The 140,355-nt window shown below is 47.3% G+C and overlaps 6 protein-coding genes across 8 annotated transcripts; 4 read left to right on the top strand and 2 right to left on the bottom strand.

Annotated features, from left to right (window-relative positions):
- Window positions 1–54,522: 54,522 nt before the first annotated feature.
- Window positions 54,523–79,164, top strand: Ctdsp2 (CTD small phosphatase 2). Its single transcript, XM_090327800.1, is given in 9 exon segments — window positions 54,523–55,097; window positions 69,506–69,654; window positions 71,650–71,688; window positions 72,035–72,136; window positions 72,677–72,733; window positions 74,613–74,705; window positions 74,806–74,991; window positions 75,410–75,516; window positions 75,518–79,164. Coding segments are annotated over 9 exon segments (849 nt in total). The 5' UTR covers window positions 54,523–55,033; the 3' UTR covers window positions 75,570–79,164.
- A 5,584-nt stretch (window positions 79,165–84,748) lies between these two features.
- On the top strand, window positions 84,749–102,628 carry Avil (advillin). Its single transcript, XM_090356866.1, has 19 exons — window positions 84,749–84,814; window positions 85,979–86,053; window positions 86,795–86,991; window positions 87,605–87,713; window positions 87,795–87,905; window positions 88,406–88,608; window positions 89,533–89,611; window positions 89,735–89,833; window positions 90,654–90,807; window positions 90,906–91,006; window positions 91,636–91,773; window positions 91,867–92,025; window positions 92,847–93,026; window positions 94,802–94,947; window positions 95,054–95,198; window positions 96,625–96,813; window positions 97,627–97,695; window positions 101,582–101,704; window positions 102,305–102,628. The coding sequence occupies exons 1-19, from the start codon at window positions 84,749–84,751 to the stop codon at window positions 102,416–102,418; spliced, it is 2,457 nt and encodes an 818-aa protein (XP_090212992.1). The 3' UTR covers window positions 102,419–102,628.
- A 1,266-nt stretch (window positions 102,629–103,894) lies between these two features.
- On the bottom strand, window positions 103,895–114,149 carry Tsfm (Ts translation elongation factor, mitochondrial). The gene is made up of 6 exons (XM_090327777.1): window positions 114,051–114,149; window positions 113,614–113,784; window positions 112,887–113,015; window positions 111,916–112,038; window positions 109,061–109,148; window positions 103,895–104,475 (listed from the first exon to the last, which is right to left on the bottom strand). Exons 1-6 carry the CDS (start codon window positions 114,105–114,107, stop codon window positions 104,069–104,071), a joined length of 975 nt encoding a protein of 324 aa, XP_090183903.1. The 5' UTR covers window positions 114,108–114,149; the 3' UTR covers window positions 103,895–104,068.
- A 3,687-nt stretch (window positions 114,150–117,836) lies between these two features.
- On the bottom strand, window positions 117,837–127,268 carry Eef1akmt3 (EEF1A lysine methyltransferase 3). The gene is made up of 3 exons (XM_090327795.1): window positions 127,051–127,268; window positions 126,802–126,913; window positions 117,837–119,676 (listed from the first exon to the last, which is right to left on the bottom strand). The coding sequence occupies exons 1-3, from the start codon at window positions 127,219–127,221 to the stop codon at window positions 119,285–119,287; spliced, it is 675 nt and encodes a 224-aa protein (XP_090183921.1). The 5' UTR covers window positions 127,222–127,268; the 3' UTR covers window positions 117,837–119,284.
- Window positions 127,269–127,756: 488 nt separating this feature from the next.
- Mettl1 (methyltransferase 1, tRNA methylguanosine) lies at window positions 127,757–132,150 on the top strand. Of its 3 annotated transcripts, XM_090327790.1 has the most exons (7): window positions 127,803–127,889; window positions 128,158–128,272; window positions 128,963–129,126; window positions 129,981–130,165; window positions 130,254–130,367; window positions 130,514–130,615; window positions 130,732–132,150. In XM_090327790.1, exons 2-7 carry the CDS (start codon window positions 128,223–128,225, stop codon window positions 130,858–130,860), a joined length of 744 nt encoding a protein of 247 aa, XP_090183916.1. In that variant the 5' UTR covers window positions 127,803–127,889; window positions 128,158–128,222; the 3' UTR covers window positions 130,861–132,150. The 3 variants fall into 3 exon arrangements, with proteins under 3 accessions (XP_090183907.1, XP_090183916.1, XP_090183919.1); XM_090327781.1 differs by lacking the exon at window positions 128,158–128,272 and having other exon boundaries at window positions 127,757–127,889; XM_090327793.1 differs by lacking the exon at window positions 127,803–127,889 and having other exon boundaries at window positions 128,182–128,341; window positions 130,732–131,242.
- On the top strand, window positions 132,142–136,707 carry Cyp27b1 (cytochrome P450 family 27 subfamily B member 1). The gene is made up of 9 exons (XM_090327774.1): window positions 132,142–132,747; window positions 133,304–133,494; window positions 134,003–134,205; window positions 134,280–134,480; window positions 134,576–134,751; window positions 134,959–135,131; window positions 135,291–135,369; window positions 135,800–135,997; window positions 136,323–136,707. Exons 1-9 carry the CDS (start codon window positions 132,553–132,555, stop codon window positions 136,434–136,436), a joined length of 1,530 nt encoding a protein of 509 aa, XP_090183900.1. The 5' UTR covers window positions 132,142–132,552; the 3' UTR covers window positions 136,437–136,707.
- The last annotated feature ends 3,648 nt before the right edge of the window (window positions 136,708–140,355 follow it).

Raw genomic sequence — 140,355 nt, 5'->3', positions numbered from 1 at the left:
CCTCCTAAGAATTCATAGAGCAAAAGCATTTAGAATATTGCAGAAGAGCCGGGTACAGTGGCTCATGCCTCTAATCTTAGCTACTCAGGAGGCTGAGACCTGAGGATCAAGGTTCAAAGCCAGCCTGGGCACAAAAGGACTTGAGACTCTTATCTCCAATTAACCACTAGAAAATGGGAAGTGGGGCTTGGCTCACGGGTAGGACAATAGTCTTTAGTTTAAGAGCACAGGGACATTAATGTACTATGTTATCTCTCTTTTTTTTTTTTTTTGCCAGTCCTGGGCTTGAGTTCAGGGCCTGAGCACTGTCCTTGGACTTTCTCAAGGCTAGAGCTCTATCACTTGAGCCTCAGCACCACTTCTGGCTTTTTTCTATGTATTTGGTACCGAGGAATCGAACCCGGGTCTTCATGCATGCTAGGCAAGCACTTTTTAACCACTAGGCCAAATTCCCAGCCCTGTACTATGTTATCTCTTATCTCTTTTGCTGTCCCTTGGTTATCTCATATTGTTACAGTATCTCACTTTGTTATCTGATATATTGGATATATTTGTATTTGGTTATTTGAAATTGGATAGGGAAGGGGGGAAAACCAAGATGAGGGGTGGGGGGAGGGTAATGGAGACCAAGACATGTGAAAGGGTATCAATGTATGTGAATTAATGCACCTTCTATCTGGCAAATATCATGTAACCCTTTTATTAATTACAATAAAAAATATTTTAAAAAATTAAAAAAAAGAGCACAGGGACAATGCCCAGGCCCAGGGGTAGGGAGGCAGCCTGAGTTGAAGAGCTCAGGGACAGCACCCAGGCCTAGTTCAAGCCCCATGATACACACACACACACACACACACACACAAAAGAATATTGCAGAAGAAAGTTATGTACCATATTCAGGCTCCATGCATCCTAGGGGTGGACAGGAAGGGGTGACCGCCAGAGTTATAGGAAGAGTGTTTAGGAGTGCTGACAATGTGGTTTTACAAGCTTTTTAAAAATTATTTAGTCTTTTGTATGACTCAGTAGTACAACATAACATTCTTTTTTGCAAGACACAGTGGGGCTCTACTACACCCACTTGTGAGGCTGAGGTAGGGGTATCAGTTGTGTCCAAGAGTTCAAAACTGTTGTGGACAGCATAATGAGACCAAGTTTCATCAACAGACATATAAATAAGTAAAAGCAAGCAAACATAGCATGCATGCTTAGCATGTAGAAGGCCTGAGCACACACACACAAAGATGTGTGAGTGTGTGTGTGTGTGTGTGTGTGTGTGCTGGCACTGTCCTTTAGCCTTTTTGCTCAAGGCTGGCACTGTACTACTTGAGCTGAAGCTCTACTTCTGAGTTATTGTAGTTAATTGAAGATAAAGGTCTCACAGGCTTTTTTGCCTGGGCTTGCTTTAAACTACAGTTCTCAAATCTTAGCCTCCTGAGTTGCTAGGATTACAGGTGTAAGCCATTGGCATCCAACTATACAAATACTGTTATCTTACATGTGAATTTACCTTACATGTGAATTTAGTACATGTGATAATTGCAAAGTATTTTACCAATATTTTCTGTATTGCAACACATTATTCTGGAAGCTAGAAGCTTCCTCTTCCTCCTCTTCTTCCTCCTCCTCCTCTGGACCAAACCTAGGGTCTCAAATATGCTAAAGAAGTTCTCTATCACTGTGCTGCATTCTTGTACACATACTTGATATGCACTTTTTGACTAAAAAGTTTTTGTTTTTGTTTTTTAGGAAATGCATTCAAATGGTAAATTAGGACAGACTCAAAACCCAGTCTCAGAATGAGCCAGCATAGACCAGGCCAGGGTGGTCCTGAACTCAGTAACATTAAGTCTGACCAGAGACAGAAATCTGGCCTTCCCTCTGGTACCCTGCTCAGCTGGTTCACAGTTCACATAGCTAACACCCAGGAGAGCTTGGCCATTGGCATCCTGGCCAGCATCCACACTTTACCCCCAAAGTGGGCACACCTGGGGATCTGAAGCCTTCATACTCAAGAATTAGTAGCTAGAGGTTCACACCTATAATCCTAGCTACTCAGGAGCCTAAAATCAGAGGACTGAGGTTCTTAAAGTCAGCCCGGGAGGGAAAGTCCATGACATTCCTATCTCCAATTAGGCAGAAAAAAACCAGAAGTGAAAGCATGGCTCAAGTAGTATAATGCCAGCCTTTAGCAAAAAAGCTAACCAAAACCACAATGTCCACTCAGTTCAAGCCTTAGTACCTGTACACACACACACACATACACACACAAACACATACATTTGTGGCTAAACTCAAGAGACAAAAACTCTGGGTGTAAGTAATCCCAACATCAAAGTTCCATCTGCAAGTTTGGCCTAGTGGTAATGTGCTTGCCTAGCATGAAGGAAGACCTGTGTTCAATTCCTTGGTACCATGTAGATGGAAAAAAAAAAGCCAGAAGTGGTGCTGAGGCTCAAGTGGTAGAGCTCTGGCCTTGAGAAAGTCCACCAAGGACAGTGCTCAGGCCCTGAGCTGAAGCCCAGGACTGGCAAAAAATAAAAAGGTTCCATCTCTCTACCTGGCCTAGATGCCAAAAGTGGGGAGTAGAGCCAGACAATTTTGACCCAGAATCTTCTCACTCTTCCAAAGACAGAACTATAGTGTGTGTGTGTGTGTGTGTGTGTGTGTGTGTGTGTGTGTGTGTGTGTGTATTTAGTGCCTCTTACTACATAGTAAAATTTACTTCCCAAAGTAAAGGGCTACAAGTTTGGACACTTTTGACCCAGTGAAAATGGACAGAGATGTGGTTCTCAAACAGATAGATAGGAGTTTTGACAATCTTTCCATGCCCCCTTCCAACAGTGTAAAGAAAAGGCCTGATGATACCTGCCCTGCCCTCCAGAACCTTGCCTGGCTGAATCAAATGAGGTAATAGCCATCTGCAGCTAAGAGGCCCTTAGGAAACAAATCTATTATTTCCTTCCTTTATAAGGGAGGGCATTTCTAGTTCAAATAATTACTCATGCAAACAAGCCTGTGTGCTTCTTCTAGCAGAGAAAAGGAAGGAAGAGCTAAGAAGAGAAGGGGCAAGAAGAAAAGCAACAACAGCCAGTCACAATTTTCTTAGGAAGGCAGACGCTGGTTTCCAGTCCTGCCACCAAAGCAGAAGACAAGGATGGGAGGGGTGAGGAAGGAGAACCCTTGAATCAGGCCCTGCTACTGGATTTATGTGTCAAACATTTTATCTCATATTCCCAGTATGGGATGTAGGTGCTGTTACCCCTAGATGAGGGAGGAGCAGGGGTCCGCAGCAGCACATCCAGGGAGCAGAGCCTCCTTACTCAAGAACTTTGTGACTGAAGGCCAGCCCCCAGTAGCTCACTGGCCTGCAATCTTAGCCATGCAGGAGGCTGAAATCTGAGGATCATGTTTCAAAGCCAGCTTGGTCAGGAAAGTCACTGCGACTCTTATCTCCAGTAACCACCAAAAAGCTAGAAGTGAAGATATGGCTCAAGTGGTACAGCATGAGCCTTGAGAATAGCATCCAGGCCCTAAATTCAAGTCTCAGTACTGGCACAAACCCAATCCCCACCCCCCAAAGCCAAACCAACCAACATCACTTTAGTGATTTCTCCCCTTCCCTTATATAAACCATCTCAACCATCTCAACTCATTTTTTCCCCAAAGTATCTCTTACCTCTCAGTTGTTTTCTACATATCTTTTCACAACACCCAGAATTGCAACCTGATAACCTGCCTGGTTGCTTGCAGAAGCCTTAAACTTGTCTCCCTATGTGCTTGCCATTTATCCTGTGCACTGCAGCCAGACTGATGGTCATGAGCCTTTACTTCCCAATTCCCGTGGCAATAAGATCATGCATTATATTCACCCAGGGCTGTGCACACATACACAGCATCATGGTTTTTGTTTTTTAATTCCCATTGTGGCACCCAGTTCTCCCAGCAGACTTTCCTAACCTGTGTCCTGCCCACCTGCAGTCAAGGTACCAGAGCCCTTCTCCCAAAGTCTCCAGGACTTATTATCTAGACTGTCCATTGCCCCGAGATTATGCACTGCCAGTCACTCTCTTCTGCTTAGCCTGGAACTGGTATTGAAGCCGGTCAGTGCTATTTAATCTATCTGCTCTCTCGCTCTCTCTCTCTCTCTCTCTCTCTCTCTCTCTCTCTCTCTCTCTCTCTCTCTCTCTCTCTCTCTCTCTCTCTCGCTCTCTCTCGCTCTCTCTCGCTCTCTCATTCTCTCTCTCTCTCTCTCTCTCTCTCTCTCTCTCTCTCCACACACACACACATACACACACACAATATATATATATACATATATATATACATACATATATATATATACATATATATATATATATGGAGAGAGAGAGGGAGAGAGAGAGAGAGAGAGAGTCAACCCTAACAGTTTAAACAGGTCAAGGTGAAGGATGTCTAATGAATCTCCCTTTCTCCATACAGCATCTAGTAGCAACATCAGCAGGTCCTGGATATGCGTTGATTTTGTTGCCCTTCTCAAATAAGCCAGGGCTCTGATGAGAGCAGCCAGGCAAGCCTGGCTTGGCTACTACAGATCTCCACAGGCCGGTTCCATGGGAACCCCCAAGCTCAGGGTCCAGTCCAAGCCTTCAGGGGTTCTCTGGGGTCACTGGTGTCCGGGGAGGGCTGCCACCGCCCTACCCCACCCCCTCTGCAAAGGGGGGCGGGGCGGGTGGAATAGCAGGCTCTGGTTACTGGTTTGGTTTGATGACAGTATTTTCTGTCTTTTCTTGGCCCCAGCCCAAAGAAACATCCCAGGTATGCAGGAAGGCATGTGCTTAAACCCTGAACCTTGCTTGATATGGTCGCTGGTGACACCAACCCCCAGCCCAGCTCCACGGCCTTCAATAAATAAAACACCCACGGTACCCCCGCCCTCGGGAGGGAAAGAAGACACTGCACCTTTAAGTCTGCAGCCAGTTGAGAAAAACAAGCTGTGATTTATATAAGCGGGAAAATCATGTGATTTGCAGGAATGCTCCCTCCTCCACTCTCCCCCACCCCCTCCCGCCCCCGCCCGGCCGCAGCAGCTCGCCTCCGAGCCCTTCCTTCCCCGAGGGGCCGGGTGCGGACCCGCTGGGCTGCCGGGGCGCGGGCGGCGGCGCTGGGCCCTAGGCCGCGCTCCGCGGGGTTCCCTCCTGCCCGTTCCGGGGGTGAAGACGGCGGCCCGGGCCTGGAGTGTGCGGCAGAGCTCGGTCCTCGAACTTCCGTGTGGCCGGTCGGGAGCCCAGGAGGCCCGGCCCGGGCTCCCCGTTTCCTCCCCCCACCCCCGCCCCACGGAGGTCATCCAAACCCGGGGTCTCGGCTGGCCGTTCAGCCCGCATCTCTGGGTCCCAGCCCCTCGGTGCGAGGTCCAGTCGGGACAGCCAGGGGCCAGCAGAGGCCTATCTGCCCAGCCCCCTGCCGCAGGCCAAAGTAAACCGAGGAAAAACACTAGAGGGCTTCTCCAAGGCAGAGAGGAAACCCGGGGCCCCGCACCCAGGCTCCTAAGTCCTCAAACACCTCGCAGGACGGGGAGAGCAATTTGTGAAATCATTTGTTTGGGAAAGGGCTGTCATTTCTACAGCTCAGGAGTAGCTTTAAAAAAAAGAAGAAGAACTGATGTGGCCAGGGGGAACATATGTAATGAGATCACCCACCCCTCCCCAAACCAGCATTTAGCTTTCAAGTATTACAAGGAGACTGGCTAAGTAGAGTTAGTCTGACAGCTCCAGAGGGAAAGAGAAAGGCTAGGATCCTTCCTGGGAAAACTGGTGGCAAGACTTGGAAAAGGTCTCCACAGCCACCCCCCTATGGCTAGATGAATATGCATGCAAGTGGGGGAGAGGGTTGACAGAGCTCCAAAACCCACCCCTGGAGAATTGTGAGGGTCTTCTCAAGGTGAAAAGTTGGAAGGAGAGACCAGCGTTGCGTTATGCCTTGTCTCCTTCCCATAAAGCCTAACAAAGGGCACTGAAAGTATCTCAGGAAGGAAGCCAGCTCACAGGCACCAGTTCCAGGGGTTAAAGAGTATCTGAGATAGTATCTAAATTCTGCTTGATTTTCCTCCCTAGATCAGTTGCTGGGGACCAGGCATAAACCCAGGGCTCTCACTGAGAGGAAGAACATGATGCAATGGACCAAGACCTCTGTCCTCATCCTGAGTCCCCACCCTCCTTCCCAACACACACACACAGCCAGCTGGACCTCCTGCAATCAAGGGTCTTCACGTTGAGCAAATTTCAGAAAAAGTACCTAGATGCCACGTCGAAGAGAAAATTCAAGTTTAAGATGACACTCATCTCTTGAACCATACTTCCACTTCTGGCTTTTTGCTGGTTAATTGGAGTTAAGAATCTCATAGGCTGGCTTTCAACCTCAATCCTTAGATCTTTAGCCTCCTGAGTAGCTAGGATTAGGGGCATGAACCACCAATACCTGGCTACATTTTGATATTCTTGAGATCCTGAAAAAGAAAAGCACTGTAAGGTAAGAGGATCATATTCTGCATTCAGACACCAAAGGCATTCAGTCATTCAGTAACTTGGTCATTTGGTACCTAGTGTAGAGCCAAGCATTGGGGGTGCAATGTGAATAAGACAGACATGACCCCGCCCTGAGCCCTGACACTACCTCACCATTCTGCCTCCCAGGGCAGCAGCATGCCTCTCTCTACCAGCATGTCTGTCCTATGTCTAGCCCACCCCTAGCAGGTGTTGCTCCCACCCCTAGCTGCGCATCTGTCTCTCAGGCTCTGCCAAGAGCTGCTGGTAGAAGGCGCTAACTCTCCAGCTGAATGGATAACCCATATAAAAAGTAAACTCAAAAGGTCTGTCCAGAAAAATGAGATCAAAGTTGGCAGCCTCCCGGGCACCTCCCAGAAAGGATCTAGCCAGCAAAATTGATAATTCAGCTCAGGCCCACTTGACTCTGTGCTGCCCTGTTTCTCTGTCTCTGTCTGTCTGTCTCTGTCACTGTGTCTGCCTGTCTCTCTCTGTTTCTCTCTGTCTCTCTGTCTCTGTCTCTCTCTTTCTCTGATATGGTGGGCTGTCCCTTCTAGGATTCCTTTTCTTCTCAGCCTCCTGTTCAGAGTCCTGCCTGTCTCAGAGACCACCCTGGTGACCCAGGTACCATCTTCCCAGGCCTCAGCTGCGTTCTCTAGGGTCCTGAGCCCCTCAGCCCTGCGGAAGTATTGACCCCAGGTTTCTTGGTGTCTTCCATTGCTGTGAGATCTCCTGGCTAAAGGTCTTCAAACATCTGCTCTTAACAACAACTCTGTCCACCTCCACAAGCCAACCTTCCTAGACCAATTCTATAGCATTCTCAGTGTTTCTCTATGTCTTCTATTTCTAACATCTCACAAACATTCACTAGCTCAGCCTGATAAAGTGTAAAGGAGGACTTGACTGGGAGCTTGTAGCGAACAAATTCTTTCCCCTTTTTCTTTTTCTTTTCTCTCTTTCTTTTTCCCGTGCAAGTATTAGGGATTGAATCAAGGCATAGGTACCACCCCTTTGCTTTTTTTACTCAAGGCTGGTACTCCACTGCTTGTGCCACAGCTCCACTTTTGGTTTTTTGGTTGTTAAGTGGAGATACGAGTCTCACAGACTTTCCTGCCCAGGCTGGCATCAAACCATGATCCTCAGATCTCAGCCTCCTCATAGCAGCTAGGATTGTAGGCCATGAGCCTGTAAAGGTTATGAACAAAGATCTTAAATAAGCAAACAGAAATTATGCCTTCAAACTGAAAACACCCTGGAAGCCACAAACTCGGTTACCTTTAAACAAAGCCAAATCTGGACCTCTGAGGTTTATTTATTTATTTTTTTAAATGCACTAAGGGGCACAATGGTGACTTAGTTAAATGAGCTCAAGGCAGACACTGACTCTTTCAGGAAATGGGGCCTCAGAAGAAAAAAAAAAAAAAGGCCTCTATCCCAATCCCTGCCAGATCCTACTCTGTTTCAAATTAGCTTTCCAGTAAACTAAGGGACTGTATTAACAGGTCCTTAATATCTCCCTAGCAAGGAAGGTCTGAGGCTCCATGTTTTCCCTGTGCTCATAAATGAGTAGAAAATGTATTTGTGCTGTAGGCCTGGGGTGGCAGCTGAAGCTCAGAAATAGGCTTTCATGAGTGTCTCAAGCCTGCATCCCTCCCTTCTTCCCCTGACAGGGCCTCTGGTCTTTCCCAAGCTGCCTGAGTGGAAGGGAACAAGCAGCTCTCCCAGAACAGAGGGGCCCACGAAAGGGAAAGCTGGCTCAGGCCCCAGTGCAGGCTTGCCTTTGACTGCAGGGACATTCCTCCCTCCCAGCCCAGCCGTCGGGAGACTTCTGGAACTTCTAAACAGTACATCCGCTGGCCAGCTTTGGCCTCTGAAACCTGGTGTACAAGCTGTAAGTGATAACTAACACATCTGGCAACTTCTTCTGATATAAGCCCTTGCTAGGCCCTCCTCTTCAGTACCTAACTAATGAAAGGATGTTGCGCTAGGACAGAGAGAGGGAGAGAGATCTAACCAGAGAAGGGCTGAAGAAGACCAGAGGGAAATGTCCTCGGCCGGCCTCATAGAGGTCTCTGCCATTAGCAGACTGGTCCAGAGATCTGGAGTTACATCAGTGATTCCAGGCAGGGTTCCATCTCCAGCCCATGCTGGGCCCAGAACCTGGCCCAGGAATCACCAAGCATTCCCAGCAATACAAAGCACAGCCCACTCTCAATGCCAGGCTTCTCAGGAGTCACAGGATGGAAGCAGCCAGCCTGGACCCTCATTAGGCTCCTGCTGTGCTGAGAAGTGCAAAAAAAGCATATGCCTCCCACAGAGATGGCCCGGCCCCATAGCTCAGCTAGCAGACCAGTTTAAAGAGAGTGTTGTTTTGAAAGCTCCAAACATGTTCTGGGCTTGGCTTTGGTTCTAGCTCCATCTCTATCCCAACATTAAGTACTCTTCTCCATGTGTATGAAAATCCTGAAGGTAATGAGCTCAGCTCAAGGGCCTCTTAACTTACCCCGGCTGTGCCTGGACTCAATTTTACCAAGTCTCTTGAGGAGATTAAAGTCAGGCAGCAGAGACTCACACCTGTAATCTTACCTAATCAGCGTGCTGAGATCTGAGGATCATGATTCAAAGTTAGCCCAGGAAGGAAAGTGTCTGTGAGACTCTTAGCTCCAATTAACTACCAAAAAACCAGAAGTGGGGACATGTCTCACATAGTGCCAGCCTTAAACTAAAAAAAAAAAAAAAGAATACATGAGTGGAAAGCAGTGAGTTCTGGCACTCCAGTACTGCACGAGAGGGCGGGGGGGGGGAGAGATAATCCATCTATTTCTGCCCTATGCTTCTGCCTAACTTATCACATAATCCTGGCAAATGACTACAGCTCCTCTTTAGGGACCCTCTCATGTCCTCACAGTTCCTCCCAGATCTAGCCACTATCCCCACCCCAACAGTATGTACAAGATTCTCAGGTTTATGCTGTTCCCATAGGTGACCTCTGACTTCCCAATCTTTGTGGCACCTTACCACCCCCAACCTCTCTCCTCACCAGCACCTCCTTATCACCCTGCTCCCCTCTCCATTCCTGCAGTCTCCCAGCCACTCTGTTATTCACATAGCAGCAGGCTTTTACTTCAGGCTTGGGGGTCATAGAGTCACCCTAAGCACATGAAAATCTGCCAATAGTTAGATTCTCCTAAAAATCTTCACTTCCCCTCTCAAAAACTTCTCCCTGATCCCTAAGTCCCAACTTATGTCACCATCTCCTTTTCTGGCTTCTCCTCCAGACCTTCAGTGCAAGCTGAGTTCCCATGCATGTCTCTCTCCTGTAGAACAAATTGTCTTGCCTTCAGCATGCCCAGAGGGTCTCCTTGTTCCCATCAGAGCCAACTCCATTGAGTTTCTCCCAGCACAATCCTCCAAAACAAAAACAAAAACAAAAACAAAAAAAACAGGGCAGCTACCCTCCTAGGATGATGAAACATAGCATTTTGTTTTCTATGTAACACTTTCTTCCTATCCCCCCCACCACCACCCCCTTACATCTGGTAGCCCTGACAGGCAAGAAGGAATCCAGCCCAAATTGCTCCTGTTTTCCTTTCCCTCTCCTAACTCATCTATGGGCATGGAACACTGCTATTCAACATCCTTGTTGTGGTTAAAAATGCTGTTTCAGCCCGGTACCCAGTACAGGATCACGCCTGTAATACTAGCTACTCAGGAAACTGAGATCTGAGGATTGCAGTTCAAAGTCAGCCTGGGAAGGAAAGTCCTTGGGGCTTTCACTTTGGATTAACCACCAAAAAGCTAAAAGTGAAATTATGGCATAAGTGGGAGAGTGCTAGCTTTGGGGGAAAAAAAGCTAAAGGACAGAGTCCAGGCCATGAATTCAAGCTCAGATACCAACACAAAAATACACTGGTGGTCCAATTAAAAACTATATCATCACAGATAGACACTAAAGGACAAATAATAATTCCCCTCCTTCAAATCCTGAGTTTGAACTCAGGGCCTTGGCTTACTAGGTAAGTATTCTACTACTTGGGCCACACAGATTTCTTTTTATTTTTATTTATTTATTTATTTATTTATTTGCCAGTCCTGGGCCTTGAACTCAAGTCCTGAGCATTGTCCTTGGCCTTTCTCAAAGCTAGAGGTCTATTACCTAGCCACAGCTCCACTTCCAGCTTTTTCTATGATGTGGTACCAAGGAATCAAACATGGGTCTTTGTGCATGATAGGCAAGCACTCTACCACTTGGCCAAACTCCCAGCCCCAGGCCCAGATTTATTGTGGTTGTATTTTTTATTTTAGCAGTACTAGAGTTTGAACTCAGGTCTTCTGATTCACTATCAGGTACTCTACCATTTCACTACATAATTACCCCTGTATGAAGTTCTTAGAGTCATGGAATTCAGCAAGGCAGAAGGTAAGGTGGTGATTATTACCAGGAGCTGGGATGAGAGGAGAAGGGAGATTCTTTGATGACTATGAAGTTTCAGTCAGGAATGATGAGAAAGAAGGATGATGATAATGGTTACATAACAACTTGAATGTGCTTAATAAACACTGCTGAACTGTGCCCTTAATATGGTTAAGATGGTAAGTTTTACATTAGCCATACTTTACCACCCCCCACCACCACCAAAAATGTTAGCAGCATTCACTCTCACTGATCTTTCTTCAGCCACTGGGGACCATAGTAAATGCACTAGTGTTTGTGTGGAGTTTAAGGGGAAACCCTATTCTGAGATTTGGTGGTCAGTTATCCTTCTACTGGAGCACATGGGCACATGGGCAGCTGAGGACATATGCGCTTGTTTCAAACCAAGAGGAAACACAAGCAGCATAGAGCAATTGCCACTGGGACAGAAGCCTTCTAATCTTGAGTTTCAGCTTTGATTCTTCATTAACTAGGTGTGTAACTCTGGATAAGTTATTTTCTCTTTGTCAATATCTAAAAAAGAAAGGAAGGAAGGAAGGAAGGAAGGAAGGAAGGAAGGAAGGAAAGAAAAGAAAAGAAAAGAAATAGAAGCCAGGTGCGGTGGGTCATGCCTATAATCCTAGCTACTGAGAAGGCTGAGATCTGAGGATTACTGTTCAAAGCCATACCAGGCACTAAAGTCCATGAGACTCCAGTGAATCACCAGAAAACCAGAAATGCCACTGTGGCTCAAGGGGTAGAGGATTGCCTTGAGCTTAAGAGCACAGGAACAATGCACAGGCCCAGAGTCATGCCTGTAATCCTAGGCTGAAATCAGGAGGCTGAAATATTAGAATCCAGGGTCAAAGCTGGCCCAGGCAGAAAAGTCTGTGAAATTCTTACCTCCAATTAACCTACAAAAAGCCAGAAATGGAGGTATGGCTCAAGTGGTAGAACACCAACCTGGAGCCCAGAAAGAGCATGAGGCTCTGAGTATCAGAACACACAAGAGAATGAAAGAAAGAAAGAAGGAAAGAAAGAAAGAAAGAAAGAAAGAAAGAAAGAAAGAAAGAAAGAAAGAGAGAGAAAGGAGGGAGGGAGAGAAGGAAGGAAGAGGGAGGGAGGGAGGGAGGGAAAGAAGGAAGGAAGAGGGAGGGAGAGGGAGAGAAGAAAGAAGGAAGGAAGGAAGGAAGAGGGAGGGGGGGAAGGGAGGAAAGAAGGATGGAAGGAAGAAAGAAAGAATGAAAAAAGAGGGAAGGTGAGGGAAGGAGGGATTGAGGGAGGAAAGAAGGATGGAAGGAAGGCAGGCTAGAAAGTGATCCCCTCCTCAGCCCCAGGTAATGGGTGTGAATGTGTTTTGAGAAGAGTGGGCAAGCTGGTTTCACCATCTTTAGGTGTATTTTGTCAAACAAGAAATATCTCAAACATAAGAAGGAAATTGCTACCTGCAAGGGAGGTAGCCAACAAATCACTCAGCAAACACAACCTAAAAAATAATGCTCTAATCTTGGGACAATATCCCTAAGTCATCCTTCTTACCAAAGGTAGAATGAGGCAAAGACCTCCCCAGGTTGGTCTGTACCAAGAAACTCCCATACTGTAGAGATTGTTGACCCTTGAACTCCCTAACCCTTTTCCCTCAAAGCTAGTGCTTTACCACTTTGAGCCACAGTACCACTTCTGGTTTTCTGGTGGTTACTTGGAGATAAGAGTGTCAGGGCCCAGTGTGGTAACTCACGGCCGTAATCCTAGCTACTCGGGAGGCTGAGATCTGAGGATCAAGGTTCAAAGCCAGCCCAGGCACAGAATGTTGGCTGCCTCAGTCTGATCACCCGTGGAATTGGTTGCCCAGGTACTGACTCTATCAGATGTAAAAAACAGCATTTCTTTCCACCAAGAAGTCCTCTTCCTCTCAGATTTGAGATGCGAATTCAGATTACCATGGGCCAGGTAAATACACACCTGTCCTTCCTCTGGCCATGAAGGTCCCTGGTCTCTCTCAGCTTTCCCCTTCTCCTCCCTTCCCTTCGTCTTAGAGGAGAGGCTGGCCAATGGGCCCTCTCCACTTCTGTGGAACCTCACAGGTCCTGGGACTCCCAGTCTCCTGCCCTTCCCTCCCCCCACACACTCCGGGCAGTTTGCAGCACCTCACAGGGCCCCCACTCAGCCCAGATGGAAATCATCTGGTAAGGGCTTCATACTGACTTCACCAATAATTACGTTATGCTTGTCCACACCCATTCCCACATCACCTCCCTCCCACTCCGCTTCCCACTCACTCAGGCTGTGTCAACAATGCAGGCAGTCCTGAAGGAACCCAGTGGGGGCCCAAGGCTTGAACCACAGCACAACTGAAGCCTCCTGCCCAGTCCAGCACAGCTTCCCAAGCATCTTGCAGCCATAGAATCTCCCAATAACATAAAGGAACCGATTTTTCACTTAAAGCCACAGAAGAGTGATGGAAAGATTTCCTGTGATGCCATCCACCCAGAAGACTTACTTGTTTTCCTCCTCTCTTCACAGCCCAGGGACCCTGAGTGCCCTAACCTGGCCATGGCTCTACAGCCCGCCATTCCCAGCCAACTGACAGCATCTGCAGACTCCACAACCCAGATCAAAGCCACGCCCTCCACCCCTGAGACTGTCGCCATGAGGTCCAGAATTATGTTCTTTGGAATACTGTGGGATTTTCACTTTTCTTAGCACCCAGGTAGAGCAGACCAAGAGGACTTTGCTCCCGCTGAGCACCTGATAGCCAGGTGTTGATAGCTCACCCCTGCAATCTTAGCTTCTTAGGAGGCTGAGATCTAAGGATTGTGGTTAGACAGCAACTGCAGCGGGGAAAGTCCAGGAGATTCTTCCCTCCCAGTCAAGAACAAAAAGCTGGAAGTGGAACTGTGATTCAAGTGGTAGAGTGCCAGCTTTGAGTAAAAAAGCTAAGTAAGGGACAGTGTCCAGGCTTGAGTTCAAACCAGCACACACACACTCACAGGTGGCCTGTCAGAGCAAGCTACTCTCACCTAACCTTTCCGCACCTGGAGAGCTGGAGGGGACAGAAGAGGAAGGCAGGAGCGGGAGGGCTCCCTGCCCGGAGGAGTAACAGCAAGTTTCCCCTTCCCCAGAATGGTTTATCTCAAGGAAGTGTGAGGGGCCTAGCACAGCCTGGAATGTAGGCGCTGCCACCTCCTCATCAGCCACCCTCTTAGTTGCCTAGTGGAAAAAAATATTACCCCTTCAGGGGCCCTGGCTGGTCCCAGCCCACCCCGCAGCCTCTCACTGGGGGCTTTGAGAACCTGCAGCTCCCGCCTCTGCCTACACAAAGGCCCCCTCTGTCAAAGCCTCTGCAGAACAGAACAGACCTCCCGCCACCCTCCCCCCTCCAGGCTCCCCACGCTCTCCCACCCCCGCCCCCCCTACATGTGCTTCCTACAGGAACAGATTCTGGGCGAGTTAATGTCGGATACAGTCTCCCAACAACATGTTGGGACAAAGGCTGTGCATGACTAACTGTGCTGGGTGCTGTCAGGGCTGAGGCAAACTGTAATTATGGGGAGAGGCCAAGCCACACCTGGCCATACAGTAAACAGCCCTTCTTCCTGTCAAGCTGGGGGGGGGGGGGGGAGCCGAGAGACAGGGAGGCGACAAACCACAATTTGAATCATTTGGAGAGAAGCTATAAATATAATAATGAGTCATTTGTAAAATATAATTTCATCCAAAAGCCTGGAAAAAAAATAGGAAAGAAGTTCTTATGCTATTTCAGGCTAAATTGTTCAAGGGTATTCTGCCAGAACCCTGGGGAGGGGACCCAGATGCCCACCCAGAGCTAGGCTAAGCCTCATATAGGGAACTTTCTGAGCTCTCCTTCTGCCATGGCACTGCAGGAGATGTCATCTCCTGGGCTGCCCTCAGCCTATCCTTAGGATTGAGCACTGGTAGTACAGGGTGCACTTGGAGAGCTGATAAGATTTATGGACACCCAACCTGGCATCTAGGTCTAGCAGTCCCAAAAGAGTTGAGGACAGGCAAACCGTTGTTTTTGGCAAACCCTTCCCCAGTCTTGGAGCCCTCATAGCCTTTTCCTGCCTAGGGTAAATTTTCCAAGTGTGGTTCAAGGTCTCTTCCAGAGCTCTGGGAAACCTCCATTCCAGCTCTGCTGGAGGTGGCAGGGTGGCTTTATAAGGATCTGTGTAGGAGAGAAAAACTGAGGTCACTGGGCTTGGCCCAGGCCATCACTGCTGCTCTGTGAAGATCATGTTTAATTGCAACCTGGCTGTTTAAAATTTGCGTGACCTTAAAAAAAGTTATTGAGGGAACAGGGCTCAAGTGGTACAGTGTTTACCTAGCAAGCATAAGGTCCTGAGTTCAATCCCTAGTATTAGAAAAAAATGAAGCCAGGTATCAGAGGCTCAGGCCCATAATCCCAGCTATTCAGGAGGCTGAGATCTGAGGATCACAGTTCAAAGACAGTTTGTGCAGAAAAAAATGTGAGAGTCCTCTTGGTGGTGATGGTAGTGGTGGTGATGGTGGTAGTGGTGGTCACAGGTCTTGAACTCAGAGCCTGGGCACTGTCTCTGTCTAGCACTCGACCACTTTGTGCCAGGTGCCAAGCTCTATGAGATTCATCTCTAATTAACCACCAAAAACACAGAAGTAAAGCTGTTGAGTGGTAGAATGGTAGGGCACTAGCTTTGAGCACAAAAGCCAAGGACAGCATCTAGGCCCTGAGTTCAAGTCCCAGGACCACCACCCCCCAAATAAAGAAAAAAGAAAAACCATTTAACTTTCTTCATCCAAAAAGATGGATTTAATAATATAACTGTTGAGAAGATGAAATGAGTTATATGCAAAGCATTTAGAACCTGGCAGGATGACTATAATAATAATAATAACTATTGTTACTATTATTATTAAGGTTAATATGATCATTGTTTTTCACTGGGCATCTTGGTACAGCAGGCTACCACAGGACAAAGGCACCATGGCTTATGTGGTGGACCTTGGGTGGTCATAACCTGGGTTGCTTGGCTTGGCCAGTTGGTCTGAGTGAACTCCATCTCTGGTTTTACAGCATCACCTTCATCCCTGCTTACTTTGTATCTGAGTTGAACCACAAGCCAGGAGAGGGCAAAGGGCAACATCTCATGTATTGTTTAGAAACCAAAGCCAACGGGTACTACTTAATAGCAGTAGATCATACCTGACACCCAACTTCAGCCTCATCTTTTCTCTTCCCTCATCTCTTCTTTCCTTCTGTCTCTCTTCCTCTCTTCTTCATGCTAACCTATCCTGCTTCCTTGTGTTTGAATCCCAAGGCTGAGCTAGGAGCCTCTTCTCCTCATCCCCACCATACCCAACTACCACATAGGTTGCCAAGAGTGGCCCTAAAACCCCTCAAGCCCCCCCCCACACACACACAGGTGGTCCACTCCCAGGGCCACCAGAAGAGCTTGAGGTCCAGCCTCCTGCTACGGCCTTCCTCCTCTCTTAGCTGCTGTGACTGTTTTCTCCAGCAGTTCTCTAACATTCTAAAATACCTGTCAGTTTTCACATTTCCCTGAATATCTCTTACTATTGCCTTTTTAAAGTATATTTGTTGGATTGAGAGTCTATATGTGTGATAGATGTGTCCATGAAGTCATTTGTACTTTGTATTTTTCTTCCAACTAGATTTCATTCTCTCTCCTCTCCTCTCCTCTGTCCTCTCTCCTCTCCCCCCCTTTCCCCTCCCCCCTCCGTGTGTGTGTGTGTGTGTGTGTGTGTGTGTGTGTGTGTGTGTGTGTAGTCTTTCTGTGTAGCCTAGGCTGGCCTTAAATTCTTTTTATTTTGGTTTGTTAGGATTTTCCCCCCCTACTACTTGATCTCTGCCCCAGCCCTTTTTGCCTGAGCCAGCCTGTTCTGTGATCCTGTTTATGGTGCCTGCACAGCTGGCATTATAATGACAAGCATACATCCCACATCAATTTTATTGGTTGTGATGGGTCACTTAAATCTTTTACTCAAATCACAATCCTCCTATTCTTTACTTTCCAAGTAGCTAGTATTACAGGCAAGAGCGGCTTAAATATTTTTTGGTAGTACTAGGGTTTGATCTAGGAACTTTACTCTTAGTAGGTAGGTGCTCTACTATTTGACCCACCCCTCCAGACTGGTCTTGATCTTCCTGCCTCTACCTTCTGAGTCCTAGGATTAGATATGTGTGATAGGATGCCTAGCTATGTTGTTGTTTATAATAGTACTTCCACTATGTAGTGCAGGACACATCCATCATGGTATGCTATATCTTGTCACTATTGATCATTGGCTACATCCATTATTAGAGATTTAGAAATTGATATTCTGCTCTATCACCCCATCTTTGCTTATTAGGTGGAATACCCCGTTTTCAGTACTCTCAATTGATTTGTACAGATCCAGATTTCTTCCTAGCAGAATTTTCCTTCTCTCAACGTTGTTCACAGTGCAGGTCTCAGGTCTGAGCAGTTTTTACTGTACCTTCATTTTGAAAGCTACCTTTGTTGGGTATTACCACTCTAGGATGACATTTTTTTTCAGTACTTTAAGGAGTTGCTCCATTGGCTTCTGGATTTCATTGTTTTCAAAAAGAATTCTATTAACTGGGTGCAGTGGCTCATGCCTGTGGTCCTAGCTACCCAGGAGGCTGAAATCTGAGAATCAAGGTTCAAAGCCAGCCTGAGAACTAAAGACTCTTATCTCCAATTAACCACTAGAAAACCAGAAGTGGCGCTTGGCTCAAGGGGTAGGGTGGTAGCCTTGAGCTGAAGAGCTCAGGGACAGTGGCCAGGCCCAGAATTCAAGCCCCATGACAGACCAAAAAAGTCTTTTGTCATTTGTCTGTGACAGAATCTCCAGATGTAACTCACATTGGCCGCAGACTCAAAGTTTGGACTCAGATTCCCAAATACTGGGATTTCAGCACTCCTAGACATACTGTGGTTTTCAACTTTGTTACTTTGTATACAATGTATCCTTTTTATCCTGACTGTTTTTAGGAAATTCTATTTAGCATAATGGATATGATATCTTGGGTGATTCTTTAGTTTCTTGTGCTAGTGGATCACTGAACTTCTTAGATTTGTTGGCTTGTAGTTTTCAACACATTTGAAACACAAAGTAACTATCTTTTCTGTCCTTCTGTCTTTTTAAAAGACTCCAGTTATATAAATACTGAACCACCTGAACTTGCCCAGCAAATCACTGAAGATCTGGAGAGTTTTTGTTTGTTTGTTTTTGTTGGTATTCCCAATGTTTCTCCTGTTTCATTTATTTATTTATTTATTTTTTGTCTTCCAGTGTTGGGGATTTCATCCAAGGCTTTATGCATGCTGAGTGAATGTTCTACCACTGAGCCTTATCCACAGTGTTTTTACTGCATTTTGGATAGTATGTATGACTTCATCATCAAGTTCATTTTATTTCTTTTCTTTTCTTTTCTTTTTTCTTTTTTTTTTTTTTTTTTTGCAGTCCTGGGCTTGAGCTCAGGGCCTGAGCACTGTCCTTGGACTTTCTCAAGGGTAGAAGCTCTACCACTTGAGCCTCAGCACCATTTCCAGCTTTTTTTTATGTATGTGGTACCGAGGAATTGAACCCAGGTCTTTGTGCATGCTAGACAAGCACTCTACCACTAGACCAAACTCCCGGCCCCATTTTATTTATTTTCTTCTGAAGAATCAAACCTGTTTCTAGCCTCACGTAGTATATTTTCTTATTTTATATTATATCTTATTTTGTATTATATTTTTCATCTTTAGAAACTTGATATGGGATCTTTTAAACTATCAGGCCAGAAGTTTGGCCTAGTAGAAGAGTGCTTGCCTAACATACAAAAAAACCTGGGTTGGATTCCTTGGTACCACATATATAGAAAAATCCAGAAATGGTGTCATGGCTCAAGTGGTAGAGCTCTAGCCTTGAGAAAACCCAAGGACAGTACTCAGGCCCTGAGCTCAAGTTCCAGGACTGGCAAAAAATAAATAAATAAATAAATATATATATATATATATATATCCCATGCCTTTGTTTAACAAACTATATTTCTTTTGTTTTCTAAAACAAATAACTGCTTATTTTTGGTTGGGGGGTTGTTTATTGCTGCTTGTTATTGTTTTGTTTTTGTTTTGTTGTATAGCCCAAGTTAACCTCATACTCACAACCATTCTGCCACCCGTCTTACCCTCCTAGGTGCTTAACTTTCATTAACAACTGTTCTAATGTCTTTGTCTACTAGTGTTCTTTTTCCATGCTCTGTATCATTCCTGGGTCCATTTCTGTTTATTGATCTTTTGTCAGGGAACATATATTCCCAGTTTTTTTGCATACCTGGTGATTTTTTTTTTTAGTTGGTAGACATTGTGAATTTTATTTTGTTGAGTGCTGGGTATTTTTGTGTCCCTATAAATATTCAAGTTTTATTCTGGGACACAATTTAGCCACTTGAAAAAGGCTTAGTCTTTTCAAGGCTTGTTTTTAAGCTTTGTTAGTTGTGACTAGGATAGCCATTAGCCTAGGGCTACTTAATGTACATTCTAATCTGGATCCTGCTTTCTAAAGATTTTCACCACCAACTCCACCATTACAGGTGGATGCCCTCCAGAGTGTGCCAGTAACACCCTGCCTGTGAGATGCTTGATGCTCAAGTCTCTCTCTGCAGAACAGTTGTCTTGCTTCTTAGTCTGTGAGCTCAGTGGGGTCAGTTTGCATCTAACTCCTTTTATGCCTGGTACTAGGCACACAATAAGTACTGAATTAAATGTTTAGACAAATGAGTGAAGAAAAACTGGTAGTGGCCTGACATCAACACTAGAAATAAATACTAACTAGCCTCTACCTATAACTGGTATGTGCTGTTACTTTTACCATAAGCAGTAGCATGGACACTCACCATTATCCTTTGGCACTTCCTGACAGAGCTGGCAGTATCGAGAGCACTCCCGAAAACGTGATTCTAAATATCCTGACCCAGTCGCAAGTCCTTTGATAGAAGAGTGTGTAGAACAGAGATACGGAAGTCATTCGACACGCCAGCAAAGTATATCAGCTTTCCTAATGTTCTGGCCATCCTCTCTGTCCTGAAGGGACAGAAATAACCTCTCCTCACATCCTGCAGATGCGTTCAGTACTCTTAGCCTAGAGAGGATCCCAGGCATGTTCACTGCCAGCTGAGAGTCTGGAGAACGTAGCACAATAAGCACAAACAGAACCAAGTTGTTGATGACCAGGGGCTCGGGGTGGTGCGGCACCAGTCTAAAAACTTCCCCAACCCACATAGCTCCAGCTTTCTAGACCTAATAGAAAAGGGTCTGCTGAGTTCCCATTCTGTACCCTGCAAGGTCCAAATACTATTGGGGACAAAGTAAGTTCTACTGCTTATCCTTAAGGAATATAATAATTTCCCTACATGCATTGTTTCTCCAAATGGGTTTCTCCAGCCACTTGCATGGGTACATGGGGGGATATCTGTTATTAATACAGCTCCCTGAGCCTGATCCTAGATGAAAGGACTCAGGTTCATGGAAGACTCAGGAGGCTCTATTTTTAATAAACTTTTTATGTACACAAAAGTATGAGAATCTATGCTTTAATATTTTACCCCTATGAAAACCGATTCATTTTCTGTTTGGAGACCTGAGAATTATGATAGGAGTTGAAATGTCTCCAGCACTTGTCATCTCAGCTTGGCATTTGTTTGGCACTGTAATTCCCTTAGTGGCCTCAACTCTATTTGTTTCAGCTTGATTTGTGAGCAAGTATATAAAACCAAAGACCTTGCTGAGACTAGTCTGAATCTTGAGTTTGGCATCTGATTTGATATTTATTTCTCTAAGCAGTAAGACTTGCTGCTCTTCCCAAAGACCCAGTTTTTTAGGTTTCGTCTTGAACTGTTACCTTAGAACTATTTGAAGAAATAGGATGTTTCCAGAGCATTCCCTGCAGTGTGATTTTAAATATCCTGATACTGACAGTCCCAAGGCCTTTGATGGAGGTGTGTGTGGAGCAGAGACACAAACGTCATTCAGGATACCAGCAAAGTGTATCAGATCTGGTCTTTGCCTATAGGCTGCACCCCACTCCATCTGTAATGTTGTCTTGGTGTTAGGAAGGCAATAGGCAACAGACTTCACCCATATCCCAGTTTGGTCTTGTGTAATACACACACGCACACACACGCACACAGTGCTTCTGCACACCATAAGTATTCATAACATTTTTTGGGTACCTACTAACATACATACTAACATACTTTAGGTCAAAGTTTCTGGACTTTTCTAGTCCTGCCATAGTTTCCAGGATCTCAGTCATTTTTTAAATAAACCATAGACTTTTTATTTTTTGTCATTCACGGGGTTTGAATTTAGAGCCTGGGTGCTGCCCATGAGAACTTTTGCTCAAGACTAGAGTTCTACCATTTTCTGGTGACTAACTGGCAATTTCATGGATTTTCCTGCCTAGGCTGGCCTTAAACCATGATTCTCACATCTCAGTCTCCCAAGTAGCTAGGTTTATAGGCGTGAGCCACCAGTGTCCCAGTGTCTTTTTTTTTTTTTTTTTTTACCAGAACATTCTAGTATCAAAGTTACTTTTGCTCCTTAGTTTTGGGGTAGGCTAATTTGAACTAAGGTTACCTTTTCATAATGCCTTACTAATACAACAAATGCTCTAGTTTTTTCTCTCTTTCCCTCTTCCTCTCCTTTTCCCTCTCCCTCTCCCTCTTTCGCTGTTTCTGTCAAGGTCTCTCTGTTTAGTTCATACTTGACCTCTTGATTATAATGTCTCAGCTTCCTAAGTGCTAGGATTGTAAGTGTTCATATCAATGCCAAGCTTCGTGTGTGTGTGTGTGTGTGTGTGTGTGTGTGTGTGTGTGTGTGTGTGTTCTGGGAATGGAACTTAGGATCTTTGAAATATCCCAGCCATGTCAGGGGCCCTAGACTCCCCAGCAATACTCACTAGCACTCAGTGAACCAAGCTAAGAGTCTCTTTTTTTTTTTTTTTGCCAGTCATGGGATTTGAACTCAGAGTCTGAACACTGTCCTTGGACTTTCTCAAGGCTAGAGCTCTACCACTTGAGCCCCATCACCACTTACAGCTTTTTCTGTGTATGTGGTACTGAGGAATTGAACCCCTGTCTTTGTGCGTGCTAGACAAGCACTCTACCACTAGGTCAAACTCCCAGCCCCTACGAGTCAGTTTAATAGCAGCACAAAGGTTACTCTGCACCTTCGGGCTGATAGAGAGCAGCCCCGACCTTCACTGGGGCTGAGCTTTTAAAGGTAAACAGCAGGCGCAGGTGGTAGTCACCATATGACGTCACCTTATGATGCCACAGTCAATAACCACAAGGATGAAACCACACGCAGGTGGTCGTAACCACCTGTGACAAAACCAAAAGATTTGGCAACTAAGCCTGCCAGGTTATTACAATCTTGAGCATGCTAAGCAAGTGCTATATCATTGAGTTACACTCCCAACCCCCTGCTCCATCTAAATGTTTCTACTAAGGGATATACTGCTACAGCCACATGATATATACATGATATGCTTCCCAAGATGCAATAGGAGACTGTGCATTGGGCAAGTAGCTATTTTAGACTGGAATTCCTCAGTCCTAGATTTTGGTTACATCTTTGGTTGACCAGATTCCATTTTCAAGCAGACTTGGTGGTTCATATCTCTAATGCTAGCCATTCAGGAAACAGTAGTCAGGAAGATTTGATTCAAGGCCAACCAGGGCAAAAATAGGAAATCCCATCTCAAACAATAAAAAGTAGGTATGCTTGTCATCACAGCTATACTGAAAGAACAAATAAGAAAATTGTAGTTCTGGCTAGCTGGAAACAAATGCAAGGCCTTATTTACAAAATAAAGCAATCTAGGTACTGGTGGGTCAAGTCTATAATCCTAGCTAGTTGAAATAAGATCAGAATCTCCTGGATAAGATCTCAGGACACTGAGATCTGAGAAGTGCAATTTGAAGTTAGCCTGGTCAGACAAATCCATGATATTCTTTTCTCCAATTAACTAACAAAAAGTTAGAAGTAGAGATACGGTCCAGGTAGTAGAGCTCCGGCTTTGAATAGAAGAGTCAAGTAAGAGAACAAGGGCTGGAGTTTTTGCCCCAGTCTGGCATTAAACTTAAATTAATAGCAAAAATTAAAAGGCTGGGGTCATGGCCCAAAATGGGGTGCCCAGGCCCAGAATTCAAGCCCCTGAGATTGTGTAAGCCCTTAGATCAAACCTATCTTTCTCCTGGGGCTTGAACTCTGGGTGCTGTCTCTGAGATTGTTTTGCCACATGAGTCACAGCTCCACTTCTGGGGTTTTTGTTTTGGTTTTGTTTGGTTTTGTTTTGGTAGTTAGTTGGAGATAAGAGCTTCATGAGCTTCCCTTCTTTAGCTGACTTGGAACCAGGATTCCTAAGAGCTCAGCCTCTGGAGTAGCTAGGATTGCCAGGCACGAGCCACTGGTACCTGGCTTAGATTTGTTTTCCCAAACTGGGAAACAAACTTAGGCTGGCTTCGAGTCAGGATCTTCAGATCCCAGGCCCCTAACGTGGCTGCCCTCACCTCTTTTGCTAAGACTTGCCAGGCCCTTCCTACGTGCTCCCACATGCTTCTCCCTCTGATTGGACACATTGCATCTCTTGGCCTGGCTAATTCCTGTTCAATCCTCAGCGTTCTGGAAGGGGTCACAGGCACTTCTTCCTGGAAGCTTTCTCTGAGCCCCAGGTACTAAGTAGCCCTCTCTGCCTTTTGAACCTCTCATATACATCATTTGTTTGGTACCAAATGATATCAGATTGTTTGATATGAGTGGTATTAACAGAAGATACAGAAGCCATCACCAAGGTCCTCAATATGACCACCAAGGCTAAGGTCATGGCTGCAGACACAATCCAGAATGAAAGAGTGATGCAGAACATGTGTAGAATCACAATCCAGAATGAAAGAGTGATTCAGAACATATGTAGCATCACAATCCAGAATGAAGGAATGATTTGGAGCATATGTAGAATGACTCCTATGTTCCTGGCCTGGGTAATAGAGGAATACCAGTGTCATTTAGATTCCTTGTTTGTTGTTGTTGTTGTTTCGTTTTGTTTTTGGCCAGTCCTGGGGCTTGAATTTAGGGCCTGGGCACTTTTCTTGGGCTTTCTCAAGGCTAGTGCTCTACCACTTGACCACTGCCGGCTTTTTCTATGTATGTGGTACCGAGGAATTGAACCCAAGGCTTCACGCATGCTAGGCAAGCACTTTACCACTAGGCCATGCTCTTGGCTCCAGGAATTTAGATTCTAACATTCAAGAGCCAAATTTAGAGGTCCTTCCTTCCATGCCCTCTGTCCACCTCAGAGTTACCTGCAGCTACTCAACCGTTTCCCCTTACACACCCTTTACCACCTCCCCAAATGTAATCTACCTGCCGTGGGAAAATCCTGGGAGCTCCCTCAGCCAGCAAGCAAGGCAGCCCAGCATGGAAGGTGAAAGCCCCCAGCACAACGTGGGAAACAGGTGTTCAGGCTTCCCCTGTGAACAGCAACCTGAATGTATCCGCCCAGCCCCTCTGTGCAGATGGGCTAAGGCTTAGCTCAGGACCATTTCTGGCTTTCCTCACGTACTTTGTACTTTATGGCTTTTTCTTCCCACCTGCAGTGCTCTTCTTACTCCCCTCCTCCTGCTTCCCCAGTTCATCTCCCCGAAGGACTCCAAGCCAAGTCGCACTCTGCTTATATCTCCGAGCCCAACAAAGAAGAGAAGCAGGTGGACAGGGAGCTGTGAAGCAATATGAACCCCTTGGCTGTGAGGAGCCTGGGGACCCCAGAGTCGTATGACATTAGCAAGGGATGGCCTTTGCTCAAGCTATAACACTAGGGGCCTTTATTTGTTCCTGTTGACCTCTCTTCTCTCTCCGGGATGTGTTTTATTGACACAATACTGCCGGGTTTCCTCCTCCATTCCTGACTACTATTTTCGGTTTCCTTTGTAAAGGACAGTTGCTCTTGACGGATGCATAGGAGGCTATGTGTTTCAGACTTTTGTGTGGTTTAGCCTTTCCAACATTCTTTTTAAGACTTTCAAATGGGGTTTCTCTTCACATCTTTTCTCTGTCTACCTAGTGGTTTTCCCCCTGTGTGTGCCAAAGCTTACATAAGCATCACCAGGGAGGGGATCTCGTTAAAGGCACACTCGCCTTGCACTCGCCTTGGCCCTGCTGATTTTCTGGATTTATCTTCTACCATAATCCCTCACACCTACATTGACCCACTCACACTGGCCTTCCTTCTCCTCAAGCACACTGGAAAGTGCTCTATATCCCCACGACCCTTGCTTTTGGCCATATTTGACACAGGCCACTGTGTGATCTCTGTTCAAATGCCACCCTCTCAATCATTTGAGATATTGTGAGTGTGCATGCTCTATCACACACCCTTGCTTTGTTGGCTGCATAATGTTTATCTCTGTCTGGCTTACTTGTTCATTTGTTTGGATTTTGTCCACTGCCTCCATGTTGACTGGCACTCCCAAAAGGCAAACTCTTAATTATTGCTCTATCCCAAATCCCACAAAACTGCTCAGCCAACTCGTTATTGGATGACTGAGTATTGGTAGTGCACGCCTATAATTCTAGCTACACAGGAGGCTAAGATGTGAGGATCACAGTTCAAGGCTAAACCACACAAAAAAGTCCTTGTAACTCTCATCTCCAATTAACCATCAAAAAGCTGAAAGTAGAGTCGTTGCTCAAGTGGCATAGTACCTTGAGTGAAAAAAAAAACCTAAGGAAGAGTATCCAGGCCTTGACTTTAAGTCCTAGTACTGGCACACACACACACACACACATACACACACACACACGTCCATGCATGCATGCATACATGCATGCACACGTTACTAAATGGGAGGGATGGATGGATGGATGGATGGATGGATGGATGGATGCCTGCAGAACTCAAGAGAGAGAGCTGAGGTGTAGATTTAGGAGCTGGCATCACAACATAACAGAATGGTTTCATGGAATGGCTTGCCCAGTAGAGTGGGTAGAAGTGAAGAAGATCAGAATAGAATCCAGGAGATCATCTAGAGTGAAAAAGAAAGAAAGAAAAAGGAGCCTGGGAAGGAAACCAAGGAGGAGTGGTCTAAGAGCTGGTCAAGCGTGGAGGTGGGGATGGGGGAAGAACTGCCATAGAAACCAGAATAAAAAAGAACTCAGGAGGAGGAAGCAGTGGACAGATCCAGCAGAGATGAAGTTGGACAGAAAGCATCCACTAGGAGAGCCACAAAGAGCATTCAGTTCTGGCAAATTGAACGTCAACTGGCAACCAATGAGAGTTGTGGGATGTATGTCCTGTCTTCTGCTGCTCCTGAGGAGATTAACAAGGTCTCAAGTATTTCTTTTATTTGTTCTTCAACCTTTCCAATGGAATTTTCTCACTCCCTGCTCTCTGAAATCCCCTCCCACATCAGTTGCTAGCACTGGAATCTGGTCTCAGGCTCTCTCATCAGAGGAATGCAGATTAAAATAGACTAACTACCTTTCTCATCTCTAGGTCTGTTTTTATTTTTTTTTCAGGGAGAAAACAGACTTGTCCCTCTACTCCACTGTCCAGAATGGCTGTACCCGTGTCTAGATAACTTATACCTACAAGGGAAGGGGATTATTATGATTGGCTTGACCACTTAGGCTTTGTTCCTGGGGCTGGACATACCATCCATCCGTTGAGAAGAGCAAGGGAGCCATTGGCTCCATTTCCAAGCCATCACAGTCACACATAGGACTAAGGGACATGAAGGCCTCTCACCGTAATGGCACGTGTCAGCCCTGCTACCTTCTCCCACCTGCACCAACCACAGCTACACGGACTGCTACACATTCAGTTCACATAGCTACTCTACGAGGCACTGCATAGAGATTAGAGAGGGACCAGAACAGAGAAATCCTCACCTAAAGGAAGTGTCATCTAGGCTCATTTCCTATACATGCAGAAGTACAAAGGATAGCACAGTTGATTCAGGATAGACTAGATTACACAGACGAATGAAACAACTGCCCCAGTGTGTTTATCCCACACAATGTAGCTGTCACAATGCACGGGAGGCTCTGCTCCATGCATTATGGGCACTCAGCACCTGGCCTGATGGAGTAGCCTCTGTCTGGACTTTGCCCATCACTGAAGCATTTGAATTCTTGGCCTGGAAGTGGAAATACATGACTTCTACTCAACCAATTGACTAGAACTGCCCATATGGTCCCATCTAACCAACCACAGCCTTCCAGAAAGTGGGGAAACCTTGTGTAAAACCTTCTGGAAGCCATTCAAGAAATAATGACATTTGAACTTAGCTTTGAAACATATTTTAGTCTTTAATAGATGAAGAAGGAATGGGGAAGAGGAGCTGCTCAACAGAGAATTACTTGAGGGGAGTCATAGGGGTATGCGTATACCTGGCTTCTCTGACTAGAGCCTCTTCATGAAGAGAGAGGGTCTAGCTTAAGGTCAGGACCAAACCCGAAGGACTCTGAATCACACAATGAGCATTTTATACTTTCATAGATTTTTGTTTTGCTCGTTTTGTTTTGTACTAGTACTGGGGCTTGAACTCAGGCCCTCATTCCTCTCCCCCCACCCCTCTCTCTCGCTCTCGCTCTCATCTCAGGGCTGGCATTCAACCATCTGAACCATAGCTCCACTTCCAGATTTTTGCTGTTTATTGGGCAATAAGAAGTAAGAGTGTTTCAAGATGTTTCTGCTTGAGCTGGCTCTGCGCTATGATTCTCAGATCTCAATCTCCTGTGTAGCTGGGAGCCACCAGCACCTGGCTACCAAAGAATTTTACAACTGGAAAGTAACACAGTCTGATTTGTATTTTAGGAAGATAACTCTAGCATCAGAATGGGAAAAGGATTGGAAGGAGAGAGAACAAAGACTGGGAGAATAGGAGGGGCTGTTGCAATAGTCAGGCAAACAATAAGAAAGGACTGGGAAATATGAAGGTGGAGGCAGGTGAAGCAGCCGCTGGCCACCTACAAAGAATTACTCGCCCCCATACACCCCTTTCTTTCCTTTTATAGACATACTCAAATATGTTCAAAAGTAAGGTCATTCAACAAGTCCCCATACACCATTATCCAACTTTTTTTCTTTGTCAGGTCCTGAGGCTTGAACTCAGAGCCTGGGTACTGTCCTTGAGCTCCTTTCACACAGGCTGGCTCTCTACCACATGAGCTACAGCACCACTTCTGACTTTTTCTGTGGTTAATTGGAGGTAAAAGAGTCTCATGGACACTCCTGCTCGGGCTGGCTTTGAACCGTGATCCTCAAATCTCAGCATCCTAGTAGCTAGGATTATAGGCAGGAGCCACCAGTGCCCAGTTCCACTATGCAACTTTGTTATCCTGCACATGGCTAATTTTACTTCAGCTGTACCCCCACTTTAGTCCCATTAAATTATTTAAGAGCAAATCCTGATTATCATATTATTCAATCTGTGATTTCTTGGTATGTGTCCTAAAAGAATTTAAAAAAACAACTCTTCTGTAACACATGTACATTACCATTAGCACACCTAAAAATGAACAATAATTGCTGAATAGATGAGTCCCACAGACTTTCTTTCCCCAGGCTAGTTTTGAACCATGATCAAAACTCAGCCTCCTGAGTAGCTAGGATTACCCATGTGAATCACCTGCAACTGAGCTCCTGGTCTCTTTCCTTGTCCCATTTTATTTGCTTGAGTCTTTCTCTAAACAAGGTCTTCATATTTCACTCAATGTTGAACACTGCCAGGTTTCACATCCACATATGTCTGACAGTGGAGCCTGTGGGATACCCCACACTCTCTGCCCGCTCTCCCCCACCCCCCTTTCCAGGCTGTTGGCCCAGGATGCAAGGTGTTCTGCTTTTGGGCCACATGGCCCCACTAAGGACAGCACTCCTGCTGGGTGTCGCAGTGAGGCCAGAAGGGAGACCCAGCCCACCATCTCGGAGGCCTGGTCTCCCTCTTAGAGCTTTCTCAGGAGGCCTGACATCCTGCTCCAGTAAAGCAAAAGGTGCCTGCTCAAAGGGGAGACAGAGGCAATGTTGGAGGTGAGCAGCCTTCCTCCCAGAGCTGGCAGGGACAATTGGAGAAAGAAATGGGGACATTCTCCCCCACCAGGATATTTTGTATGCTTTGCACTTGCTGCTGCGTTTCCTTCATCTAAAAGCTCTAAAATTTCAAATAAAAAAAAAAGGTACAATGAAAGCAACAGCAGGATAAATAGCCATGGTGATCTGAGCTGAAACCCTGGAAGCTTTATTCACATCTTTAGAAGAACTCTGAAGGCTCCTAGTAGCAGCTGCAGTACAAAGCCTCACACTTTAATTCTGAGGCTGCCAGAAATAGGTCTGTCAGGCCTGAAATATCACTGCATTTCATTACTCTTAAATGTACATTACCATCTCTGCTTCATTACAGTGTGTTGGGGGGGCGGGGGGCACGGGCGGTCCAGATCCACTCCAGAGAGCAATGGGCTGATGTAACAAAGGGCTGAATTGAGGCTAGAACAGGGATGAAGGGACATGTGATTAACATGTCCCCAGCAGGGCAGGCAGGTACTGGGAAAGGAAACAGGAAGAGGCAGAGACTGGACTGCTGGGATGCTGGGATGGTAGGCAGATGTAAAGCAAAGAAGGCTGGTGCCCAGTGGCGGGTAGCATTCAGTCTCAGGCTACCAAGGCTTGGGGGCCAGGGGTAGGGAGGTGGCGGGGAGAGAGGCACAAAGCAGCCAGTGCGCAATCCTGGAAGGAGATGGCTGCTACAGGATTGGAAGTTCGGAGCCTGAAGCAATCTGCATGTTTATAATAAAACTGACACTCAGGGCAGCTCTGAATAATTCAGTAGGCACTGTGATCTCGTTACAGTGCACGTCCCTGGGGTACAAAGGGAAAGGGGCTGGCCAGGCCCAGGCTGGTGGCTGTTGCCTGGCTCTATGAAAGGGCGTGACAGATGGGTGGATGCTGGCCACCACCCAGTCACACTTTGCACTGTGATTGGTTTTCAAAGGAGGACAGGGTTTGTGAATGGAGCAAGCTTGTTGCTTACTGCCTTCAAATGGATGCCGCAGGGTCGTGCAGCCAGCCAGGCCCCTTTGTGAATGGGCATCATCAGTGGGTGGCAAACAAGCCAGAGGTGACTCCTCCCCTCTCCCTATCTTTGCTGGAGCTGAGGTGGTGGGGGAAGAGGCAGAAAGACCCCTGACCCTTCTCTGTGCTGAGGGGTTAAATCCTCTTGCGCATCCTCTAAGTTCAAGTACATAGACAAAACAAAACAAACCAGTTAAAACAAGATAGGGTGTGGTTCAGTGGTAGAGCACTGTCTTTACAAGCTAAAGCCCCCAGGTCAAACCCCAGTACTGCAAAAAAGGAATGAAAGTTTCTTTTTTTTTTTGCCAGTCCTGGGCTTGAGCTCAGGGCCTGAGCACTGTCCTTGGACTTTTCTCAAGGCTAGAGCTTTACCACTTGAGCCTCAGCACCACTTCTGGCTTTTATATATATATATATATATATATATATATATATATATATATATATATATAGTACTGACGAATCGAACCCGGGTCTTCACGCATGCTAGGCAAGCACTCTATCACTAGGCCAAATTCCCAGCCCCGAATGGAAGTTTGTTATATAAACAAGTCCAAAGATTAGCAGTATATTCCTAGGTTATCACTCTACCATCTGCAAACACCCAGGTTTCTTGCATCTTGTTGCTCTGTCCTTAGTCCTTAGCATGCCATCTTGTTCCAACATGGCTACTCAAGCTCCTACATCACGTCCACATTCCCACCATTAGGATAAAGGAAGATAGGAAAAAGATATTAGGATGCAGGCCAGCCATGGAGATTTCCCAGAAGCTGCCATGGGAAAGGTTGCACTTCCCTGGTGATAGCTTAGTACATGGCTCTAGCTAGTTGGGGGAGGGATTGCTAAGTGGGACATTGGTTTTACATGGTCATGTGTTTCTTGGGGGACCATTCTCTAGGGCTTTCTCTTCCATTTCTGCACATCTTATAAATGAGGCATTTACTGTCCTTTATCCAGATGATAAAGGATATCATGAGCAGCCTTGGAAGATAGATAGTGTCTCCCTCCAGTGCAATGCAAGGGGCCAACATCCTGCTAGTTATAAAATATATATAGTCCATTAGAAAAGATTCAGGCTCCTTAAATTTAGGGCTCCTCTTCTGAAATGCGATCCACCGGGTATGCAGGCATCAGCTTCCCCCCTCTGGAAATGCGGAAGGACCTGGAGCTGGTCACCGCTCTTGCTGTTGTTGTAATAAACTGTCCTTCATCTCTCACCATGAGTTTCCTCCTGGGCCCACCAGCTGCTATAACATAGGTGGGTTGTTTTTTTTTTTTAATGCAGGATCTCACAAGATCTCCAGGTTAGCCTGGAATTTACCATCCTCTTGCCTTCATCTCCCATGTTCTAGGATTCCAAATGCATGGACTCATTTGTTACCTTGGAAGAAGGAAAACATTTCAGATCCTTCACAGGACTTGACAGTGCTCATCTAAGAGTCTGACGTTCTGCAGTCTCACTCTCTGCCTTTGGCTTCTTCTTGGCCACTCTATGGACTTCTCCCTCATCCCATATTTAAACAGAGGGGAGCATCTGCTGGAAAACAGCCACTTGCAGGATGCTAACAGGTCTTGAAATGCCTAAAGTCAGAGGGGTGTGTGTGTGTGTGTGTGTGTGTGTGTGTGTGTGTGTGTGTTTCATGCATCTGTTCACCTTAGTTCCCAGCGACCTGCAAGGAGCCCCATGCAAGGACCTCCTCACCTTCATCCAGGTTGAAGGAGACTGCTGCATTCTGCCCTGACTTCTGCACTGGGAATGACTCAGTGCCTTCCCTTGTTTCCCTAAGACCACACGGTCTCTTCCTCCAGCCCACACCCTCATCACTATCAGGCAACTCCTCCCCAGCCCTCAGCTTCCCATGCCCAGCTGTGTCAAATACCCCTGGAGCTCAAGCCTCAGCTTCTCTCTACAGCTAGCTGACCCAGGACAGTGTCACAGCCTAATTGTGCCACCTCTCATCTCCACATCCCCAACTCAAGATGCTCCTGCCATCTCGCTTCTTTTCTTCCTGAAAGACAGAACTCTGAACTTACTCTCCTCCCCACCCCTCTACAGACACTTAGCCATCATCTAATCTCTTATGTTCTGAGATGTCTGACCTGTGCCCTCACCCCTTAGTTCAGATTGCCTCATTTCTCGCATGGACCCTCACCCAGACACCCACCAGGAATCCACAAGTTCTAGTCCAAAAGGCCTAGAGCTGTCCGAGTGTCCATTCTGAGGCAAGGTTAGCCAAGCCCTGGTGGCTCATGCCTGTAATCCTAACTACTCAGGAGGGTGAGATTTGAGGATCACAGTTTGAAGCCAGCCCAGGGAAAGAAAGTCCATGAGATTCTTATCCCCAATAAACTACTCAGAAAAAGCCAGAAGTAACTGTCCTGTGGCTTAAGTGATAGTTTACAGAGTGCTAACTCTGAGCAAAAGAAGTTCAGGGGAAGTGGCGCTGTGGCTCAAGGGGTAGGATGGTAGCCTTGAACTGAAGAGCTCAGGGACAGCTCCCAGGCCCTGAGTTCAAGCCCCAGGACTGGCAAAAAAAAAAAAAAAAGACAAGAAGTTGGCTTATAGCCCTCAATGACTTCTACCTGCTGAAAAAGGTTCAGGCTCCTTACCATGGCACCAAACCCAGGCTGGTTCCTCTCTCTCCCTTCCCAGAACCCTGCTGGCTCCTTATCGTTCCACTTTCTATGTTTCCAGGCCTCATTCGGGCACAAGTTCATCTGGAAAACTTGTCCCCAAGCTCCTCCTGGGGCCCAGCAGCGGGCTCTGCCCCCTCTGCACCACACGACTGTGTGCACACATTATCTCGATTAGGGCATGGCCCACGATGCAGTCACTCAGTATTCAAAGAACTTGTCACTCCCTCCAGACCCTGAGCTCCTGGAGAGCAAGCACTGTAATTGTTTGTCTCTGTGACTGACTGAATGAATTGTCCCTCACTTCACTCATCTCCAGTTCCAAAGCTAACTCAATTGTGAGCTGTGCCCAGTAACAAGGTCCAACATAGACATTGTTCCCCGGAGAATTTCAGCACTGGAAGATGATTCTGAGACAGAGGAAAGGGCCTGGAAGAGCAGGTGGGAGGTTGTTCCTCATGATGATCAAAGAATGGGACCCAGGTGATGGGGACACGGAGGAACTGAGCCCCTAAGGAGAGGCAGTGTTGGATCAGTGCACCTGGAATGTCTAGCCTCTTGTGTCTGTGTGAGTGCGTGTGTGTGCGTGCGTGTGTGTGTGTGTGTGTGTGTGTGCCCTCAAGCCTGCACGCTGGTTCTGGGGCTTGAATTCAGGGCCTGGGTACTATTCCTTAGCTTTTTCCCCCTGAAGGTTAGAGTACTTCCAATTGAGCCACAGCTCCACTTTTGGCTTTTTGGTAGATAACTGGAGATAAGAGTCTCATAGACGTTCCTGCCTGAGCTGGGTTTGAACATATATTCTCAGATCTCAACCTCCTGAATAGCTAGCATTAGAGCACCACTGCTGCCTGGCTTTCTATCCACTTCTAAAGGTGTGTGGATTTAGAGAAAGGGTCATGGGAAGTGGAGTACCACTGCAGGCCTTAAGATGTGGGTTTATAGGAAGTATTACGTAGTTCATGGTTTGTGCTGTGTTTATAGGGTCAGTAGGTAGACCCAAGCAGGAAAGCCAGGGCTCATGACGAGCTCAGTGAGGTGCTAAGGGGACTTCCTGCCTCATCTCCAAAAATAAAGACCCTACCTGATAAGATCTGGATTGCATGGACTGTAACTTCAAACCCTAAATGCAACGTGATATCTTAGACTGGATCCTGGAACACAAGGATATGATTAGGAAAACATGAAATCTAAACAAAGTCTGTAGTTTGGTCAATGTAGCAATGTAGCAATGCTAATTGCTACATTTTGACAGATGTACCAGGGTTAGGTAAGATGTTATCTTTGGGGATGCTGAGTAAAGGCGACAATGTGCAAACTAAAATAATATGCAAAAAAACAACTTTAAGGCTGAGAGTGTGGCCTAATAATAGAGCATTTGCCTGGCATGCGGGAAGCCCTGGATTTGATTCCTGGGTACCACATCCACAGAAAAACCTAGAAGTGGTGCTGTGGCTCAAGTGGTAGAGTAAGCTTTGAAAAAGCTCTAGGACAGTGCCCAGGCCCTGAGTTCAAACCCCAGGACTGACCAAAAATGAACAAATTTTAAGATTTAAAAGGCAGATTGTAATCCTAGCTACTCAAGAGGCTGAAATCTGAGGATCATCGTTCAAAAGCCAGTCTGGGCAGGAAAGTCCATGAGACTCCGCCTGGGTGATCTCCCGGAGCTCAAGTCTCTGCCACTTTGATTCACGGTACCATTTCTGTTTTTTCTACAGTTTATCTCCAACTTAAAAATCCACAATTGGAACTGTGGCACTCAAGTGCTAGACTTCTAGCCTTGAGCACAAAAGCACAGGGACAGTGGCCAGGCCCTGAGTTCAAGTTCAGGGACCAGCACCATAATAAGAAAGGAGGAGGAGGAGGAGGAGAGAGAAGAGGAGGAGGAGGAGGAGGAGAAGGAGGAGGAGGAGGAGGAAGAGGAGGAAGAGGAGGAGGAGGAGAGAGAAGAGGAGGAGGAGGAGAGAGAAGAGGAGGAGGAAGAGGAGGGGGAAGAAGAGGAGGAGGAAGAGAATGACAAAAATTATTATAAAGTGGGATAAAGAGAAGTATAAGTTTAAAACAGGAAGAAACGGACCCATAGAAGAGGTTATGAGTGTGAGTGTTTATGTGTGTGTATGTATGTGTATGTGTGTGTATTGGGACTTGAACTCCAGGCCTGGATGTTGTACCTGAACTTACCAGGTACACTTTGAGCCACAGCTGTACTTTTCAATTTGGAGATAAGAATCTCGCAACCTTTCCTGCCTAGGCTGACTTTGAACCACTGTCCTCAGATTCCAGGCTCCTGAGAAGCAAGTATTACAAGCTTGAACACCAGCACCCAGCTCCCAATCAACAAATATTTCTTAAACCCCTACCACATGTTGAATTTTATTTTTAGAGCGGTGGATATAACAGGGAACCCTCTCAGAACTGATATGAGTTTGGCAAATCTAGACTTTAGTCTGAATATCTAACCTCACTCCACCTTAAAGGCTCCAGAGCACAGCTCTGGGACTGAAAGTGAGACCAGTTCCTCCAACCATCACATCAAGATCTGGGAAGCCCTTTGTTTGACCCAAGAGGCAGAAGGCTGAGGTGCTGGGCCCTGAGTTGAACTAACTTCTTCTTAGCTTCTGAGTTCTCCAGACACTGCACCTGGACTTGCTCATTTACACAATAAGCTAAGTGGTTAGAACCAACTTTCTCTCAGAGATATGCTGAACGTTCAGTAGACATTAAATTTCAAAAAGATGTTGAAAGGATAAAAGTGCTTGTATTAATGCTTGGGGGGAGCTGGGCACATGATATGCGCCTGTAATCCCAGCTACATCAAGAGGTAGCCATAGGAGGATCACCAGTCCAGGCTTGCCCCTGTCAAAAGCAGGAGGTGGGGCCGGGAGTTTGGCCTAGTGCTTGCCTAGCATGCATGAAGACCCGGGTTCGATTCCTCGGTACCACATACATAGAAAAAAGCCAGAAGTGGTGCTGAGGCTCAAGTGGTAGAGCTCTAGCCTTGAGAAAGTGCTCAGGCCCTGAGCTCAAGCCCAGGACTGGCAAAAAAAAAAAAAAAAAAAAAAAAAAAGCAGGAGGTGCCTTCTGATATGTAAACTGAAAGGCAAGAAGGGTGAGGTGCAGGGTTCAAGCGGTTATCTTGCCCTGCATTCAAACTCTAGTACAGCCAAAATAAACAAACAAAACAACCCCCGTGCATATGTGTATAAATGTGTGTGCATGTGTGTGAATGTGTATGGTGCCTATATGTCTATATGGTGGGTATGGTACATGTATATCAATATGCACACGTGTGTATGCATGCATGCATTTATCGGGAGTAACTACTTACATTCACACCAAGAACTGGGCTAGGATCTCTCTAGGCGGCGGGTTGTCAAAACCCTCCTTTGTAGATTGTTGGGCAATCTCTCGGACTGGAATAAAAAGTCAATGCAAACACTGTGTGCTCAGCCAGTGCAGGGCATCAGATTGACCAGTCGGCAATGGATCAACTCCAGGATCAAGGTCAGGGGCTGGCCCACACACCCACTTCATTGTTAGGCAATCCTATCTCAGCCACAGGAAGGTTCAGATGGCACCACGACCCTGTGCCCCCCCCAGCCTGTGGACTTGGTGTTTCTGGAAGGGACTGGTTGTTCTTGCTCCTCTGGGGTCTGTCATGCCACTGGAGGCACCAGAGACCCAGACCGTGCCCATCAGCAGGCCCTCAGCAGAGATCTGGGCCATGCTCTGCCTGGCCGGGCTGGGGCCCAGCTCAGAGGGAAAGTTGTTGCTCAACCCTGAGGAATGCAGAGCCAAAACAGTGACAGGAGGAAGCACGGGCGATCTGGAGATCGTACTGGCCTTGGGCGGGTTTGGATGGTGCTAGGAGAGCCCTGCCAGCCTCTCCCTCACACAAACAGCAGAGCCTGGCTAGCAGCAGCTGCCGCCGCTGCAATAATAAGACCCCAAGCCTGACTTACCGAAGGGATGCAATGTACTGCTAGGACCAAGGGAGAAAAGTTACAGTTGGGCCTAGGGTCCCTGGCAGGCAACCTTCTACTGAAAATTCCAAATAGCAGTGTGTGTCAGTGTTAATCATTTATTCTCCCCCTTCCCCCAACCTGAGGAGTGCCTTGAATCTAGTAGGCCTAGTAAACCTCTGTGAAAGAACACCCTAATCCCTCCAGGCCTCCTGTGTACAAGCAAGGGGGTGATTTCTGGGCCCCTAGCAACTCGGCAGTTCTGGGATGCAGAGATTAAATCTCATGTGTACTGCTGTGGTTTTGCTTTTAGTTTTTCAGGGACATTTTTAGTGCTACCCTTTATGATGTGCCAGGAGTGAATTTGACACCAGATGGCTTTTTTCCCCCCATTTTTCTTTTTTCTTTTTTAATAAGAAAGAAGACAAAGGGATGGAGGAAAATATTTTCCAATGTTGATGGCAGTTTTGAAGGAGAAAAAAAAAAAAAGCCAGAGAAACAAAGAGGAGCTGCTCAGCCTGCTATCTCCTACGCCCTGCCCTGCCCATTCCCCCAAGCTAGAGGGTAGATCATACTTTGGTTTTGGGGTTTTTTTTTTGTTCTTTGGGGTGGGTTTTTTGTTTTTGTTTTTGTTTTTTGTGCCTATATTAAAGCTGAGATCTTGAAGTTGACCCTTAATTTTTTCACTCTACCAACTGAGCCATTGCTCCTCTTCCAGCTTTCTTGGTGGTTAATTGGAGATAAGAGTCTCACTGACTTTCTTACTCAGCCTGACTTCAATGATTGATCTTCAGAGTCACAGGTACCACGTTCACATTGGTACTCTTAACGGATGAGGCCCATGAACATTATCCTAGGAAATTGCTCCCAGAAGTGTTCCTCGGTAGGGTTGTCTTCTCTGTCCTCTGACTGTCAGAGTACTGTCATCCATCCAGCTCTAGCTTAAGATGGATTCTAATGTTGAACAGAGTCATCTGGAAAATCAAAAGCTAGCACGTTTTTTTTCAGGGGGAACAGTCAGAAAAACTAGCGGAAGTAGCAATTTCCCTCTTCCAGAATTCCTCTTCTCTCAGGTCCCAGTTCTTTCTTCTTGGCTCAGTCCTTGCTTAGACCTCTAGCTCAGCTCTTACTCTGTTGTGGCACCGAGAAGGGAAATTCCTAGAATAAGCAATTTGGCAGTGTGCATGGTGGTGTCACTGGGGACGCTGTCTTCAGTCAGTCTGCTTGGGTTCAGTCAAATCTTGGCTCCTCCACCTTCTAGTTATTTGTTTCACTAGACAAGGAACTTTACCTCTCTGGTCCTTAGCTTCCTCAACTCTAAAAGGAAACAATTTAAAATCTCCCCATCAACTATTGTTATGTAGATTGGATGAGAACTAGCAGAAAGGTGTTAATGGTCTGCTCTCTCAGCAGACTCTGGCACAAGTTCTTCTGTTCAGTCACAGTCCTCTGCCCCCAGAACTAGAATTGTGTGTGGGCAAATTCTCAAAGCATTTGTCTTTGAAGAGTCCCATTGTGAGTCTCTGTCTAGCTCACTGATCCCTCCACATCCCTAGGAGACCTGAGGAAGGCCACACAGGATGACCAGAAGTTGTGCATTGGTCCTCACATTACCCTAAAAGGGGTCTGGAGAAGAAGAAAGGCATTGTGGGAGAGAGGAGGATAGTTTTTTGAATGAGACACCAAGGAGATAAAGATGAGATGCATTAGCCTGGTAGTTCCTTCTTCTGTCCTCTGCCACCTGTCCCCCACAAACTACAAAGGAGATTACATAGGATCTCTTAGTGGATGGGATCTAGGAACATCATCCCAGGAAACTTCCCCATGGCAGAGCTCCTGGAGTTGTTCTTTCTGATTGTCAGAGAACCCTTGACTAAACCCAAGAAAGACTGCAAATTTCCAGATGACCCCAGGGTGAGTTGAGCGTCTGTGCCCATCGCATGAACAGGAGGAAAGAGCAAGGTGCTAGATATTGTAAGTGACTTGTAACAGCTATTCTCGGCCTATAACTTGGCTGACTTCCCTTGATTGCCTACTGGCAATGTTTTTTCTATTTTGGATACAAGCTTGACCAGAAAGCTTCTTGAGGCCTACTCTTGTCTTCTTGTCATGGCATTTGACCCACACATGACCACCCCGCTCTTGAAGCAGACTTTAGAAGTGCTACTTGTTTGGCTTTTAACAGGAAGCAGTTGGAATTTTAGACTGGATGGGCAGAGTGGGACTAAAGGCAGCTGGGCATTTGTGGGCATAGGTCATCAGCTGGCCCCAAGTATCTTCCTTTCAGCCCCTCCAAATATCCCATTCAGAATTTTCCTGCCTCTAGAAGCTACTCAGTCCTACCACAAAGGAAAATGGTTTCCATGTCAGGCCTGGGAAATACAATGACTCCAGCTGCTTCGTCACTCCTGGCCTACAGGAGCTCCAAGGCAAACTGTGCTGCCCTCCTCTTTCCTTTCCCTGAATGGAAGTTGGACTCCCACTGCTCTGGTCAGAACCCAGCAGGCCACTGGCCTGAGATGTCTTCTGCCATCTTCATGTGGTTTTCTATGGGCTGGCTTAGTCTCAACCTCACCATCATCTGTCAGAATTAACCATCCCTTGGCACTGAGGCGGCACAGGCAAGAGACTCATGAGGTCAAGACCAGCCTGGGATACATACCAAGATCTTATCTTTGCACACACACACACACACACACACACACACACACACGCGCACACACACACACACACACACACACACACACACACACACACACAGGTTTGGGGGTTTTGTTTTTGTCTGTTTTTGTTGTTATTTTTATTTTGCCAGTCCTGGGGCTTGAACTCAGGGCACTGTCCTTGGACACATTTTGCTCAAGGCTAGCGCTCTGCCACTTGAGCCCCAGCACCACTTCCAGCTTTTTCTATGTATGTAGGACCGAGGAATCAAATCCAGGACTTCGTGCATGCAAGGCGAGCACCCTACTGCTAGGCTACACTCTCAGCCCTTGTTTTTCTTTTTTACCAACTCCTTCACATGACCTTCCAGTACCATATATCCTGGTATTGTATGTACACGCTCATTGTCTGTGCACCCATCCAGACTGTAAATTCCCTAAGAGCAAGAGACCTTGTCTTTCTGTCCATTAATACTCCAATCCTTTCATAATGCCTGGTAAAACCACGTCTAGTCACGGAAAGGAGGCCTCCTTCTCCTTTAGATCCCCATCTCCCTAACATTTCCACTTGGGAGTCTGAAGTGCAGAAGATCAAGGTTTGAGGCTAATTCAGGCAAACAAGACCCATTTCAACTGAAAAGGTAGGACAGACGGCCATATCTGTCATCTCAGTTACAGCAGTAAGCATTATCAGGAGGACTGAGGACCAGGCTGACCTGCACCAAAAAGTGAGACCCTATATTAAAAAATAACCAGAGGAATGTGGGCTGGAAAAATAGTTCAAACTTTAAAGTGCCTATTTAATAAGTATGTTGAACTCTGAGTTCAAACCCCAGCACTACCAAAATAACAAAGGGGGGGGGGGAAGCAGCAGTTTTCTGGTTTGAAAACTAGTTTAATTCCACCCATTATTCAACAGCTTATTTTCTGATTCTATTGCCACAGCTACCCAGGTGAAGCTGGCATTTACATGTCATTTAGAACCTTTCAATTGAAAGCACAGAAGACCAATTAAATAAAACAACTTAAATAATGAACAAGTCAGACAGGCATGGTGATACACACCTTTAAATCTAACCAAGCCTAGTGCCACACACCTGTAATTCCAGCTACTAGGGAGGCAGAAGAAAGAATATCTTGATTTCAAGGACAGCCTTATCCCGAAAATAAAAGGGCAGGGAGTGTAACCAGCTGAAGTAGTAGAATGTTTGAATAGGCACAGGACTCTGGGTTTAATAGGAAGGAGGGAAGGAAGGAAGGAAAGAAGAAAAGAAGGAAAGGAGGGAGAAGAATGAGGAGGAAGGGGAGAAGGGGAGGAGGAGGAGAAAGAGGAGGAGAAAGAAAAAAGGAAGAGAGGGAGGGAAGGAGGAAGGAAGGAAAAGGAAAGGAAAGAAGAAAAGATGATGAATGAGTGTATTATTTTTCATAGCCATAGAGTATTAATTCCACATCAATAAAGTCTGGGAACTCCAAGTTAGATTCTCTATGATTCCTTCTGAAATCCCTGGAATGATGGTCTTCCCCTTTAGATTCTCTACCTAAGCCTTCACCAAGTGGTGATAAGGATGCAATAACACCTAGGTGACTGGGACTCCTCTCCTGTGGCTGACAAGGAATTCTTCTTCCCTGGGTTTAGTGCATCTTCCCTGGGTTTAGTGCAGGTATATAAACCCAGACAAATTAAAACTTCACTAGCATGCACACATGCACGTGTGTGAACACACACACACACACACACACACAGAAGGGTAAGGAGTATCTATTGAACCTATAAGCTGCTCAACAACCTTTCGATACATTGTTTTCCTGCTTCAGCTAGCCAGAGTTGGTTTCTGAGGCTTGTGACCACAGAAGCCAGGCCAACCGCACTGTTGGGCTGCACAGTAAGGCTGGCTAGAGCGCAGCACAGCCAGAAGCCATGCCGCACATGGTGAGACAGGACAGAATAGTCACCCATGTAGACGCAGGAAGGAAGCAGCCTTAGCTCTGAAGGAAAGTCTCTGGGGTTTGAGAGCTGGATGGATAGAATCTAGGCAGTGTGTATTTCAGGAGACTTAACTGTGATTCTTAGCTCTGGGACTTATTACCCAAGGCAGGTGGGTCACATATGTTCAGAAGTACTGAAGTAAACATCTTCCTTTCCGTTTTATTTTTTAAATTTTAGTTTTTTTTTCCTTTTATGCCAATATAGGGACTTGATCTTGGGGCCTGAATGCTGTCCCTCAGCTTATTCCACCACTTGAACTGCAGCAATACTTCCAGATTTTTGCTGGTTTATTGAAGATAAGAGTCTCACAAGCTTTCCTGCCTGGCTAGCTTGGAACCCTAATCTTCAGATCTCAGCCTTCTGTGTAGCTAGGATTACAGGCATGGGCCATCAGTGCCTGTCCCTTTTTAAAAAATTCTATCTTGGGCCAGGAGTTTGGCCTAGTGGTAGAGTGCTTGCCTAGCATGCACGAAGACCCGGGTCCGATTCCTTGGTACCACATACTTAGAAAAAGCCAGAAGTGGTGCTGAGGCTCAAGTGGTAAAGTTCTAGCCTTGAGAAAAATCCAAGGACAGGGCTCAGGCCTTAAGCCCAGGACTGGCAAAAAAAAAAATTCTATCTTTTCTTGGTTTCTAAGAGGCCCAACATTCATGCAGCTGGACGGCCTCTTCCACCCACCTTCCTATGGAAAACCTGAACAGCTGCACAGCCATTTTGCCCTATCTCCTCCTCTCTCACCTTGCTTGGGAACACTTGAGCAGCTTTCTCATCTCTGCCTAGGAACCGCCCCCCCCCCCCCATATCACCACTGGCCTGCCATGCCTCTAAATCTGAGACTATGACTCTCTTTCTCTTTCCCAGAAGCCCTTTCTCCCCCTGGTTCCCTACTCACACTGACTCTGCTTAGGAAAATGTAGTCCAGTACGTGGCATGATAACTTTTTTTTTTTTTTTTTTGGTAATAGGGCTTGAACTCACAGCCTGGGTGCTGTCCCTGAGCATTTTTGCTCAAGGCTAGTGCTCTACCACTTTGAGCCACAGCTCCACTTGTACTTTTCTGGTGGTTAATTGAAAACTAGTCTCATAGACTTTCTTGCTAGGGCTGGCTTTGAACTGTGATCCTCCCATTGCCTCCTAAGTAGCCAGGACCACAGGCCTGAGTCACCACTGACCAGCCACATTATTACTTTTTCATCAGGGGCCATCAGTATTGTCTGATCCTCTTGTGTTTCCCAGCACATGCACATATCCACAATCAGCCAATCACTGCTCTCCTCAGGCATTGGAATTACGCCCCCTCCCCATGCCCCAGCCTGTGGGCTGAAGGTTCCACAGTGTTTACTGCCTCCAACCCTGTCCCCTGCACTGACTTCACAGTCTCACCTCCCTAGTCATTACTAAGACTTTTCCTTTTCTAAAAAGCACCTGATCTAGTTCCTGCAGTGGCTTTTCAAAGCTCCTCCCCACTCCACCCTCCCCGCCCTTCCTCCTGACAGCCAGCCTGCACCCTGACACTTCAGCACGTACTAGAGCTTCCAGCATAAATCATGAGACAAAGACTGCTGGCCATACGACAGTAAAGCCTCTTTTTCTCAAAAACTACTCCCAGTCATAAGGAAAACAAGAAACAGAAAACCAAAGTCCATCTTGAACTAAACTGGGAGCCACTTAGAACCTGATTCCTATCATTTGAACATGGAAAATGGACAGGAGAACGATTAAATGCCTTCACAAAGCCAAGGTAAGGAAAGGCCCTAAATACCCAGAGACATAGTCTCACAAGAAGCAAGCTGCTTCTACCCTTGAAATCCCAGAAAAGCTCAAGAATTGAGAGTACCAATTAAGTCAGAAGGAAGGGCCTCCAACTTGGGACAGCTTAAAGATCTGTTTTAGAGCATCAGAATGTCAAGAAAGCCAGCCAGAACACACTCAAATTGCAGAGTACCTCCCTAGCAAACACAAGGCCCTGAGTTCAAAACTCAGTACCAACCTGCCACAAGGATGGGGGGGGGGTGGCTCACATGTGTAATCTTTCTTAGGAGGCTACTGAAGGGTATGCTTCATCAAAATCAGGGAGTAAATTAAGAAAGAAGAAAATACTAGGTGCAAGGGAAAAGAAAAGAGCAAAGGGATGTATTGTGTGTATAACTCAGTAATAAGGCACTTTGCCAGAATTTCTGAGGTCCTAAATCTCACTCACTGCACTACAGCAAAACAAAAGAGCTAAAAAGTCTTCTCTACTACAGGCAATGAGAAGCCAGGAATGGCAGATATACCACTGGCCTCACAAGCGACATGTCCAGTAAGAACTAACAGAATAGAGCATCCTTGGACAAAGATCTCCAAGAAGAAAAGAATAGAACGGGTATCATCTATGACCATTCAGTCACATGCACAATTGTAATGAAGATGTTTTGCAGAAGAACTGAAGAAAGAAGAAAAACAGAACCAAAGATTCAAAGACCAGTACCTCAGGAGGCTGAGATCTGAGGATCACAATTTGAAGCCAGTCCAAGCAGGAAATTCCATGAGACTATGAGACTCTTATCTCCAATTACATACTCCCCCCCCACACACACACATAAAAATCTGGAAGTGGAGCTGTGGCTCAAGTGATCTCAGGGCTGGGCCCTGAGATTAAGTATCAGGACCAGCAACCCCCCCCCCACCTCAAAAAAAAAAAAAAAAAAGAGGCAATTAACTCCAGGAAATAAAATAAAAGTAGTGCAGGGAAGGAAATGTAAACAGAGCAGACAACAAAATATTCTATCAGACAAGAAATATAACCAGGATACTTGCCTTAATAGTTAATATTATTTATGAATTGATAATGAAATCACCGAACATAGAACTTAATCAAAATTTTAAGTATACAGCAAAAGCCGGGCACATTGGCTTATGCCTATAATCCTAGCTACCCAGGAGTCAGAGATCTGAGGATCAAGGTTCAAAACCTGCCTAGGCACAGGAGGACCTGAGATTCTTACCTTCAATTGACCTCTAGAAAACGGAAGTTGGACTTGGCTCCAGGGTAGGGTGATAGCCTTAAGCTGAAGCACTCAGGGACAGCACTCAGGCTAAGTTCAAGTCCCATGACCCACAAAAAAAAAAAAAAAAAAGTTGAGGACTGAAGGACTGAAGAAAAGAGGAGTGGAGACTCAAGACCCTCCCTTACCAAAACAAAAAGTCAACAAATCAAACAGATAAATTCAGAATAGCAGTAGATGTTGCATTTAGGAATAAGAAGGAAATGCCATCATGTTATTCCATATACACTATGTGGAAAATGACCTTTGTAACTTGTGGGCAGGGATGGGAGGGAAACCTGGGGGAAAGTGAAGGAAGGAGTGAAATTCTCCAAAAAAGAAATGTACATTATCAGACTTATAAAATGATAAAACCGGGGGGAGGGTAATGGGTACCAAGACACGTGAAAGGGTATCAATGTATGTGAATTAATGCACCTTCTATCTGGCAAATATCATGTAACTCTTTTATTAATTACAATAAAAAAATAAAATAAAATGATAAATCCTATGAGTGCTGGTCGCTCACATCTATATTCCTAGCTACTCAAGAGGCTGAGACATGAGGATTTTGGTTACAAGACAGCCAGGGGTGGGACTCTTATCTCCAATTAACCACTCAAAAGCCAGAAGTGGTGCTGTGGCTCAAAGTGGTAGAGTGCTAGCCTTGAGCTCAGGAACAGTAAACAGGCCCTGAGCTCAAGCCTCATGACACGCCAAAATAAATAAGTAAATAAAATAAACCTCGTCTTCCATCCTCATACTTTCTTTGTGTGTGTGTGTGTGTGTGTGTGTGTGTGTGTGTGTGTGTGTGCCAGTACTTGAGCTTGAACTCTTCCTTAGCAACCCACACTCATGGCTAGTGCTCTACCACTTGAGCCATACCCCCACTTTCACTTTGTTAGATTTGTTTGCTTAAGCTGGCCTCCAACCATGATCCTCAAATCTCGACTCCGGAGTAGCTAGGAGTCAATCCCTTTTCTAGTTCCTTGTCCCTGGGCCCAAAGAACAGCTCTCAGAGGTCTGGAACCCAGGTCTAACAGAAGGCACTGGTTAGTTTTGGATTTTAGCCTGCCAGACAGGGATAGATCTTGTCCTGGACTAAGTGGCTGACCCACCAGGTGGCCTTCTTGCTTCCTTGGCCATCTTGTAGCCCTTCCAGTGAGTATGCCGGATTCCCCACCAGTGTCTTCAAAAGGAAAAAGGTCCAGACAGTTGCAAGTGACTCATGCCTGTAATCCTATCTACTCAAGAGGCTGAGATCTGGGGATCGTGGTTCGAAACCAGCCGAGGGAAATAGGTGAGGCTCTTATCTCCAACAAACTATTCAAAAAGCAGGAAGTGGCACAGTGGCTCAAATGGTAAAGCACTAACCTTAAGCACACATGGGGTTCAGGGACAGTGCCCAGTCCCTGAGTTCAAACCCGATGGCCAGCAAAAAAAAAAGGGGGGAAAAGGAAAAGATCTGGGGCCCAGCCTGGGGGTACTTAGCCCCATGGGGTGCTTAGCCAAGAGGCCCTAACACACAGTAGGCTCTAGTGAATAAAAATGCAGCGGTGCGGGGCATTGGAGTTCACTAGGCCAATACAAAGCCAGCTCTGGGGAGGCCAGTCGAGGCGGGTCTACAAGCTGCTCCACAGGAAGGCCTCAAGGTCGCCTGCCCTTTTCAGGGGCGTCCTGCCTCCCCACCCCCACCCCACCACGTGACCTCAAAGAGGCGCCCCGGCTTTGGAATGCGGCGACCTCTGCCGTGGCCTGGGAGGGGCCCGCGGGGCCGCTGGGGCGGGGAGGGCGGGGAGGGGCGAGGCCGGCGCTGGGGGCCCGGGCAGGGTGGAGGGGAGGAGGTGGGGCGCAGAAGGGGCCCCTTTTTTCCCTTCCCCAGCGTGCAAGCCGTGCAAGCCGGGAGGGGCCAGGGAACAGGGCGCTTTGGCTGCATCCCGGGGACCTGTGAATTCCGGCCGCCGGGAAACTCGATCTGTTCTGGTTGCCTTCTTTTTTAGGAACAGGCAGGGCTCCTCAGTGGCTGCGGGGGGAGGGGGGACCCAGGTCACATGGCCTCCCGGGGCTTGGGGGACGCGATGGGGGATCCGGAAAGAGGGGAGGTGGTGGTGAGGCGGTACTCCTGATGAGTTGAGATCAGGAGATTCTAAATAGTTGTCTTTATCTCACACCCCTCGGGAATCACTGTGGGGTGGGGTGGGAAAGTGGGTGTGTGTGGAGGGGTGGAGGGGCCCTGTCCTCATCTGGGTTCCCCCTGCCCACATGCCCTTTCGGAATGCTTGGGCCACAGGCCATGAGTAGATCTGACTCCCTCCCAGGCCGCAGGCCTCCTGTGGCTGAGTAGTGGGCACAGGGTTCACAGGCTTGGGATCTAGGTCTGAGACTGGAGTGGAGAGGCAGAATGACTGTCCCACCCCCCACCTCCCTGGCTCAGGAGGATCCCGACAGGCCTAGCGTGCAATGGAGCCTTGGGGGCCAAGCTCTGTGAGAGGTATGAGGGATGTCAGGAAACAAGCCAGGAAGGAACTTCCACCCAGGCGGATCAGTAAAACAGAATGAAAACGTAACGCAGGCGCTCTAAGAAGCATCTAAGCCCCAGTGGGACCTCGCAGGATTTGAGGAAGAGTTGGCACTTGACGTGGATCTTCAAAGGTGAGGAGGCAAGGGCATCCAGGCAGAGACTGCCTGTGCTGAGGGTGTGAAGAGCTGAGCGCCAGGTACTTAGTGCTTCCAGACAGCACAGATGAGTGTGGGAAGATGACCCGAGTTAAAGGTTAGCAAGGTCTTGGGGACCACGGATGCTCAGGCACCCACACTTGGCCTTGAAGATTTGGGGAACTACTGAATCACTCACACAAACAGCATTAGATCTGCATTTTCTAGGAGCAGAGGGATGGATTTGGATCTGGGACATAATGAAAAAACCTTATTAGGGGCTTCCCTAAGAAAGCAGCAATGAGAATAGGAGGCAGGAAAGGGCCTGGCATTTTCTTGAAAGGGGAGAAGCCCCTTAGGGCTCAGGACTCTAAGGATGGACAGGAGTAGGGAGGAAGAGCTCTATGACTTCAGACATTTAGCTTGGGGGACTAATGAGTACAGAATAGGTTTGGAATAAAAGTTAATGATATTTGAAGATTACACCTGGAAAGAGAAGTCTGTAAGACTTTTATCTCCAATTAACCAGCAAAAAGCCAGAAGTGGAGGTGTGGCTCCATGGTAGAGCATCAGCATCAAGCAGAAAAGCCAAGTGAGAGCACAAGGCCCTGAGTTCAAGCCCCAGTACCAAAACACACACAAAGTTGATGAGTAATATTTACTGAGCTTTTACAGTGTTTCAGGTACTAAACACTTCTCCTCCTCCTCCTCCTTCTTCTTCTTCTTCTTCTACAGTGTTTCAGGTACTAAACACTTCTCTTCCTCCTCCTCCTCCTCTTCTTCCTCCTTCTTCTTCTTTTCTTCTTCTTCAGTGTTTCAGGTACTAAACACTTCTCCTCCTCCTCCTCCTCCTCCTCCTCCTTCTTCTTCTTTTATTATTGTTGTTGTTGTTACGAGTCCAGGGGCTTACATTCAGGGCCTGGGCACTGTCCTTGAGCTTTTTCAAGGCTAGTGCTCTACCATTTGAGCCACAGCACCACTTCTGGCTTTTTCTATGTATGTGGTACCAAGGAATCAAATCCCGGTCTTGGTTCCCGCTAGGCAAGCCCTCCTAGGCCATGCTCCAGGCCCCTTCCCCTGTGTTCTTAGTGAATCCCCACAATACTCTATGAAGTAGGTGCTGTTGTAATATGGGGAAACTGAGCGATTATGGGATGATGGGCAGAATATGTAATCCAAACAAGACTCCAAGGTTCCCAGGCTGCTGTCCAGAGAAGCCAAGCTGAGGCACTAGCTCCTCCCTCTACCCCATCCTCATAGCCACAGCCACAGTCATTGGTCTTCCTCTTTCACCCCACCCTACCTGGGATGCCAGGTCAGGGCCTTATACCAGGAGGACACAGGGCTCCAGAACCCTAGTGATGAGACTCCACCCTTCCCAGTTACAATACAGAACTGGAAGGACATTTCAGGAACAATCAGAGAAGAAGATGGATGTATTCTGTTTCTAATTTTAAAAGTAAGAATTCAACAACATAGTAATGTTTCGGTGATATCAAAGTGGATCATGAAAGGGCTCCCTTGGCCCACCCTGTTTATGGGGAAACGACAGAGTTCAGGATCCATCACTCATGTCTCCTAGAGGAAACCCCTCCAAGCTCCATTTCCCTTGTCCCAGCATTAGCTCAGGAACACCCAAATGACCTCAGTAACCAGGGCAGATGACTGGACAGCAAGTCCTTCTAAGCCCCACCCCAGCTGCCTTCTCCCCTCGCATTCCTCCAAGAGAGATGCTGCTGTTTCTAAGTTGCCTTTCACCAACCTTGCAGTCAGAGAGCCAGGGGTGGGGGAGCAAGGATAGAGCAGATAGGTGACCAGGACAGAGCTAGTGGACTCACTTTTGGAAGCATGTTCAGGCCTAGAGAGCCTTGGCTAATTTAACTCACACATTGGAAACCATGAAACAGGCCAGGGTCCATAGGTCAGAGATGTTATTTTATTTTATTTTTTTTGCCAGTCCTGGCCTTGAACTCAGGGCTTGAGCACTGTCCTTGGGATTTCTCAAGGCTAGCACTCTACATTTGAGCCACAGCACCACTTCCGGCTTTTTTGTACATATGTTATATGGAGGAATTGAACCCGGGTCTTCGTGCATACTACGCAAACACTCTACCACGAAAACCAAATTCCCCACCCCAGAGGTGGGGATGTTTTAAGGCAGGAGTTGGAATGGCCACTTGCTTCCCACATCCCTCAGCACTTTAATTTAGGAAAGAGTCTCACTGAGATCCCAGGGAGACCTGTTCCCCACAAACTAGAAGTAGAGCAATGAGAAGGCTAGACACCCAGAGTCCAAACTTTCTGTCTTGGGGGTTCTAGGCTTTGTAATCTCTGGGGGCACAAGGATCCTTACCAGGCCTCTTGAGGACCATCCTTCATTCACTCCTTTTCCCTGGGCTCTGTTCATACCTTTGTGCCTGGGGCTTTGGAAGGATTTCTGTCTGTTTTACGTAAATCTTTCTTTGATCTCAGAGTAAGAGGCACTTGAACAAAGCCATCGCCCCCACACCTGTCAAAGAGACCCAGAGCCCTACACACAGAAGCCAGCCACTGCAGGCAGGAGATGAAGGCAGTGTTCCAGTACTAAGTCACAACCCAGGGATGGACCTTGAAACTTAGAGAGCACCTTCAAAGTGAAGCAGAAGGATGGGGGAGTATGGCCCAACTGGTAGTCAGCCTGCTTTGCAGGCCTGAGTTCAAATCCCAAATACAATTTTTTTTAATACATATATATGCAACAAATACCAGAGTATGCACACATCACAAGGGTAAGAGTTGTCCAAGCCAGGAGTGGGTGGCTCACGACCATAATCCTAGCTACTTGTGAGCCTGAGATCTGAGGAGTAGGTTCAAACCAGCCTGGGCAGCAAAGTCTGTGAGACTTTTTTTTTTTAAATGGTAGTCCCTGAGCTCTTTTGCTCAAGGCTAGTGCTCTACCAGTTTGAGCCACAACACCACTTCCAGTTCTTGAGTGGCTAATTGGAGATAAGAGTCTCACAGGGATTGCTTGCTCAGGCTTCCAACTGCCATCCTCAGATCTCAGCCTACTGAGTAGCTAGGATTAAAGGCATGAGCCATCCATGCCAGACTGTGAGACTCTTATCTCCAATTAACCACAGAAATCCAAAAGTAGGCCTCGAGGTGGCTCACACCTGTATTCCTAGCTACTCAGGGGGCTGAGATCTGAGGATCAAGGATCAAAGCCAGCCTGGGCACATAAAGGACCTGAGACTCTTATCTCCAATTAACCTTAAGAAATCAGGAAGTGGGGCTTGGCTTAAGGGTAGGCCACAGCCTTGAGCCTTGAGCTTAGGGATAATGCCCAGACTGAGTTCAAGCCCCATCACCCACAAAAAAAAAAAAAAAAAGAGAAAGAAAGAAAGGAAAAAAGAAAAAGAAAGAAATCAGAAGTGGCACTGTAGCTCAAAGTAATAGAGGGCTAGCCTTGAGTGAAAACGCTCAGCGACAGTGCCAGGCCCTAAGTCCAAGTCCCACAAGGGCAAACAAACAAAAACAAAACACAAAGAGAAACAAACAAAATCAACAGACCAGAGAAATTCGTTTCTGTTTTCTCACTTTATGAAATGCTATGTGCCACTGAGCCCCAGGACAAAAGAACACAGAATAAAACAAAGGTGCACTGAGCAAATACATAAAGGCTGCCTATTCTGTGTCTCTTGCCATGCTAGGCACGAGAGATCAGATGATGAGCAGGATAGCCTCATATGTGAATGTGGCTTCTAGGTGGGAATCCAATATCCGATATGCAGCAATGTGAAGACACTGTGCTAAGTACGCCCAAGATAGTATGTAAGAAGTTATATCCAAAAAGAAATACATAAATAAAAGGAAAGAAGGGGGGGCCAGGAGTTTGGCCTAGTGGTAGAGTGCTTGCCTAGCATGCACAAAGACCCAGGTTCAATTCCTCGGTACCACATATATAGAAAAAAGCCGTAAGTGGTGCTGGGACTCAAGTGGTAGAGCTCTAGCCTTGAGCTCAAGCCCAGGACTGGCAAGAAGAAAAAAAAAAAAAGAGGAAAGAAGGGCTGGGTAGGGTGCTTGCCTAGCATGTACTGAGTTCAATTCCTTGGTACCACACAAAGAAAAACTTAAGTTGCTAGGCACCATTAGCTCAATCCTGTAATACTAGCTACTCAGAAGGCTAAGATTGGAGGACTGCATTTCAAAGCCAGCCTGGACAGGAAAGTCCATGAGACTTAAAAAAAAATTGTTATAAAGGTAATGTACAGAGTAGATGCAGGAGTCCTTGGGTAAAAAGTACATTTCTTTTTGGACAATGTCACCCCTTCCCCCTCTCCCTCCCAGTTTTTCTCTCCCATCACCACCCACAGTTTTGGATTTTTTTGTTTTTTAATTTGCCAGTCCAAGTACTCTACCACTTGAGCCATAGCACCTCTTCCTGCTTTTTCTTTTTATGTGATACTGAGGAATCAAGCACTCTACCATTAAGCCATATTCCCAGCCCTCCCACTGAAAGTTTTTGTTTTGTTCTATTTTGTTTTGTTTTTATTTGGGGTAGTAGGGCTTGAACTCTGGGCTTGGGCGCTGTTCCTGAGCTCTTTAGTGCAAGTCTAACGCTTTACCACTCGATCCACAGTGCCACATCTGGTTTTCTGGTGATTAATTAGAGATGAGTCTTATGAACTTTTCATGCCTGGGCTGGCTTTGAACTGTGATCCTCAGATCTCAGCCTTCTGAGTAGCTAGGATTACAGGTGTGAGACATGAGCACCTTGCTCCACTGAGAAGTTTTATAGTTCATTTTCAAAATAGTTTTCAATAAATTCCATTTCTACATTTGTACACCCTTACCCCTTCATTTCTGTGTTCCTGAGACTCATCTCCATTAACCCCCAAAGCCAGAAATAGAGCCTAGGCTCAAGTGGTAGAAGACTAGTCGAGCAAAAAAGCACAGGGACAGTGTGCAGACCATGAGTTTAAGCCTTAGGACAAGCACAAAAAAAAAGAGGAGTTGCCTAAAAACTCCACAGTGAGAACTGGCATCTAGGACTTACAGACTTACCAATATGGTACTATAGTTTGAATTCTTAGCAAGAAAAGAAAATAGGTTCTAGTATCTTCTCTCAGGAAGAACACTACAGTAAAGTGTTGAAAGTTAATTCTAAAGGCTTGTAGTGTCTCTCTTTCTCTCTCTCCATGGGACTATGGGTCTTGAACTTGGCCTGGTTGCTGTCCGCTGTCCCTGAGTTCTTCAGCTCAAGGATACCACCCTACCCTTGAGCCAAGTCCCACTTCCCATTTTCTAGAGGTTAATTGGAGATAAGAATCTCAGGTTCTTTTATGCCTGGGGCTGTCTTTGAACTTAGATCCTCAAATCTCAGCCCCTGAGTAGCTAGGATTACAGGCATGAGACACCTGCCACTGGCTTTCTCTTTCTTTTTGAGATAAGGTCTTCAGTTCTTCCTGATATTTTGATCCTCCTGCCTCAGCCTCTAAAATGCTGACAGGCATGCACTTCTATGCCTAGCTCCTATCCTAGTGTTGTTATCTGTGAGATCTTAAGTAAATCAACCTTTCCAGCCATGTTTCTTCATCCATAAAATAAGCATCATTTCTGCTGTTAACCTCAAAAGGTGGGGGGGGAGGTGATCAAATGTGTCAGATAATTTGAATGTGCACAAAGAAATGAGAGGGACTATATCTTTGAATGAAGAAATGGAGGCAAAAAGGTAAATTCTAGCTGGGCACAGTAGCTCATGCCTGTAATCCTAGCTACTCAGGAGGCTGAGATCTGATGGAGGTTCAAAGCCAGCCAGGGCACTAAAGAAGGAGAAACTCAAGCCAGTCCTGGGCTTGAGCTCAGGGCCTGAGCACTGTCCTTGGACTTTCTCAAGGCTAGAGCTCTACCACTTGAGCCTCAGCACCACTTCCGGCTTTTTTGTATGTATGTGGTGCCGAGGAATCGAACCCGGGTCTTCATGCATGCTAGGCAAGTACTTTAACCACTAGGCCAAACTCCCGGCCCCCAGGAGAAACTCATCTCCAATTAATTACTAGAAAATCAGAAGTGAAGCTGTGGCTCCAGGGTTAGGGCAGTAGATTTGAGCTGAAAGAGCTCAGGAACAATGCCCAGGCTCAGAGTTCAAGCCCCGTGATCCAAAAAAAAAAAAAGGTAAATTCATCTAACCCAAACCCACAATCCTCAATTCTCCATTCTTGCATGCACTACTCCCAGGATAACCATTCTCTTTTCAGAGAGCAGGGGCAGGGTCCACAAAGGCCTCCTAGCAACCTGAATTGAAGATGTACCTTAAGGAGCCTATTGTTTTTAGTGGTGGGAGGTAAATATGTCAGAACTCCTCCGTTTCCCCCTCTGATGATGAATTAGAATCTACCCAAACTCAGTGTTTAAAGTTACATAAGCATCATTCAGATATTCTGTTAACAGCCACTTGCATTTTGGAAAAAACAGTATTTTCCATGAAAATGGTGTTACATAAAAAAGATTCTCTATGTGTGTAGGAACAGCAAGACCCAAGCAGGTAAGGCATATGGCCACATGTATATATATCATGGTCTTACGATGATGGTAACGAGCAAGTGAAACTTTGATCTCTACTAAGACCCTGATACATGTTGGGCAATTGTAACTGGAGCAGGAAGGCCACCAGCTGCTCCTATATGCAAGGGACTAGAGCATCCGTGACCTTTCTAGAAGTCCCTTCCTTCCTAGGCAGGGTGAGTTCCATTGAATAAAAGCATATGAGGGCTGAAAGTAGCTCTGAAGTTATCTCCCTTTCTGGAGTGACCGTCTCTTGGTAACAAAGAGAACCCCCTCACCTACAATCTCCAGCAGGATACTCACAGTTTGTGGTTCCAGGGGAGGCCTTGGAGCCTAAAGAACAGAGAGTGAGACTGTAGGGTTGACCTCCATTCCCCCATACTCAGGAGGGGGCTGCCGAAGGTTAGGAGACTAAGCTGGGAGGCTGAAGTGTCTGAATTTAAAGGAGTGACTTGGAGCAAAGTCCTAAACCTCAGGTCCCTTTTGGAGTGTGGAGGTCACAGAGTCCAGAGGTCAATTCCAGCTCTGACACTCTAAGCCCCTTGCCCCACAGTTTGAGAATTCCGTGGCTGTGCTCTTCTGTGAATCTGAGGGTCCTGAGCAGGAAATACGGTTACTGCCCCGCATCCCCTTACCAACTCCGGGTTAAGGGGGTTACCCCAGGGGCAGGACCACATCACAGACACAGGAACACCCTAGCAGGGAAACGTGAGTGGTGGAGTGGCCTTTTAAGTAGTTGGGAAGGGGGTGTGGCGGAGGAACCTGGGAGGCCGCAGCCCGTGAGGGGGAGTGGCCAGGGGGCGTGGCCACAGCGACTGGAATGTTGTTGGGTCCTCGCACCGCATAGTAAGAAGGGGCCACGCCCCTTTTCTCCAAGGAGGCCAATCGGAGCGGCGGAGCGGTTTCAAGTCTCCCCAACCAGCCTGCCAGCCCGCTTCCCCACCCCCCTCGGGGATTCTCTTTTTCCGTGACAAAATAGCCTAGCTAGGTCTGTTCGCTTTCCCTGCGGTTCACAGGTCGAAGGGTCCGGGGACCTAAGACGCTGGCCTAGAGTGAGAAGCGCGGGCAGGCCCTGAAGAGGCCGGGTTCAGAGCCGGGAGGCGCGCGGGGGTGGGCGCTGCAGCCGCGGGTTGTTTATCTGGAGTACGGAGGGGAGGGGGGAGCCTGGAAACCGCCCCGTGTCCCATTTCCTCCTCTTGTTTTCGCTCCGGATTCTCCATGTTGGACCCAAACTGAGGAGCCCGGAGCTGCCACCGGGGGATCGGGGCCGGGGGCACCCGGGGGAGCCGCTGCCCGGGCCGCCCGCCCTCTGTATAGGCCTCCTCCCTTCCCGGCCCGGGGAGGAAACAAGAGGGGGGATGTGAACAGCTGTGGAGTCCGAGTCTTGGGAGCCGGAGCCCGAGCGGGCCCCCGCCCAGGCCCCCCCAGCCCAACCTAGCCAAGCCTGCACGCCCGCCGGTCCTCCCGCCCAGCCAGCTCGGGCCCGCGGGATTGTTAGATGGAACACGGCTCCATCATCACCCAGGCGCGGAGGGAAGACGCCCTGGTGCTCACCAAGCAAGGTAGGGGCAGCAACTTCCCAAAACTTTACGTCGCCCCCGGGCGGGGAGGGGGCTGGCACATCCTGCCCCCCGACCCACGTCGGGTCTCCTGACCTCCCGGGGCGACGGACGGACCTTTCCCACCCGACCCCCGGGTCCGTCTGTCCCCGCGTCCCAGTCGGTACTCAGAACCCCGTGGGGGCTGCGCAGGGCCTAGGTTCCCCGCGCCGCAGGGGGAGGGGGTGTCACCGCGCAGCTGTCACTCTGCCGTGCCACCCCTCCCCCGTGCACGGCGACCGAGGGGTCGCGCTCCATGCACGAGTCCCCCCCTCCCCCGCGACCGCCCCCTCCGGAGTTCGGGGAGGGGGGTTCCGGGAGGGGTCGCATTCCTGCTGCGTTGCGCGCTGCTGCCGGGGCATCGCGGGGTAGGATGGGAACGAGGGGCCGAGGGGTCCCAAGCTGGAGCCGAACCGGGGCTGGAGTTCTGCACTTCCTAGCGCCCCCCCCCCCTCCCCGAGGGAGCTCGAGATCGCTGGGCTCGCCAGCGGGGCCCGCCAGCGGTGATCGCGTCCAGGTGGGGGTGGGAGGGGCGGAGGGAGGGGGCGAGACTCCGGACCCAGTTGGTTGTCGGGCGATGGGGACGGCCGCGCGGAGGGGAAGGGGTCTAGGCCCGGTCGACTCGACTGGATTCCCCGGCCGCTCCGCGCGGGTCCGGGGACCCCGGGGGCCGCAGGGCTTCCTCCCGCCGATCTCGCCGAGCCCTGGAGCGGGAGCGGAGGCCCGGCCGGAGCCCCTCCCTGCCCGGTGCGCTCCCCCGGGGCCGCCGCGGCGCACAGAGCCGCGTTTGTTTGGCCCGGGAGCGGTGTCCCTGGTTACATAATTCGCCGGATGGCATCACACCCGGCGTGTTTCTGAATCGCGCAGCGAAAAAGTGCGAGTTCTCTGTGGGCAGCGGCTGCCGGCCCCCGCCTTCCCGAGGGTCTGGTGGAGACGTTGGTGGCGGGGACGGGCGTGCCCCCCCTCTGCCGGGTGGGTGGGCTTGGGGATCGGAACGTAGGGAGAGGCCTGGGCCTCCCGAGGGGGCGAGGAGCTCGGCGTCGCTTAGTTTGCTCGTACGTATGAGGACCCCAGAAACTTCCCCTTCTCCTCCATATCCTTCTGGCCTTGAGGAATGGGTCCAAAACAGCGGGTAGAATTTCCACGGGCAGTTAGGTATAAGGACTAGCCTCGCCTTTAAAAAAATAATTTTTTTTCTAGAAAACTCCCCAAACCGAGGCCACTTGGCCCAAGGATTAGAATACTGAACGTTCTTGGGACCAAATCTGGAGTATTTCTGTCCTCTGCCAGCCCTCCCCCTCCCCCAACCTCGGACATAAGGGAGAAAGGAAGGGCCGAGCCGCCCCCTGAATGTACGGAGACCTAGAGCCTGTTTGTGGGGCCAGCTGCAGGGCCTGGGTTTTGTCCCACATCTCGGTTTGGCGACGTTATTTCTTCCTAAGGTTCTCGTTCCCCATAGACACCCCCAGTTTGCCTATTGGCAAAGCAGCTGGTATGGTGTGTCAGCCTCTCTGGAATTCCTTAGTGGAATGTCCAGAGAAGGGGGCCATGTATGCTTCCCACTTCCCCAGCCCTTTAAGTAAGCCAGCCTTGAGGAGGGATGGAGCCTTGTATTCTGGTCCTACCCCCAGACGGGCCCCATCCTCTCCAGACCTCTTGGCTCCATCTCTGCTGTGTGACCCAGACAGACCCACTTCACTGCTTCTGCCCACGGCCCAGCTGTGCTGAGGGCTGAAAACAAGGGAGGCTGGCTGTGTTTACAGCCCATTGCCTCCCTCCACCCCATTCTCATCCCAAGAAAGGACCCTAAGAACCTGCCTGAGGCCAAGAATTGTGGATGTGGAAGGGTAACAGGGATGGGTGGTGGTAGGAACCCAGTTAGAGGGTCCCACCAGGTCCTTCTCTTGTGCAAAAACTCCCATGGTACTTGGGGGCGGTGGGGATCACACCAGGAGGGAAGGAAAGTTGAACTGTGAAGTGGCATCTGACAAATCAGAGCGACAAGTTTTACCTGCCAGGATGAGTGGCAGGTGACAGAATAGGTAACCTCAGGAAGCAGCTGGCTTCATAACTGTGTCCCAGTGCTGGTGTGATTGGGTTTTCTTGGAGTTGTGTTTTTGTTTTCTGTGTGTGTGTGTGTGTGTGTGTGTGTGTGTGTGTGTGTGTTGTCCTTCAAACTTACCCCAGGAGGAATCTGAATTCTCAAGCCCAACAGCCACTGGGGTCTCTCCCTCCCCACTTCTCCCTCCCTTCTTCCCCCACTCCCCTTGTGTAATTTGATTGCATTCCAGAGAAGGCATGCTTTCTTTTGGGGCTGCTTGAGCACCCAGCAACCAAAGCCAACTTGCTGAGTCCTACATCATTTACAAACAGAACCTGCATCTTAAAACAAAAACCAAAAGATGAGAGGAAGCAAATGTTTTCATTAGCAATTTCAAGAGTTCCTGTCCCTGTCCCTCCTCCCCCATACCAGTCTCATCCCCAAGTCCTGCCAGCCTTTGGGAGAAAAAAAAAAACAAGAGAGGAGTGTGAGGCAGTTGATTAAAAAGTCAATTTCTGCAAAGCAATTGCTTCTAGCTTGGGTGGCTCTTTAGTGAAGTTGTTTTCCATTGCAGATTTTTTTTTTTTTCATTTTTAGCATTCTGTTCTCTTGAGCTTTAAGGCTGTCTGGGTGTGTTGATGATTCAAAAGTAATTACAGTAGGGGAAGTAGAACAAAGTTGCTGAAAGCATCGATGATAAAAGCACCAGAATTGGATCATTTTCCCAGACAGATGGGAGAAATGGCTTCCTGGGACAGCAAGAAAAGATTGTGTGCAATATCAAAAAAATCACAGAGTTAACATGACTTTGATTAGGATGTCCACATACCAGGAAGCCACCTTCATTGGGCTCTGCACTGAGGTGGGGGAAAAAACCTAGGACACAAGGCCCCATCTGTAGCCCCCCGCAATGTGCAGTAAAAGGGAGAAAGGCAGCCTTCTTCTCAGTAACCAGAGGCCTTTTGCAGCAGTGGGAGAAGATACTCTGTTATTAGAGATGCCCCTTCTTTAGGAAGGATGATGGAGCCTGGGATTTGACTTTTCATACTTGGAACTGGGCAGATTCTGATAGCTAATCAAAGGATTCTACTCAGACTCTGACAACCTCCCCCATCCCCAAATTAGGATGGTGGCAAGTTTTTTCTGGCTCCTGCCTTCTCTACAAATGGAAGAGAAATTGTGCCTTGTTCTTGCATGAAAACATTTGAACACCTTTGTGTGTGTGTGTGTGTGTGTGTCTGTGTGTGTGCACACATGCATGTGTACAACATCCGTGTGCACACACACTTGCATTACTGAGTGTTGAACTTAGGGCCTGGGTTCTCTGCCCCTTACCTTTTTTGCTCAAAGCTAGTGCTTTAACACTTGAACCATAGTTCCACTTAGGTTTCCTTTGCTGGTTCGTTGGACAGAAGAGTCTCATAGACTTACCCACCTGGGCTGGCTTTGAACTGTGATCCTTAGATCTTAGCCTTCTGAGTAGCTAGGATTAGAGGTGTGAGACATAAGCACCTGCACCTGACCAAGCACCTTTTGTTGTATATACTGCCTTTAAGGGAAAAAGCTAAAAAGAAGTCTCACTGGCCTTTGCTCCACAGCTAGCTGTGTGGGGGGACCCTCTGCTTCTGCATGCAACCTATAGGGTCTGCCCTGTTAACATCCCCTGCTAGCCTAGCCCTGGTCTTGCCTCTGTGGTCTCAGAGCTGCCAGGGCCCAACTCTGTGATTAACTCCCCCCCCCCCCCCCCCCCCCCCCGCCCCAACATCTCATTGGTATTTATTTTCTTCCAAGTTAAGAACCCCGGGGGAGGGCTTTTAACTCAGAAACAAAGTTTGTAAATGCCCAACATCTGGGACCGCTGCTTTGCCAGCTTTTAGTAGAGCAGGGCTTTGAAATTCCTGTGCACCATCCCTGGAGAGATTGCAGGGGTGGTGCAGGGTCTTAACTCTCAACTGGAGAGGAAACAAGGTGGCCCACTGTGCACTGTGGGACGTTGCTATACCATGGAAGCAATTTCTAGCCAAGATGATCTGATGCTCCTGACCTTTCTGTGGAGAAATAATGAATACGTATGTGCTTACATGTAGGAAAGAAAGACTATGTAAATGCACACATGTGTGCGTGCGTGTGTGTGTGCGCGCACGCGCGCGCGCACACGCGCACGCGCATGCACGCATACACCAACATAGATTCCCTTCCCTTTTTCCCTTTGTCAAATTTCTTCATGCTAGCTTTTGGGTAATTTGGAGTGTTGACTTTTATTTCTATCTTGGGAAGTTTGGTTCTTGGATTGGATGAACCAAAGTGGCAAGGGGGTGAACTAAAAGTGTTGTTGGTTGTTTCCAACATTAAAATGGATTTCTCAGGCCCAGGTTCAGACCCTCATTCTACCTGTTGTTCACAAAGCGACCTCACACACATCATCACGTCAGTATTCTAAGCAGTTTACCTGTGAAATAGGAATAATGATGTCTGCCATTCCGTGCTGTACTGAGTAGATGATGGATTAATGTTAATGTCCTTTTTTTTATGTAGCTAAACTGGTGCTCTCTTTTCATTTCCCCAAGGACACAGTCCTGTGGATTTTACTGCTAAAGACAGGTGGCTGGGGGTCAGAGGACACACTGTGGCAACTCAAGCCTTCTGTGTCTCATAGCCTTTTAGCACAGACTCCTTCTTTGTGCCTGCAGTACTTGGGGTGGAATTTTTATCCGCCTGTGCCTTGGGGCTGCAACCATGCTGGTTGGCGCCTGGGCATCTGGGGATAAAGGAGGCCAGGGAGTCATGTCCTTCTTCTGAAAGAATCTCTGAAGTCTAACTAAATCTTCAGAACACTTGCTTTGACCTCTCAAAGATGCCTATGCTCAAGACAGAAAAGGCTACATTCTCTTGCTGTTTGCGTTTGCTTTAAGTTACTGAAGCACAGTGCTGGTGGCTCAAGCCTGTAATCCTAGCTACTTAGAGGCTGTGTTCTGAAGATTGAGGTTCAAACTCACAAGAAAGTTTATTTCCAGTCAATCACCAAAAAAACCCAGAAATGAAACTGTGGCTCCAGTGGTAGAATGCTAGCCTTGGGGGGAAAAAAAAAAAAAGCTCAGGAGAGCACTGAGTTGTAAGTTCAAGCCCCGATATCAGGAATCCTAACAAGAGAAGAAAAAGGGACTGCTTTTAAAAGAAAAAAAGAGATATTGTTAAGGTTGCCTTTGCAGCTTTGGTTAGAACATTAAGCAATCACAGAAATCGCCATTCCGTTACTTTTTATCCTGGGTCAGACTGGCCAGTTCTAGGGAAGTTGGAACTGACTCATTGGTCTTAGGGGAGGGAGGACAAAAAGACTCAGAAATATTCTCAACTGGGATGCAGACGGATATATTATTCACAAAGCCCCACCAGGTTTTGCTCTTGCTCTCTTTATTCTATACCTTACCCCTCCCCTATGCCTTCTCTTTCCTCCTCTCTCCTTCTCTGCCTCCTTTTCCTTGCCCTCTTTTCTTCTTTTTTTTTCCACTTGTGTTTCTTGTTATTTTTAATTGAGACAGAGCCTTGCCATGGGGTCCTGCCAGGCCTCAAACTTGCCATCCTTCTCACCTTAGCTTCCATGGTGCTCAGATGACAGGCATGCACCACCCACCACACCCGGCTTCTTTTATCTCTTGACATCTTTTCCATCTTGTTGAATTTATTCTGTCCTACCTGTACTGTTCCTCAGGGAGCACATGGGGCTCCCACCCCACTGAGAACCAAACTAACTCATGGGAAGGCTCAGATTGCATCACCCAGGCCCAGGGAAGGGACAGTTTATCATTCCCCTTCTGTTTGCACAGCAGAAAGAGGAGGGGCCCTACTTCACTGCACCTGGAACCTACCTGCAGGACAGACAGCAAGCTGGGATCTTTTGACTCATGGAATAGAGTGGGAGTCTCTGGGAAGGCAGTGGCTAGACATGGGGAAGGCAGGGAAATGGGACTTGGGCTAGATCCCTTTTTAGTCTTGGAAAGGTTGGTCAGAGACCCCTGGCCACCTTTAAGGGGTTGGCTGTCACACATCAGATTCTCCGATGTTGTTGAGTAAAAATACATCCCCTTCCCCTCCCCCTCCCACCTGGGACCTACGGAATCAGAGCCTGGCAGGTGAGCCAGGCGTGTATATGTTCCAGAAGCTCCCCATGATTCTGACAGGTGTCCTCAGAGATGAGCCAGGGAAAGCACAGCAGTGCCTCCAATGCCTGTTTAGTCCTGAACAGGCAGATTGCTCTTGGGGGGCCAATTTTGCTGTTTGAGATCCCGTGGTTCCTCGAAGGGAGTCCTAAAGTTTGCGGTGCAGGTAGACAGAATAATGACCCTCATTTCTGCAGCAATGATTCCACCCAGTGTGTATACAGTAGTTATGGGCAAAGCACTATTACTAGAATTTTATATCTAGCATCACAGGTAATCATCATGGCAGCCTGGGCTGAGAGCTGAGGCACCCTGCCCAGGGGGAGAGCTCGGTGTCTGCTAATTCTGGACTACCAGAGCCCCGCCTTCACCCAGGACTGCACTCCTATTACCCACATTGGCCCTCTGCTTTTTGGAGCGCCTTTGAGTCTGGGTGAGCCTCAGGCACGCTGAAGCCATCTTGTAGGGAGAGATTATTTCCCACTAGCTTATAAGGAACCTGAACTTCAGAGCAATTGAACAGCTGATGCATGGGCCTGACTCCCAGCACAGCGCTTTCTCAGGTGACACACCTATACTGGTTGACTGGGCCTAGGTGCCGGGGGGTAGGTGGGAGGAGTAGGGGCATGACCGTGGAGGTGAGGGCATCTCTGGCAGAATCTCTCACAGTCCCTCTGCAGAGGCCAGCTGCTTGAGGAAGGAACTGACTGGCCAACCTGTGAAAAGTCACTGTGACTGATTTTTTTTTGGAGTCTTGATAATGTAACCCTGTGGCCTTGAACTCAAAGTCCTCCAGCCTCATCCTCCCAAATGCCACTGGCTATTGTAGACATGAACCACCACATCTAACAAGTCATGGAATCTCTTTCTTCTCTGATGGTGGTACTGGGATTTGAACTCTGGGCCTCAGCTTTGCTAAGCAGGCACACTACTACTTGAACCACATCCGCCAGTGTGAAGGAATCTCTCTGTGGTCTCTTTCCCTGTGCTGTTTGAGATTGAGACAGATAAGAGTATGAAAGTGTTTTGCCTTTAATGACTAGCAGTTGACACTAAGCTTTTATTAGGGCCAGGCCACTCCCTCAGCTCCTGGTAATTCTCACCATTTTGTGGATGAAGAAACTGAGATTACATACCTTTCCTGTGACAGAGCCAGGGTGGTTCTTTTTTTTTTTTTAATTTTTTTACTTTTCAGAACCTTTATACATGTTAATAAGCAAGCTGTCTACCACTGAGCTCCTCCTCCAGAACCAGAATTTAAACTCAATACCTTCAGTTGCCACTGCTTGATTCACAGGTCCAAGGGCCTTCTTGCTTTTTTCAGATGGTGCCTCTGCTGCCATTTTTGTCCCTCACTCGCAGGCTGGTGTCAGCTTAAGCCAGTTTTACAAAGCTGGATTCTCCTTCGTGTTCCACCAGATGCGTGCATTGCAGGGGTCAGAGACAGAGAGCCAAGGTGGGAGCTAAACCACCACAAAGAGGGCATTTGGGTCCTGCTTGTGGTGAGGGGTTTGCTCAGCCCCCCCACCCCCAGGAGAAGAGAGTTGCCAAGATGGCTGCTTTGCAGTCCCCCAGTGCCATGCCTAAGGCAGGGGCAGAATCCAACCCTTATGGGTTGTTGTAGTTTGTTATATTGACATCTCAGGATGGTCCTTGCTGCCCTGTGAGCCATCGCTTCACTACCTGATGTCTCCCAGGCTCCTCTGGAGTGGGGCAGGACCCTGATCCTGCTGCCGATTAATCTATAGTCTGTTTTCTGGTCCAGAACCTGCTGCTTTTGGGGACCCCTACACCCATTCACTGATGGTCCTGGGTATGATGATCTTGCTTTAGAAGGTGCCAGAAATATCTTACTTCCAAAATGGAATCCCTTTTGTGGGAAAATCCCTGAAGTTAAGATCAGAGAGCAGATTGCCCAAGGGGACAAGAGAGGAGGCAGGAGGTAGGAGGGAGTAGGTGGCTTGTGCTTCCCACCTTATTCCAAAGCACCATTAAGAACTAAAATGGGGCGGGGGGAGGAATCCTGTCCTAGAAGAGAGGTGCCAGGCATGGTGGTTCACACCTGTAATCCCAGCACTCAGGAGGCTAAAAGGAGAGACTCCCAGGTTCCATGATGGCCTGGCCTGCATGGCAGAACCACAGGCTGAGGGTGTGGGGTCAGAACTTGCATAGCATTCATAAAGCCAAGGGTTCTATCCCTGGTACTGCAAAATTAAAGAGGAGAAGCCCTGAGCCGGGAGGCCTCCTGACCAGCCATGGAGAACTAATGGAGACTCTTGCTGGCACAGAACTACCAGTTGTTGGCTGCACGTTGGATACCAGTGTGGACCATGCTAAGTGTGAGCCTAACTGTCCTTTAGAAAAAAATAAATAAATAGAAGAGTCGATGCAGACAGATTCACAGCTCCTTTCTGGAACTTTGAGAGAGCTGGTACTGAGCAAGGCGAGGCCCCGGCCTGCTTTGGTAGCTGAAGAGAGCAAGGTCAGTGCTTGGGCACTGTTTTCCACAGTATACCTCTGTGTTTCCAGTCTTCCCTGGGGGTGGTGGGGGCGTCCAAGCCTCTCTCACCCTCTTTCTTGTCTCTGTGCCCACTCACCTGCTGGTCCCAGGAGCCCTTCCGTCCACCTGGCGCTTTCCTGCCTATCCTTCGCCAAGGCACAGATGCCCCTCTCGGACTACCTGTGAGGACTCCTCTCCACAGGGAGCTCCAATCACATGTGTCTTGGCTGCAGGGCCCAGGCAGCTGGCCAAGCAGGCCCGGAAATGCTCCAAATACTCTCCTTCCTCCAATAGCTGAGGGGAGGGAGGCCCCTCTGAGAAGAGGCCATTTTAGAGCCCTAGCCAGGCCAAAGCCTTTGCAGTGGGGGATGGGAGGGGTGGAGAAGGAAGTGCTTGTGTGTGGAGGGGGGGGGGTGGTCCATCAGTGAACTGCAAGCATCCTTTTATGTGTGAAATCCCCATAGCTGAAAGGGTTTACTTTCTGGCTGTTCCTGGGCGGATTTCCTGCAAGGAGTAAAGTTCCTTTGCTGGGACACAGGCAGCCATGGAATCTGGACCTGACCTTCAGAGGTTAAAAATAGAGTTGTCCTGCTTAGGTCCTCGTGTGTGTGTGTGTGTGTGTGTGTGTGTGTGTGTGTGTGTGTGTATCACTCACACATGTTTCTACAAGGCAGAGAGCGTAGGGTTCTGTCTGCTTGGGATATGGGTGGGGACGTCTGGGGAGAGGGTGATGATTCTGCCCAGCCAGGCCGCCTTACCTGCTTCATTGACATTCGTGGAAGAAGATGACTTTTGGGGGGATTGGGAAATACATGGGGTGGTTTTTGCCATTGTAAACTTGCTTGTGCTGAGAGTCCCCAAGCAGGGTCCTCCTGCAGCTTCTGATAATGGGGAGGGAGAGGGCCCCTCTGTTGCTGCTCTGTTGAGACCCATGAGGTCACCCATTAGTGATTCATCGTGAATCAGGGTGGTGGTTGCCAGTTAGATCATTCAGACAAGCACTGCATTGACTGTGTGTGTGTGTGTGTGTGTGTGTGTGTGTGTGTGTGTGTGCGCGCGCGTGTGTGTGTGCGTGTGCGTGCGCGTGTGCGCATGTGCACGCACTCATCTTGGGGCTTGAATTCGGTGCTGGTCTTTAGGGTGGCTTTTTTTTTCCTTTTCTTTTTTTTTTTTTTTTTTTTAAGCTAAAGCCTGGCACTCTACCCCTTGAGCTACAACTCCACTTCTGTTTTTTTGCTGCTTCATTGGAGATGAGTCTCATAGGCAGGGCTGGGTTTGAACCTCAGTCCTCAGATCTCAGCCTCCTGAGTTGCTAGGATCCTAGGTGGGAGCCAGCAGCACCTGGCTAGGAATTTCAATTCCAGGAGTTAGGTGAAAAGTACCATGCATCTTGATCTCAGTCGTCCCTCCAGTGCATCCTCTTCCTTTGTGCCATAGTCTGAAGAAGGGAAAGCCACCCAGACTGCAGAGGGAAGGGGGACGTGACTGCTGCCCCTCTACGCTGAAGATGGCCTGGGCCGGACTGCAGGCTCTGCCACTTCCGTGATCAACCACACAGAAATGTGGTTTCTTTATTCACACACTGGATAACAGCAGAACCCCACTCAGAACTGAAAGGACAAGCACAGCTTAGGTACTGAGCACTCTTTTTTCATGTTGGTGTTGTTGCATGTACTGGGGGTTGAGCTCAGGACCAGGATGCTGTCCCTTAGCTATTTTCTATTTTGCTGAAGGCTAGAGCTTACTTGCAATCTAACCAGAGGTGTGGGATGGAGAGAACAGATGAACAGATGCGGGGGGGGGGGGGGGGGGGGGAATGTATCTCATCATAAAGCTCCATGACACTCCGAATCCTCACCAGGAAAGCTGTGCCATGAGTCCTTCCGGCCTGTCAATGCCCCATGTTCCTCTCCCAGGTCTGGGGGTAACTTGCACGGAAACCATGCTGCGTGCTTGCTTACAGGAGCCGTGGAAGGGCTTTTTTTTTTTTTTTTTTTTTTTTTTTTTTTTTTTTGCCAGGCCTGGGGCTTGAACTTAGGGCCTGGGCACTGTCCTTGGACACTTTCTGTTCAGCTGTTCAGGGCTAGTGCTCTGCCACTTGAGCTACAGCGCCATTTTTGGCTTTTTCTGTATATGTGGTTCTGAGGAATCGAACCCAGGGTTTTGTGCATCCTCCCAGTCCCCTCAGCAAGACTCTTTGATGCAGGTTTTAGATCCCATTCCGGTGAGTGGTTCCCATCCACCCTTAAACTCCCTGAACAAAGTGGGTCTTGGACCGGAGCTCCTGGCTTTGGCTGCACCCTCTTCAGTATCTGCTCGTCAGAGCAGGTGGAGGGTGCAGAGGATGAATTCCCTGAAGTGGAATCCCAGAGCCGTGAACTGTTACACTACACTGCACGTACATGTGTGTGTGTGTGTGTGTGTGTGTGTGTGTGTGTAGTGAGCAGTGAGCCTTGAACTCAAGGCCTGGGCATTGTCTCTTAGCTTTTTTATTTAAGGCTGGCACTCTACCACTTGAGCCACAGCTCCACTTCCAGCTTTTTGTTGGTTATTGGGACATAAGAGTCTCACAGACGTTTTTCTGCCTGGGCTAGCTTTGAACAATGATCATTAGCTCTCAGCTTCCTGAACAGTAAGGGTTACAGGCATGGGCACCAGTGCCCAGCTTTGGTTTCCCTTCTGTAAAATGGGTGTGAGTGGGGATACACTGAGTTAGTGATGTCAGTGTCTTAACACGGGTCAGGTGCATATCTTTAGTGTTCAGTGAATGCGGTTGAGACTCAGAAAGACTCAGTGACTTGAACACCCAGCTCCTTCCACGTGGCCCTCCTCTCCTCATAAAGGAGGCCAGCAGCTCTGCTGGCTCATGGCAGATGAGTGGAGCCTCCACAGGTTGTCGCTCTGTGGAAGTGACAGAGGCCCCTGGTCACTCACTGGGCCAGTGGGAGTTTTAAGCATCATCCAGACAGAGGCCACAGGCTGATGGGTGTGGTGGGCTGAGGCCCTCGAAGCCTCTTCCGGGAGACTGTCATGTTGAGGGAAGCAGGCCCTGGGGAGTTCAAGAGGACAGTAGAGAAGGACGAGAGGAAGTGGCACCTGTGGAGGCGGGTGTTTGCTTTCAGAGCTTGACCCCAGAGTCCATGCACTTGTGATCTGTGTGTGTGTGTGTGTGTGTGTGTGTGTGTCTGTCTGTCTGTCTGTCTGTCTGTCTCTGTCTCTGTCTCTGTCTCTGTCTCTGTCTCTGCTGGTTCCAAGGCTTGAACTCAGCTTTTTTGCCCACCGCTAATGCCACCACTTGACCCACCACTACTTCTGGCTTTTTGCTAGTTAACTGTCGATAAGAGTCTCATGGACTTTTCTGCCCAGGTGAGGGTCCTCAGATCTCAGCCTCCTGAGCAGTTAGGATGGTAGGCATAAGCCATCAGTGCTGGACCACTTGTGACCTCTTGAGGCCCAGAGGCTGCCCATTCACATGGTGTTTGCAGAAGACCCTCACCCCCTGCAGAGGCCAAGCTCCCTGTGCAGAGCCAGGACGCTTGTGCCTGTTGGGCCCCCTGCAGTGGGGACTGGCGAGAGGCCTCTCTGTAGCTCCAGCCAGCTGCTGCTTTCACCCCTCTGCCTCTTATAATTACTCAGCCTTCACAGCATCTGTCACTAAGATGCTGAGTGCATTCCTGACGTGGGCTCTCTTCAGGAAAGGCCTGTACCGTGTGGCCTTTTCAGAAAGGCTCCATGCCCTGGTTAAATCTCCAATTGTGGTTCTGCATGAAGAAACCATAAATAAAACCAAAGGAAAAACAGTGGTTCAGCTTTGGTCGTGTCAGCATCTGCCTGAATCCCTGGGGTTAAATTTAATACAGGCCAACAAGCAGGTTGGTGGGGAAGCTGTCCTTTCCCTCTGCTTTCTGCATCAATTAAGAACACTAGAACACTGGCCAGCCCCGGACAGAAAAACCCCTAAGACTCTCTGTCTCCAAGTAACCACAAAAAAAAAAAAAAAAAAAAAGCTGGAAGTGGAGCTATGGCTCAAATGGCAGAATGCCAGCCTTTTGTGAACAGAGAGCAAGGTACTGAGTTCAAGTCCCAGTACTGGCACCTGAAACAAAAAGAATAAAAGGAGAGAGAAGGCGGAGTTTCAAGGAATGCCTGGTCCCGTCCCTGGCTGACTTTAAGTGCTGGGCTCTGCATTGCTGCATTGAATTTGGCCTCTGTGGTAGCATGGACGACTTTGGATATGTGTCATCACTGACCTCCATCTCCACACATCAGCTGCATGACTGAAGTGCCCAGAGAAATGTGGTGCTTCTACCAGGGTCAACTTAACAGTGGCACATGTGAATTCAGGCTAGTTGCTGGAAAAGCTCGGTCATTTTCTAAAACATGCTCAGTTGTCCAACCAGTGCCAAGGTCTAAATACGGAGTGGGGGATCCAATGGGAAGCTCCCCAAGAAGGCCCAGCACAGCTATAGGGAAGTCCTCAAGAGAAACTTGAGTCAGACTGAGCCTGTTGCTCCGTGGTGGGATGGCTGTGTGTGGATTTTCTTCCACCCTTTGTCCCCAGAATAGTTTGGTTTTTCTCTCCCAGCTCCCCCACTTCTCTGCAAGGGATGGATGGCTCTGGGGAGCCCACCCCTGTGCTTTCCCACCCCCACAGAGACAAGCATTTCCGGTGTTTACTCCTGTGCTCTGTAGTTTGTCCTGTACTTCAAACAGGAAAGCTTGGTCTTGGAGTTTGTTTAATCCTTAAGCAAGCCTGGCTGTCTGACTCTGGGATGCTCAGATCCCCAGGGGAAGTAAAACCTGTACTTGAGACCATCCTGTGAGTAGTTGTGTAGCGCCACCTCCTGGCCACAGTGCCTAACGCATCTCTCCACTCTGGCTCAGCAATTGCCAGTACCCTGAAGTGAAAAGACTTTGGAAAATAGACTGCAAAGTCCATTTGGGGTCTATCTTGTAATGCCCATAGCTTTTTGTATCTGCCTGACTTCCTTGAGGCTGCCCTGCCACACTTTCTTATTAAAGTGACTTTGTATTTCCAAAGCCCAAATTGACAAGGTAGGACAAAAGCAGCTGTCCAGAGGACAGGACGTGTGTGTTCCCCAAGCTTAATCCACCTGCTTCAGGGGAAGGGATGTTAAGGAGAGTGATTGGAGCATGGGGCATGTGTGGTAGTTAGAGAATGACTGCTAAAGTGGACTCCATTCTGCTATCACTGACACAGCATCTAAGGAAAACGCCAAACTGCACCTCCACCGACTTCTTAGGAGACTAGGTTAATAGCCCATCATCTAGAACAGGCAGTCTTCCTGGGGACTGACTTCTGTCTGATGAATTAATTTTGAAGGCACCTGTAGTGTGCTGTAGCTGGGCGGATCAAGCACCCAAGTTCTCTACCTGGCCCATCTTTGTGCCTTCCCAGTTGTGCCCCCCACCCCCTGCAGCTCAGGACTCCTGTTTCCCAGCAGAGAGTTAGGATTCCTGCTAATCGTAGTGTAAAGAGAAAGTATTGGCATGAACAGACACATTTCACCATTGGCTGTATGAAGTTGCTCACTGGGCACGTACTATGTGCCTGGGTAGGGCTCACACGCCTGAGGGGATACAGGCACAGGGTAGCTATTGACAAAGACTAAGGTCCTTGTAGCTAATGCTTCTGCCATTCACTCTTCTCTAGGCCTGGTCTCCAAGTCCTCTCCTAAGAAGCCTCGTGGGCGGAACATCTTCAAGGCCCTTTTCTGCTGTTTTCGTTCCCAGCATGTTGGCCAGTCAAACTCTTCCACTGAGCTCGCCGCGTACAAGGAGGAAGCCAACACCATCGCTAAGGTAGCTCGATGGGGTGTATAGTGTTAGCCAGGAAGGGATTGCTAGTTCCAGAGCCCTAGAGGCCCTAGCTAGTAGACATTGTAGCTCTGTTTGGGATTCTGAAGGATGTTTCCTGGCCCAGAGACCCTTCTTCCACCCTTCCCTCAGTAATCCATCCTGTTTGTGTTGCATTTCCTATGCAATGTGGGCCAGCCAGGAGTCCCTGCAGTTTCCGGGGCCCTGGCAAGGAGCCTGGCACCTACCATCTCATGTGATCCACTCAGCAGCCTCCCGGGGAGACACAGGATTCTACTTTACAGACATGGAAACCAAGAACAGAGCGCATAGCTACTTAGTGATAGCATCAGGAGTCAAACTCAGCTGTCATCACTTCTAAAGCCTTCACCTACTCCAGGCCTCCTTCTAAGTAACCATCCTCACAGGAATCAAGGAATTGAAACTTTTGCCATGCTCTTAATAACCCTCCAGGAGTTCTCAGCCATATCAGTGTGAGGCATTTGGGAATATTTGGGTATTTTTTTAAATTATCACATGACCAGAGGTATGACTATCCTTTTTTGGGGAACGGGGGCAGGGAGTGGGGAAGCCACCAACAGTTTCCGCAGTAACAGGTGAACCATGCCTATAATCCTAGCTACTGAAGAGGCTGAGATCTGAGGATCAAAAGTTCAGAGCCAGCTCGGGCAAGAAAGTGTGTGAGATTCTTACCTCCAATAAACTACTCAAAGAAGCCAGAAGTGGCATTGTGGCTCAAGTGGCAGAGAGCTTGCCTTGAACAAAAGAAGCTCAGCTCTGCCCAGGTCCAGAGTTCAAGCCCTAGGACTGGAAAAAAATAAAAATTAAAAATAATTTTTCTCTGAAACAGTGAGGAGTAGCTGTCCTTCCTCAGTTTCAAAACCAGGTCGAAGCCAGGTACTGGTGGCTCACGTCTTAGGAGGCTAAGATCTGAGGATGTAGGTTCAAAGCCAGCCTTAGTTACAGATCTAAGAGATTCTTGTCTCCAGTTAACCAGCAAAAAAGCCAGAACTGGAGATGTGGCTCAAATGGTTAAAGCATCATTATTTATTTTTTGGTTAGTCATAGGACTTGAACTTGGGGCCTGGGCACTGTTCCTTAGCTCTTTTTGCTCAAGGCTAACTCTCTACCACTTTGAGCCACACCACCACTTCCAGTTTTCCAGTGGTTAATTGAAGAAAAGAGTCTCACAGACTTAACATGACTGGATTGGCTTCAGACGAGGCTGGCTTCAAACTGCGACCCTCAGATCTCAGCCTCCTGAATAGCTAGGATTACAGGTATGAGCCACCAGTGCCCAGATGGAGCACCATTCTTGAGCAGAACTGCCAAGTAAGAGTGCCAAGATCTTAAATTCGAGCCCCAATATTTGGCACACACTCAAAAATAAGGCTAAGTACAACATGACAGTGCTATGAAACCATTTGTGTAAAGCGTTGGTAGTACCATTATTGTACTAATAAATCAAAGGGCAGAGTGCAAGTTCATAAAATCATATCACCAAAAAAAAAATGACTGCCAGCTCCAGTTTGAAAGAAACACACTCAAAATCCAACATTAGGAGGGTTTTGTTTGTTTTTAATTAAGTGCTAGGATTTCACTTGAAGATTTTTATTAAGAACACAAAAGCTTTTGCTAAAAGTAACACTCTACACTCATCTTCCCTCGTGTTTTGTGTGCCCACGAGGTGGTCTCACATTGGCTTGGCTCCTGCTTCTGACTCTTGAGTCTGTGAGACTTGGCCTCTGTGTTCCTGTGACCAACTTTGTCCATTGAGCAGCCTGGCAGCTAAGAACCAGGACGCCATCTTTTCCTTCATCTACCCCACTATGGAAAGCAAACTCTATCCTTTTCCCTTTCTTCTTAAACAAGCCACTTTGGTCATATGAGGAGCTTCCTGGGTACTGAGAGCGGAAGCAGTGGTTTGGATGGGGCAGGAGGGCTTGGTGAATTGGCACTGACCCCTGCTTCTCTCCCCAGTCGGATCTCCTCCAGTGTCTCCAGTACCAGTTTTATCAGGTATGTGCATCTGGCGGACCCCGTGACCCCTAGCTAACCTGGCAGGTGAAGTGGTGCCCTCACTCTCGCTGCCTGGGTGCCTGCTCCATATTTGCGGAGGGCTCACTGTAGAATTGTTTCGGGGGGACACTTGCATGTTCTCTCCTTGTGGTTCCACTGCCCTCCACTCGCTGTCACCTCCGCTTCACCATCACCTTGGGAGGCGGAGCCAAGGGTCCAGTCCCCCACCCCCACCCCTCTGTCTATCCGAGGCTGGGGATATAATCTCTTGCTAGGGTTGTACTGAGGCAGATGGTTGGGCTTTCTGCTTGGTGGGCACATTTCAGCAACCTGCCTCTAATTTTAGATCCCTGGGACCTGCCTGCTCCCAGAGGTGACAGAAGAAGATCAAGGAAGAATCTGCGTGGTCATTGATCTGGATGAAACCCTTGTGCATAGCTCCTTTAAGGTAGGTAGGAGCTCGTCCTACACCCATGTTAGGCCTGCCTGTGAGCCCAACAGCAGGTGCTAAGTGATGAGGACAGACTTGACCAACGAGCCACTCTAATGTCACATCTATCTAGAGGACATTCTGAAGGACATTAGGAACCTCCTCCCTGGCGTCGCTGCCAGCAGTCCCAGCCACATAGAGCCAAGTGGCCAGGATGCCATACAGGCCAGGCCTAAATGACTTGGTCCTTGGTCCTGGACTGGACTCAGGAGGATTGCCAAGTTCAAGGCCAGCCTGAGTTATACCTTCTTTAAAAAAAAAAAAATCCTCTGGCAAAATTTGGCAGTGTGTGATGGGGTGTGGGAGAGTAGGAAAAAGCAGAAGTTGATGCAATACAGAGTGCTGGGCTGAGAGCTCCATGGTGGGCTGGCAGGAGGGCTTCCCAGGGTCTCTAGGAAGGAAGGAATCCCCCTCCAGATCTTCCCAGGGGCGTGGGGGAAAGGGGGTTGGCTCCTTGTCTTTACTACCAAGCTGATGGTACTAACTTCTGCTTTCCAGCCAATCAACAATGCTGACTTCATAGTGCCTGTAGAGATTGAAGGGACCACTCACCAGGTGAGCTGCCCACCAGGCCACACCCAACCCCAGAGTGTGGGGAGTCTGCCTCCACTCCTCTGCTGGGGTCCTGCATTCTTTCCAAGGCCTTTGTCCCATCCATTGGTTCCTTTTCTCTATCACCTCTCCTCTTTTATTAGTATCCTTGATATTCACCATAAAATAAACAAAACTTTCAGCTCCATACCTCCCTCTAGCTGTCATGTCACCTTCTTCCTCTTGTGGTCAAGGCTGGTTCCAAGAACAGTTTACATTATTTAGTAATAGTCATAGCTGTCGTTTGTTGACCACTGTGCATGTGTGAACACACACACAGATGGAACTCTTATTTCATATCACTGTAACTGTTAACAGATTTATTACACCTATCCCTAATACTGGGCACTGAATTCAGGGCCTCTAATCTATTAGACAAGCATTCTACCATTTGAACAGACCCCACCTTATTTGTTGAGATGAGGTCTTGAGAACTCTGCTCAAACTAGCCCTGAATTGTGATCCTCCAGATCTCAGCCTCATGAGTACCTAGGATTACAGAGGCCACTGTGCTTTGACTCTATTGAATTTTCTGTATTCCTGAATAGTTGACATGCCTGCCTATTAACAGGCCAAGAGCACTCACTGGTTGTGATGGCTCTTAGGAGGCTCACCTCCTTGTCCCACCACCCGGTAAAGAATTAGTGAATTTCTTCCTCCCCGGCCTAGGCATCTCTGTGTGACTTCCCTCCCTTTGAGTCCCTGCACTGGATTCAGCTCTCAGGGGCTCCTTGTGCATCTGTAAAGCACGTGGGATCTACACAGCCATGTGTAACATGCTTCAGTGTGGGGTTAGAGATCAGGAAGTGGCAATGATAGACACTTACTTAGAACGCTTGTGCAGGAAGTCCAGCAGTTGGCGTGAGGTTCAGGTAGCCCTGGAGCAGATGCCCCGGTCCTCACTGCTGCGTGTATTTAGTCAGGTGGTAAAGTTACTCAGAGGGGAATAGGGTGTGATGTTTTAATGAGTTGTCATTGCATTCTGCACCGCACATGCATGCACAAAATCCATGGAGGAAAGGCGAAAAAAGAGATCTGAGGAAAGAATGAGGGGAAGTAAAGGTAACTGAATAGCCAGGAAGAAAGAAGGGTGAAGGATGAAAGTTGGGGGGCTGGTGGGCCGAGAGGAAAACTGAGCTGAATGCCGGGAGGAGCTGATGAGGGGCTTGGGGAGTTGGGATGATTTAGCCAGCTGTAGGGGAATTTGCTGGCAGGTGTATACCATGCCAGGAACCTGGAGGAAATGGTCCTGGAAGCACTTTCATTGGCTAAAAGCAGGAAGTAGTTAATGTAAATGAAGGGGATGTGTAGCTGAAGAACCTTTAAAAGTAAAATTCATCAGATCCTGAATGGTGGACACCAGGGTTGGCATGGCTGGCAGGAGTGAGCACAAAAGGTGGGTGCAAGAACACAGTGTGGAGTGTCCAGTCTGATCATCGAGGCAAAAAGTCGCTTCTCCCTGATGCAGTCGCGCATGAGGCATGAGGTTTCAGGAAGTACTGGCATCCTGGTTACTTGATGGTGACCTGAACCGACCGTCCTGCTGGAGGCCAGGATGGAAAGCTCTCACCCAGGCTGTGGCTGGATTCAAGTAATCCAGGATAGGCTGTTTCCATCAGTGAGGCCTATTCTTGATTACTTGTTTCCAGAAGCAGCTGATGATCCACCGCTGGAACGAGAGATGGCTGCTGGGATGGGGGTGCACTTTGCCTCCGTAGCTGGATTAAGGTCAGGTCCCTGAGCCAGCAGGGAACTACCACACTGGTGTCAGTGGCACAGATGGCAGCCCCTCCTGCCGCCGCCTCCCAGCATTCCCCCAACAGGCCTCTCTGCTTCTCCCCAGGTGTATGTGCTCAAGAGGCCTTATGTGGATGAGTTCCTGAGACGGATGGGGGAACTCTTCGAATGTGTACTCTTCACTGCCAGCCTGGCCAAGGTACCTGAGGGCTGGAGGGACAGGGAAGACAGGTAATGGTGTTCAGTACAAGAGGTGACCAGCCACCATGTCCACACTAAGCCATCTTCTCTTCTCCCAGTATGCCGACCCTGTGACAGACCTGCTGGACCGGTGTGGGGTGTTCCGGGCCCGCCTGTTCCGGGAGTCCTGTGTATTCCACCAGGGGTGCTATGTCAAGGACCTTAGCCGCCTGGGGAGGGACCTGAGGAAGACGCTCATCCTGGACAACTCACCTGCTTCTTACATCTTCCACCCAGAGAACGCAGTGAGTCGGCAGGATAGGCGCTTCTGGCAGGGACTGGGCAAGGGGCTGGATGGGGGGTTGTGCCAGCCTGGCAGCCTCCAGGGTCTCAGGGTGAAGAAGGGAAAAAGACAGTATTCAAGAGATTTACCCTTCCTTCCTTCCTCCCTCTCCCCTCCCTCCCTCTCTCTGTCTTCCTCGCTGTCTTTCTTCCTGGTCCTTGAATGCAGGCACTGTCCCTTAGCTTTCTTGCTCAAGTGCTCTACCATTTGAGCCACAGCTCTACTGCTGGCTTTTTTGGTGGTTAACTGGCAATTAAGAGTCCATGGACTTTCCTAGCCTGGCCTTGAACCAAGGTCCTCAGGTCTCAGCCTTCCAGAATAGCTAGGATTCTAGGCATGAGCCCGGTGCCCAGTTTGACCCTGCCTTTTCCCCACCCCAGGTGCCTGTGCAGTCCTGGTTTGATGACATGGCAGATACCGAGTTGCTGAACCTGATCCCAATTTTTGAGGAGCTAAGTGGAGCCGATGATGTCTACACCAGCCTTGGGCAGCTGCGGGCCCCTTAGCCTTCCTGCTTCCAAGCAACGGCCACCCCAGTAGGGGATTCTGCTATACTGTGCCTTTCTGACCAGCCTGACGGACCAAGCAGAAGCTGGAGCACCTCACTAATAGGTCCTGGGAATACACGTGATTAGAAAGAGCTTTAGGGCAGGTTAGATGTCAAGTAGGCAAATCAGACCAATGATATCCAGAGCTACTTGCTTCCTGAGTTGGGCTCCTGACATCTGTGTGTTGAGTGTTTGTGGGTGGGTGTGTCTCAAGGAGTGAGGAGTCTCCAGGGAGCCATGGCCCCACAGTAGCCAGTGTTTCTGGGGGACAGGGGCAGAAAGATCAAGACTCTTCCCAAGTCGGTTTGTCTCCTCTCCCATCACCTGAGAAGCCACTGGGCTTAACAGAGATGAAGACTATTGCAGGCTCCATTGCCAAACCATGGCCTTTCCTCCCTCGGTGTTGTAGGCCTGTGCCAAGGAGAAAGGAAGGGCCAGAGGCTCCCTCTAGATACCCTGGGGCACACACCTTTCTGAGAACTTTCTCCAGCCAGCTGCTGTAGACAAAAAGATACCATTTCTGGAAGGATGAGAACTTGCTTCCAGAACCATCACTCCTGTGGCCATCAGTCCTGAGACCTTAGGGCTGCACTTGCTTCCAGCTGAATGCCTGCCACGGGCCCTTTCTGGGTCTCCCCCAAGGCTCAGGCCCTGGGCTTGCCTTCCTCACCAACTAGCCATAGTCTTCATCCTGTGAGGAAGGAAGTCTTCTCCCTGCCCTGGCCTAGAAGAGGACAGATAACTGATTTCCGTTCCTTTAACTGTTTAAAATTCTCTTTCTAAACATGGAGTGGTGGGCCTGGTTTGTATCTAGCAAAGCTGTACCCCTGGGACCAAGAGGAATGGAAGGTGCTGGTGGGGGGGGGGGGTGCTGCAGAGAAGAGCATGAATGTGTGAATCCTCTTGGCTTGTAGATCAGCTAAGCTTCTTCCCAGAAGTCTGCTCTTCAGGGATTCTCTGCTGGTGCTGGCCCAAGGACACCATTCTGAAGGCTGAGAAGGGCTCTCAGCTGCCCCAGCTCCTCCCATTGTGTGGGCAGGGCTCCTTGCTGTTGTGTCTTCCCCAGGGGACTGTGCTGTGCCAAGCGCCGTGTATTCTAGACTTCGTCCTTCTAGCTCGTTGCTATTCCTCTTCAGGGCCTCTGAGCTCCTGCTTTTCCACAATGGGGGAAGGATGGGTGTTCTGTTCTTTGGTTGCCAACCCTTAACGCACATGCCTCTCCCACTTCTGGTTTCAAGAGTGAGTGAGCCCCTCACAGACCTGCACTCTGGGTGTTTCTTGCTTTCGAAGGTTCTTAATAGTAAATGCTTTAAAAAAAAAAGGTCATAAAGTGGAAGTTTCCCCAGGATGGAAAGTGAAAAGGGAAGTGCTGCTGTAGTTGGGAGCACAAGGGGCCCCCCAAAAGGGAGCCCCACCTCAGCTTCACTGCCTTAATCATGGCCTCCCCACACACCCCTAGGGCTGGGTGGGCATTCTCCCCTCCCCCTTCTGGATGGGAAGAGATTCTGTTCCCACATCTGTGTTTCTTGGAGACAGGTGTTACAAAGCATTTGTGAATCGCTTCAGGTGCAGGTCACCCCCCACTCAGGACTCATCCCATTATCCCTTCTAGTTTCCACATGCTAGGTCCAGCCTCAGGAACCAAACAGTTTGGAGAAAGAAAAGCCAGGTCATGGCATAGCAGTTGGTAGCTGGCTGGCTAGCATCTTTTCTCTTGCCTCGTGGTGCCACCTTCCCATCTTGTCCCAAAGTTGTGAGGCCTTGTCTTTCTCTTGGATGTCCCAGAAGTAGAACAGAGCCCCCAGCATCATTTTTCCCCTGCGTCATTGGGGTCCTACAGGTAAAGGGGAAGATGGCTCCAGGTGCTTTCCAAGAAGGCTGGCCTCCTGAAAGAACCGGGGAATTCAGACCCGTAAGGCCAGCTGTGGCCTTGGGTTCAGGCCCTGGCCTCTGCAGCCATCATTCAGGAAAAGCCTCTTTCCAAGGCCTACTCTGAGGGCTTGGACAAGTCTACCATTTGGTCCAGCCAAGCTTTTCTGACTAAATAAGCAATAAGAGGCTCAAAGCTGATGGAGTTCCAAGGACCTTTTTTTGCTCTCCTTTGGTTCTCCGTGTTTTTCGCTGTGTGGAGGCAGAGCCCATGCCATGCCCTTCCTATCTGGCTTGAGTACTTGGAGTGTGACTGGTGACCAAAGCCAGGATGGCTCAGTGGGAGTGTTTTGTGCTGCTGCTTCTGCATGAAGCCCCTGCTTTTATAGACCCTGCTGCCATCAGCATCCTGATCACCCCCTGCAGGTCCTCTACAGCAGTGCCATCTCCACCCTCTCTTCCCTTTCCCAGAGAAGCAACTCAGCCAAACCTAAACAGGGTCTGACTGCGTGGACCAGAGCCAGCTGAAGGCCTGTCATTGCAGCCGGCTTCATCATTTTCAGATGTTGGGAGCAAGCAGTGATTGTGGAACTTGCTCCTCCGAGGAATCAGGACTTTTGGGGGAGGGCAAGATTGTGAAGGGAGCCAGTTCATCGTGCAGTCTGCTCTTGGGCTTTTCCATCAGCCCTTCCTATTTGAAACTGGTCTTGGGGAGTCAGTAGGCCACCGTGCCTCATGTCAGCACCAGCTTTCGCCCTGCCAGGAATCTGCCCACCTTCCAGGTTCAGTTCTTTAAGGTGCCTCTTCAGGGACACAGGGTGTCTCTGTGATTGGGCTTCTCAGTCAAAAGCCTGATGTTCGTGTCCCTCTTATAGGGGGAGCTTTGGACACAGGACCAGTTTGGTAAAAGGGTCAGGTAAGGGTTTCCACTCTGCACATTGTAGAGGGGACACTCTGTAGGCCCATGGGTCCCTTATTGGAGGAGTTGAATGAATTTACCTTCAGTTAACCTGGGACCTTCTGTTTAGCTCCCTCCTGCCTCCCAAAGATATTTTTGTGTACGTGGTGTAAACTCACCTTGTTACCAGTGGCCCAGAAGCTTCTTTATACTAAATGCACGAGAGTCTCAAGGCAGTTGTTCCTTGGGAAATGGATCCGTGCAGTTGTGCCACCCTCACCCTGCTCCTGGGGCCCGTTGGTACACAGCCCCACGTGGGGCCCAACAGACTGTGTGTGAGAAAGGAAAACTCCTTTTTCCCAGCCAGGGCTTCAGTGGGTTATTTAACCTCTGTTGTCCTTTAGTCGCTTTTTTCTTTTTTAATGGGGACTTGGTTTTGTCTATTTTTTTTTTCTTTCTGTTAAGCACCAGTAACTATCCGCATATTCAGCCAAGGCAGAGGAGGTCAGAAGACTGGCCAGCTGCCCTGCTTCAGCGTTTCGGGGTGTGTCCCTGGAGCATACCCTCCTCCTCTGGCCCCTGAGCTCCTTTGCTTGTAATCACCCCAAGCTTGCTGCATTTCCCTTTCAAGATGCCATTTGGAGAGGGAGGATCTGCGCCCCACTGTGTCTGGGCTATGGGATTCTGACTACCTTGCTTCATGATTTGATAAATTTGTTGTATTCAAAAACTTGAAATGTAGGACGCCATTAAGTGTCTGTTTATATTTTTGGAATATTTGTATTACTTACAATTAATAAAAGCAGGTTTTAAAAACCTATCTGGGAGTGGGAGTGGCCTTCTTTGGGTATTGAAGTGGGCACATCCTTCTGGTGACCCCACTGTGTGTCGTGATGAAGCTGGAACACACAGGGTGAACAGGTCAAGGTGATAGAAGTTCAGGCTGCAGAAGTTCACCTGCATTAGCTCTACCCTGGCCCCATCCATTGCTTCACAAGCAAATGCTTGCTGTCCTATCGACTGCTGGGTACCAACCAGAGTCTTAAGGGAAATTGAATCTTGATTCTCCAATGTCCCTCCCTCCCCAATGCAGCCCAAACCAGGAGCCTGTCATTCAAACCCTAGCATGGTTCCTGATGTTTAGTAAGTACTCCACTACTAATTGGACCGAGGGGTGACTAGTGAAATCCCCCCCCACCCAAGGAGCAAAAACCCTTCTGACCTCTCTCTTAGACTGCCCTTTGAGCAGGTGCCTGGCTCAGAAACTTCTCAGGGCAGCTGGGCCAGTCCAGATATCCAGTCACACAGCAGGCAGTTCTGCCTCCTGTCATCAGCGTAATGCATTCATATCTACAATATGGCAAATTTCATATCCTCCCTCTTCCTGCATTATTGATGGGCTGTGCACTTTTTAAAAAATCAATAGATCAGGGTGTGGAGCTGGAGTTAAAAGGTCCCTTTAAAAGTCTGTCCTTGTTTTTGCTGTTTTGAATAGGACCAGATAAAGCTTTCTTTCTGGTTTGAATAAGTCCAGCCCAGGGCAAGGTTGGCTGTGATTGGCCAGATCTAGGAAAATGTGGTTAAGATGCAAACACAAGCAAATATAACCCCGCGTCTGCGGCCATTGCTAAGCTAAGCAGCCAGACTTGGAGCCTCTTGTGTTGAGGTACTCTTCAATACTGTGGCTACTCATTCACTCTCCAGAAAACTGAAGACGGGGAAAAAGCAAGGTAAGGTGTGGTGTATGGGTGTATGTCAGCCAAATAAACCTACTGAATAAGGAAAGGATAGAAAACTTACTTTGCTTTTGTCTTCTGGGGGGAAGCTATTGTGTGTGAATGTGTTGTCCTAGGCGGGCTTGAACTCAGAGTCTTGACACTGTAAATAGGTTTTGTTTGTTTGTTTGTTTGTTTGTCAAACCTAGCACTCTACCACCTGAGCCACAACTCCACTTCCAGCATTTGTTGGTGTTTAATTGGAGGATACGTTTCATGGACTTTCTTGCCTGGGCTGGCTTTGAACTACAACCCTCAGATGTCAGCCCCTGAATAGCTAGGATTACAGGCATGAGCCACCAGCATCCAGCTTGAAGTGAAGCTTTTAAAGAGTTGAAAACAGGATTTTGGAGACAGTTTTACAAACTTCCTGTTGAGAAGTACACAGGTGCATTTAGAGACCAGTGAAGAGACAATGTTTCCAAACCAGGGGGGTGGCAGAGAGTAAGACCCCTTCCTTATCTTCTTTAGAGAAAGATAATATGGATAGTAGGTGTGGTGGTTCCCTCCCAGAGTCCCAGTAGTTGAGAGGCAGAGGCAGAAGGTTCAAAGTCAAAGCCAGCCTCAGCTGGCTCAGCCAGCCTCAGGGAAAAGGGGATAAGGCAGCTTGTTCTGTTTGGTGTCCTTTTTTTTTTTTGGCCAGTCCTGGACTTGGGCTCAGGGCCTGAGCACTATGCTTGGGCTTTCTCAAGGCTGGAGCTCTACCACTTGAACCACAGCACCACTTCTGGCTTTTTCTATGTATGTGGTACCAAGGAATGGAACCCAGGTCTTTGTGCATGCTAGGCAAGCACTTTACCACTAGGCTAAATTCTTGGCCCCAAGATTAAGGACCTTTTTAACCTGCAATCAAGACAACCCTGTTCCAAGGGATAGAGGCAGTCTCTAAAAAGACATTGAATTATAGATTTGGGGAGAGGAAGAGAGATCCAGCTTTCCGAAACTTTGATTTTGCTGATGGACCTAGGGCTTCTAAGTGTTACAATGTGGCAATAAGTTCCTTCTTGGAACATGCCTTGGGCATGTGGGGTCCCTAGTCCAGGGAGCTTCTTACAAGTTGTAAAGTTCTTGTTGGGAAATGGGCTGCTTTGGGCACTCGAGACTCAATGTCTAACAATGGCTTTTTACCAGGTCTATACTTATCCTAGGAATAAGTTTATTGGCCCTGATCTTTTTCCCCTACAAAAATTGCCACCTTTACCTTTCATGATAGAGACCTAGGGACCAAAGAAAACCTGAACAAACATTTCCTGGCAATTCTGAGCCACACAGGGTGGGGCAGCACTAGTTTATTGAATTAAGTCCTCAAACACTGGCTTCTCCGCATCATTGCTCTGCTTCAGTCCTGCACTCGCAGTGCACAAAAGAACTGCTCTTCATTTTCATTTTGTTTTGTTTTGCCAAGGTCTATACTAGACAAAGGCAGATCATTCTGTAAATCTGGCTTTGTCCATCAAAATTCAAGCACATTCATTCATGTTCCGTGTGTGTGTGTGTGTGTGTGTGTGTGTGTGTGTGTGTGTGTGTGTGTGTGTGTTTCAGTACTGGGGCTTAATCTTGGGGCCAGGTGCTGGCATTCTACTACTTAAGCCAGAGCTCCACTTTGGCTTTTTGAAGATTAATTGGAGATAAGAGTCTCCAATCAAGACTTTCCTGTTAGGGCTGGCTTTGAACCACATTGTTAGATCTCAGCCTCCTGAATATCTAGGACTGATCACAGGTCTGAGCCACTGACACCCAGCATCGTGTTCCTTTTAAAATTTCATATATGGGCCGGGAGTTTGGCCTAGTGGTTAAAGTGCTTGCCTAGCATGCATGAAGACCCGGGTTCGATTCCTCGGTACCACATACATAGAAAAAAGCTGGAAGTGGTGCTGAGGCTCAAGTGGTAGAGCTCTAGCCTTGAGAAAGTCCAGGGACAGTGCTCAGGCCCTGAGCTCAAGCCCAGGACTGGCAAAAAAAAATTCATATATATTTTATTTATTTTTGGTCAGTCATGGGGCTTGAACTCTGAGCACTGTCCCTAAGCTCTTCAGCTCAAGGCTAGTGCTCTACCACTTCTGGTTTTCTGGTGATTAACTGAAGATAAGAGTCTCCTGGACTTTTGTGCCTGGGCTGGCTTTTTAACCACAATCCTCTGATCTCAGCCTCCTGTGTAGCTAGGATTATAGACCCAGCTTATTTGTATTCATTTATTTATTTTTATTTTTATTATTTTATGTTATTTTATTTGGTCCTGGAGCTTGAACTCAGGGCCTCAGCTCTTTTGCTCAAGGTTAGTGCTCCACCACTCTGAGCCACAGCTCCACTTCTGGTTTTCTGGTGGTTAATTGGTAATAAAGAGTCTCACAGACATTTCTTCCCAGTCTTGCTCTGAATCATGATTCTCAGATCTCAGGCTCCTGAGTAGCTAGGATTGCAGGTGTGAGCTACCAGTGCTCAGCTCTTTAACCTTAATTGGAGAACAGTGCTAGAGAATTCTATTCAGTACCTCACACGTGCTAGACACCTGCACCTCCACCTGAGAGCCAAGCTCCGCTTAACAAGCACAAGATGCCTCTAAAACACCAAAACTCCATGCAGTTCTTTAGAATGATTTTTTTTGGGGGGGGTCAAGTTGTGGGACTTGGGCTGGGCCTGAGCGCTGTCCCTGTGCTCTTCAGCTCAAAGCTGCCACTCTACCACTTGAGCCACAGCACCACTTCGTTTTTGGTGGTTAGATGGAAAGGTGAGTCTCACGGATTTTCATGCTCAGGCTGGCACTGAACCGTGATCCTCAGATCTCAGCCTCCTGAATAGCTAGGATTACAAATGTGAGCCACCAGTACCCAGTTTAGGATAATTTTTTTTAATCCTCTGTAAATCCATATTCCCTCCATTTTCTTTTGCCTCTTAGGATGAACTAATCTAGCATTCATTTGCGTTTGGTCAGATTGCAATCTCCTTGACAGCAAGACTAATTAATGAGACACTGAAATTATTTAAAACCTCTAGGTGACCTTCGATATGTGCAGAGGTGCATTGTGACCCAAGCCACACCCTTGATGACAGAAACTATCCCAATTCATAAGATTCACATGCCCCAGCAAAGCGCACACAGTCCTCAGGGACTTTACTACTGCCTTCCTTCCTACCTTGCCTCCCTCCTTCAGTTGGAAAGGAACTGGAGCCTTCTAAGTCCTCTAAGGGATACTATTCCAGAAAAGCCAGGGTCTGTGTGGGAGGAAGCCATCTAACCACAGACAAGGCCTCACCCTCCCCATACACACACCCTGTACCCTTTGTTTCAAGGCCTTCGTTTACTCTCCTTTCTGCAAGGCCTGGTGGGCTGTTTTAGCTCTGTGATAAAAGTAGGAAGGATTGTTGTCGAGATTTTAGGATAGTTTAAAAACAAATGTAAAAGCCAAAAGAGTATATTAGAGGTGGAGAGGATCTCCCAGGTAGGGAACCTGAGCAAAAATTCAAAGAGGAGTGAGAAAAGGCACCTAATTTTGGAAATATTTTCTCTGGACAGGTTTTCTCTACATGGGCCACTAAGTTAGATACACATAGGAAGGGTGGAAGGGTGTCAAAATGGCTACAAGCAGAGGTTTTTGTTTGCTTTATGGGTCATGGGACTTAAACTCAGGGTCTGGGCACTGTCCCTGAGCTCTTTTACTTGAAGATAGCACTCTACCATTTCCTGGGTTTTTTTTGGTGGTTAATTAGAGATAGGAGTCTCAGACTTTCCTGCCTAGCCTGGCTTTGAACTTCGATCCTCAGATCTCAGTCTCCTGAGTGGCTAGAATCATAGGCATGAGCCAGCCACCAGCACCCAGCTACAAGCACAGATTTTAATAATCAGACATAAGGGCTGGAGCGTGGCCTAGTGGTCAAGTGCTTACCTAGCATGCACAAAGACCCAGGTTCAATTCCTTGGTACCACATACATAGAAAAAGCTAGAAGTGGTGCTGTGGCTCAAGTGGAAGAGCTCTAGCTTTGAGAAAGCCCGAGGACAGTGCCCAGGCACTGAGCTCAAGCCTCAGGACTGGCAAAAAATAAAAAAATCAGATATGACTCTGTTCATCGCCCTTATAATAACAACTAAAAAAGTCAGATATGACTTTGTAACTGTAAGCCCTCTGAATATCACCTTTACAATATCAACTTCTAAAAAGCCAGGAGGGAAAATTAGATGGATTTCATACTTAGGGAAAGTTATGTAACTTACGTCTCACCTTTACTACAAGGGAAGATAAGAATGCTCAGCCTAGCACTCGTGGCTCACACCTATAATTCTAGGGACTCAGGAGGCTGAGATGTAAAGAAGAGTCTTCATTGCTTGAGAATTGGGATGATGCACACGAAGAGTATCATGACAGAGTTTAGTATATTTATCACTCTTAAGGAAATACTCCTTGCTATTTTATTATCAGAGCTCTTAAAGAAACTGGCACGTAGAGATCAGAACTTGGAGGTGGGGACAGGCCAGCCATATGAACTTGAAGACAACATCCCCCTCACCCCTACCCTGTCATGGTGAGAGGGCACAAGGGATATGCCACCATCTCCCAGCAGGGCTGAAGTTTCCCACTGTGAGAGGCCTCACCTCTGCTCTGTGACATTGCAGCCCCAAGAAGCACAGCGTCATGTCTCTGAGCAGCGCCTTCAGGGCTGTGGGCAACGACCCTGGGATCATCACCTGGAGAATCGAGGTGAGCCGTGAGTGGCAGGCCCTCCTCCGACTGCTGGGACTCTGCACCCCCCCCCCCCCTGCTCTCCTGAACCTGTGACCTGAGGGAGGCAGCATCAGATTGTATGTTTTCCAATTCTTGTCTCCTCCCCAGTAGGTATGTGGCAGGTAGATGAATTTCTTTTAGCCTCTGAAAGCAGGTCTCTGAGCAAAACTGAGCTCATCCTTTTATCCAACCATCTGCTCAGTGAGTCTACCCCTCCAGTAAATGCCTTGGGAAGATGGCTGGAGGGCAGGACTCACCCCAGGGGACTCCTGGCAGGGAGGGTCAGAAAAGTGGACAAGTCTACTGAGCACTCTAGTTCCTATGGGAGGGGGAAGGGGGGGCTGCTGTCCAGAAGAGCATTTCCCATCCCATCTTCCCTTGAGTAACTGAGCTCACAGCCCTGGCCTTGGGTGACTCTACCTACCAGATGTGAGGACACCCTCACTCCCACCCCCATGGATTGCTTCGGCACAAAACCCAGAGATGATTCTTCCCTCACTCTACTCAGTTAAAAAACAACTCACAGCTCTCCTAAAGTCTTCCAGAGCTGGTGAGAGTCAGCCCCAGTTTACTGGATTCACTCCCAGTTTACTTGAAAGAGAATAGGAACTAAAACAGTGTTTTTAAAAAGATAGTACATTTAACCCTTTTTACATATTACACACATTTTACATAGAACACAAAGTACAGGGGAAGTAATGCCAGTGTACATGCAGGATTCCAACCGAGACTTCAGATAGGAAACCCTGAGCATGCAGGGCCATGTAGCTGCCATCAGCCTCCTTACATGTGCAGACCCCCAGCCCCAACCCTGCAAGCGCAGGCCAGGCCAGCTGTGGGTTGTCAGAGGGAGGGGCAGAGTGGCAGAGGCATTGGTACTGGCACTGCTCAGATACATTCAACATTTTCCCTTGCAAGGGACCCAAGGGCTTGGTGAGAGGAGAAGTAGAGGGCAAAGGAAACCAGGACAGGACCCAGATCCAGACCCAGAGTGCTGCAGGTAGAGCAGTGAATCCTGTGCCAGCTACTCTCTCCATGTAGAGTCCTGGAGAACATCTTCCTGCCAAATGACAGAGAAGGAGGCTTGACAGGAAGAGAAGGATAACAAACACTGGCTGGATGTCTCCCTTGTCCTTCCAGAAAATGGAGCTGGCGCTGGTGCCCCTGAGTGCCCATGGCAACTTCTACGAGGGGGACTGCTACATCGTTCTCTCGGTGAGCTCTACCTTCCCCACTCCTTTCAGTTCTCCCTGAGAGTGAGTTCCACGTTCTGCTGAGCAATCTATCAACAAGGGAAGGAAACAGTGCTCCTGTTGTCTGTCAATTCTACTTCAATGCCATACAGAGATGACCTCAAGTTTGGCTGTGAGAGGCTACCATTAGGCCTAGGTTTTAAATTCTTGCATCGGAGGATGTGCTTAGAGCGTCTGTCTGGATTTGTTAAGACCAATTGCCAACAAGCAGCAATTCCTCCTCCTGGAGCCTGCGTCCCATATTAAAGTGGTGTGGCAGACTGCCAGACAAATATGAGGGCTGTCTCTAGGCTCTGAGTGCTCAGTTCTACTGGAGGAGACAATATTCCACATGAACAGGGCTGATAGCCAAGCAGACGCACAGGTCAGCACAGCACATATAAGTGCAGGGAAGCAGGGAGACGTGAAGGCAGGTAAGTCTGCAATCAGCTAGGCAAAGATTCCCCACTGGTCTCCATTTACTTCAAGTACATCTGCCCACTTGCCCATATGTGGGAAGAAATTTGGGCTGCCAACAGCTGGAGCCACAGGACAAGGTGTGGAGCTACTACAGCTCTAGTACCCACTGCAGGGACAGTGAAGGGTTCTGAGCCTGCCAAGGGCAGAATATAACTCTAGATGCGGCCATCTTCCCATCCTAGTGGGGCTGGCAGCACAGAGGGGGAGAGCTGGCCCCTGACATGTCTTTCTGGCTGTATGTCAGACCCGGAAAGTGGGCAGTCTCCTCTCTCAGAACATCCACTTCTGGATCGGGAAGGACTCCTCCCAGGATGAGCAGAGCTGTGCAGCCATCTACACCATACAGCTGGACGACTACCTGGGGGGCGGCCCCGTGCAGCATCGGGAGGTGCAGTACCACGAGTCCGACACCTTCCGTGGTTACTTCAAGCAGGGCATCATGTGAGTAGTGACACCCAGAGCAAGCGACACAAAGGATTGATGTGCCTATGGAAAAATGAACTCAAGGGATCAGAAGCAAAGCAAAGCTGTCCTCTGTACCGATCAAACAGCACAGGGTGCTGGCAAGACAGATAGGAAACAGGAGCTTGCACACTGCTGGTGCAAGTGTGGAGTGGCTGTGTGTCCTCGATAGTGCCCCTTCTGGGAATAGAACATGTATCACATACCCACATCCACGAGGGGACAGGAACCAGAATGTCCACAGCAGTATTACCAGTGGCAGTAGAAAGCTCTGGACACGGTAGGTAGCCATCACTGAGGGACTAGCCTCATGTCAAAAGCTACAGACAAGGTACATACCTAGCATACAGACACATCTCCCAGCCATGAACAAAGTAAGAAACACTGACATACGTAACAGAACGCCACATTCTCTCTCACAGAAATAATGCATACCAGCAATAGGACATCTCTTACCAAAATGAAGAGAAGAGACATTACACTATCAGAATGTCTGGGCGCAGAGGTTGCCATCTGTATAACGCCCAATGTTTTCCCCAGAGCATAGCACATGGCAGATGCTTAGTAAGTAACTATGTGCTTGTTCCCTCAGCTATAAAAAGGGAGGTGTAGCTTCAGGGATGAAGCATGTGGAGACCAATACCTATGACGTGAAGCGCTTGCTACACGTGAAGGGAAAGAGAAACATTAGAGCTACCGAGGTAAGTCCTGCCTATGTCTCCTGGACCCAGGGCACCTCATTAAAATCTCCCCGTGAACAATGTTTACGTCTCGCCTTGCAGGTACCAGTGAGCTGGGACAGTTTTAACCGAGGTGATGTCTTCTTGCTGGACCTCGGGAAGGTCATCATCCAGTGGAATGGCCCAGAGAGCAACAGTGTGGAACGCCTAAAGGTAGGGCTGTCTCTCCTCAGAGCTCTCTCCTCTCCCACAGGCCTGGTCATGACCTGGGCTCCTTCAAATGCCTTCTCCCTTCTCCTTCCACGTTGGCTGCTCCTCAAGATTCAAGGTGGCCCTTTGGAGTGGACAGGCCAAGTCCATGACTCATCCTAGCACTCCTCAGCATCATAATAATTCTTTTTTTTTTTTTTTTGCCAGTCCTGGGCTTAAGCTCAGGGCCTGAGCACTGTCCTTGGATTTTTCTCAAGGCTAGAACTCTACCACTTGAGCCTCAGCACTACTTCTGGCTTTTTCTAAGTATGTGGTACCAAGGAATCCAACCCAGGTCTTCATGCATGCTAGGCAAGCACTCTACCACTAGGCCAAACTCCAGGCCCATCATAATAATTCTATGTGTGCGATCCAAGCTGACCCCCCCCCCGCCCTGCACCAAGTCATGGGGCAGAAAAGGGGGTCCCTGATGAGCTGAGTGTTTCCTTGGGCTTCTTTCACAGGCCATGCTTCTAGCAAAGGATATTCGGGACAGAGAGCGAGGGGGCCGTGCTGAAATAGGAGTGATTGAGGGAGACAAGGAGGCAGCCAGCCGGGAGCTGATGATGGTCCTTCAGGACACTCTTGGCCGCCGCTCCATCATCAAGCCTGCAATCCCTGATGAGATTATGGATCAGCAGCAGAAATCAAATATCATGTTATATCAGTGAGTAGCGAAACTGGGCCCTCAGCTTGGCTGTTTGATTTGGGTGCAGGCATCTGGTTTTTTTCCACTTCTCCCTTCCTTTCTCCTTCCCTTCCTTTTCTTTCCCTTTAAATTCCTTTCTTTCTCTTTTCTTCCTCCTCCTCCTCCTGCTCCTCTTCCTCCTCCTCCTCCTCCTCCTCTTCCTCCTCCTCCTCCTGCTCCTCTTCCTCCTCCTCCTCCTCCTCCTCTTCCTCCTCCTCCTCCTCCTCCTCTTCCTCCTCCTCCTCCTCCTCCTTTTCCTCCTCCTCTCCTCCACCTCCTCCTCTTCCTCCTCCTCCTCCTCCTCCATCTTCTTTTCCTTGGCAGTCCAGGGATTTTAATTCTTGAACTTTTTATTTTTATTTTTTAATTTTTGGTTATAGGATTTGAACTCAAGGCATAGATTCTGTTCCAGATGTCTTTTGCTCAAGACTAGCACTCTACCACTCTGAGCCACAGCTCCACCTCTGATTTTTGAGTGGTTAATTGGGGATAAGAGTCTCACAGGGACTCTTCTGCCTGGGCTGTCTTTGAACCATGATCCTCTCAGATCTCAGTCTCCTGAGTAGCTAAAATTACAGAGCCACTGGCACCTGGCTCTTGGGCCTTCTTAATGATAGCTCCTAAAGGGGCTAGGAGATGCCCCTCTCAAGGAGCTATCTTCTGTACTTTTTAGCAACTTCTCTGACCTCCTAGAGAGATCTTTCCTGTACACATTCCCCGCCAGGGATGTGGAAAGGGTAAAGTTAAGGAGATAGATGCACAGAAGTTTCCTCCAAGGACTAGAACCTATACATTCCTATCAGCACTAAAATCTTAAATTCTACCAAGAAACTCCTCGCTGACATTTGAATTTAGCCATAGGATGCTTTGTAGAGGACAAGACTAACCTATTTCCTTCTTCAGTGTCTCTGACACAGCTGGGCAGCTGGCAGTCATGGAGGTGGCAACCAGGCCTCTAGTCCAAGACTTGCTGAACCATGACGTGAGTAGAGCTTGGAGGTGTTTCTTGGGAGGTATCCAGACATGGCCTCAGAAGCAGACTGTGGGCCGAGTCCTTCCTTCCATATCGAGCAGCAGTAACCATATCTATCTCTGACTACTTCAGGATTGCTACATCCTGGACCAAAGCGGAGCCAAGATCTATGTGTGGAAAGGAAAAGGAGCCACAAAGGTTGAGAAACAAGCAGCCATGTCTAAAGCCCTGGTAGGAGCTGCAGCTGTGTAATACTGTCCCAAAAAGTTGGCTAGTATCACTCCATATGTGTGCAGAGCCAGTCCAGGCACTTGAACACAGAACGCTGCAGTTACACACACAGACTTCCAAGTCAGACAGACTCAGGTTCAAAGGCGGGTTTTACCTTTTCTAGCTGAATGTTCTAGAGATTACAAAGCTTTGATTTCCTCATTCCTACCACAGGATACTACTTACATTCCCATTACTCAACAGTACTTGGTACATACCACCTGCTCCATATCAGTGAAGGGCATCTCATATGTCAAGGCTGATAGCCCTGTCTTCAAGGAACCTATGACATTTACATATACACAGCAAATGACTCAAGCACAGTGTCCTCAAGGGCAAAAAATGAGTCAATGACTGCGATCCAGTCAGTAGGATGACATAAGTACTAAAAAGATGTAGCACCGAGGGTCTCACAAAAACAATTAATAATGACAATAATTTTGGCAGGCTAAATGAAGAGATGCCAAAGTATCCCACACAAGAAACCTGATCCTAACTGGAAGAGCAGAAAGCAAAGGGTGACACTGTCCAAAAAGAAATGTACTCATTACCTGACTTATGAAGCAACTAGCCCTCTGTACATCACCTTTATAATAACAATTAGAAAAATAAATACAAAGGAAAAAACCTGGTCCTTCAAAGTTGAGTTTGAACTTGACTGACTCCTGAAGGGGAGGGACCCAACTGACTGGCTTCTAAGGGGTGAATTACCAGACAAAGCAAGGAACTCAGTGCATCCCCCAACTGACGCTGGCTTTGTATGCGGGGTGGGGCTCCACAGGGCTTCATCAAGATGAAGGGTTACCCCAGCAGCACCAACGTGGAAGTGGTCAACGATGGTGCTGAGTCAGCCATGTTCAAGCAGCTGTTCCAGAAGTGGTCAGTAAAGGACCAGACCACAGGCCTGGGGAAAATGTTCAGCATTGGTAAAATAGGTGAGAGTATCTCCCGGAGTATCCCCTCCCTGCCAGGACTCCAGGAAGAGTCATGGGTGCTTCTCACTCACGCAGTCTTTCCAATCCCTTCTCTGCAGCTAAAGTTTTCCAGGACAAGTTTGATGTGACGGTGCTACACAGCAAGCCAGAGGTAGCTGCCCAAGAAAGAATGGTGGATGACGGCAATGGGAACGTGGAGGTGAGGATGGTGAGGGCACATGCCTGGCTGCCAGGGCTGTTCTTGCTGCCAAGGGAAGCAGGCTACTCTGCTTGCTTTGCTATCTCTACCTTCCTCCACACCTCTGCACCTTTTTTTTTTTTTGCCAGTCCTGGGCTTGAGCTCAGGGCCTGAGCACTTCCTTAGGTTTTCTCAAGGCTAGCACTCTACCACTTGAGCCTCAGCACCACTTCTGGCTTTTTTCTTTGTATATGGTACCAAGAACCCAGATCTTCAGGCATGCTAGGCAAGCACTCTACCACTAGGCCAAACTCCCAGCCGTCACACCTCTGCATTCTTAAAGAGACTTGCAAGTTGGCAGTTTACCCAAAATGTTTCAGGGAAGTGAGAGACACATCCCCAAATGCATCATCACCTGCAGATCAATTCCAATCATCCCTCAGCCTGCGAAGACCCAGCTGTGATGGGAAGTAGTAGACCAGGGCAACCCTGGTCTTCTCATGATTCGAATCGTGCAAATGTGATGAGCCTTCACCATTGGCAAGGAACATCACACCCAACTGGGGTCTCTGTTCAGCATGGCCCAGATCCCTTTAGGTAGTTCTCCCTGAACATAACGCCACCACTGGGGATCTGCCTCCTGTGTCTAGGTCTGGAGGATTGAGAACCTGGAGCTGGTCCCTGTGGAGCAGCAGTGGCATGGCTTCTTCTATGGGGGAGACTGCTATCTGGTTCTCTACACGTATGAGATGAATGGGAAGCCGCACTACATCCTGTATATCTGGCAGGTAGGCCTGTTGCGGGCCCTTAGCTTTGGGTCTAGATCCTTTCCCTGGCCACTGGGCTGGGGTGGATAAGCAGGGGGCCTCTCGTATCTGCAGGGTCGCCATGCCTCACAGGATGAGCTGGCAGCTTCGGCCTACCTGGCAGTGGACATGGATCGGCAGTTTGATGGGGCCCCCGTGCAGGTTCGGGTCAGTATGGGGAAGGAGCCACGCCACTTCATGGCCATCTTCAAAGGAAAGCTGGTGATCTACGAGGTGAGGAGCATCAGGAATGCTCAGAGCTAACCATTTATTACAGGGGACCCAGGAGAGGTAGAGAAGAGTGGGATGAAGCGCAAGGTTGAGTTAGACATAAAGACAGACACGTGAAGAGATCCCAAATGCCTAGAGCTTCAAGTCCAAACTCACCAACATTCAAGGCCTTCTGTAATCTGACCCGTATTACCAGTATAAGAGCATTGCCCTCCACCCCTCAGCTGTGTTCTCTCCAGTCGACTTCACACATGCTATACTTACCCATCACCCATCTTCCATGAAGCCCTGGCTGAAGCATTTACGGCCAGGCACTGCATGAGGTCACATGTTAGACATCATACAAGTCTGGGGTCAAGCCCTCATCTTGTCATTTATTAGCCAGGTTTCTAAATCTCAGTTCCTTCATCTGCTCTGTACACTGACAGTGCCTCTTTCAGAGCTATTATAAGGACGCATGAAAGTGGTGACGAGGCACTAGTCCCAGATCCTGGCTTATGGAAGTATTAGGCAAGTCTTGGTGCCACACACTTGTAATCCCATCACTCGCTAAGGCAAAAGGATCATGAGTTTGAGACCAGCCTGGGCTACACAGTGAGTTCTGGGATGAACCCTGTCTCCAAAAAAAGAAAAGAAAAGAAAAGTAAATATCATTGGTAGCATAACCTTGTTCACCCTTTCACCCTGACCTTTCCCAATTAGCCTACAAGCTTCTGAGGAGCAAAAATGGTTGCCAAGCACATCCCTAGTCCCCACTACAGCCGGCCCAGTGCTGGTGTGCTCCTCTGTAGATCGAGACTCTGCTTTTCTTCTCCTCCCTCTAGGGTGGGACCTCCAGGAAAGGAGCTGCTGGGCCTGACCCTCCTGTGAGGCTCTTCCAGATTCAAGGAAATGACAAATATAACACCAAAGCAGTGGAAGTGCCAGCCTTTGCTTCTTCCCTAAACTCTAATGATGTCTTCCTGCTGCGAACCCAGGCCGAGCACTACCTGTGGTATGGCAAGGTAGGAGGGCTGGGCCCAGTGCTCAGAGAAGCCCTTGTCAGTCCTTGCACCCCCTGCCCTCTCACTCCTGGTCAGCAACGGCAAAGGAACTAGAGCACAGTGCTGTGGTCCTCAAGAAGATTTTATTCCCCCTTAAGCAAGCCCCATGGATCTCACAAAATAGAGACAAAAAGAGAAGACAGACAGAAATGGAGGAAAAAATGCACATCATCATAAGCATTAGGGATATACAAGTAAAAGTCATAATGAGATAGTACACATCTATTAGGATGCCTAAAACCATATAAAATGGATACAAGGACACAGCACAAACGGGAACTTCCATGCGCTGCTGATAGGGTGCAAAATCAGTACCGCTTGTAGAAAACTGATTGACAGTTTCTTATAAGGCTAAGCATACAGATCTGGGAATGTGGCTTAGCGGTAGAGTGCTTGCCTGACATGCATGAAGCCCTGGGTTTGATTCCCCAGTACCACATAAACAGAAAAAAAAAAAAACAGAAGTGGTGCTATGGCTCAAATGGTAGAGTACTGGCCTTGAGCACAGAGGCTTGGGGACAGAGTTCAGGCCTTGAATTCAAGCCCCAAGACGGGGGTGGGGGGGGAAGTTCAGCATATATTTACTGTAAGATCCAGCAACTGTACTCCTGAATATTTAACCAAATGAAAGTATATCTCTAAACAAAACGCTATATACAACTGTACATATATATAATATATATATATTATATATATATATATATATAAGTGGAATACCACTTAGCAATATAAAGGAATGAACCACCGATAAACATAACAACATGGATGAGTCGCCAGTTCATGGTAAATATGATTACAACAGATTGAGGTTGACAAAGTTTAAGAATTCAGGGAAAATTGACTGTAAAGGGTATCTCTGTGGAGGACACTATCCTGTACCTTCACAGTGACAAAATGATGCAATGTTAATCCTCATGGGACTGAATGTCAAAGGTAGTTAATTCTACTGCATATAAGGGATTGTTTGGAGGAGGGGGAGTTGTTTGAATTTTTTGTCAGTCCTGGGACTTCAACTCAGGTCCTAGACATTGTCCCTGAGTTTCTTTTGCTCAAGGTTAGCATTCTACCACTTGAGTCACAGCGCCACTTTCAGCTTTTTTCTGAATAATGTATTAGATATAAGAATCTAACAGATTTTTTTTTTGCCAGTCCTGGGCTTGAGCTCAGGGCCTGAGCACTGTCCTTGGACTTTCTCAAGGTTAGAGCTCTACCACTTGAGCCTCAGCACCACTTCTGCCTTTTTTCTATGTATATGGTACTGAGGAATTGAACCCGGGTCTTTATGCATGCTAGGCAAGCACTCTACCACTAGGCCAAACTCCCGGCCCCTCTAACAGATTTTTTTTTGCCCAGGCTGGCTTTGAACCATGAGCCTCAGATCTCAGTCTCCTGAATAGCTAGGATTATAAGTATGATCCAGTGGTGCCTGACTTAATTCTGTATTTCTTTTTTTTATAAAAAAATAAAAAACAAAACTGTAAGAACCCAACCAAAGCAGGAACTAAGATTCTAGCTGAGCTGAAACAAAGGTGACACTTTGGTTTCAGAGTCTAGTCCTGTTCTTTGTGGGACCCTATCTTCCTGCCTATCCTCCCAGCACTAAAACAAATCAATCGCCTCCTCAGTCTCTGGGGTGCAGCTGCTGATCCTGATTGCACTGGATCCCCCAAACTTCTTTCCCATCAGTGTGCCCAGGCCCCTGTGCAGCTAACATTTGTGCTCCTTGCCCCACTCAGGGGTCCAGTGGGGATGAGCGGGCAATGGCTAAGGAACTGGCTGAGCTTCTCTGTAATGGCACTGAGGACACCGTGGCTGAAGGCCAGGAGTCTGCAGAGTTCTGGGACCTACTGGGAGGCAAAACCCCTTATGCTAATGATAAAAGGTATGGTGACTTCCCATCAAGACTCCTTCCGCCTCTAGTCTAGGCAAACCTTTTGTTTTTCCACCATGATTTCTACATGACTGTTTCTGAATGAACTGTATCACAGACTACAGCAGGAAACCCTCGATATCCAGCCCCGCCTCTTCGAATGTTCCAATAAGACCGGCCGGTTCATGGTGACTGAGATCACAGACTTCACCCAGGATGATCTGAATCCAGGTGATGTGATGCTCCTGGATACCTGGGACCAGGTAAACACAGACACAGAATGCAGCACAGAGGGCAAGGGTCTCCAAAGCTCTGGTTAGGTGTGTGTGTGTGTGCGCGCGTGTGTGTGTGTGTGTCTGTGTGTGTGTGAAATATTCCCACCCAGAGTGTGCCTAGGTTAGCACCAGGTCAAACATCTGCCACTGGTAACTAAAGGAAGTGCCTGCTTTTTACCATGGTCATGTTTAAATTTCCCACCTTTGGAAAAATAAGACCATTCTATGATGCTGCCTTTCTTTTTAGGTTTAATAACAGATTCCAAAACCAGGGCTTTTGAGCCTTTTAAGGGACTAAGGAATATGGCATATCTTTATTGCATGTGATAAATGAGATAAAGAATGAGAAATCTTTAAGGCAACCCATCGTCTTCAGTTCAGTTTACCAAGCATACTCAAGGCATATCGTCTATGCTAATTGCTGTGCTGGAAGGAGTCACCTAGGTGAAGGGCTTGGGCCCCCAGCATGTTTTAGGCTGGTAGGAGCCAGATAGAGAAATACCATTGTACCAGAAGGAGGTATATACAAGGTATGTGGACACACAAATCAAGGAACTCAACATTGTGTAGAAGACACTGTGTAGGAAGACCCCGCAGGCTGGATATCAGAGGTTGAGTAGGCACTAACGGGTGAAGGAGGATGCAGAAAGGGCTGGAGGTGAGGCTCAAATGGTAACATATTTGCCTAAAAAGTACAATCTCCTGAGGTCAATCCCTAGTGCTGAGTAGAGGGGAGGGGAATGAAGGATAAAGAAGACCTGAGCAAAGGAGAGAACACACAGAAAAGCACCATGGACATGAAGCTCAAGAAGTAGGTGTGGGCCTGACCTACCATGTCAGGAAATTTACTGACAATTAAGTAGATGAATGACATGGTCATGGTGCAAATGGAGAAGAGGGTTGCAGTCAAGGAAGAGCTGCCTGGGTCTATATGAGAGCAGTAGAAGAGGGACAGAAGGATTGTGACAGACTTGACAAATGTCAGGGAGATCAAGTTAGCCAGCCCTGGTGATTCACTAGATAAGGAGGAAGGGGTTTAGGATATAGCTCCTAGGTTTCTTGCCTTAGGTGAGGTATCACCCTCCATGCATGGACAATGGGAAGGGTTTTGAGGTATATACCAAGAGGTTTTGTTTTGGGTTTTGGGGGGCTGTGAGGGTTGGTAAGAATTTTAAATTCAGGAAGCTAAAATTCAAGAAAAGCTCAAATTTGGGAATATAGATTTGAGAGATGCACATGACAATTAAAAATCACAAAGCTTGTTCTGGAAAAATAGTGCTCTGATGAACAAATTAGGATGAGAACATTTTCTGGGGCTGTAAATTGCCGATGGGAAAGAGGAGCCATGGACGTGGTGTGGTCTGGGGTACCTCAGCATGAACACATAAGCAAATACTAATCTAAACGACCGCAGGTCTTCTTATGGATTGGAGCTGAGGCCAATGCTATAGAGAAAGAGAGAGCCCTTGCATCTGCCCAGGAATACCTGCACACTCACCCCAGCGGCCGAGACACCAACACCCCAATCCTGATCATCAAACAGGGGTTTGAGCCTCTCATCTTCACAGGCTGGTTCCTGGCCTGGGACCCTCAAATTTGGAGCGTAAGAACAGAGATATTGGGGAATATGTTCTTACTCACAATGGGTCAAGAACTCAAGAGCTGGGGGATGGGGAATGGGATCCTAATTCAAGGACCTCTTTTTTTTCTCCTCTTCTACTCCCTGGCATTTCTCTTTCTCCTCACCTCCATAGCAATCAGTCCAGTTGGATCATTCACAGCTGTTTTCAGCAGTAGGCAGTGCGAAGTATAGTTCATGAAGTATATCTACACATGTCATCTTTTAGATATTTACAGCCAGCTTGAATAGATAATCTAGGTCCTGGCGCTTCCCACACCATATATATGGTGAGGCCGAGGGGGCAAGTTGTTTGTCCAATCAGATGACAGTAAGAATCCAGGTTTCCTGACTCCTCATCTTGTAGGGAGGATTGTAGGGACAGCATCAAAATCATGTTTAAGAACCTCTCTTTAGCTGGTGGTGGTTTATGCCTGTAATCCTAGTTACTCAGGAAACTGAGATCTGAGAATTTTGCTTTGAAGCCAGCCCAGGCAAGAAAATTCCTGAGACTCTTATCTCCAAGGAACTACCAAAAAAGCCAGAAGCTGTGGCTCAAGTGACAGCAGAGAGAGAAGCAAAAATCTGGGACAGTGCCCAGGCTCTGAGCTCAAGATCCAAGACTGGCACATACTCCTCTCCACATGGACCCACAAAAAGGACTCTGGATTTCTTTTCCCCCTTATCTTTGACATGTTTTCTGATTGTCCATCTCATTTGTTTTTGAAGACACAGAACAAGTCTTAAATACCCTTCACCTGTCTGCAATGCCTCATCCTGTTCTCCCTCTCTTCTCAGGCAGGAAAGTCCTATGAACAGTTAAAAGCTGAGCTGGGAGATGCTGCTGCTATCATTCGAATCACTGCGGTGAGTCAGGTTACTGCTAGAGAAGACCAGAGCCAAGAAAAGACAGTAAATGCTGCAGTGGTTACCTGGGCAAAACTTACGGCGTCCCCACTAAGCATGAGTCCAGTTGTCTGTGTTCATATATAGGTTGAGTTTTTTATTTTGTGTGCTTCGGCTCTGAGCATGCTAGGTAAGTGCTCTGTCTTTAAACTATGCCCCAGCCCCAAGTTTTTTTTTTTAAGCAATAGAAAGCAGATCTCAAGCACTTGGGAAAGCAAAGGCAAGAGAGCTGAATTTGAGGCCAGCCTGGGTGGCATAAGGAGACCCTATCTTAAAAGACAAAAACACAGGGGCCAGGAGTTTGGCCTAGTGGTAGAGTGCTTGCCTAGCATGCATGAAGACCCAGGTTCAATTCCTTGGTACCACATACATAGGAAAAAAGCTGGAAGTGGTACTCTCACTCAAGCAGTAGAGCTCTAGCCTTGAGAAAAGTCCAAGGACAGTGCTCAGGCCCTGAGTTCAAGCCCCACAACTGGCAAAAAAAAAAAAAAAAAAAAAAAAACAAACTACAGAACTAGAGGTATAGCTCAAGTTGTAGCTAGGGGAGCCATGAGTGAAAAGGGTGAATGAGAGTTCAAGCCCCAGTACTGGCACAAACAAATAAGCAAAAAACTAATTTTATTATCAAATGGCTCCTTTGCCATTCAGGAACAATGAAAAGTTATTGGCAGTATTTTTTCAGAAATAAGCTTCTAACCCAAATGCTATTTTTTATCAGTTGCTGACAGTAAAGTCCACAGAAACTCAGGCCATTTACTGTTTTCACAACTGAAAGAAGTAGAGCCTCCAGGCAAGAATCCAAAAGCTCTTCAACATCAGGCAGAATATAGGGCACCAGGTGTTCAAACCATCTGCCAGTCTTGTCCTTTGTGCTCCACAAAGTCAGACTCCAAAGCTAATGGTGAGGTAGTCTCTAATTTTTTCCTGAGAACCCAGAAGTGGTGGCTTTTGTCAGTAATCCTAGCACTTGGGAGAGGGAGGTACAAGGATCAAGAGTTTGACGCCAGCCTGACCTACATATCAAGATTCTTTCCAAAACAAGAACAAGAACAACGGGGCTGGGCATAGGTTTAGAAATTGTAGGGGGCAACAGAGAAAAAGGGGGCCATCCCAGAGCCCTTAATAACCAGTAGTCCTTTGTGTGAGCCACCCACCAGCCCTCCACTCTCCTTGCTCCCCAGCCTTCAGTGGAGAGACTAGGCTGGGCGGACATAGAGGAAAGTGGGACTCCCCTCCCCACATGCTTACTGACCCTTGTCAGCCAAGGGCATATATGTTGGTATGAGCAGCCATTCAAGAGCCTTGCTAATTCCCCAGTTTGTACACTACAGGTGCCCCTTCCCCACAGGGGATTTGGGCTCCATTACCTTCCTGCGGGGCTCCTATGCTCAGTCCCATCCCTGGGGGCCATTTCCCCACTAACCACCCCTTAGCCAAAGCAAGGGTGAAGAGGAAGGGCTGCCAGCTGTATTAAGATTGTCATTATTGTTTTAAACAAAACAGAACGGCATAAATAAATAAAGGGTTATCTCAGAAAAAAAAGAAAGAAAGAAATTGTACTCAGGGGATTGTGAAAATCATAAAGGCCAGCCCAAAATTCTCATGGAGACTCTGTCTCAACAATAAAAACTAGCATAGTGATGTGTAACTACCACCCTAGCTACATAGGAAGCATAAATAGGAGGATCACAATCCAGGGCAGGCTTGGCATAAAAGCAAGATCCTAATTTTTCTTTTTTTTGCCAGTCCTGCGGACTGAACTCAGACCTGAGCACTGTCCTTGGGCTTTCCTCAAGGCCAGAGCTCTACCACTTGAGCTACAGCACTACTTCTGACTATGTGGTACCGAGGAATCAAACCCGGGTCTTCATGCATGTTAGGCAAGCACTCTACCAGTAGGCCAAACTCCCAGCCCCATAATTTTTCTTTTTGCCAGTTCATGGGCTTGAACTCGGGGCCTGGGCACTGACCTTGAGTTCTTTTGCTCAAGGCTAGCACTCTACCACTCTGAACCACAGTGCCACTTCCAGTTTTGAGTAGTTTATTAGACATATGAGTCTACCAGGGACTTTCCTGCGTGGGCTGGCTTTGAACCGCAATCCTCAGATCTCAGTGCCCGACAAGATTCTAACTTTTAAAGTAACAGCAAAAAGGCTAGAGCATGGCTTAAGTAGTAATGTTTCATTAGCAAGAACAAAAGCCTGCGTTCAAACTTCAATACTGTACCCAACTCAAGAGAATTTTGTACTTAAGAAAATAAAAGTCGGGCCAGGAGTTTGGCCTAGTGGTTAAAGTGCTTGCCTAGCATGCATGAAGACCCGGGTTCGATTCCTCAGTACCACATACATAGCAAAAAGCTGGAAATGGTGCTGAGGCTCAAGTGGTAGAGCTCTAGCCTTGAGAAAGTCCAAGGACAGTGCTCAGGCCCAGAGCCCAAGCCCAGGACTGGCAAAAAAAAAAAAAAAAAAAAAAAAAAGAAAAGAAAAGTCTAGGGGCTGGGAGTTTGGCCTAGTGGTACAGTGCTTGCCTAGTATGCACAAAGACCCGGGTTCGATTCCTCGGTAACACATACATAGAAAAAAGCTGGAAGTGGTGCTGAGGCTCAAGTGGTAGAACTCTAGCCTTGAGAAAGCCCAAGGACAGTGCTCAGGCCCTGAGTTCAAGTACCAATACTGGCAAACAAAAAAAGAAAAGAAAAAGCTTGAAATGGTACTATGGCTCACATGCACTAGCCTTGAGAAAGCCAAGGACAGTACCCAGGAGTGGCAAAAAAAAACAAAAAAAAAACAAACTGTATGAGCCAGGCACTGGTGGCTCCTGCCACCAGTGATAGTAGGTACTCAGGAAGTGAGATCTGAGGATGGCCACAGCACAGGCAGAAAGTCCATGAGATTCATTTCCAATTAACTATCAAAAGCCCAGAAGTGGAGGTAAGGCTCAAATGATAGAATGCTAGTATTGAATTAAAAAGGTCTAAGAGCTGAGTGCCAGTGACTCATGCCAGTAATCCTAGTTTCTCAGGAGGCTGAGATCAGAGGATCATGGTTCAAAGCCATCCCAGGCATGAAAGTCTATGAAACTCTTATTTCCAGTTAATTATCAGAAAACCAGAAGTGGCACTGTCGTTCAAGTGATTGTGCTAGCCTTGAGCTGAAGAGCTCAGGGACCAGTGCCCAGGCTCTGAGTTCAATCCCTATTACCAGTGCAGAAATTAAAATTCAAATTAAAAGTAAAACATCCAGCTGGGCGCCAGTAATTCACAGTCTGTAATCTAGCTACTCAGAAGGCTGAGAACTGAGGATCAGTTTGAAGCCAGCGCAGGCAGGAAAGTGTGACATTCCTATCTCCAATTAACCACCAAAAAGCCAGAAGTGAATTTGTGGCCCAAGCAGAGCACTAGCCTTGAGCAGAAAAGGTTAGAGACAAAGTCTAGGCCTTAAGTTCAAACCCAGGACTAGCACTCACACACAAAAGCAAAAAGAAAACTGTGATTACAATGTTCAAAAGAAACTTAGGATTGGAATTATAGTTTAGTGATAAGAGCACTTGCCTAGCATGCTGAAGCCCTTGAGTTCAATCCTAGTAATAACAAAGAGAGACTTGAGCACAACATGTACTCAAAACTGACTATAGGAACTTACCTCACACTTACTGAATCAGATCCCCCCCCAAAAAAAATACCCTAACTTTTAAACGCTTTTGATTCCAAGGTGATTTTGATATGCAGACAGATGGGGAGAAAATATGAAAGATGATTACAAAGCGTGAATGTAAATACTATACTCACACAGAACACTGATCATGTAAAATGTGTGTTTTCTTGTATCTCTATTCTTACCTTCTGTAGGACATGAAGAATGCAACCTATTCTCTGAATTCTGAAAGTGAGCCAAAATACTACCCTATAGAAGTTCTACTGAAAACTGTGGATCAGGAGCTGCCTGAAGATGTAGACCCTGCTAAAAAGGAGGTGAGTGGTTAAAATAGCAAAATCTGACGGAGGTGAACCTCTCCATCAGCTACAGGACCCAGCTCAGTGTAAGGCCTGGGACAATTCTGGTGCATTAGAGGCACTGAATGAGTATTTGACCTATGTAGTAATTCAAACCAAAAACTAAAGACTCACTCTCCATTTTGTTTTGCTCACCTCCTATGTGGACCCATTGAGTGGCCTTTCTCTATGTCTCTCCATCTCTGCTACTAGCTTAGTCGAGACATTTGGAACCAGCCCCACTGATTCCCACCCCATTCCTAACATTATCATTATTACTGTTAGCCAAAGGAGTATTTTAAAAGTGGATGACACTGCTCTGTTTAAAACAGAATGAACAGCTTCCCATTGCACTTACAAAAGAATCCAGAGGTCTACACAATCTGGTCACTGGCTCCTCTGGAATTTCATCTACCATACCATACTACCCTCTTAATCACCATCGGCTCAGACTAGCTTGTCTGTCAGACTTCACCCATCAGGGCTGCCTAGGGCTCCTTCAGGCCCACTCCCCACCTCTGTTGATATTAATAGGTGTCCTATGGCCTTCCTAACTAGAAGCTTTGTTTTCTCTCCTAGAATTACCTCTCTGAAAAGGATTTTGTGTCTGTTTTTGGCATCACAAGAGGACAGTTTACTGCTCTGCCTGGCTGGAAACAGCTCCAACTGAAGAAAGAAAAGGGGCTTTTCTAAGGCAAGAAGCTGTATGCCTATTCAAGACTACCAAAGAGAACTCATTGCCAATATCGGAAAGAACTTATTTACCAACTTCTGCCCGATATGCAGCCACCGCTTTAATTGTAAAAGTACAAGAATCAGCATGTTCTTTTTTGTCTCATCCTTGCAATCCTTGGTTGAGATAGACCTAAAAGGTTAATACCCACTTTTTTGTTTCCAACTAAAATTTTAGCAGAAAGCACTTAAATCTGCCAAACCTGTCAAAAGAAGAATCAAAAAAGCTAAGTTTGAAATGTTTAACAGTGCCAGGACCTATATTTGCTTTAAAATTTAAGATTAGTTTCTAAAACCTATTCAACTCATACAGCATTGAGGCTATTTGCATGAATACACCCAGGATGAAAATCTAAATGCCCAAATATCTTATGTGCCAGAGGATTTTTAACTTTTCAAATAAAGAAATCTGGATGAATAAATGAAATTCTTTTCAGTATTTGGGGCTTGCTTGTCCTGGTAATTTCACTATATGCAGGGAGCAGTGTTTCAGTACTGCTTTCAGTAAAAAAGGCATTGTTAAGTGAGCCTCCAAGCTAACTGCACCACAGTAATTCCTATCTCTTGCATAAGAATGTTAAAATCTACCTTATTAGTTAAGGGATACAGGTCGGAATGTCTGCTTTACATGTATGTGGCCCTGGGTTAGATCTCCCAACACCTCACAACTGGGGCACAGTGGCTCCCAACTGTAATCCTAGCTACACAGGAGGCTGAGAACTGAAGATCAAGGTTCAAAGCCAACCTGGGCACAAAAGGACCTGAGACTCTTATATCCAATTAACCTCAAAAAAAAAAAAAAATAGGAAGTGGAGCTAGGCTCAAGAGTAGGGCGATAGCCTTGAGCTGAAGAGCTCAGGGACAGTGCCCAGGGGTAGGATGGTAGCCTTGAGATGACAGCGCCCAGGCCAGAGTTCAAGCCCCATGATCCACCAAAAAAAAAAAAAAAAAATCCTGCATTATATCTGTGCAGGAAACATCAGTCCCTTCCCCCATCCCATTACCCAAAGGGAAGCAGAGCCATGCACTATTAATTTCAGTAAACAAGTGTACATATCAGTTCAGAGTGCTTTCAAAGTATGCTGCAGACATCAACAAATGAGCCCACATTTTCCAGATAACTCTAGCATGAATCAATAATTCCAAAGAAATCCACACAGCAGAAGTAATGTAACTGGAGAAATTCCAAGGAAGAAACCAAATCCAAAGCATCAGAAAATTAAAGCAGAACAAGAGACTTCTGTCACAGAAGGAGTAAGACAACGTGTGCCTTAAAAGCTTAAGGGACATGAAGAAACCAGTGTTGGAGGCAACGGCAACAAAGCTGTTAGTGCCTGTTCCCCTAGCTGTCAGTCACATAAGCAAGACTTGCCTGTTCTCCTAAAAAGAGAAAATACCATTAAAAAAAAAAACAAAAAACAAAAACTAATCCCAGTCTTACGCAAACAAGGAAAAACTCCATTCTTTATTTATTTATGTAATTATTTATTTAATAACTTTACTCAGCATCTAATTTCACTATAAGTTCACATGAAAAACAAATTCTGGGAGTGAAAAGGCTTAGGAAATAATTGAGTAATTATTACATCCTAGGCTCAAAGTACCTGGAACCTATTCTGCTTCTATCGTCTCTTCACTTTCTCCGCATTCAAACCTCACGAAGTCCACTACAGACACCCCTTGGGGCTGCACGTACTGTCCCAATGTGATAGAGGGGTCCAGCAAGTATGGCTGGGATAGCATCTTGGTCTCTGACTCTCCTCCAGGTTCATCATCCAGGGAGCCAACAGAGAGCGGGGCCATACCCACCACATGCTGCCCCAGGCGGCGGCCAAGGTCCTCCAGGTTTCCTTTCCGTGCAGATGTCTCGCAGACGACCAGGGCCCCATACTTCCCCAGCATCAGGTTGTGGAGTGAGGGGTTGTACATTGTTCCATGCACATAAGAGCCAACGTAGAACCCAGCTGGCACCTTCACCCAGGCAGCTCGTTTAAGAGTCATGTTTTCCCCCAGCTTCCCTATAACAAAGCAAAAACAAAAAACCAAAACACCATCAGCAAGCAATGCCTGTGGGGGCAAAACATAAGCAAGAACAGGACAAACCTGGAAGATGATCCTTCTGCATTTGCACTGGATATGCAGAAAGACAGACATGGTTTTCAAATTTTTTTTTTTTTTAGAGACAAAGGAATGTGGGGGGAATAAAGAGCACCAAGTAGCTGGGACCAATCCCTCACACCTATAGTCCTCCTCAAGTGGCTGAGAGCTGAGGACCAAAGTTCAAATCCAGCCCAAGCATGAAAAAAAATCCATGAGATTTTCTTTTCTTTTTCTTTTTTGCCAGTCCTGGGGCTTTCTCAAGGCTACCACTCTGCCACTTGAGCACCACTTCCAGCATTTTCTGCAGATGTTGTACAGAGGAATCAAACCCAGGGCTTCATGCACGCTAGGCAAACACTCTACCACTAGGCCACGATCCTAACCCAGCATGAGATTCTTACCTTCCATAGCAAATAGATGGAATGGAAGCACAACTGTGGCTGCAGTGGCAAAATGCCCTCAGTGAGTGAAAAGCCAAGTAAGAGTGAGGCCTTGAGATCAACCTAATATCAGCAAACACATACAAAAGCACCACCTGGGTACTAATAGCTCACACCTATAACCCTAGCTACCCAGAAGGCTGAAGTCTGAGGATTGTGGTTTAAAGCCAGCCTGCGCAGAAAAATAAGACTCTTATCTTTAATTTGTCACCAAAAAGGTGAAACTGGAGCTGTGGTTCAAGTGGTAGAGTGCTAGTGCTGCACACAGCTCAGGGACAGTGCCCAGGCCCTGAGTTCTAGTCCCAGGATTAGAACAACAAAAAAGCATCAACCATGTACCAGGCACTTGGGTATAAAAAACAGATACACATCATTAGATCCAAGCCAGCCTGAGCCAGTGAGACCTTGTCTCAAAAACAAATTAACTGGGGCTAGGAATTTAGCCTAATGGTAAAGTGCTTGCCTAGCATGCACAAAGACCTGGGTATCACACACATAGAAAAAGCCGGAAGTGGTGCTGTTGCTTAAGTGGTAGAGCTCTAGCCTTGAGAAAGCCGAAGGACAATGCTCAGGCCATGGGTTCAAGCCCCAGCACTGGCCCCCCAAAAATAATAACATATTTGCATCTCAGTCCTGCCCCTTTCCTGTCATAGGGTGTTGGGCAAGACACTTAATGACATAATCACATTTACTAATGTACCAAAGCCATAGATTCCTCATCTGCAAAATACCTCCCATCTATTAGGATGGTTGGGAGAAATAAGATAATGTATGTAGAAGTATTTTTTAAAGTATCTAGCATATTGAGCACTTAGATGCTAGCTATTGTTATATATTAAATGTAGTCTTGGAGAGCTTAAGTACCCTCCCAATGACATATGGCAGACATCGAATTAAAATTCAAATCTGAATCCAAAGCAACTAAGTGATTTTTTTCCCTCCACCAAATTACCATCCCTCCCAAATCTACCATAAATGATACAGCAAAGTCTACAACTAAAAGCCTCCATGGCAGGGTGCCAGTGGCTCATGTCTGTAATCCTAGCTGCTCAAGAGGTTGATATCTGAGGATCTCAGTTCAAAGCCAGTCCAGGCAGAAAAATCTGTTGAGACTCTAATTAACCATCAAAAAAAAAAAAAAAAGTTAGATGGCGGGGGAGGGAAAGTGGGAGAAAAACATGGGAAGGGGTATCAAAGTTCAAGAAGTAATGTACTGGTGGTGGGTAGGGGGAGGGTAATGGGTACCAAGACATGTGAAAGGGTATCAGTGAAAGGGTATCAATGTATGTGAATTAATGCACCTTCTATCTGGCAAATATCATGTAACCCTTTTATTAATTATAATAAAAAAGAGAAAAAAAAGAAGTAATATACTCACTACCTGATGAATATAACTGTAAACCCTCTATCTATACATCACCTGACAATAAATTAAAACAAAACAAACAAACAGGGGGCCCGGGAGTTTGGCCTAGCGGTTAAAGTGCTTGACTAGCATGCACAAAGACCCGGGTTCGATTCCTCGGTATCCCACATACACAACCAAGCCGGAAGTGGCAGAGACGAGACACAACCAAACCGGAAAAGTGGCAGAGACGAGACTGCGACGGCGACAGAGAGCGAAAGAAGCGAGCTGAGCTGAAGTGAACAGAGCCCAACCGAGTGGTGGCCGGAGCGAGCGGGGCCCGGAGCGAGCAGGACCGGAGCGTGCGGGAGCGAGCGGGGCCAGAGCCAGCGAGGCCGGAGCGAGCGGGGCCAGAGCGAGAAGGGGCCGGAGCGAGAAGGGGCCGGAGCGAGCAGAGCCAGGAGCAAGCGAGAGCTGGCCGGGCCGGAGCGAGCGGGGCCAGAGCTAGAAAGGGGGCCTAGCCGGGCCGGAGCGAGCAGGGCCGGAGCGAGCGGGGCCAGAAAGAGAAAGGGGCCAAAAAAACAAACAAACAAACAAACAAAAATGAAGTAGAGCTGTGTCTCAAGCGGTAGAGCACTAGCCTGAACATAAAAATTCAGGGACAGCACCTGGGCCCAGAGTTCAAGCCCCAAGACTGGCAACTAAAAAAAAAAAAAAAAGCCTTCAGAAACTCACAACCCATATCATCTGATAATTTCAACTTCCTCTTAACAGAAATAACAGAAATAAAAGAAAAACATTTTTTTCAGAGTTTATAAGAGCCCAAGTTTTGTTTTTCCCCCCATTTTTCTTCTTTCTATCAGGATGCCATCCCCTTCCAACAGAAGTGCAAATAGAGGAAGATGAAGAGGAGGGGGAGGAGGAGGAGGAGCAGGGTGGCTCCAGTGGCTCTCACCTGTAATCCTAGCTACTCAGGAGGTTAAGATCTAAAGATCAGTTTTTGAAGCCAGCCCGGGCATTAAAGTCCATGAAACTCTTATTTCCAATTAACCACTGGAAAACTGGAAGTGGCATTGTGGCTCAAAGTGGTATTCTTGAGCAAAAGAGCTCAGGAACAGTGCCCAATCCCTGAGTTCAAGCTCCATGATCAATAACAACAAAACAACAATTTTTTTTTTTAAATTAGAAGAATAGAAGGGATAAACAAAGAGGCCCAGATAAAGATATAGCAATTATATCTAAAATGACAAGGGAGAATCCAGAAACCAGAGAAGATTTTTAAAATAGCTTAAATAGACATTCAGTAGTAAATTCTCAGGAACTGATACTCAGTCCTTCCAGAATTTCTTACTAAGCTCCATTTCTTAATAAGGCTGTCTAGTAGGTTTCTCATCCCTGACTCATTGAAACATCAAGACGCTACAAGATGGCCTGATAAACATAACTGATGCCCTGACTGGAAACCTCAGAGCAGAAAATTCCTAGCAACTCCAACCTTAGCCCTGCTTCTTTCCTCCACCAAGGACATGAAAAGAAAAACAAAATTCTTGCTTAGTCCCACCCACGAACCAGATGTGGTTCTATAGCCAGAAAACTCCAGAAGAATATATCTTTATAAATCCAAGATCAGATTTTTCTGGAGATCAGATTTCTAAAATTATGACTATAAATTGTCCCAGATTCATTTACAAAGAAATTTTCTTTAATGTACTATATTCCTATCTCACTAAGGAATCAACTGGACGCCAAAGGGCCATCTCTGCCTAAGAACACACCTTGTTTTGTCTGCACAGTGATGAAAATAATGTTACAGCTGGGCATGATGATTCAAGTCTGTAATCCCAGTAACCAGGAGTTGAAGCAGGAAGGCTGTGAGTTTGAGGCCAGCTTGGAGTACATAGTATGTTCTAAATCAGCCTGAGCTAAATAATGAGACCCTGCAAAGAAAGGAAGGAAGGAAGAAGGAAGGGGAGAAAGGATGGGGGGAGAAGGGAAGGAAGAGGAAAATGAGGGAGGGAGAGGGAGGAAGGGGGAAGGAGGGAGAGGGAAATTGGGAAGGAGTTGCAAATAGCTAAAACTCAAAAATGTTTGCATACAAATCTAAATTTTTTTCTTATCTTTTCTTTTGCTTTTGAGTTAATATGAGTTTCATTTTGACATTTCCATACATGAATTCCATATACTTTGAACAAATCCACTCCTACCATATTCCCATATTCTAATTCCGCCACTACCTCCTTTTTCTCTTAATCTAAATTCTTTTCTTTTTTTTTTTTGTCAGCCGTGGGGCTTGAACTCAGGGCCTGGGCACTGTCCCTGAGCTCTTCAGCTCAAGGCTGGCACTCTACCACTTGGGACACAGCACCACTTCTGGTTTTCTGGTGGTTAACTGGACATAAAGAGTCCCTCAGATTTCAGCCTCCTTGAGTAGCTAGGATTACAGGCGAGAGCCACCAGTGCCCAGCTTAATCTAAATTAGTTTAAGGAATTAAGAAGTTCCGATGACACCCATCATAACAACTAGCTAGCACATAATGACAATTTCACAGTAGACATTCACATGTCCACTACCCCTCAACATCTACCACCCAACCTCTCTCTCAGGTTCCATCTGTGGCCTTACTAAGTACATAAGCCTGCAATTCTCCTAGAGGAAATTCAAGGATACCAAGTAACCCAGATATTATTTTGGAGCTTCCAGATTTTTATAATACTCACCAATTGCTAGGGCCAAGTGATCCTTGAGAGAGCCTTCTCTGTCAGGCCCAGCTGGAAGTCCAGAAAGCTCAGCAGAATTCAGAAAGCCCTAAGTATACCAAAAAACAAACATAAGTATTTCTGCACTCAAATCATCCACAAATCAGCAAAAATAGCCTATTTCCACAAAATGGTAAAAAACAGATAAGTTTAAATATTTTCACTAAGCCAAAGTGTTAAAAATTGATCAGTTTTGGGGTCAGGCATCTAGCCTAGTGGTACAGTGCTTGCCTAGAATGCACAAAGATCGAGGTTTGATTCCTCAATACCACATACATAGAAAAGACCAGTTGGGCCGGGAGTTTGGCCTAGTGGTAGAGTGCTTTCCTAGAAAAGGCCAGAAGTGGCGCTATGGCTCAAGTGGTAGAGTCCTAGCCTTGAGAAAACCCAAGGACAGTGCTCAGGCCCTGAGCTCAAGCCCAGGACTGACAAAAAAATAAATAAATAACATAATAATAAAATTGATCGGTTTCATTTTTAAGTAAATTATTATATTATACCACTATCTCCAATTCCAATCTACTCCCATGCTCCAGCCTAATTTAGATTTCCTAGAAACCAGAAATAATGCTTTCAGACAATCATAAAATACTAAAGCTAGGAGACTATTACAGACTATTGGTGGGAATGCAGAACACTGAAAATAAAGAGGACCAGGAGCGTGGCCTAGTGGTACAGTGCTTGCCTAGCATGCTTGAAGCCCTGGGTTCAATTCCCCGGAACCACATACACAGAAAAGGCCAGAAATGGCACTGTGGCTCAAGTGGCAGAGTGCTAACTGTGAACAAAAAGTGTCCAAGGACAATGCTCAGGTCCTGAGTTCAAGCCCCAGGACTCACCAAAAAAATAAAATAAATAAAAGAACTGGACAATGTCTAACAAAACCAGATTTGGGGGCTGGGAATGTGGCTTAGTGGTAGAGTGCTTGCCTAGCATGCACAAAGCACTGAGTTTGATTCCTCAGTACCTCAAGCCCAAAAACTGACAAAAAAAAAAAAACCCCAAATGAACAAAACCTACATTATGTTTATACTTGACTCTTCAATTATGTTTCTAGAATACTTTTTTTTTTTTTTTGCTTTACCATTTTAGCCACTGCACCACTTTCAACTCTAACTATGTATGGGGTACCAAGGAATCGAACCCAGAGCTTCGGGCATGCTAGGTAAGCACTCTACCATTACCATTAGGCCACCCTTTCGGCCCTGAAAATGAATAATACTCTCACAAATATTCAAATGTACTCACATACAAGAGTATTCATTGAGCAATTTTCTTCACGTTTTGTGTGAGTGTATGTGTGAGTACTGGGGCTTGAACTCAGGCCCTGAGGGTTTTTTTGTTTTGTTTTTTGCTAAAAGCTATGCTCTACCACTTGAGCCATAGTTCCATTGCCAGCATTTAGGTGGTTAACGGATATAAAAGTCTCAAAGACTTTTCTGCCCAGGCCAGCTTCACACTGTCATCCTCATATCTCAGCCTTCTGGGTAGCTAGAATTACAGGTGTGAGCCACTGGCACAAGGCGAGAAACTACTTAACCATAAAACTTGGAAGCATCCTAAATGCTCAAACACAGGAGACAGGTTAAGTAAATCTTAGCACACCCACACAAAATACTAAGTATCTAGAAAAAAGAAATTTGTAAGCTTATATAATAGGGTATTTCAATGACATACTGCTAAATGAAAAAAGCAAATCCCCACCACTTATGCAAGAAATACTTGTTCCTATGTGGCTTTTTTCTTTTTGTCTGTCCTAGAGCTTGAACTCAGGGCCTAGGCACTGTCCCTGGGACTCTGTGCTCCAGGCTAGTGCTCTACCACTTGAACCACAGTGCCACTTCTGGCTTGTTTGAGTAGTTTACTGTAGATAAGAGTCTCATAGGAACTTTTCTGCCTGGCTGGCTTTGATCTGCAATTCTCTCCTGAGTAGCTAGGAATACAGTTGTGAGCCCCTGGAGTCCAGCCATATATGTGGTTACTTTTACAAAAAGGAGCATATTAACTAGAACCCAGTGAGGCTGACCCAGGAGTAGATAAAAATGGGATAAACATTGTATTAAAACTTCTCTGAGGCTGGAAGTGTGACCTAGCAGTAAGAGTGCTTGCCTAGCATGCATGAAGACCTGGGTTCGATTCCTTGGTACCATATACATAGAAAAAACCAGAAATGGTATTATGGCTTAAGTGGTAGAGCTCTAGCCATGAGAAAGTCCAAGGACAGTGCTCATACCCTTTCAAGCCCCAGGACTGGCAAAAAAAAAAAAAAAATTCTCTGAATTCTCTGAATTCAAGTCCCATGACCGACAAAAAAAAAACAAAAACAGACAACTCTGAGGCCAGGCACTGGTGGCCTGGGGGGGGGGGGGGAGCGGACTTCTCTGAGCTGGGTGCTGGTAGTTCCTTTCTTTCCTTGACAGATAGCTCAATTAAATAATTCCTTTATCCTCCTAGGGGAGGGAATATGCTTATTCTCTAGATTGTACCTTTACTTTAATCCCTTTACCCAGACCATCACATCTTTCTGAAGAGGAAGCCTCAGGTGGTCTCACTCATGTCTTCATGTCTATTGACCTCACTGCACTGACATCCACTCACTCAACTAAGGTTGAAGGAGCCCCATGATATTCTTATCTCCTATTAACCACCCAAAAGCCAGAAGTAGAGCCGGCTGAAGTGGGAAAGCACTAACTTGAGCAAAAAAACAGTGCCCAGACTCTGAATTTAAACACCAGTACCCAAACAAAATCAAAAACCCAGCAAAAACCATAAGGTGGGGGCGGGGAGAAACTCATCATGTACAAATATAAACTCACTTTACTATATGTGGAGAGTTGATCCTTTAGACTCTTACAATGTAGCATGGTTCCCAGGGCTACTTTCTGGACCAACTGTTGAAATTTTACATTTTTGGAAACGAAGTCTGTCTCACAGTTTACCTGTAGGAATAAATGGACGTGCCATGTAAGCTGCTAGTAAGTTGTTGTGCAGACTAAGTTTCTAAAAGTGCCTTAAAGTTGAAAAGTAAAATTAGATATGATAAAACAAGCTTCAGACTCAGCAAAATTATATGATCCCAGAATTTTCTGTAATGTCCTAAAAGAGTCATACAAATTTGCCTCTTGCCTGTGGCTGCACATCATAATTATCCCATTTCCCATGCTCCGCCAACTCCAAGTCACATTTGCTCTCACTGACTATCCCCCTCTTACTAAAAATCTATACCTGCTTCTTCACAATGTCCAAACCTCTAGAGAAGCTACTTCCTATCTATCAGCTAATTAATAGAATTACTATCTTTAAACCCTAACTGTTCAAGGAAATAGTCAGTGATAGGCTGTATTAGACTCAGAAGTAATGTTCTAGAGTGTTAGGCCATTTTCTCATCAACATGTCTGTGCATTCTTGCACTTGAATCTACTTCTAATAACAACTTCTTGAAAATTTGAAGTCAGGGCCTGGGCACTGTCCCTGAGCAATTTTGCTCAAGAATAGTGCTCTACCACTTGGAACCACAGCTTCACTTCTGGTTTTCTGGTAATTAATTGGAGACAGGAGTCTCATGGGGGCTTTTCTATCCCGGCTGGCTTCTAACAGCAATCCTTAGATCTCAGCCTCTTGAGTGGCTGATTACAGGTGTGAGCACTAGTGCCTGGACTCTTGAAAGCTTTTTAACTTCAATTACTTTTTATGGTTTTCAAACTGATTTCTTGTTTAAGAACAAAGGGTCTATTTATTACACCCAAAACACAACTGTTCCTGCTCTGTGTAATTCCCAACAGCTCACCTCCACTAATACTGCTGTGTTTCCTTCCTGTAGCAGCCCAATCAGGCCTTCTTTGGTCTTCCTCCCCTGGAGCTTGGCAGCTTTGCTCCAGCCCTCTTTCTGGGCCTGTTTGTGAAGCCAAATCTCAGCCTATAAATTGAAAAGGAAAAAAGCAGAGGACAAAGTCAGCTTTATAACAATGCTAATTTAAAATATGTTCAGATTGACGGATACCTTTAACGTCTCCTAAATTCTATAATGAAAATGAATGCAATCTATCATTTACTGGCAGACTGCTACTAAACACTGATTATCAAGTACTGTAATAACTAGTGCATTGGATAAATTTAATCTTTACAAGAACCTTGGAGGGCAGATGGTAGTATTTTCATTAAACAGACAAAACTAACACAGGTCTGAAAGGTTCACTGAAATGCCCAGTGTTGGTATGGTATGAAGGGATCATAATTTAAGTGAGTAACTCCAAAGCACATATAAAACCCGCTCAGCTCCAAGCAGCAGAAAACACCACAGTAATTTCCCCTGGAGTACCAACCCTAGGATCCCGTGTTAATTGCTTCCAAGTACGACCAAGTCAACGGGCGAGGGCCTGTAGGCCCAGAACTCGACGCAATGCAGCCACAGTGGCCCGTGGACAGCGGCTCTGATTTCAACGCTCGCCATCAAGGCGGAAGTCGGGCCCCGGGCGCAGCCCCCACCTCCCCTCCCCTCCCCCCCCGCACTCCACCTGTTTGAGATCCCCATCACAGATCTCCAGAGCTTTCTTGCAGTTGACAAAGGAGTAGCCGGTTCGCCGCCTCAGCTTCATGAGGAGGTCCTTTCTGGAGACGGAGGACAGACAGGGCCCCGCGTGAAACGTGTGCCATGGCTGGGGCGACGGAAGCAGGAGGGACCCCGTCTGGAGAAGGAAAGGGATGAGAAGAGTGGAGCAGCCGGAGCTGGAGCGGGGGAGTGGACGGGGGACGGCGGGGGACACCATCATGGGGATCTCAGGGTTCCAGGGACGCGGGGAGGAGCCGCCGGCGGGACAGCCGGACCACTGTCCGTGGGGGGGGCGGCAAAGGGCGGAGCGCACTCGACACGCGGGGCCCAGGGAGGGGAAGAGTGCGCTCGAGGCGCTCGGCGAGACACAGCCTGGTGAATTCCCGGGCCGGGAGTCCTCACCTGGCGGCTTCCGGCCCGCGCGACCAGGCTGAGATGCAGAGACCACAGCAGGGACATCGCGCCAGCGGCGGCGTTCTCCCCGATCGCCGGCGCACACTGGGGGGGGGGGGGGGGGGGCGACGGCCTACGGCGCGGCAGAGCGGCCAAAATTCTCCAACCACAACCCGCTACGGGGTAGCGCCCCCTGCTGGTCGGAGGGCTAGAGTGGCCTCCGATTTCTTTTATTCAGATGGCTCCTGCCTGTAATCCTAGTTAGTTGATATTCAAGAAGCTGAAATCTGAGAATCCTGGCTTGGGGGGCTGGGGTTTGGCCTAGTGGTAGAGTGCTTGCCTAGCATGCTCAAAGATTCTGGTTCGATTCCTCGGTACTACATACATAGGAAAAGCCAGAAGTGGTGCTTTAGAAAAACCCAAGGACAGTGCTCGGGCCCTGAGTTAAACCCCAGGACTAGCAAAAAAAAAGAAAAAGAATCCTGGCTTGACACCAGCCTGAGCAGACAAATCTGAGAAGCCCAAAAGCAGAAACATGGGAACGGGAGGGAAAAACGGAGAGAGCAAGGAAAAAGGGATGACATTGTCCAAAAAGAAATGTACTCTTTACCTGTAACTGTAACCCCTCAGCATATCACCTTTATAAAGTAATTTTTTACATCAGAAATGGGGGTGTGGCTCAAGCGACAATGTGCCATCCTTGAGCAAAATAGATAAAAGGCAAGAATGTGAGGTGAGGGGGGCCGGGAGTTTGGCCTAGTGGTAGAGTGCTTGCCTAGCATGCATGAAGCCCCGGGTTCGATTCCTCGGTACCACATACATAGAAAAAAGCCGGAAATGGTGCTGAGACTCAAGTGGTAGAGCTTCTACCCTTGAGAAAAAAGTCCAAGGACAGTGCTCAGGCCCTGAGCCCAAGCCCAGGACTGGCAAAAAAAAAAAAAAAAAATGTGAGATGAGGGGTGGAGGGAGGGAAATGGGGACAAAAACATGAGAAGGGGTATCAATGCGTGTTAAGTAATGCTCCTTCAATCTGGTGGGTTCAAGCTTCCCACTATCAACACACACAATTTCACTTTCACACAGTACATTTCACTGAGATCTTATCTCAGAAGCAAATTATAAAAGAGTTGGCCAGGTGCCTGTGGGTCATGCCTGTAGTCCTAGCTACTTAGGAGGCAGAGGACGGTAGCAAGAAGACCAATGGGCAGAAAAGGCTGTGAGACTCTTATCTCCAATTAAGTACCAGAAAATCAGAAGTGGAACTGGGGCTCAAAGCACTTGTCTTCAACAAAAAGAGCTCGGGGATAGCACCCAGGCCCTGAGTTCAAGCCCCAAGACAAGCAGAAAAAAATGGGGGGCTGGAGGCATAGCTCAAGTGGTTAAATACTTACTTAGCAAGCTAGAGACCCTGGGTTTAATCTCTAGTACTACGTTACACACACACACACACACACACACACACACACACATATATTTTTCGTCAGTCCTGGCCTTGAGCTCAAGGCCTGAGCACTATCCTTGGACTTTCTCAAGGCTAGAGCTCTACCACTTGAGCCTTGGTACTACTTCCGGCTTTTTCTATGTATGTGGTACCGAGGAATCGAACCCAGGTCTTTGTGCATGCTAGGCAAGCATTCTACCACTAGGCCAAACTCCCGGCCCCCTAGTAATGCTATATTTTATAAAGAAATTACTTCCATCGTATACAATGAGAAAAACCAAGAAATAAAGTTATTATAAAATAATATAAGACATGTGGCTGATACTTTGTTTCTTTATTCCCAATGTTCTTTCAAATTCACTATTCATTTATGACTCACTTTGTAAGGTAGACAGGCGGACTCAGGGTTACCTAGAGGCGCAGAGGTAGAATCCCTTCAATAAACCAAATAAATACTTGTCAATTAAATGCCTGCCGAACATGGTATCAAAAACTGTGCTGTCAGCAGGGGACTGAATGAGCCACAATCCTATCCTCCCGGATAAACCTCTCAGTGAGAAGACTGGAACTGGACAAAACACAAAACAAGGCACATTCCTGTAAGATGAAAAAACAAATGATCCTAATTGGGCAAAGAAGTCATATCAAACAGGAGGCTTGGGAATCTATGCCCCCAACTGTAAGAAAATAATCAAAGGTTTGGTCTAGATTTAGAAAACAAAGGGTAGTTTTTTGTTTGTTTGTTTTTTTGCCAGTCCTGGGCTTGAGCTCAGGGCCTGAGCACTGTCCTTGGACTTTCTCAAGGTTAGAGCTCTACCACTTGAGCCTCAGCACCACTTCCAGCTTTTTTCTATGTATGTGGTACCAAGGAATCAAACCCGGGTCTTCGTGCATGCTAGGCAAGCACTTTAACCACTAGGCCAAACTCCCGGCCCTGGGTAGATTTTTTTTTTTTTTTTTAAAGAGATCTAATACATAGAGAAAAGGCCTGGGAAATTAGACCGAAAGGTCATTTGGATTACATGGGGATAGACTGGATACAAAGCAAAGGAGGTTGATCTTCGGTAGGCAATGAAAGCAAGTCAGAGCTGATTTTGCTAGACTGCAAGAGTTTGCAAAGCAGCTAGGAGATAAGAGAATATGGTAGACAGCCCAGGAAATGACTACATGTCTAAGCAGCAAGTAAAGAGTCCTACCAGAGCTACTGCAATAGGAAACAATACGAACTGAAGGCAAAAGAAATTAGGAAAGAAAGACTGATGGAGCTTGGAAAGAAATATTACAGATGAGAACCTAGTACTGAGTCGAATGTTCTTTACTGAATGCTGTTTTATAATCAGGGATCCAATTTTTTTTTTTTTTTTTTTTTTTTTTTGCCAGTCCTGGGCTTGAGCTCAGGGCCTGAGCACTGTCCTTGGACTTTCTCAAGGCTAGAAAGGCTAGAGCTCTACCACTTGAGCCTCAGCACCATTTCCGGCTTTTTTCTATATACGTGGTACCAAGGAATCGAACCTGGGTGTTCGTGAATGCTAGGCAAGCATTCTACCACTAGGCCAAACTCCTGGCCCCAGGGATCGAATTTTTAAAGGAATGAAGAAGCTGGAGGTATAGCTCAATCATAGAGCATCTGCCTAGTATAGTATGTGTGGGACATTGGTTTCCATCTCCCATGGGGGTGCCAGTGGCTCACACCTGTAATCCTACTTAGGAGGCTGAGATCTAAGTACCATAAAAATGCCAGGCATGAGGCTGGGAGTATGGCCTAGTGGTAGAGTGCTAGCCTAGCATATGCAAAGCCTTGTATTCCGATTCCTTGGTATCACATACACAGAAAAAACCAAAGTGGCGTTGTGACTCAAAAGGTAGAGTGCTAGCCTTGAGAAAGCTCAAGGATAGTGCTCAGGTCCTGAGTTCAAGCCCCAAGACTAGGGGGGAAAAAAACCAGGCAAGGTGGCTCTCACCTGTAATCCTAGCCACTCGGGAGGCTGAGATCTGAGGATCAAGGTTCAAAGCCAGCCTGGGCACTAAAGAATGTGAGATTCTTATCTCCAATTAATCACTAGGAAATGAGAGGTGGGCTGTGGCTCTAGAGGTAGGTAGGTAGCCTTGAGCTGAAGAGCTCAGGGACATCCAGGCCTAAGGGTAAGGTGGTAGCCTTGAGCTGTAGAGCTCAGGGACAGCGCTCAGGCTCAGAGTTCAAGCCCTATGACCCACCGGGAAAAAAACAACAATCTGGAAGTAAAGCTGTGTCTTAAACTGTAAAGCACTAGCCTTGAGCAAAAGAGCTCAGAGACAGCACCCAGGCCCTACTTTTCAAATCCTAGGATTTGTGTATGCGCACACGCGAACGCGCGCACACACGCACATACAGATAAAGAACATACTGTCCAAAAGGCAGCTTTTCTGTTCTCAGGTACAGGGCTGGGAGGATTTGACTCAGTCAAAGCATAATCCTGCCAGACTTTTCTCTCTCCTAGAAACGGGTGACCTGAGGCTTATTTCCCAACATCCAGGCCAGGGAAGGAAAGGGGAGCCAGGGGAACTGTATTCTTTGGATGCAGAAGAGATCATGAATGCTTACTTTTCCCTTTAAAAAATTCCACAGTGGGCGAGGAGTTTGGCCTAGTGGTAGAGTGCTTCCCTACCATGCACCAAGAAAGGGTTTCAATTCCTGGGTACCACATACATAGAAAAAAGCCGGAAGTAGTGCTGTGGCTCAAGTGGTAGAGCTTCTACCCTTGAGAAAAAAGTCCAAGGACAGTGCTCAGGACCTGAGTTCATAGCCCAGGATTGGCAAAAAAGAAAAAGTAAATAAAAATTCCGCTGAACTCTTTGGGGTTTTTGTTGTTGCTGCTGTTAGTGTTGTTTGTTGAACGCAGGGCCTGGGCACTGTCCCTGAGCTTCTTCCGCTCAAGTTAGCATGTTACCACTTGAGCCACAGCACCACTTTTGGCTTTTTCTGTGTATGTGGTGCTGAGGAATTGAACCCAGGGCTTCATGCATGCTAGGAAAGCGCTCTACCACTAAGCCACATTCCCAGCCCCCACAGAACTTTTTTTAAAAGTCCATTCTGTTATTTAAAAAAAGACAATGGGGGGGAATGGGAAACAGGACATGTGAAAGGGTATCAATATTTGTGAAGTAATGTACCTTCTATCTTATGAATATAATGTAACCCTTCTATTAATTACAATAAAAAATACATGAAAAAAAAAAAGACAATAGGGGCCGGGAGTTTAGCCTAGTGGTAGAGTGCTTGCCTACCATGCACGAGGACCCGGGTTCAATTCCTCAGTACCGCATACATAGAAAAAAGCCAGAAATGGTGCTGTGGCTCAAGTGGTAGAGCTCTAGCCTTGAGAAAGCCCAAGGACAGTGCTCAGGCCCTGAGCTCAAGGCCCAGGACTGGCAAAATTATTAAAAAGACAACAGTAAAATTAGAAGTAATCATTGACAGTCTCTGCACCTGCTCTCATACCCATTTATCATCCCCCACCCAACACCCCTAAAAACCATCTTCCTCCTCTGAAAATTAGAGCTGGAAATTTACTTTGTGCCATAACATGAGTGTTTTTAGGGGTCCCTGACTCTTACTAAGAATGCACTTCTATGGGGAAAACAAGTAAGGAAGAGAGAGAGAGAGAGAGAGAGAGAGAGAGAGAGAGAGAGAGAGAGAGAGAGAGAGAGAGAGAGAGAGGCAGAGGCCATGGAGATCCATCCTTTTGGCCCCTGTGTCTATGGCTCTGGGAATATGCAATGATTTCCCTGGGACAAGGGGTTGAGAACCACAGAAGGGGTGAAGTCAAGCAGGCCTTGTTTCCCTATGGCAGGCCCTATAGATGTTGACATTCTCATCCTCATCCCGCTGGGCCAGCTCCAGTTCAAAGTGCTGGGGCAGGAGGTGCTGAAAGAAGCTCAGTGTCCCATGTTCCTCTCTCATCTTGGAAGCCAGATAGATGGTGCCCTGGGGCCCACACAGGTGCTGGAGTGTTCTCAGCAGCAGTGGGAAGGTGGCTTCCAGGTACACGATATCTGATCCCAGCACCAGATCATAATTTCCAGGGAAGACATGCTGGTCAATCCCCCAGGACAAGGCGCAGACCTGGGCCCGGACTCCAGCTGGCACATTATCGTGAACGTTGCCTTGGATCTGCTCTAGTGCCAGAGGCAGGTCAGTGATGGTAACATCTCCCCCTGAGGGAGAGTAAGGAGGAGAAATTCAAGTCAGAGGGATCCATCAAGGGCTCCTGGCTCCTGCCTAAAAGATCCAGAGACCTCAAAGCATACAGGACAATGTCTTGCTAGCCTGAAGTGCACACTTGACTTTTGGTTGCCCTAACCTCCATCTCACCCACTGCCGTGCTCATTACTCTACATTCTACCACATCAACATTCTCTCTGAGCTAATCTTCAACCACACACAACTATCAGACATCAGCAGAACCCTGAGCAGGACTACACTGGAGATGGGCCCTGTACCCACCCCCACTGACACAAAACCACCTTTGGAGGTCTGGAAGGCTTCCCGGAGACATGGCCTCAGCTGAGCCCTAGAGGACACATACGAGTTAGTCAGGTGGAGCTTTCTGAGCACACAGTGTGAGTACAGAGGCCTGGCAAGATAGATTCTATGGAAGAGTATATATTAGAGGATGTGGAAATAGGGAGAAAAATATCCACACATGAGTCAGGATTATGATATGCTAAGCAGATTCAGCTTGGATAAGGAGGCAATAGGTCAAAAGAATAGAAATGAGGGTGAAGATGATCAGATTAGCATTTCATTCAGACAAAAAAATACAAATATTGAACTAAGAGCCCAGGATATACTGTTAAGCAAAACAAAAACTCTAGCCTTCCTTGAATTTCAGCTTAGAGGTAGCATATTGGGTACTGTAAAGTAACTAATCATAATAGTGAGGAGTGTTACGGAAAGAGAAGCTAGATGTGCTAAGAATTCATTCATTTTTATCTTGTGCCTTTATGTCAAACCAAACAGACAAAAACCATACCTTTTCCACCACGAGTTTACAGACAGTTGCTAAGACCCAGGTATGGTAGCATGCACCTATGCTAGAGCACTCAGGAGTTAGAGGTAGGAGGAGGATCTCAAACTGGAGGGCTTGAACGAGAGGCACAAAACAAACAACAACATAAACTAAAGCATATTGTATATCAAATAGCAATGTCCACTAGAGTGCAGCATGAAAGGAACTTTTTTTGGTAGGGGCACTAGAGATTGAATCCAGGGCCTCAAGCTTGCAAGGCAGATGCATTATCACATGAGCCACACCTCAGTCCTTCTGCTTCTGGTTTCTTTTTTCTCAAAGCTGATACTCTACCACTTGAGCTATACCTCCACTTTCAGCGAAGGTGGTTAATTAGAGATAACTGTCTCATGGACTTTGCTGTCCAGGCTGGCTTCAAACCTCAATCCTAAAATCTCTACCCCCTGTATAGTTAGTATTACAGGTGTGATCCACTGGCACTCAGCTAGGAATGTAATTTGAAACTGGATGATTGGGGAAAACCTCATGGTGCAAAGACCTGGAGTAACTGAGCAAACCACGTGAATCTCTAAGGCTAAAGTCTACCAAACGATAGGGCAGCAAACACAAACATCTTGAGATGAGACTATCCCTGACAGGTGTAAGGAATAATGAAATGTCAGTGGCTGGAGCAGAGTGAGTTGTAGGGGAATAATTGGAATAGAATCATAATCGAAGCATAAGGAATTAGGCTTTTAGTCTTTGAGATATAGGAAACTATAGAAAAAATTTAAACGGGGCTGGGAGTTTGGCCTAGTGGTTAAAGTGCTTGCCTAGCATGCACAAAGACCCGGGTTCAATTCCTTGGTACCACATACATACAAAAAAGCTGGAAGTGGTGCTGAGGCTCAAGTGGTAGAGCTCTAGCCTTGAGAAAGTCCAAGGACAGTGCTCAGGCCCTGAGCTCAAGCCCAGGACTGGCAAAAAAAAAAAAAGAAAAAGAAAAAATTCAAATGAAAGAATTCTACACATTGATTTATGCTTCAAGAGAAGCATTTTCAATTGCTGGGACTTAAAACACTGAAGAACAATATTAGAAACAAGAAGACCAGTTAAGAGGTGTTTGTAATGATCCAGATGTTGGTATGGATCACGGTAATAGCACTGGCCAAAAAGTGGTCAAATCCTGACTATATTTTGAGGGAGAGGGAGAGGAAGGGGGAGAAGGAAAGAAAAGAGAAGGAGAGAGATAGATACTCAAGATGGTTTCCTAACCAACTGGAAGACCAAAACTGCCACTCTTGGGAAGGTAATACTGATTTCATTTTCAGACACATTAAGTTTGAGATGTCTATCAGACAATCACACGAAGATACTGATTAGGCAGTGGGTCATGCAAACAAACCTGGAAATAGAAGTGGGAGAACCATCATAATCAGCATAAAAAGGGCATTCAAAGCTACAAAGTGAGAGCTGCTCAGGAGGAAGTGGAGACTGGAGAAAAGGAGGGTTAAAAGGCTACTCCCAAATGCTGGGGCATTCAAGTCTTCAGTGGTAACGATGAAAGGGAAATAACTAAAGAGAAAGGAAAAGTGTGCCAGTGAGAGAAGCACTAACCAGAAGTGTGTTGGCCCAGAAAGCAAAGGACATTTCAAGGAGAAGCAAGTACTGCTTTCAAATGCACAGTCAACCCAAGAGGCTGGCAAACAGTAGCCTTTTGAGTTTTAAAGGAGAACAGAAGCTGAGCACTAGTGGCTCACGCTGGTAGGTAATTCTAGCTACTCAGAAGGCTGAGGATTGTGGTTAGAGGTCAACCAAAGCAGGCAAGTCCAGGAGACTCTTCTCTTCAATTAACCACTGAAAAAGCTCTTTGCGTATCTGTGGCTCAAATGGTAGAGAACCAGCTTTGAGTAAAACAACCAAGAAAGCCAGGAGCGGTGGCCCATGCCTGTAATCCTAGCTACTCAGGAGGCTGAGATCTGAGGATCAAGGTTCAAAGCCAGCCAGGGCACAAAAGGACCTGATACTCTTATTTCCAATTAACCTCTAGAAAGGGAAGTGGGGCTTTGCTCAAGGTTAGGGCTACTGCCCTTGTGCTGAAGAGCTCAAGGACAATGTCCAGGCCCAGGGTAGGGTGGCAGCTTTGAGATGAAGAGCTCAGGGACAGTACCCAGGCAGAGTTCAAGCCCCATGACCCACACAAAAAAACAAAAAACAAACAAACAAAAAAAAAACCACAACCAAGAAACAGAACCCAGACCCTGATTTCAAGCCCTAGGACACACAGAGACAGAAAGATTAAGACAGAGAACAGAGAAATGGCTAGGTAACTGGGAGATGTGAGATCATAGAATTTTTTTTCTGAGTTAAGAGGAATTACAACATATTTATGTGCATATGTGTAGAGTAGGGGAGAGAGAGACAGATAGAAAGGCAGACTACAATGTAGAGAGAAAGAAAAATGAATAATGTAAGAGAGAGGAAAAGAGTTGATTGAACAGGGTCTTTGAGTAGGTAAGAATGTTTAGCATCTTGTGACAAGTAAAGACCTTGTCCTTAGCTATGTCCAACCATGATAACAAAACAGAAGGTAGTCATGCAGAAAAAGGCACAGCTAGGGGAGTAGAAGTAGTGACAGGAACATATGGGCATTTCTTCTGAGAAAAAGAGGTGCAATCAGAACATAGAAAACGGGGCCAAGAGTTTGGCCTAGTGGCAGAGTGAATGCCTAGCACGCATGAAGATCCAGGTTCTACACCTCGGTACCACATACATCAAAAACGCAGTAAATGGTGCTGTGTCTCAAGTGTCAGAGCTCTATTGTTGAGAAAGCCCAAGGGCAGCACTCAGGCCCTGAGTTCAAGCCCTGACACTGGCAAAAAAAAAAAAAAAAAAAAAAAAAGGAAACAAAACCATCAGCTGAGAGTGATATGATTACAGCAGAGATAGCATTCATGGACTTGAAAAACAGAAGGTGTGGGGAGTATATAGTTCAAATGGTAAAGCAGTTGCTTAGCAAGTGTAAGACCTTGAGTTCAAAACTGCTAGTACTGAAGAGGGAAGGAAAACAAAAAAAACAAAAGCAAAAACAAGAAAGAACCATGTTTAAGGCCATAATATCAAATGTACTGGTACACACCTATAATAGTTTCACAAAAGATGAAAGTAAGGAGGGTTACAGACTAGACCAGCCCTGAGCAGAAAGTACAAGATCCTACCTGAAACTCAAACTAAAAGACTAGGGGTATGGCTCAGGTGACAGAAAGTTGGACTAGCAATTGTGAGGCTCTGAGTTCAAGTCTCGGTACTGCCAAAAAGAAAAAGAAACAAAGAAATAGATGTTTAAGAGAGTGGAAGAATAAGAGAAGTATAATAGGCTAGTTGGACAGTACTTGGAACATACCTGAGTTCAGCGATAACAACTTTAAAATGAGTCCACCAGGCACTGGTGGCTCATGTCTGTAATACTAGTTACTCAAAACCAGCAAAGTCAGGAAATCCATGAGATTCTTATCTCCGATTCACCACCAGAAAAACAGAAGCAGAGCTGTGGCTCAAAGTAATAGTGCTCTAACACTTTGAGCAGAAAAGCTCAGAGTCAGCTCCCGGTGTCTGAGTTCAAGCGCCATAACTGACCCAAAAATGAAAAAGGAAGGAAGGACAGGAAGGAGCAAGGGAGGGAGGGAGAGAGAGGAGAGAAACCTGTCAAAAGTGACATCTAGAGTTTCCATTGGATGAATGGTGGTTTGATTCATCAACATGGAGAAACCTGAGAGATAAACAGGTTTGGTGGAAAGAGATCATAGATCTAGTCTGGGCATATTAAACTTCCCCATGGGGAGACATGAAGGCTCTTAAGAAAACCCAGGCAAGAAATGGTAGTGCCCTGAGGGGAACTGGAATAGGTAACTAAAATGTTAAGAACATGTTAATAGGTCAGGCCAGTTTCTGGAATGTGAAAGGAGAGGGCAAACACCTGACTTGGCAAGTAAGCAAGGGCAAAGAAGAAAAGTCTAGTCTAGGAGCAAGTGAAGATGGATGTTCCCATCCATACACATGCTTATCTCCCCATTTTATTTTTATTTTTTGAGGGGCCAATACTGAGCTTGAACTACTCAGCCTGTTAGCTGTCCCTTAGTTTTATTACTGGCATTCTAACGAGCCATACCACCACTTCTGGTTTTTGGGTGGTTAATTGGAGATAAAAATGCCATGGACTTTTCTGCCCAGGCTGGCTTTAAACCTCAATTGTCAGATCTCAACCTTTTCAATAGCCAGAGTAACAGGTGTGAGCCACCAGCACCTAACGTCTCCCCTTTTAATGTACATGAGTCTCATCTACTTACACTTTATGGTACTCCTTCCTTTCTTTATATGCTGCGTTCACACTGTTCATCTCTTTGCTTTTCAGAGCTTCCCCTTGAAGAATTCCCAAGGAGTTAAGGCAGACAGCATATCCCTGGTTCTACATATAAGTCACCACAGAGCTGGACCATAGCCTCTTCTTCCAATTTCCCCATCCAACCATATGCTTAGGGAGAAGAAATCTTTATTCACTGTCAAATCCCCAATACCTAAGGTAATTCTAGGTATAGAGGAGACTTGGGAATAAGTGTAGAATGAGTGAGCAAAGGAATGAAGGCTTACCTCTGGAAAGGCTTCCCTTAATGTCACCACATTCTGTTCCCATGAACAAAGACCTAATCATTTACATACAGGGTGTATGTGTTGTGTGTGTGTGTGTGTGTCTACACATGCATTCCCACACCTGTCCTGGCTTGAACTCAGGTCTTCTACTTGACCCACAGCACCACTTCAGCTTTTTGGTAATTTACTGGAGATAAGTCTCACTGAGTTTCTTGCCCAGGCTGGCTTCGGACCTCAATCCTTAGATCTCAGCCTTTTGAATAGCTAGGATTACAAGCACCTGGAACTCTGTGTGTGTGTGTGTGTGTGTGTGTGTGTGTGTGTGTGTGTGTGTGTGTGTGTCTGTGTGTGTGTGTCTGTGTGTTTTCCTAACTCATTTTCATTTATTTTAGTTCATTTTTATATGCATCATTTTATATAATCATATACACATAGCTATTGAGCCCCTGAGAGTCTCTCCTAATAATATCCTACTTTGGTCTCACTGTGTGGCACTATGTGTTTTTTTGTTTTGTTTTGTTTTGTTTTTTGCCAGTCCTAGGCTTGGGCTCAGGGCCTGAGCACAGTCCCTGGATTTTCTCAAGGCTAGGACTCTACCACTTGATCCACAGCACCACTTCTGGCTTTTTTTACTACATATGTGGTATCGAGGAATCGAACCCAGGTCTTCGTGCATGCTAGACAAGCACTCTACCACTAGGCCAAACTCCCAGCCCTACTATGTGTTTTTAAATGAGTGTTTTTAATGTGGAGTTTTGTATGCCCCTGGTTATAAATTAAGAAACTTTTTTTGTTTCTAGCTTTTTATAAAATCGAAACACAAAGTCAGGTGCTGATGGCTCAAGCCTGTAATCCCAGCTATTCAGGAGGCTCAAATCTGAGGACTGCCATTTGAAGTTAGCCCAAGCAGGGAAGTTCATGAAGAATCTGGTCTCCAATTAACTATCAAAAAAAAAAAAAAAAAAAGAAAAAACAACCAGAAATGGAGCTGTGACTCAAGTAGTAGAGTGTTACCCTTGTATTCAAAACGCTCAGGAACATTACCTATGTACTAAGTTCAAGTCCCAAGACACACACACACACACACTCACACACACAAAATCAAAGCACAATTTTCCTTTCCTTTTTACAGTACTTAATTCTTACCCTCTCTTCCCAAGAAGCACATTCTAGTCCCCCAAACTCACAATCATAATCAATAAAGATCTAAAAGTTCTAGCTGGGTGTGGTGGCACACAGATGTAATTTCAGCAGTCTACAGTCCTAGGAAAGAGGATTTTAAGTTTAAGGCTAGCCTAAAACTATATAGACATAAGCAACCAACTAACAACAACAATTAAAAAAAAAAAACTAAAGAACCTAACATAACAAAAGTATAAATTTTCATGGTGTTTAATATCCTATAGATCGCTCCACAGGAGCATTCTTGATGAAAACCCAGAGGACAAAAAAAGTTTCCAGAGACAAGGCCTGTCAGTTTTTTATTTCCTGACCCCAAATTAACCAACCACCTTGGACGCTTTGAAAGCCAATTAACACTGAATGAATGCCATATAGAAGATGGGCTGTTAAAAGGGACAGTGGGAAACCCAAAGCACTCTCCTTTCTCAGTAATCCACGTAGTGACAATGTCGCCACGCCCACAACTCCTCACCCCTCCTTGCCACGAAGCCAGCTCACGCACCCTGCAGCGCCGCCAAGATTCCCACGATGCCAGTCCCCGCGCCCAGTTCGATCACCTTTTTGCCCCGAAAGTCCACATTTTGTCTCTCGAAATAGTTGCACAGACTCAGAGCCTATGGAAGAGCGAGGGGGGGAGAGGATAAAAATGAATAATTATATAAATAGTGGTGGACGTGTCCTCCATATGGAAGAAGCTGGATTCGAACTCTGGCCCTCCCAGGGACCCACACTCGGGCAGCCCACTCCTCACCGCATCCCACACGCGTGCCGCCACCCCCAGGCGGGACCCAAAGTTCTGCGTGATGCGCAGCTCGTGGCCACAGAAGCAGAAATGACTCTTCTCCGAGTAAAAGTCGGTGAAGAGCCCGACCTCCCGAGGGAACACCGACTCGGATTCGGGATCCAGGCGGGAGTTTGCCATCCAGCCGAGTGAGTTTTGTCGGGGCACAGCGGGCAGCGTCCGGATCCCGAGGCGGTGGCGGGGTAGGTAGGAAGCTGGTGCGGCGGCCGTCTGGGCTCACCCCGAGACGCCGAGCCCCGCCTCCCGCCCCCCCATCAGCTTGCCCTCCTTCCTCCAGCTTGGACTTCCTGGAGGAGCTGCCCACCTGCCTACAGCACACGTCGGACCTAACCGACCAGACCCGGCAGACTTGAGCCGGAGACCAGGGCGAGAGAAAAGAGGCTTGATTTCACCCCAAGTCCTTCTCACCTGTGGGGTGCACAGGTGCCTACGTGCAACAACAGCATGGTGACCCAGATCGGGGGAGAAGAGAGCTAAGAGGGTAGGAGCCTGGGTCACGCAACCCCGGCCGGGATTCAAAACAAAACGAAACGAAACACAAGAGACGCGGGAGACCCCCGCGCGCGCGCGCTCCCGGGTCAACTCAGCCCAGGGTCTGGAAGGGGCGGGGCTTGCTCACGGCGCGCGTGCGTCATCACCCTGCGCCGCTCGCCCGGCCTCCACGTGAGTTCGGTGGACTCTCGGAACAATTCCGGCGTCATGGCAGCAGCGGAGGCCCCGCAGCCTCAGAAGCGCTACTACCGGCAACGCGCCCATTCCAACCCCATGGCGGACCATACCCTGCGCTAGTGAGCGAGCGGGGCACGGCGGGGCGGGGAAGGAGGACGAACCCTCCCGGCGACCGGGGAGAGGGCCGTGCGGGGCGGGGGGGTCGGCTGGGTGACGTGGCCGGGAGTCGGGTCCGGAAGTTGGGCAGCTGGAAGGAGGGGCGGGCCCGGTGTTCGCGTGTAAAAGTCTGGGTGCGGGGTGCTTGTGTCCGAGAATAGAGAATTTTTTTTTTTGAAATCTGAGAAAAGAAACAGGTTGTGGTCTCCACCTTTCGACTTGGTTTGCTAGGTTTAATAAAAAGACGAACATAAATACCGGCCGCCGGTGGCTCACAACTGTAACCCTCGTTCCTTATGCGGCTGAGATCTGAGGATCGCGATTCAAAGACAGCCTGGGCTGGAAAGTTTGTGTGATTCTTTATCTCCGGTTAACCCTCCAAAAAAAATCTGGAAGTGGAGCTGTGACTCAAATGGTAGCGCATTACCCTTGAGCAGAAAATCTCAGGTTGGGGTGCCCAGGACCCAAGTTCAAGCCCCAGGACCGACACACACACACACACACAGTGCAAACATGCCCCCAAAGTGCCCATTCCTTACTACATCCCCTCATCCTCAACTTACAGAACACACTTTTTTAAAAAAAGAAAAGATTGGAAGGGAAATGGGGACCATGACATGTGAAAGGGTATCAATGTGTGGGAATTAAGGCACCATTTATCTCGCAAATATCATGTAACCCTTCTATTAATTACAATAAAAAATATATTAAAAAAAAAAGAAAAGAAAAGATTGAAGTGCTTTAGGCAGACAATCAGTGTTTGGGAGAAGGGGAACTTGTAACCCAGAAACAACTACCTGACCAGGATCACATACATTTATGATGACTGGAAGGTCCTCCATCGTGAGCCATATGATGTTCCTATAATTCACACTGGGAGTTAAGGGACTTTCCATCATGTCTCCTAGAGATAGGCCGCAGGACCCACAGTTGCAGAATTCATGAGAAACTCTGCTTCCTATGTTCACTCACCCGCACACAAGCAGTAGCACTTCAGAAATAAGCTTTCTCACATTCTTTCTTTTCTTTCCAATAGCCCTGTGAAGCCAGAAGAGATGGACTGGTCTGAGCTATACCCAGAGTTCTTTGCTCCACTCACTCAAAATCAGAGCCATGATGACCCAAAGGATAAGAAAGAAAAGAGAACTGAGGCCCAAGTGGAATTTGCAGACATAGGTTGTGGCTATGGTGGCCTGTTAGGTAACACTCTGGCTCTTTTTCTGGGGTAACAAGAAGCATAGGTTCTGCCACCTCAGCAGGTTGGGGAGAGGGGAGCTTCCTTCGTTCCATACACTAGTGACATCAGTGTGGAGAGTCTTCAGCTACCCTCTACTATGGATCTATGACCTTTGCCCTGAAGAAGGGAGGAGCCTGCCTCATATGCCTCTTAGAACCTGGGTTGTTCTATCTGGCTCTAGTTGCTCCATGAGCCTTTTTTTTTTTTTTTGTGCTGGGTCAGTGAGTCGGTCAGCACAAGCTTCAGAGATTAATTAGCCCCTGTGGCCAGTGATCCTAAACTGTCTTTCTCTTGGGGATTCCACTATCTCCCCTTCCTTAGTCCCCTCCCTCATCAGAACTCATGCTTTCTGCTCTACTCTTGGGTTTTGGGATCCCTTTTGTAATTGTGTGTGTTGTCCCAGGCATGAATGACAACTTACTCTCCTCATTTTAGACCTTTCCATATAAATAACAGCCTGACAGCAAGGAAGAACATGTTGGCTGGAGGAGGGGTGGGAAAACAACCTTGGTTTAAGTTCCAGGTCTTTTTATTTTTATGATCTTGTGGATTCCAGACCATCAGTTTCCTCTTCTTTACCACAGAGTATTATAAGGATTGAATGGAACCACGTTTGAATCACTGCAAGAAATTCACAAATTGTACCCGTCATCTTAGATTTTTCCACTTCAGTTCTGGGGACAGTTTTTGTATCTTGTCTCCTTTCCAGTAGAAGTGTCTGACTTTTTTAATTGCAGTTGAGGCTTTCTTTCCTGTATTGATCCTTTGCATATCATGCAAGTCTGAGATTAATGATCAAATTTCTATTTGTGTCCAGTGGAACTGTCACCACTGTTCCCAGACACCCTGATTCTGGGTCTTGAAATTCGTGTGAAGGTCTCAGACTATGTACAAGACCGAATTCAAGCCCTACGTGCAGCTCCTGGAGGTGGCTTCCAGAACATTGCCTGTCTCCGTAGTAATGCCATGAAACATCTTCCTAATTTCTTCCGCAAGGGCCAGGTAGGGAGTGGCCCAAGTTGGAAAGGCTGGTAGGTGGAAGATGGTATTCAAACACTCACAACTCTGTTGGTGCTTATCTGTCTCACAGCTGACAAAGATGTTCTTCCTCTTCCCCGACCCACATTTCAAGCGGACAAAGCACAAGTGGCGAATCATCAGTCCCACGCTGCTGGCAGAATATGCCTATGTGCTGAGAGTTGGGGTGAGCTGGGAGGGAGGATGGGTTTACCCCAGGGGCTCTTCACAAGTAGTAATCATGGGTACATTTAGGTACTTGCACCCTCACTCCATCATCTCACTGCTCAGTGGCACAGGCAGCCCTTGTCTAGGATTATTTTGCTTATACAGGGGCTGGTATATACCATCACCGATGTGCTGGAGCTCCACCACTGGATGTGCACCCATTTTGAGGGGCACCCTCTATTTGAACGTGTGCCTCTGGAGGAACTGGTAAGTAGAAGGCATAAGGGAAATTGTGAAAATACAGGTCCTTTCCAGAGTAGTCCTGTATTCTTTGAGGCCAGTATGAAAGGTAGGCAGAAATATTGAACCCTTCCTTCTTCCAGAGCGAAGACCCCATTGTGGGACATCTAGGCACTTCAACTGAGGAAGGAAAGAAAGTTCTACGCAATGGAGGAAAGAATTTCCCAGCCATCTTCCGAAGAATACAGGATCCCACCCTGCCTAATCACTGACTGTTTACCCTGCCTTAGTTTGGCCATTTTCCAGGGACTGGATAAAAAGATCAGCCCCCCCCCCCACCCGCACCTGGGCCTCTTCCCAACTGACACTATAGCTAGAAGATTGTGTCTAAAACATGGGAGTGCTGCCTGGTTCATATTTGTCCTACCTCCTCTTACCTTCTTGTCTCCTCACTGCCAGCACAAAGCAAAGAAACTTACCAAGAAGGCCAAAGGACTTTGGATCAGAGGTGATCTTTGGAAGAGTGTGAAGTCACGTTCTCCTTAGTACTCCTTTCACGTTGGGGTTTCTCCTCAGCTGGCTTGAGGAATGCAATGCCCCACCATCTAAACTGTCTGCTTGGCTCAAATCACTGCCTGCTTGTGTTTACTTTGCAGTCCTGGGGATGTGTGTACATGCACGTGCTCATGCTGTTATTTCTTAGGAAAGGCTGGGGGGTGTGTCATGTGCCTCCCATCCTCTCCTGCCTAAGACTTGACCTGGGCAATCTGTCCTCCTTTATTGTTGCTAGCTCTGGAGAGTCCTTGGAAAGTGAGAAGGTAAAGGGCCTCTCCTTTTCCATGTTGACGTTTGATTGTAAGACTTCAGAGTTGACTGGTTTAGAATCTGATAGGAGTAGGGAGACAATGAGGGGTATGAAGCTAAACTGGAAAATTCTTAAGCTGAAAGTAAAAACAAGGGCTACTACCCAGAAAGCCACCCAGAGGAAACTGAGTCAGCTGGAGACTGAGAATAGGCACTTGGCCCTTCCTTCTAATGGCTTTGAAAGAACCTCCAAAACACCCTACTTAAAAGTATTCTCACTTCTGTTCCTCAGGACCCAAATCCTACTGCTGGAAGGAGGGAGCTTGTGGACCTAAAGGATACCTTTCCTTTCCCAAGAAACAAAGAGAAAAGTACCTGGAACCAATGTTAACCCATTAACCTACATGCCACCTCCCCTGTATGTTTTAGGCGGAAGAAAGATGTGGTAGTATAGGAAAAGTCTCACATGCAAAGAAAGTACAATTCAGTGAGCCAAAAAAGACGCCATTGTGGAATATGTAGGCACTTTAACTGAGCAAAGAAAGATCTGTGTAACAGAGGAAAGAATTTCCCAGACTCGGGGGCCAGGAGTGCTTGTCTAGCATGCACAAAGCCCTAGGTTCAGTTCTTGGTACCACATACAGAAAAGCCAGAACTGTTGCTGTGGCTCAAATAGTAGAGGGCTAGCCTTGAGAAAGCTCAGGGACAGTGCCCAGGCCCTGAATTCAAGCCCCAGGACTGGCAAAAAAAAAAAAAAAGCCCAGGGAGGCAGGGAGGTTAAAGCCATGCCTCTACCTATTTCCTTTGCAGGATGGAGAAGGGGCTTGATTCTTGGAAAGGGGAGAGCACTGACTCCTATAATTGAAGTGACAGGCCTTCAGGCTGCTGAAGGCACAAGCCAGAAGAAACTTAAAGACCTCCCTTCCCGTGAAGATCATAGTAACAGGAATCCCCAAAGAGCCAGGGAGTCAGGCCTCGCCCCGCCCACCATTTGTATGTGCTGATGTCCAGCACTTACTCCCTGAGCAAAGAGATTGGCTGAGGAGCTTGGGAAGGAGGTGTCATCCCCTCTTGGACCAAGTATTAAATAGAGGTTTTGGCAAGTAAACAAGATGCTCTGGGAAGTCACTCTTTGTTGGGTTCCCTGAACCCTACCTACCATGACACAAACTCTCAAGCTCGCCTCTAGAGTGTTTCATCGAATCCCCTGGCCTCCCATTCTGGGTACCTCTCTGGGTTCCCGAGGCTCCGACTCATCAGCTGGGAGTTTGGCAGACATCCCAGGGCCCTCCACACCTAGCTTCCTGGCTGAGCTTTTCTACAAAGGGGGGCTGTCCAAGCTACACGAGCTACAGGTAGGAGGGGACTTCATTCTAGCTCCTGGGACTGACAGCCGGGGGAACTCATTTTAAAGGCAGAAATGACAAATGAGTGAATGTAGTAAGGAAGATCAGTGAGAATGGATGTCTGGATTGGGAAAAGGCATATTGGGGCTAGGGGAGATGGCCCACCTGGCACACAGTCCCAGCAAAGGGATGTACTCTGTGCCTTCCCCCTCTTCTCTGGGACCTTCCTGGCCCGGGACAAGTGCCCTGGGGGTAACCGGTGATGGCGATTAGAAGGAACACTTTGGCTGAAAGCTGTCTGTTTTTCATTTACTGAGTACTCATCCTTAGTTGGACAGTCCAAGTAGAGAACCTTTAGGAATTTCTCCGCGCTCAACCCAGAGGACCAATGAGAAGTCCCGAATGTATGCTTTCTGCATAGTTGCAACCTTCTGCCCATCCCACTCAAAACTTTCATGCACTGAGAGAAAGAGGAGTTGACAGGCTCAGCCTTGAGGCCATACATTAGAAATGCTGGGTATCCCCAGCCCCGGTACCCACGTGTTGGATCCGCGGATTCTCCCAGGTGCAGGGCGCTGCGCGCTTCGGCCCCCTGTGGCTGGCCAGCTTCGGGACTCTGCGCACCGTGTACGTGGCTGACCCTGCTCTCATCGAGCAGCTCCTGCGACAGGAGGGGCCTCGGCCAGAGCGCTGCAGCTTCTCATCCTGGACGGAGCACCGTCGTCGCCACCACCGGGCTTGTGGACTGCTCACCGCGTGAGTCCTCTCTGCCCCCTAGCCGGCTCTGTGGCCCTCCCCTACCCGGCCTCGAGGCGCCATCGATCTGGTGCCATCCTGGTTTTGCAGGGAAGGTGGTGATTTCTCCCAGCCGTCTTTGCATTGGTTGTCCACTCTTTCCATCGCCAGGTTGAGTTCCCTGCTCACCTGCTGATGCTTAGCCAAGCCCAGAACCCTGGGAACTCTGGGGAACCGGAGGAATGGATGTGGGGTAGGGTTCTAGAATCCGGATGGAAGAAATGTGAGACTCTGTGACCAGGCTATTGGGAGCTCAGTCCCTCCCTACTCCCCACCTTACCCCTCACCCCCCAGGAGGCGAGTTTGGAAGATGGAAGATGGGCACAGGCAGGGCCTGAGTTCTGTGCCCTGAGGAAGAGGATCCAATACTTCTAGTCATCCCAGCCAAGTCCCGTCTAAAACACACACACACACACACACACACACACACACACACACACACCCCTCCCTGACACGCTCCCTCCCACAGGGAAGGTGAAGAATGGCAAAGGCTGCGCAGCCTGCTGGCCCCACTCCTCCTCCGTCCTCAAGCGGCTGCTGGCTACGCAGGGACCCTAGGCGAAGTGGTCCGTGACCTGGTAGGACGATTGAGGCGGCAGCGGGGACGCGGCGGCGGTCCGCCCGCCTTGGTGCGGGACGTGGCCGGCGAGTTCTACAAGTTTGGACTGGAAGGTGAGCGGGCCGGCCGGCCTGGGCGCCGCGGGAGGCCCCCTCTCCCCGAGCCCGACAGCGCCCTCTCCCGCCAGGCATCGCCGCCGTGCTGCTGGGGTCGCGCCTCGGCTGTCTGCGGGATGGAGTGCCCGCGGACACCGAGACCTTCATCCGCGCCGTGGGCTCCGTGTTTGTGTCCACGCTGTTGACCATGGCCATGCCCAGCTGGCTGCATCGCCTCGTGCCCGGCCCCTGGGCCCGCCTCTGCAGAGACTGGGACCAGATGTTTGCCTTTGGTAAGGCACAGGAGTGGAGTGAGAATCAAGGGTGTGTGTGTGTGTGTGTGTGTGTGTGAAGGGGTAGTGAGACGTGCATGTCTCTTCGGATGCAGCCCAGCAGCACGTGGAGCGGCGAGAGGCCGAGGTAGTAGCCATGAGGAATCTGGGAAAGCCTGAGGAAGACATGCTGTCTGGGTCTCATCTGACGCATTTCCTTTTTCGGGAGAAATTGCCAACCTCGTCTATCGTGGGCAATGTGACAGAGCTGTTGTTGGCTGGTGTGGACACGGTAAGGTTCCCCTCCACGCTGTGAACCCCACTTACAGAATGTAGCCTTCTCAGTCTCCAGAGGCCATTTTCCAGCTTCAGGGAACCCACCATGGTTCTGAACACCAGTTTGGCCTAGCACCCGCTCAGCCCCAGCCTGCCCCATGTTCTGCCTTCCCTACCTGGTTTCCATGCCTACCCCCTTAGCTGCTTTCCTATGTCCAAGCAGGTGTCCAACACACTCTCCTGGGCTCTGTATGAGCTCTCCCGACATCCTGAAGTCCAGTCAGCGCTCTACTCTGAGATCACAGCAGCCCTGGGCCCTGGCTTCTGTGCTCATTCCCATGCCACTGCTCTGTCCAAGCTACCACTGTTGAAGGCTGTGGTCAAGGAAGTGCTAAGGTGAGGGGAAGAAAAGTGGGAACTAGAGAAAAGACTGGGAAGTAGATAGAGGGAAGTAAGGAGCAGGGAGAGAAAAAATTAGCATTTGGAAGGTGAGAAGGAAGAAGCCATCTGCTCCCACCTCACCTTGTGGTTTCTCTCTTTTGCTTTGCAACCCAGATTGTACCCTGTGGTGCCTGGAAATTCCCGTGTCCCAGACAAAGATATTCATATAGGAGGTTATATTATCCCCAAAAATGTGAGTAAAGCCTATGAGCCCCTATTGCGGAGCCATTTCCATCTTGGGCCCCAGCCCCGTTCTCCAACACTCCCCCAAATCCTTCTAATCCTCCTTGGCCCAAATGCTTGGATGTAAATGTAACTGGACAGCAGGGAAATGATTCTAAAAGTAACCCCAGAAAACTTGCCTGCACCCAAATCCAAGACCTGCCTTTATCCTAATCCAAAGATTCTCTTCTTCAAATCCGTCCAGCATTCTGATGCCCAAACTAAGAAGTTTGTGCTTTTTTGTCTTGTTTTGCTTTGTCTTCAAGACAGGAGCTTGCAGTGTCCCCCAGATTGGCCTTGAGATTGGCCTATCCTGCCTCCATCTTCAAGTGCTGAGATTATAGGTATTCACCACTATGTCTGGCTACTAAACTGACAACTATGTATTCTTTCCTCACTAGACACTGGTATCTTTATGTCATTATGCCACTTCAAGGGACCCTTCTCAGTTTCCAGAGCCAAATGCTTTCTGTCCAGCTCGCTGGATGGGAGAGGGCCCAACCCCCCACCCATTTGCATCTCTTCCCTTTGGCTTTGGCAAGCGAAGCTGCATAGGGAGGCGTCTGGCAGAGCTTGAACTACAAATGGCTTTGGCCCAGGTGAGTAATCTAGACCTTATACCTCAAACTAGTAGACTCAAGCCTCTAAATCTGCACGTTCCTTTCCTCTAACAAGCATAGGAAAACATATATGATCCAACATACCTAATCCTTGGAAATAGGATAATCCCATTATATGACTGAAGTGTAAAACAAGAGAATTTGGACTTTTCCCCTTCCCTAATCCTTACCCTCATTAACCAAGAACTCTCCTATTGTGTGTGGGTACTACCCCCAACACATGCTATTCTAACTCTAAAATGCTCTTTACCAATCAGTCTTACCCTCATAGATCCCCACAGCAATAACTTTCTTTCTTTTCCAGATCTTGATACATTTTGAAGTGTTGCCTGAGCCAGGTGCTCCCCCAGTTCAACCTATGACACGGACTGTCCTAGTACCTGAGAAAAGCATCAATCTACAGTTTGTAGACAGATAGTGCTGTGGAAGGAGGTTGTCCTGATCACCTCTCATATCATAAGACTTGTCTATCTGAGAAAACTGGAAAGATTATAGTAAAGTGCAGGAAGCAGCCCGGACCCATGTGGAAAGAATGCACTTGGCATGACTTACAGATTCAGAGAGAACCATGCTCCCTCCACCTACTCAGAACTTCTGTCAGCCTTCAAGGTTTCAGTGAAGATTGGAATGCCGCCTTCAAGGGCCAACTCAGATGCTAACTAATAATGCTAGCTGGCCTGAACAATGATTCTGCCACGGTGACTGTAATGCTTCTAGTGTTTATTGATGCTGGTTAAGCATTTATCACAGCATGACCTAGGTAACCGTGCAGTTGCTCTGCCCCCAATCAGTTCTGTCTTGTATGTGTGTAAGCTCTTTGAGAAGAAAGATAAGGCCTATTTCATCTTTTTCTTTCTTTCATTTTTTTTTCCTGAGACATCTCACTATGAAATCCTGCCTGGCCTTGAACTCTTAATCATTCTGCCTCACCTTTTAAGTACTGATAGCTTTTCAGGCATGTACCACTGTATTTGAGCCTATCAGAACTTTCATTCCATTAGCACTTTATATCTGAGAATATCATACACATTCTCAGACTATATCTGGACCATGTGGCAAAAGGGATGGGAAGTCTACCATGTTCTTCCTCCCCTATTTTCCATCTTGCTCCAAGAAGGTGAATCTGCCTGGCTTAGGATGTGGTGATCGTGGTGTGTGCGTGCATGCACATGTGTGTGTGTGTGTGTGTGTGTGTGTGTGTGTGTGTGTTCATGAATTAATACTAGGAATTGAACTCAAGGCCTTGAGCTCTTGTTTGGCTTTTTGGCTCACAGTTAGATCTACCACAACCATGGCACTACTTCCAGATTTCTGGCAATTAATTAGAGATAAGTATCTTGCTGTACTTGCTGATTTATCTGCCTAAGCTGGCTTTGATCTATGCTGATCCCCAAATTAGTGTCCTGAGTGAGTAGTTAAGATTATAGGCATGAGCCACTGCTGCTAGTTTTTTTCTTTTCTGGCTTACTATTTTTTTTTAAACTTACTGGCTATCTGACCATGATTGTACATTTTTTTTTGTTTGTGTTTAATTTTCTAGTTTGTTTTCTGAGACAGGGTCTCCTTATGTAGGTCAGACTCCGCTCAAATTTGCTATATAACACAAGTTGGCCTTAGACTGATGATCCTACTGTCTTCGCCTTTTAATGGCTGGGATAACAGGTGTATGGTACTATTGCCCAACTTCCAGCCACTCTTTTTTTTTTTTTTGCCAGTTGTGGGGCTTGAACTCGGGGCCTGAGCACTGTCTTTGGACTTTTTTTTTCTCAAGGCTAGAGCTCTACCCTTGAGCCACAGCACCACTTCCAGCTTTTTTCTATGTATATGGTGCCAAGGAATAGAACCTGGGTCTTCGTGCATGCTAGGCAAGCACTCTACCACTAGGCCAAACTCCTGGCCCTAGCCACTCTTAAGTAGACTTGCCCTACCATTAGTTCCTATTCGGGAGCTTGTTCCTGCCTTGACCTCTGTCTTCTTTTTTATATTAACATTTTAGAAAATTCATAAAATTTGACATAAAAATATTTCTTCCTTGACTTGTCTCATTTTTCTCCTGCTCTCATCAAAAGCCTTACCCCATCCCATCTCCCACCTTGACTTCTCAGATCCTGAGTGCCTCCCATAATAATGGGAAGTCTGGATGCCTGGGAGAATGATCTGTGACAAACCCAGACTTGTTTCTGTCAGTAGCAGGAACACCCCAGTCTATCCTGAAAGAGATGAAGAGGGTGGTGGTGAAAAATGAGTAGGTTGGCTAAGCTGGAAAATGGATTGGATTTTTCAAGATGAGTAGTGGTGTCTAACTCTTTGTTAAAAGACATGCTTTTGGAATTTGAACTTCCAGGACTGGAGGCCACTGTTACCTCTCCAGGAAACTTACAGGTATATGGGCAGGAGTAAGACAGGATGAAAACTGAGTTTGAGGGTAGCGAAGAGCCCTATGACTTCAGGGGAAGACATGGTGTGGCAGGAGGGGTGGGAATAAAAGAAGGAGCCTCTGTTTCCCTGAGTCAGCAATCTCTGCCCTTGACCAAAGGAAGGACACAGTACTCCCTTTGTGATTTGTACAGATCAACTCATCTGCCATTCAAATAAATCTCTCAACACCATAGCTCCCTCTGCATTCCAGATTATCACCCCCATGTCAAGACTTGCTTATTTCCCCTGCCCCAATTCCCATTAGCTAGGTGTAGATATTTCACACTTCCTCCTCCACACCACCTCTGCCCCATCCCAGACATGACTCCCTGGCCACTGAAACTCGATTAACCATCAGGCTACACTCAAGTGGTAGAATACCAGCTCTGGCAAAAATAAATAAATAAATAAAAAGCTGCCAGGTGCTAGTGGCTCATAATGTCATGCTGACATCTGAGGATAACAGTTTGAAGCCAGCCTCGGCAGGAAAGTCCATGAGATTCCTAACTCTAGTTAACCACCAGAAACTAGAAGCATGCTCGAAGTGGTAGAGTACTAGCCTTGAGCAAAACAGTTCTCAGGGACAGTGCCCGTGCCAGGTGCTCAAGCCCAAGGATCAGGAAAACAACAACAACAACTATTACTATTACTACTACAAGCTTACAGAGCAATAGAGTCAAGGTGCACACCTGTAATCCTAGCTATTTAGGAAGTTGAGATTTGAGGGTTACAGTCCAAAGCAGCTAGGGCAGGAAAGTCTGTAAGGCTCTTTTCTCCAATTAACCACCAAAAATACATCTGCGGCTGTGAAAACACAGTTATGGGGCCAGAGTGTAGCCTAGTGGTAGAGTGATTGCCTAGCATGCATAAAGACCTAGGTTTGATTCCTCCGTACCACATACGGAAAAAAAAGCTTTTAGTGGTGCTATGGCTCACCCAAGTGGTAGAGCTCTAGCCTTGAGGAAAAAAAGCCCAAGGACAATGGTCAGGCCCTGAGTTCAAACCCCAGGACTGGCCAAAAACAAAAAAGAAAAGAGGGCTAGGACTTTGGCTTAGTGGGAGTGCTTGCCTCACTAGCATGCACAAAGACCTGGGTTCGACTCCTTGGTACCATATACATAGAAAAACACTGGAAGTGGTGCTGAGGCTCAAGTGGTAGGGCTCTACCACTTGAGAAAGCCCAAGGACAGTGCTCAGGCCCTGAGTTCAAGCCAGGACTGACAAAAAAAATACAGCTGTGATTCAAGTAGTATAGTGCCAGCCTTGAGAAAAAAAAAAAAAGAAAGAAAGAAAGAAAGAAAGGGGCCGGGAATTTGGCCTAGTGGTTAAAGTGCTTGCCTAGCATGCACGAAGACCCGGGTTCGATTCCTCGGTACCACATATATAGAAAAAGCCGGAAGTGGTGCTGAGGCTCAAGTGGTAGAGTTCTAGCCTTGAGAAAGTCCAAGGACAGTGCTCAGGCCCTGAGCTCAAGCCCAGGACTGGCAAAAAAAAAAAAAAGAAAGAAAGAAAGAAAAAGAAAAGAAAAACTAATGGATAGCACCCAACCCCTGAGTTCAGGTCCTTCTACTGTCACTGTCATGCACATTAAAAAAAAGATACACATAACCTGTTCAGCACCAGGGGACAGAAGGGCAAGGCAGGAGTAAAGCCTTGTGTAGAGACCCCGGGCGTTGTGTTATTTACTGCCCTTGTTCACAACCCCGTCTACTGTATAGTCTTCACCTCTACTCCACTATCACCATGCCACCTTGAAGCTGACTTTTAACAGATTTGAACTTTAAGGGAAACTAAAACTCAGCTTTCTTTAAGATCCATTCCCTTGGAATTAATAAGAATTCTATGAACCCACACTTCCCAGAAGGCAAACAAAAATGCCCACATGAGGAAGGCAATGGAACTATGAGCTCTTTCCTGGA

This window comes from Megascapheus bottae, chromosome 2 (assembly GCF_031878675.1).
Source record: "Megascapheus bottae isolate mThoBot1 chromosome 2, mThoBot2.hap1, whole genome shotgun sequence".
Classification (NCBI taxonomy): Eukaryota; Metazoa; Chordata; class Mammalia; order Rodentia; family Geomyidae; genus Megascapheus; species Megascapheus bottae.
The sequence above is the reverse complement of the archived record's forward strand: the minus strand, read 5'-3'. Positions and strand labels throughout refer to the sequence as shown.

What these genes read in the sequence shown, in the direction of transcription:
- Avil (XM_090356866.1), top strand. Translation starts at nt 84,749, where the DNA reads ATGTCTCTGAGCAGCGCCTTCAGGGCTGTGGGCAACGACCCTGGGATC. An exon ending in TCAAATATCATGTTATATCA is followed by an intron (nt 88,609 to 89,532) that starts GTGAGTAGCGAA and finishes TTCCTTCTTCAG; the next exon opens with TGTCTCTGACACAGCTGGGC. An exon ending in GAAAGCTGGTGATCTACGAG is followed by an intron (nt 92,026 to 92,846) that starts GTGAGGAGCATC and finishes TCCTCCCTCTAG; the next exon opens with GGTGGGACCTCCAGGAAAGG.
- Tsfm (XM_090327777.1), bottom strand. Translation starts at nt 114,107, where the DNA reads ATGTCCCTGCTGTGGTCTCTGCATCTCAGCCTGGTCGCGCGGGCCGGA. An exon ending in ACACAGCAGTATTAGTGGAG is followed by an intron (nt 112,039 to 112,886) that starts GTGAGCTGTTGG and finishes TTATTCCTACAG; the next exon opens with GTAAACTGTGAGACAGACTT. An exon ending in AACTCTCCACATATAGTAAA is followed by an intron (nt 109,149 to 111,915) that starts GTGAGTTTATAT and finishes TGGTATACTTAG; the next exon opens with GGCTTTCTGAATTCTGCTGA.
- Eef1akmt3 (XM_090327795.1), bottom strand. Translation starts at nt 127,221, where the DNA reads ATGGCAAACTCCCGCCTGGATCCCGAATCCGAGTCGGTGTTCCCTCGG. An exon ending in CGGCACGCGTGTGGGATGCG is followed by an intron (nt 126,914 to 127,050) that starts GTGAGGAGTGGG and finishes GCTCTTCCATAG; the next exon opens with GCTCTGAGTCTGTGCAACTA. An exon ending in AATCTTGGCGGCGCTGCAGG is followed by an intron (nt 119,677 to 126,801) that starts GTGCGTGAGCTG and finishes ACTCTCCCTCAG; the next exon opens with GGGGAGATGTTACCATCACT.
- Mettl1 (XM_090327781.1), top strand. Translation starts at nt 127,801, where the DNA reads ATGGCAGCAGCGGAGGCCCCGCAGCCTCAGAAGCGCTACTACCGGCAA. An exon ending in GCGGACCATACCCTGCGCTA is followed by an intron (nt 127,890 to 128,962) that starts GTGAGCGAGCGG and finishes TCTTTCCAATAG; the next exon opens with CCCTGTGAAGCCAGAAGAGA. An exon ending in TGGCTATGGTGGCCTGTTAG is followed by an intron (nt 129,127 to 129,980) that starts GTAACACTCTGG and finishes ATTTGTGTCCAG; the next exon opens with TGGAACTGTCACCACTGTTC.
- Cyp27b1 (XM_090327774.1), top strand. Translation starts at nt 132,553, where the DNA reads ATGACACAAACTCTCAAGCTCGCCTCTAGAGTGTTTCATCGAATCCCC. An exon ending in CCAAGCTACACGAGCTACAG is followed by an intron (nt 132,748 to 133,303) that starts GTAGGAGGGGAC and finishes GGATTCTCCCAG; the next exon opens with GTGCAGGGCGCTGCGCGCTT. An exon ending in GGACCAGATGTTTGCCTTTG is followed by an intron (nt 134,481 to 134,575) that starts GTAAGGCACAGG and finishes CTTCGGATGCAG; the next exon opens with CCCAGCAGCACGTGGAGCGG.